This window comes from Callorhinus ursinus, unplaced genomic scaffold, assembly GCF_003265705.2.
Source record: "Callorhinus ursinus isolate GAN/ISIS: 27379988/994484 unplaced genomic scaffold, GSC_fseal_2.0 scaffold4, whole genome shotgun sequence".
Taxonomy (NCBI): domain Eukaryota; kingdom Metazoa; phylum Chordata; class Mammalia; order Carnivora; family Otariidae; genus Callorhinus; species Callorhinus ursinus.
The window spans coordinates 82,313,231-82,457,409 of NW_027397066.1; the positions used below are offsets into that span (position 1 = coordinate 82,313,231).

Consider the following 144,179-nt stretch of genomic DNA (forward strand, 5'->3'; position numbering starts at 1 on the left):
CGTTGTCATCTGGGTGGAGGGTATTTTGTATCTGTATTGAATTACTGCAGGCTATCCCAGGTAATGGGTCATAACCAGAGAATTTTGTGGCATTTGACTTAGAAGGGGCGGTTTTGATTTTCAAATCTGCAAGATCAGGTGATAATTATTTCATAATAGTAAAGGTGCTTTAATAGAACTATATCCTGATGAGCCTATTAAAATAAACTTATATGTGAATGTGCGCCAAAGCATTGAATAAATTGATCTGTTTGATGAGATTGCTTAATATTTTCTAATTAAATTGTATTTACAAATATAATTATTTCAATTTTAATGTAGTTGGCGTGGAGCTTTGTGAGCATGTCTATATTTTGTTACAGATAATGTTCAGCTAATATGTGTAGTTATCTTTAACGCACCTCCTAGTTCTGAGAGTAGAACTTATTAATTTAGCAAAGAATGATTGCTCTAGCAGATGCCATCCAGTCACCTGGTAACTATTTAAATATATGCTGTAGATTGGGGACTTTAAAACCTAAGCTTGATTTTTCACATCATTACCAATTGACTTTTTTTTTCTTTTCATAAGCTTATTTCTGTTCTGTGAGCAGTTTTATTAGAAAATAGCCTCAAGGAAGCACTAATAGCATACAATCAAGAGAGTGATGACCCCATTAGAGTCACAGGTGGTTTCTCTTTATGAATTTACAACGTGGTGAGTGGTTGGTAAAATAGTCCTACTGCATCCTTAACTGTATTCTTAATAATAATCTCACTATGGATACCAAGCACAAATAAGCTGCTGAGCTTATGTGTAGGATATTAAATTTAAAAACCTGGTGGTAATCTGTCGCAAGAAGAAAACTCAAGTGGGAATGTAGCAGGACAACTGATGGATACTTTAAGATAGCTTTTATTGATAAAGATGATATAGGCGACACTTCATTTTGAAAAATTAATTGGATCGTTTGACAAACATTTGATCTCATCACTAAGGACTGGCTCTGAACTTCTGATATTTTAAAGTATTACTTTATCTTCCTATTCCCCTTTTCAGTTTTGGGTCCTGGAGTTACTAAATCCCAGGACTGGGGTCCCTAAACTATTTGGACCTAGTTTGTAGCCATTAAACACAGCAGTTGTCTAGCATTTGAAATGTGGTGAATCTGAACTGAGATAGCTTGTAAGTATAAAATGCACATGAAATTTCAAAGACTTCCTTTGAAACAAAGAATGTATTTCTTTTGTAGTTTTTAAAAACTATATTTTGTGTATATATATGTTAAAATAATTAATTTTTCTGTTTCCTTCTAGTTTTTGATGTGACTACCAGGAAAATTTAAATTACATACGTGGCTCACATATTTCTATTGAATAGCTTGGCTTAGACTTTAGAAAAATTGTCATAGGATTGTGCGTCTAGTGACATTACTTGCTTAGGTGTCAGTGAATATGTAAGCTTTAATAATTTTATTAGCCCAAAACATTCTAATCATGTGTCTCCAAATATGTACCTATTAAATTCTTTTTTAAAAAAATTTTCTCATGAAGCTAAGATGTTGAAAAAAATAGCTTGCTCTTAAGTTTTTGGTGACTGAATGACTTCTTGTTAACATAATGACAATTTTTGGTAATTCCAGGCAAGGTTGGTAGGCCATCTAATTTTTCAAGTCTAGGGAAAGCAAAAAATGTCAGCTTCCCTCATGGAAATGGCTTTGAACTAACGTCAGAAGACCTGGGTTAAAGCCAAAGCTTTCTTGTCCACTTACAAAGGGTCTGCATGTTCTCCAGTAATAAATTATCTTGCTGGGAGCCAACAATGTGTTTCCATATCTATAAGAAGGGGAAAATTAGCAAGAGGGGTCCAACTTATCCACAAGGTTGTTGTGGAAAATGGAATCATAATTTCAGTAAAATCTTTTGTAAACTGTTATTACATATATAAGGTGTGATTTTGTTACCTTTTAATATATGGGCAGGAGAAGTATATGTATATTTGTTTTGTTTGGTAAAGCTCTTACAGAGCCTAAACTGAGATTAACATTTATTCTCTGCCCCAGCTTCCAGCTAGAGATAATGACCTTAACTACTTCTGTTTTCAGCTCTTCTGGGGCTCATCACTACAATTGTAAATAATAAACTTACATCCTTTTCTGTAAGTAGTGGCTAATTGACCCTGTGCTATTGAGTAAAAGAGAATTTAGCTCAGGAACACTACCTCCCAAGTTAAATAACCTGTATCACTCTTCAATGCTTTTATTGCTTTCCTTTTTAACCTTAAATAATATAATTAAACCTCTTCTTTTTTTTTCCATTAACTTCGACAGTGTCTCTCTCTCCTTGTGTGAAATCCAGGCATTATTGTCCCTCCTGCATCTCTCACCTCTCCTCCTTCCCTTATCCCGTAACTTCTTTCAACTCCGCCATTATTTTGGATCTTTTAAGTTCGGGTTCAACCTTAAATTCTGTCTACTGAATAATTCCAAAATTGAGAACCTATGAACATATCTTACATTATTATGATTAGATAAAGTGTATTCACAGCAGAATCCAGGAGCGAGGTTTGCTTTACCTCAAAGGGTCTTTGTGCCATTTTGTGGAGGCTTCCTCCTTGTGGACTTAAAAGTCATACTTGGAGAGAGCAAGCAGTATGCTCTTCTATTCCAACAGGCAGTTTATGTAGCAGGTGATCATTAAGTACAAGATCCACTTAAGTCAATGGAGCTTGCACTTTCATGGGAATTTTTGCCTACGGGACACTTCGCAATGTCTTCTAGAGAATAGTGGAAACCTGCCTCCCAATGTCCATGATAGGAAAGTACAGATTATAATTGGTTATTATTGTTGTCCGTCACCTTGGGATAAAGGAGCAGGCAGATTACTTCTAAGGACAGATTCAGTGACCTGCAGACCTTGACCCTGAATTAATTAATTTTTAAAAATCTAACCTTCTTAAAACAGAGTGGAGGGAGTTATCAAAAATTGTATGCCTTTGAAACAATTAAAGAGAGAGACGCAGGTGAGTGGAGTTTGAGAATCCAGTGGGGGTGATAGTTGATTATTAATTGAGTAGCAAATAAAGGGATTTTTTAAGAAATATTTAGACTAATGTTTGTATACTATGGGTGTGAATCTTTTATTGCTTTAGTAAAATACCTTATTCATTAATTGGGCTCAGCAGGGAGGGGACTCCTTCTTGATCTTTTGCCAAAACTACCCCCTAAAATAGACCAACACACTAAGAGTAGGAAATATAATTCTGTGTCATTAAATTGTTTCTCTTGAAGGTTGCTATTCTAAACATCCAAATCGCATATATTCTTTTGGGAATAATCTTGACTCTGTGTTTTCCCTTCCTGCACTAAGAAAAAAAGTCAAAAAGCAAAATTAAAAAAAAAAAAAAGAAATCACTGGTTTCATCTTCCCTTAACTGTTTCTTCCCTATAACATACTATTTGGCTGAAATACGTTTAGAGTTTCCTCAATACCTATAGAAAAAGAGGCAAAACTTTTCCAGGGTACAGCTTCTGTTTATGCTCCAACCTTGTATAACTACTTACTTGTCTGTATTAGTTCTCTGTTACATTTAATTTTTGTTGTTGATGTTTTGAGGTTATTGTTGTTCATGTTCGGTTTATAGGGTAGGTATTGTGTTAAATGATTTGCACCCATTCTTTTACTAAATCCTCTCAAAACCTTAATATCTCCATTTTAGAATTGAGAGACTAACCCGGGGAAGCTAGACTTGTGCTCACGTCTAACTCAGAGCTCATCATTCATTCAGCCCCTGCGCGCCGCACCCACCGTACGCCGCTTGGAGAACAAAGCAGCGTCACGTACCACTACACGTTATGCTCCTGTCCTCACTTCACCTGGCCCGCCCGTAGTAGCAGCAGGTCAGGAAAAGCCCTCCCCTTCAAGCTTCAAATCTTCTCTTGGCCAGACAATACATTCTTAGAGGGAATTATCACCTAGAATATCTTTTCATCACTCCTGTGCCTAAAATAATACTTTGGACTGGTAGGTGGTTAAAAACAAAACAAAACAAAACACTTTATTGATGATAATAATAATAATAACTATTAGCATTTAGTATTAATAGCAGATTTCAATTTCTGTTCCCTTCCCACACACATTCCTTAAAGCTTCAACCTTTGAAATCTTCCCACACTTCTCTATCCAGACAGTTTGACTTCAGATCCATACTTCACACTCTGAACCTCCTCAGAGTGGGAAGCACAGCTATCAGAACTGTTCTTCTTTTGAAATAAAAATTCACACCAATTCTAGGGAGTGGGCCAGATCCCAATAACAAGATGGAGCTGAGACTGAGCACATTTTCTTGGATGCCAGAGTTTCATCTGATACTTTACTGAACCGTAAGTCTTAGGTAATAGAGGCGTTAATTAAAAACCGCCTCTTGTAGCACATGAATGACAAACAATCATACAGCCCTCGGCAAGTAAGTGGTCTTTACTGCAAAGTCAGAGAAAACCTCAGCTGGGCCTCCTCTAATCTATCAGATCATCTAAGCTCTTTGAGATAACTAAATGGCATTGCAACGGGAGCAGCAGGGTTGTGGCTGACAGTTTTTATTTTAAGTGCTTTCATTTGCTTTAGTTTTAGTTCCAAGCAAAATACTCTAAATCCTGCACAGTGCTTACACTTAAAATTTAAATGCAGCGTTATTATACGGCACTGCAACACTGGCAAAAGATAGCCCTTACTCTGCCAATATATTGCCAGCACACCAAAAAAGCTCCTCCCTTATCAGAGCGTATGTGCGTGCTCTCTCTCTCTCTCTTTCTTTCTCTGTCTCTCTCTCTCTCTCTCACTCACACACACACACACACACACCTGATCCTAGAGGAGGTTAATAAAGACCTGACCCTAAATTTGTGTGTACAAGTAAGGTTTTGTACCTTAAAGCATTGCAAACATTATCTTGTTTAAGTGTGCTTGAATTGACATGGTCCAGACCTACATTTGGTCAACAAAATAAACGTGTTCCAGAAATCAAACAAATCCATATTTAAAAAAAAAAATTCTCAAATTACTCATCCTTTTTGCCATTTTCCTCATTATCAAAACACAGCCCTAAAACAAGTGATAGTCAAAATATCTAATCATAGATGTGGCATGGTGCACTGACTTATAAGAACAGATGGCCTCACTTTTGCCAGATATTATCCTATCGGGAGCTGGATCCTAGAGAGATCTGAGGTCCCAGGGGAGGGACCAGAGCTGCTGTGGGGGCTCTTGGGGGGAGAGTAAGCTTAGGATAGCAGCTATTTATCAATGATACTGAAACATTTCAATATTTTAACAGCTTATCAGATAAATGTTAACATTGCTAAAAGCTCATTTATATTAATAGGTAATCCTAGACTCATGACGCTTAGAAATAGAGAAGGTTCTAATCTAGTGGTAGACTAGAAGGGTTTAGAAATTCTCACGGGTGTTGGAAAGGGATCTCGGTCTTGCCAATTAACTTTGAATATAAATATGAGTAGTTCTAACCCTGGTTGTCACTAGAAAAATCAAGGAGGGAAAAAGTTATTATATCTTGCGTCCCCGTGCGTCATAATCTCATTTAATTATCTCAGTAGCCCTGTAGGACTATATTATTTTACTAGGACTACCTTAATAGAGTACCACAGACTGAGTGGCTTCAGTGAGAGAAATTTACTTCTTCACAATTCTGGAGGGAAGAAATGCAAAATTAAGGTGTCAACAGGGCTGATTTCATTCTGATACTTCTTTCCTTGGCTTATAAAAGGCTGTCTTCTCCCTGTGTCTTCACACGGTTTTCCCTGTATGTGTGTTGTCCCCTAATTCCCTCTTCTTAAGGACACCGGTCATACTGGACTAGGGTCCTTCTTAATGACATCATCACTGTGTCACTTTAAAGACCCTATCCCTAAACACAGGCACAATCTGAGGTTATTGGGTTAGGACTTCAACATATAAATTTGGGGGAGCACAATTCAGTGCATAACAGAAATTTAATAATATAACCCCTCCTTGTAGAAAAATATTTATTTAGTCAGTACATTACTTACCTCAACTCAGCTTGTCAGGGACGGTAACTGAGACCTGGTGTCTGCTCCTGTCGCCTGTACCTGCTAACCTGTAGCTATGATGCACAAGTGCTTCTCTCTCTCTGTTGTTGGCCAGACGGGTGTCCATATCAACAATGCCTGCTGGGAGCTCCATTGCCTGGAACATGGCATCCCGCCCGATGGCCACATGCCAAGTGACAAGACCACTGGGGGAGGAGATGACTCCTTCAACACCTGCTTCAGTGAGATGGGTCCTGGCAGGCATGTGCCCAGGACAGTGTTTGTAGACCTGGACCCCACGGTCATGGATGAAGTTCGCACTGGAACCTACTGCCAGCTATTCCACCCTGAGCAGCTCATCACAGGCCAGGAAGATGCTGCCAACAATTATGTCCAAGGGCATGACACCATTGGCAAGATTGATCACATCTTGGACTAAATTCAGAAACTGGCCAGCCAGTTCACAGGTGTTCAGGGCATCTTGGTTTTCCACAGCTTTGGAGGGTGAACTGGTTCTGGGTTCACCTCCCTGCTGATGGAACTCTCTATTGATTATGGCAAGAAGTCCAAGCTGGAGTTCTCCATTTACCCAAGGTCCCCCCACCCCCCCAGGTCTCTACAGCTGTAGCTGAGCCCTGTGGCTCCTCCCCACCAGTCACATCACCCTGGAGCACTCTGATGGTCACTTCATGATAGACAAAAGCCCGTCTATGACATCTGTTGTAGAAACCTTGATACCGAGGGCCCCAACTACACTAATCTGCTACATTAGCCAGATTGTGTCTTCCATCAGTGCTTTCCTCAGATTTGCCGGAGCCCTGAATTTGATCTGACAGAATCCCAGACCCACCTGCCCTCCTAGCCCCACATCCACTTCCCTCTGGCCACCTATGCCCTTGTCATCTCTGCTGAGAAAGCCTACCATCAACAGTTCTCTGTAGCAGAGATCAAATATGTGCTTTGAGCCAGACAACCAGATGGTGAAATGTGGCCAGGGTAAATACATGGCTTGCTACCTGTTGTACCGTGGCTATGTGGGTCCTGAAGATGTTAATGCTGCCATTGCCACCATTAAGACCAAGCATCCCTTTATGGACTGGTACCCCACTGACTTCAAAGTTGGTATTAACTACCAGCCTCCCACTGTAGTACCTGGTGGAGACCTGACCAAACCACAATGAGCTGTGTGCATGCTGAGCAGTACCACAGCCATTGCTGAGTCTTGGGCTCACCTGGACCACAAATTTGACCTGATGTATGTATGCCAAGTGTGTTTTCACACGTACACCCACGTGTACGTGGGTGAGAGCATAGAGGAAGGAGTTTTCTTTTTTCTTTTTTAGAAGGGGGAGGAGCAGAGGGAGAAGGAGAGAAGGTTAAATAGGCTCCCCAATGAGCGTGGAGCCTGACGTGGGGCTTGATCTCATGACCCTAAGAACGTGACCTGAGCTGAAATCAAAAGTTGGATGTTTAACCGACTGAGCCACCCAGATGCCCTGGAAGGTGAGTTTTCTGAGGCCTGTGAGGACAAAGCTGCCCTGCAGAAGGGTTGTGAGGAGGTTGGTGTGGATTCTGTTGAGGAATACGGTGAAGAAGAGAGAGAGGAACACTAATTAACATTCCTTTCAGCCCTGGATCATGTTAGACTTAAAACTTTAGCTTCAACAGTAGCTGACAGGCGTTAAAAGCTTTCTGGTTAGATTGTCTTCACTTTTAACTGTGATCATGTCTTATTTTTCCATGTGTACTCATAGAATTTTTTCAACATGTCTCAAAGTAAAGGTTTAAGAAAGAAAAAAATATTAAAAAGTTTATAAAATCTTTTTAGAAGTCAATTTTATTAAGGCTTATTTTATACCTAAAATAATTCCTATTTTAAGTGTACAGCTTGAGTTTGGGCAAATAGGTATACCTTCTAACCCACGCCATGATCAAACTACAGAAATTTCTATCATCTCAAAAAAATTGCCTGTGCTTATTCCCTCGCACACCACTCCCTTTTATCCCTAGCTCAAGACAGACACTGGTCTGATTTCCTTTCTAGTGTTTCACAGAAATGGAGTCATAAAGTATGAACACCACTATCCCTGGCTTCTTTTTTACCACATGATGCATAATGTTTTTGAGATTCATCCATTTTTTGGATGTATCAGCAGTCTGTTCCATTTGACTGCTGCATGGTAATCCATTGTATGACTCTACCACAATTTGTTTATTGTCTATAGTTTTGGCTATTATGAAAAGAGCTAAAATGAGCCTTTGGTTATAGGTCTTTGTATAGCCAGGACATGTGTTTTCATTTCTCTTGGGTAAATACATAAAAGTGGAATAGTGTGTCAGATGAGAAGTATGCATTTAACTTTTGAAACTTTTTTTTTTCAAGAAGAATCTGCTACATTGTTTTCCAAATGGTGTATTATTTTACATTCCCACTAGCAGTATATGAGAGTTCTAGTTCTTCCATATTCCCTCCAATACCTGGTATTATTGGCCTTAATAATTTTAGCCTTTCCTGTGGATATGTAGTGGTATCTCATTGGAATTTTAAATTTGCATTTTCTTGGTGACTAAATGATATTGAGTTTCTTTCCATGTGCTTATTGGAAAATCGTATATCTTCTTAACCAACTGAGCCACCCAGGCGCCCCCAAAATCGTATATCTTCTTTTGTGAATTGTCTTTTTAAATATTTTTCCTGCTTTTAGTGGATTGATTTATTTTTAAGTTTTTTGAGTTCCTTACATATTCTAGATATAAGCCATTTATCAGACGTTTAATTCCAATATTTTCTTCTATTCTTTAGCTTGCATTTTTAGTTTATTAGTGCTTATTTCAAGAGCAGAATTTTTAGTTTTGATAAAGTTCAACTTATTTTGCTTTTAGTTTTGCCCTTTGGTATCCTATTTAGGGAATCTTTACTGACTCTATAGAAAGCAAAAGTTATAGATGTAGATTTAATGTTTAAATTTATGAGACATTTTAAGTTGGTATGTGTGTAGTATGAGGTAAGTGTTGACCTTAGTTTTTTATGCACATGAGTAAACTATTGTTCCAGAACCATTCCTTTCTCCATTGAATTAATATGTTACCCTTGTCAAAAATCATTTGATATATCTGCGTGTGTGTATAGGGAAATATCACATATTTACTTATTTCTGCAATATCTATTTTGTTCTTTTAATTAAATTCTATTCTTAGGTCAGTACAAACTGTTTTGATTACCATGGCTTTACAGTAAGCCTTCCAATCCAGGAGTATAAGTAGCTCAAGTTTATTCTTAAAAAAAAAAAGAAAAGATTTAGCAATTCTAAGTTCATTTTATTTTCATATGAACTTTTGAATTACCATCAATTTCTATAAAAGATGAAAACTGGATTTCGAATGGAATTTTGATAAATTCGTCGATCAATTTAAATAGAAATGACATCTTAATATTGAATAGTTTAATCTATGATCTGGTGTTCTTTAATTTCTCTCAGAAGTTTAACAGTTTTAAATGTATAAGGAGTGCACATATTTTGTAAAATTTATCTCTAAGAACTTTATATTTGTTGTAAATGGTATATTTTTTCAACTTTCTTTTTTTTGTTACTAAATAAATCAGTTGATTCTGTTTATTAATCTTACATTCCATAAGCATCACAAATCCGTTTATTAATCCTAGGAGTTTTTTTGTGGGTTTCATAGGATTCATGCAGATTTTGTCATCTTTCTTTCCAGTCTATATATGTTTTTATTTCTAGCATTATTACATTGGCTAGGACCTAACCCCCACACCCCTCCTGCCCAGAACAATGTTGAATAAAAGTGATAAGAGAGAATATGTTTAGTTTCTAATGTTAGAGAAAAGCATTTATTTTCACCACTTATATGAGTTAGCTGTAGGTTTTCATAAATGTGCTTTGTCAGATTAAATTCTCTTTTAATCCTAATTTGATGAGATATTTTATGATAAGTGAACACTGAATTTTATCAAATGCTTTTTCTGTATCTATTGAGGTAAGCATATGGGTTTTTTTTCCTTTATTCTGCTAATATGTTGAATTACAATGACTGATTTTCAAATGTCAGATAACCTTGGATTCCCAGGATAAATTTCACTTAATATTTTTTATATTGCTGAATTTTGGTTGCTAATATTTAGTTAATAGTTTGGGTTATTTTTGGTATTTATATTCATGAGGGCTATTGACCCGTAGGATTTTGTTTTGTTTTGTTTTTTTTCCTTATTGTAATGTCTTTGGCTGGTTTTGTTATCAGGATAATACTAGCCTGTTGGAATTAGCTGTGAAGTATCCATTCTTTTTATCATTTATGAATCCCTCTTTATCAAGTGATTTTTCTCATGATTATAGTTCACAGTTTACTTCTTTGGGGGCATCTATATCATTTTATTTTTTAAATTTTATTAATTTTATTTATTTATTTATATTATATTCAGTTAGCCAGTGTATAGTACATCCTTAGTTTTTGATGTAGTGTTCAGTGATTCATTAGTTACATATAACACCTAGTGCTCATCTCAACCGTTGCCTTCCTTAATACCCATCACCCTGTTACCCCTCCCCCCATCCCTCTGAAACCCTCAGTTTTTTTCCCGGGGTCCATAGTCTCTCATGGTTCGTCTCCCTCTCTGATTTCTCCTCCTTCAGATTTCCCTCCCTTCCCCTATGGTCCTCCGTGCTATTGTTTATGTTCCACATATGAGTGAAACCGTATGATAATTGTTTTTCTCTGCTTGGCTTAATTCACTTAGCATAATGCCCTCCAGTTCCATCCATGTCGATGCAAATGGTGGGTATTCATCCTTTCTGATGGCTGAGTAATATTCCATTGTATATATGGACCACATCTTCTTTATCCGTTCATCTGTTGAAGGGTATCTCGGCTCCTTCCACAGTTTGGCTATTGTGGATATTGCTACTATGAACATTGGGGTGCATGTGCCCCTTCTTTTCACTACATCTGTATCTTTGGGGTAAATACCTAGTAGAGCAATTGCTGGGTCATAGGGGAGCTCTATTTTTAACATCTTGAGGAAATTTCATATTGTTTTCCAGAGTGGCTGTACCAACTTGCATTCCCACCAACAGTGTAAGAGGGTTCCCCTTTCTCCACATCCTCACCAACATTTGTTGTTTCCTGTTTTGTTAATTTTTGCCATTCTAATTGGTGTAAGGTGGTATTTTATTGTGGTTTTGATTTGTATTTCCCTGATGGCTAGTGATGTTGAGCATCCTTTCATGTGTCTGTTGGCCATTTGTATGTCTTCTTTGGAGAAGTGTCTGTTCATGTCTTCTGACCAATTTTTTGACCAGGTTACTTGTTTTTTGAGTGTTCAGTTTGGGAAGTTCTTTATAGATCTTGGATATCAGCCCTTTATCTGTAACATCATTTGCAAATATCTTCTCCCATTCTGTGGGCATCTATATCATTTTAGATTGGATGATGACTATTTGGAACTTTATGTTGTTGATGTGTTGCTTTGCTGTATTCTGTTGTCTTTATCGGAGATTGTCAGACCTTGTCCTGGGAGGCCTTTAAATATGTTGGGATTTTTCATTCTTTCAGGGTTTGTTTTTAGGCTGTGCTAGGGTTTATCTAGAGTCACCTTTACTCTATGGGTATTTTAGCACGACTCCTAAAGTGTGACTCTTATGGGATCATCAATCAAGGTGATCAATGAGGATTTTCCAATATAGCTTGTCAGACCCTGAATGTCTTTCTGCCCTGTATGATGTCTAGGAATTTTCAGCATACAGCTCTTTTTTTGCCTGGTTTCATGAAGTTTTACCCTAAGTGTACGCACAGTTTAATATCCCATTATCAACAGATAGAAAGTCACCTATATGCAGATTTTTGGAGGTCTTTATTGTAGCTCCTTCCTGTCTGGTTCGCTGCTCCACGAGTTCCAGCTATCGTAGTGCCCTTGCTCCAATCTATGTCTCCTCAACCCAGTGTGATTCTCAGGTTCTACTTAGTGGTCCTCCTCTATGCAACGGGTCTGAAATGAGTCAAAATCAGGCCTTCATAGGGCTCACAATTTTGTTTCTCTCTTCTCACGGATCATGGTCCAGTTCTGCCTTTTGTTCATTGTCTGAAACAGTTGTTTAGTTTTTTAATTGTTTATAGGGGGATGATAAATCTGGTCCCTGTTTTTAACTATGGCCAGGAGTATAATGCTTTCACCCCTTTTTTTAGATAAATAAACTTAGATTAGAAAGACTAAGTAGTATAGTGATGAGGAACAAGGATTTGGGATTTAGGTTGGAATCTAAATTTTTACTGTTTAAGTAGTTGTACAACCTGGGTAAGTTATGTAACTTTCTGTCTTGGCTTCCTATCTTTAAAATGGATATGCTTATGTTTATGCTTATGATGATAACAACAATAAGAAAAAAGTAATATAATATTAGAAATTATTTCTTACCATTATTGTGACAATTAACTGAGATGATGAATATGAAGTGTTTAACATAATGCCTGGCATGTAGTGAATGTTGGATATGGTGTTAGGCAACTAATGATATTGTCCATGATCACTTCAGTAGAATTCTGACTTCAAGTTCAGGAATGTAATATTGGTGGACATGATAGATGTTTTTGCGTTATTTATCAAAACTGTTTTTCTTTTAAAAGTACCCAGACAGGAAAATATATTCAGGTCCACCCACAGGACAAATCGCCTTGAAGCAAGGACAAAGTATACTCGCTTAATGAAACATGAGAAACCTAGTTTGTGTTGGTGGGGAAATTTTTAAGGAAAGATCTGTGGATAATCCATCATAAATTTTTAGCTCAGGATAACTATTATTTAATTAACCACAATGATGGATAACTTGAATATAGGTAATAATTAACAGTTTCATAGTTTTGAGACTAGTGTCATCCAAAACATAACTTTTAAAGGACATATCCAGTTTTCTTTTTAGAACCCCACAAAATCTTGAATAATCACGAGTAGGGCTCAACAGGGAAAAATCAGGGAAAGCTAGCACGTTCATCGTTGAAGGTTTGTCCATGTCCTAAGTTGATCCTCATGATGGCAGGTAGACAAGAAATAAGACACAGATTTGTCAGATGTGTAATGGAATATTTCAGCTCAGCAAGGGGAATTTAGAAGTCTTTCTCTGCTGGCTGATCACAGCCACTGTGTCGGCCAACAACATCTGCTTATTCTCAGATGACAACAGTGCCAGTTAATTAGCTCTTGTTTATGTTTTGACTATTGATAGACTTAAATTATATTCATATTGCCATGCAGAATAAATACATAAAAAGGTTTAGCTTTGGTCTAAATACAGCCTTTCTATTGCTACAGTGACATTTGAACTGAATATCAGAATAAAGAGATTATAATAAGTCAGGCATAAAAATACATCACCTAAATCAGATAATTAAAAAAAATCTGATTAATGATAATTTTGGATTGAAAACAAAATACCCTACTTCAACAGAAGTTTTAAGCTGATTTATAAAAATGTAGACATTATCTACGAAAGAGATTGGTGCTACAAAATGCCACTAATATCTCCGCCAAGTCTTCAATCCTCTTTTCACTTTGATGTTTTAAAGATTTAATGCGATATTTGTTAGTATAAAGCATATTCTTTATGGAAAATTCTTGAACTAGAACAAATTTCATTCTCTTATGACCATTAAAAAGCTTTCCCTCTTCTGATCCTTTTAAACTCTCTTCGAATAATACTTATGAAAAGTCATGTAAATGTTTTTTCTACAAGCCAGAATAACATATCTCTTGTAGTAATTTGAACTGCAGAAAAGTTTGTTTCTTTGCAATACATTCTGTGTAACAACGCTTCTGTTGAGGAGCTCAGTACAGCATTCTAGGGGTGTTGGAATATTTTCCTTCTGGAGACAAATTCTCCATGGTTGGCCTCCTCCAGCCTTTGCTATTCCCATTTAAAGACTTGTAGGTCGGAGTTGATCATAGGCAAAGCATCTTTCAAGGGAAGTGTATGTATTGGATATCCTTGCTTTTTTCTCTGCCTTCTTGCTTGCTTTTTTTTCTGTCCCCATATCCCCCATCTCTCTTCTCAAAAAAACACAGAGACACCATTCAGTAATATAGATATGCTTGCTTGGGTGTCCTTGATTAGAAATAGTCCAGATATCAGGAAGCTAAAACCAAGATGATTATTTATATAATTCTTAAAGTTGGAAGTTTTGAAATACACTGCAAAAAAAGACATTTTAAAAAGCAGTTTTAAATATGCCATTCTGTCTTCACTACACTACACTCACATCACTAAGATAATTCAGCATTGAAAGCAGTTTAAGCAGTATAGGTAATCATGAAGTTAAAGAGCTGTCTGCCACTGAGGCTTTAGTTCCAAGGCCTTCCATAGAATTTTAACCAACATGACATTTTGATCCATTGTGTCCAAGAAGTGGTCAAGGTTGATCAGTCAGCTTTCAACAGAAGAATTTGCTCCTGATGGAGTGGCAGCTATAATCGTACGGTATTTTTAGGAAAGTGATACACTGAGAAGTAATATCATAATTATGTATTTATGAAGTGTTGGTTTCTACAAACTGGAGATTTGATGATGATTGCTAGAACAAATCATTGCATTTCTAAAAAAAATAAAAAATGCACACTGTCAACCAAATGGATTATGAAAAATCTCAATCCTGTTATCATCTTAATGAATGCAGTAGAGAGTGTCATAAATGCCCTTACATCCTTGTCACATAGTGTGAATTACAAATAGAAAGACCAGAGAAATGGTAAACTGACTTCCCTTTCATGGAGTCTGATTTGTGAATCCTTTGTTCCTTTCTCACTTATTACAGATGCCTTTCATTAGTGAGCTCTCATATTCAGATAATCAGCCCCCAAATATTCATAATTATGGGAAGACAATACCATTGCCATTTTCACAGTCACATTATGATATTTTTAGTGAGTGGGATATAGTAATTATTTATTAAAAGTAACACATGAAAATATGAATAAAATATCTTTATGTACAAAGAGGCATGGCATGATTTCTACCTAATATTTAATAATACACTTGCAAATTGTCCCTGCATTAACATAGTACAAAACAATAAATACAAACATCAGGTCATATAAGAATACCAAGAAAATAGGAAAGTCTCCATGGATAGGAACTGTTGGCTCTGGAAACTTTAAACTCAAAGGAACATCATGTCGTCATGAACCCACCTGCCTGGGCTGTCAGGTTAACTGCTCACAAATGTCCTTCCTAAAACTCGATCTCCTAAGGATGTTCTTAAAAAATGTAGTAATGTGCTTTTTCACATCCCAAATGATAGGAGAGGCCCAGGCTTCTTTTGGATTCTGTGGAATTATTGCATGTCATCTGAACATCACTTTATTGGGACAGGCGACTGGCACAGACTGGAGAGCAGGACTGGGAGTCGGGACTGAGTCCACAAATCGGATCTCCCTTTCTATCCCTGGAGCATAGAAGCTGAAGATTAAGCCTGTGGGGGGGAAAAAAGTTCAGATTCTAAGAAAGTGAAGAAGTAGAGATGCTGGAGGGGCCATTTTTGTTCAGAAATGTTAGTAACTTGCTGATTTTTTCCACCCAGTAGAATCACTTGACCATTTCACAAGTACTTCAAACTCAACACGTCCGAAAGGAAAACACACTGCAGCGGCCCCACCCCCACCCCCATCCGTGGTTTTGTTTCTCCTGATTTCAGCTACTTGCAGTCAACCTTGGACCGGAAGCAGATGATCCTCATTCTGACCTATTGATCAGAAGGTCAATAGTAGTCCAAGGCTATGTCACGACACCTACCTCAGTCACCTTCATCTCATCAAGCAGGCATTTTATCACCTCACATCATCATAAGAAAGGTGACTACAGTACAATAACATATTTGGAGAGGGAGAAAAACCGCATTCACGTAACTTTTATTATAGTTTATTTTTATAACTGTTCTATTTTGGTATTAGTTATTGTTGTTAATCTCTTACTGTGCCTTATTTGTAAATTAAACCTTATCATAGGTATGTATGTACCGGAAAAAATCATAGTATGTACAGGGTTTAGTACTATCCATGGTTTCAGGCATCCACTGGGGGTCTTGGAACATGGGTACTGCCTGCCAAACCTGTTCCTTCTCACCGCACAATTCTAATCGTTGCTGTAACCTCCATGGTCCACCCAGGCGCTCATGCTGGAAATGTGGACATAGCTATACTCCTAATCTTCCTCATTCCCCAATGCCCACATTCAACCAGTCGTGACCTCTGGAGAAGTTTACCTTCCACACATTTCTCTCTTCCATTCTGCCTCTTCATCTCCACCCCCACTGTACCTGCAGAAGTGGTGAAGCACTTGTGCTTTGCTTAGGGAATATCGCAACAATTTTTTTTTTAACTTCTCCGTTCTTACTCTTCTTGAATTAATCTTTATTAAACACTCAGTGATGTGTTTTCAGCACAAATCTTATCATATTCCTCTTCTGATTAAAGTCCTTAACTCTACCCTATCATTAATGGGACACAGTTCAAGGTCTGTTGCTTGGGGTGATAATGTGAATAATGAAGACATTTATTGGCAACTTTTATGCTTTGTTGCTGTGTGCTTATCAGGGGGAAATACGAACAGACAACTCTCTACTTCTCCTTCACAAGAAGGAGAGAAGGAGAGCCAGGGCTTTGTTTTATGACTTTGGGGTTTTCTTCTTTGCAGTGCAGAAACAACTTTCTCTGTTGGCCCCACAAGAAGCAGGAGATGGAGGCTTCTGTGCCTAAGTGGAAAAGGGTAAGTGGCCTGACCTGACAGGGTTAGATGTTGTCCTGCTGTTGATGGCAGGACTGGAGGTTCCCAAGAATCTGGGTGGGGTGGGCTCTGGTACCAGGGGTGGAGACCTGCACCCTGCTCTTTTATGGAATGGTTGGTGGAGGCGGGAACTTTGGTAAGGATGGTTAGTCATACTTCTGCTTCACGAGGGGGAAAGCCGGACCCTGGCTGCCATGGTGGGGAGTGGTCTGGAGAGCAGGGAGTGGCCACAGGATCCGTGTCAAGTTTAGTCTATGGAAAGGATCATAGAACAGAGTATTTCTGATGTCCTCCCAGAGTATCTGCAACTGACAGATGGTCCAGTTTATGCTAGGGCATGGCGTAGCCCTAGAGGGAGCACAATGATCATGCAGAACAGACCCTCTCTCAAATTTGGAACTGATTTCCTGGATATTTTACATCCAAGGTTGCAGGACCGGGTGTCTCCCAAAATGAGTAAATGTCTGCATGACATTAATGAAGGAGGACAGAATCTCATTTTATTCTACTTAGAAAAAGTATTTTATTCTCGTTTTCTGCAGTCCTTGATGATTTACCGTGGAAAATAAGACCTCCCGTGATCTTGTGCCCTCTACTGCTTCAGTCCCATTTTCTAGCCTTTCTGACATTGAACTATATCGTCTAGGCCAGTGCATCTCAAACTATGAATGGTGAGGACTAGATTTTTTTAAATTTCTCATCAGCTGCAAAATGATATTTAAAAAAATACAATAACGTGAATAGAATGTTGCAACAATATCAGATTGCTATGATTTTTAAAGGCTTATATTCAGTTTCTATACTTAATTTCACCGTAGAACAGTATTAACAGTTCATTGACCTAGCAGCAGATGTGCATAGCACAGCCCTAGGCCAACCAGTTGTTTCTGATTTCTTTCATATACATGCAGTTTCTTATCCTATAAGTCTCAGCTCAAATGCCATCTTTTCTAAGCAATTAGCCATTAAATTCAAGGTACCATGTCTAACTTTACATACCACTATCTTATTATTTACCATATTAAAGTAAAATTATCTTCCTTATGTGTATTTCTCTTCACTTCTATAAGCCCTTTGAGGACAGCAACATGTCATGTCCCTTTTTATACCTGGTCTCATACTTGGCAAAGAGCAGGATCTCTGTCACTTTTTGTTCAACTGACCCAGACTCTTTTGTAGGTGAGTTCCCAGGTGAAGAGTTTGTAGCACCATCTACGTAAACACCTGGATTTAGGTGAGTAGGCTAATGCTCATGATTAATACTACATTAATACTATATTGATTATTTTTTTCAAGGATCAGCAAGTGATATGGGAACGTTTTCATCAGAGTATACTCCACGTTGATCATCTTTTATCAAGAGATGGAATTTGCTTCTTTAATGACTTTTTTCATTAGTTGGAAGTTTCAATTTGAATGTACCAATATCAGTATTTGCTTCCCTTCCAATGTTATAATCTCTCTAAATTTAGTGTGTTTTCTTCAATAATGATAATGCATGACTTTATGGTTACTGAATGTCTCACAACCCTAAAATTTTATAAATTTATGATGTTTATAAAGAATAAATGATCATTTTTGTAATAAAGTATCATAATAGATTAACACTGACAACACTTTATAAGCAAAGAAGCAAAATGGTCTTAAAAGAAAAGATCTTTCTGTCGTAAGTTTTACAGATGTGGAGCCCAGTGCAAAGCATTATTAAGAATTTAGTTTAGGGCCATAACTAGGATGAGAAAATAGATCTCTTCCATGATGTTTTCTTTTTTTAGCCCTTGCTATTTTGTCTTAAAATGTAAGAAAAATAATTGAAAAACATGTTAAACTCTTCTGGAAGTTCACAAAAATGCTTTTATCATGGTACCATTGAGAAATGACAGAAGTTGAGCAAATTGTATCTGGGAGAAAACTGAAAATGGGTAACATTCCATACTTCTGAGGGTCTGTGGCATGAGATTTTCATATAAGCCACTGGTCTGTTCAGACTCTTGGTTCTTGATCTGAAACTCCCTTTGCTTTTTTTTTTAAGCTTTTATTTAATTATTTCAGAGAGAGAGAGAGAGAGAAAGGGAGAGAGAGAGAGAGAGAGAGAGAAAGCACAAGCAGGATGAAGCAAAAGAGGGAGCAGCAAGCTCCCTGCAGAGTAGGGAGCCCGATGCGTTGCGGGACTCGAGCCCAGGACCCTGGGATCGTGACCTGAGCCAAAGGCAGATGCTTAACTGACTGAGCCACCCAAGCACCCCCTCCCTTTGCTTCTTCAACTGTCAGGAGGCTTGGAACAGAATGGAGAGAGAGCCTGCTGGTGAGGGAGCAAGCAGGTTACAGTAGCTCTCTCCTTTCCTATAGCACAGAATGGGTTGTGGAACAATCAAATGCTTTCTGTTCAGTTTTAAAATTGTCCCCTCCCCCATTTAACATATACCTTGGACGTGTTTGCATGTAATTAAAAATTGTCTTGAGAATTACTTTTGCTAAGTTATATACTGTCAGTGATAGGATGAAGCATAATTTACTTGAAATTTCCATACCATTAGACATGTAAATTGTTTCTAAATGTTAGCTAGTATTCTTTGTATATTAACCTTTAATCACACTTCAAATAATGTCCTTATGAAAGTTTCCTAAAAGTGAAGTTACTAGGTGACAAATGTGAATATTTTAAGTCATTTGGTGAAAATATTACCAAACTGTTCTTCAGAAAGATTAATCTAATTTATACTTTAAAATGCAGCATAGGATATTATTTGCTTCACCAGTATGACTTAAAAATCAGGAAAAAAATGTTTAAGTAAATTGAAGGTTATAATTTTTTTGGTCTTAATTCACATTTTTTTGTTATTATAGTAACTCTTCTGTAATTTTATATTACCATTTCTATTTCCTCCTCTATGAATTGCCTGTTTCTGGCCTTTGTTCATTTTTCTGCTTCCTAATATGTATAAATGTCTTTGATATATTTAAGATATTAGTTAAGTGGTCTCATATTTATGCCAAACATTTTCTCAATTTGTTTTTTGTTTCATAATTTTCTTTATGATAATTTTTTTATATTTGGACATTTTAAGTCATGACATAATAGAATTCCTATCTTTTCCACTGAATTTCCTTACATTGTTTACATTTAAAAAAATTTTTAATCAGTTACTTAATAAAACATACATATTTTTCTTTTACTCTTTCTTTTTTTTTGTACTTAGTTCTTTATGCATCTTTTCCCATATAGACATTATTAGCTAATGTCCCCACCTCCACACTCATTATGGACCAATTTGTTCATTTATTGGCATCAATAAAAAAAATGTACTTTGCCTGCTCCACACTTTAGCATAGAAAGTCTGTCTTTGTGACAGCAAATCAATTCCTTTAGCCATGTTATCCTTACCACCCCTTGTCATAAGAGAATTAATCTCAGAAGAAAATAACAGCACATTTACATGATAAATGAGCACAAATATATATAGAAATGCATATCACTAATATATTTCTAATCTTTGATTCTGGTGGCCTTCAAAACTTAACATGAATTATTTTCGCATTAATAGCTATTTTGAAGGTGATACCAGCTAATAGTTGGGACCAAGGTGAATTATACAGGGAAAGTTTAAGCTAAAATAATCCTTTTCTTATTCTTAAAAATTATGATCCCTAAATGGAGCAATGCATCTGCAGTGAAAGGATAATATTTTTTGAAACCCTTATCAATCTTCCTCTTGTTGGTATAAAAGTCTCAGAGATTTTAGAATCTGTTTGAATTGATGCATCAGTACCAATCATGTTTACATAACTTTTAATTTTTTTCTCTAATTATTATCTTATTTCTTTTTTTTTAAAGATTTTATTTATTTATTCGAGAGAGAGAGAATGAGAGAGAGAGAGCACGAGAGGGAAGAGGGTCAGAGGGAGAAGCAGCCTCCCTGCTCAGCAGGGAGCCCGATGTGGGACTCGATCCAGGGACTGCAGGATCATGACCTGAGCCGAAGGCAGTCGCTTAACCAACTGAGCCACCCAGGCGCCCTATTATCTTATTTCTTATATGTGATTTCATGTTTCCACTAGGCAAGGCTTTGCAGAGGGCAAGGATCATAGATTATAAGTATTTTGGAAGTCTTGTCTGCCCTACCAAATCACATTAAATATAATGCTCTGCACAAAATAGAGGATCAATATATGAAGCACCAGGCATTAAACTATTCTGGAATTGGATTTTGAGATGAAAATTTTTAACACTGTGAACTTTCCATATTAGTGTTCGCTGTTGCATACAGATCCAGACTTCTCAACTTCTCTTCCCAAATCTTCTAGTTCTGATGACTATATTCCTATTTATTCTGAATCTCTGAGTTGATATCTGATTTCTCATTAATAACCTAGAAAGTCTACTCATTGCTTACTACTTTCAAAGTATAATGATTGCCAAGGGAAATATACTGAAAAAAGTACATTGTTACGTAATTCCAAAATTACACAGAAGAGCAACAAAAACTACTTATTTGTGCAAATTAAAAGACATGAAATTAAAGGCTAGGCATATTTTTTAAAGTACAAAAAATGGAAAGGAATGGGAACTGGACAGTAATGATCTCTGTATATTTTTTCTTTCTGACTGAAAAGAAGACTTTGTCTTCCTCCAAACTGGATGATTAGTCACTAAGAGTTAAGCATTTTGATAATTTAGAAAGCATCTTTTGACTAGCCACAAGGTTGCCGAGAAACTATAGCGGGTATGCAAGAAAGCTTTCCATGTCCTAGGTAGGTTTGGACCACCTGTCTCAACAAACTTGTTAAATTTCTCAACTTCTCCAACTTTGCATCTAAAAGTGTCCATAGCAAAAGGATAGGCAGACTCTCAGATTCCTCTCATTCTAATCCACCCCTGATGGCTAGAAAGGGATAGGATTGTGATCCTGGTGCTCACGTCTGGATGCCACTGCTCCATCTCCATCTCCATCTCCTGCTACTGGCCAGAGAAGCATGGCGGGCATCATTTACTCAACAAGCACTCTCTACGCATCTGTAACAACACTGTATTAGTGGTTGGGTAGTAGGCATAGGGAGTGGACAAAACAATATCCTCCCTCTGGATACTACCCAGAGTGCCTACCAGTGTGGTCAGGTCAATTCTGGGCACATACATATTGATTTGGTTTTTTGCTTTTTTTTTTTTTTTTACTCTTAGTTGCCAAAGGGTAAATTCTTCTGCAGGTTCTAAAAAGCATCAAACACTAATTGTGAGGGCACTTAATCAATGCTTCTTGAGAAAACTACATTAAAATCAGAAGAAGACCTCCTTACCCAATTCTAGGAAAGCAAAAGACAATCCCATGCTAAACCGAGAGGGTTAATTCCACAACGCAAGATCCTGGCTTGAGCTGTTTTACTGAAATAAAAAAAAAAAATATATCTGCATTGCACTGACTCCTGGTCAAAGCAGAGGACATGCAGAATAACAGTGTTGCTCGTAACCATAGTTTGGGGAGATTTCAATTATTTATTGATTCACAATTGCTGTAATGAGATTGTTCATTTGCATCTGTTCTCATAGAGACACTGGCCGCCTCGGTCCCTCAGCTAGTTATACAGCAACATTATGGCCCTGTGACCCGCTGGGTATAAGAAACCCCAGCTGAGACTACCTTTTTGGATCACCTTGTTTGAGGTGCTGTGTGTACACTCCACGGTTCCTGCATCCACAGAGAAAGTATATCCTGGTATAGTCTTTACAGAGGGAAGACAGATGGCCCTGCTACCCGCCTTCTCGGAACCCCTTGCCCTGAACCAGCCTTTGGCTGTGATGCACATCCTTACTTCAGTGCAGCTGCTGTATCATATCTTTTTCCTGCAGTGAACTGAAAATTTGCAAGCATTGTCATTCTGGGTCCTCCGTTAGCAATAGAACCCTGTCTAGCCACCACGGTTAGTGTGTATATACTGACCGAGGTAAAGGCAAACTGCATTTATATGAAAACATTACCAATAGGCAGAGTAAAAACTGTGTCATTTCTGAGGTGGGCAAGGCAACTGGAAGAATCTTCTACAGCCCCCAACATACGCATTTCTCTGGCAAGTCTTCTTAGAGTTTGTTTTTAGACAAATAGACAATGATGGCTTCCCTGACAAACTTTTCAGCTTATAAAAGTCTGTTGAAATAATCTAAGCTGCAGCACTCTAACAAAGCAGATACTAATGAGCATCTCAGTGAATGAAATTTAAAAAAAAACTTACATATTTATTGCCCAGGTGTGGGGAGGATTCATCAAGCTGTCAGTTCTTAGATTTTCCTTGTGCAGAGTGCTCACCTACAAACAGAAGATACGTTTTGATCTATAAGCTCAGAGAGTAAATAAGGATGAAAATAAAGTTTCTTGGCTTGTTTTTTATTTTTCCAGGGAAGTCCAATTTCCCTGCAAGAACGTCATTAGAGCCACAACTTGTCTCTTGGTATTGCTTGGAAATTGTTCAGCAAGATTTATGAGCTTTTTTCCACCATCATCTGTTTTCACCCTAAAGGAGCAATGCTAACTAACTCCCTGAGAGTGGGGTGTGTGTGTGTGTGTGTGTGTGTGTGTGTGTGTGTGTGTGTGTGTTAACAAGAGAGGCACCCTAGGGAATGAGGTATAGATTTTTGCTTTTTCCCAGAACCTAAGCAAAACTATATGTTTAAACTGCCATTTTATCAGGAAGCCATTCTAAGTTCCTCCGTTTAAATAATTGAGTGAGCGCTTTGTGAAAGTGAATTTAGAGGCCAACATGAACCTTTTGGTGATATACAGAGCAGCACAAGGGATATTACTCAAAATAATATGTTATTCCATCAGCCAATACAAATATTGCCCTAGGCTGATGGGAAGCTGAAGATCCCAAGTGTTTTTATAAGCCCCTGAATCCATGATCAACACATTGCACACTACCTGTGTCTTTCAGGTAGATTCAAATATCAACATCAGTCATATTATCCTAAGGCAGTATGGGGCAAAGTTTCTGGCTTTGAGAATAAATGTCACTGTTTTGCTCCAGCTTTTATCTGTCATTTAGAAACCTGTTTCTGGGAACTCTGTTGATGTCACCTGTCACCAGCACTATCATGGGTGATAATAAATAGTGCCAGAGACCAATGAGGAGAACAAATCTGGGACGCCCTAAAGAACCCCTTAGCACTGTGCTCTGAGAGATGCCGGGCACAGAGTGACAGTCCTCCCAGCCGCCTTCCAGAACAACTTTTTGCTCACTATCATTATTTTGCAGAAAGCACAGCACTTCCTGGAATCCACGGCTATGAAGTATAGGAATGAGAAGTGAAAAAAATAGACACTTATTGAACCCCTACTGTTTGTCAGAGTCCTCTAAAGCAAATCATACGAAAATCATTCCGATTCTTAGTATCTCCTTCCAAGTGCTGTCTAATTGGGAATAGAAAATATGAGAAAGATTCAATCACAATATGAATCCAATAAGTTATAATAATGACGCCTATATTAAAAGCAAATGAAACTCATACCTAGAAAAAAACAACTGGAAAGAAATACACCAATGCCAATAGTGATCGCATTGTGTTGGATTTCATGAGTAATTTTTAATTCTTTTTTATTCTCTAGTTTTCCCTATTCTTTATTATGCATAGTGTGGTCTAATATTAAAATGGCAGTACAAGCTATGAAGAGATATTACAGGACAGGGATACATGTTGATTTGCCAAATGAAAAAATAAGTTCAGAAAAGGGAAAGACCATGCACACCGAAGACCGAAGACAGTCAGGGAAGCTTTGGTGGAAATGTAGGGAATGGCCAAACATTGAAGGGCTGAGAAGACAGAGGCTGATCTGCGTATAACTTTCTAAATCTTTTGATCTTTTTGTTCATCTTCACACTGCACATTTCTTTTGTTATTTGTGAAAATAAATAAGCAAAAAAGTGACTTTACACTTAATAATTACCATAACATACTAATTAGTATTGGCATACTAATAATATACTAATAATGTATAATTACCATAATGGTGAAGTGGTGGAGGGGAAGGAGAGACAAAAGGGACAAAGGCACCATCTCCTCCTTCAAAAGAGCTTGAGTTCAGCAAGGAAGACAGGGGTCAGAGATGCATGATGTCTGGAGAATATGAGTTAGTAAGTGGTTCACAGACTGAACAAGGGAAAAGGCCTTTGTAGACATGCTAAAGTGTTTGAACTTCATCTTAGGTAATACAAACTTACCAGTTTTCTAAGCAGAGGAATATTATAATGAATTCAGATCTGCTTTTTCTTCTTCCAAATGGTTCAAAATCAAGTAGTGCTTTAAAACTAAATTCAAAGATACTATGCTTTGTTTCTTCTGTGAAGTTATGTATTATTTAATTAATTTAAGCAATTTTTCTTCATAATTCTTATAGTCTTTGATATTAAAAATAAGGCAACGTATATTCACTTTCTGAGATGTGCGTTAAGTGGGAATCGTGTTTAAAATGCAACATTGTCACATATATGTTTTTCAGTCAATCATGGTGATGTTCAACTGAGCAAGATTTCTTACTAAAGTTGAGTGGGATCTTGTATGTTCTCATAAAGGACTCCTCGATCTACCATGTTTGGTGCTTATTTGTTTCTGAAAGCAGATTCCTATTGTACTCCAACAACCTTTTTCCTTTACATTAAAGAAAACTCCTAATTTAAATGATCAAATTTTAAACATTTATGGGTTACATTTTCAGCAGAAGAACCCACTTGAGAGAGAACATACATGAAGAAAGCAAGGAATGTGCATGGATAAATACCATGGCCTAATCAGAGGAAACTTTGGAGTAAGGAACTGTCTTATTAGGAGAAAATGATCAGAACAATAACCATGGCTCTTGGAGGCTTCTGGAAACCCAGACACTTTAGCATCCACTGGCATTTCCCCTGAAGGTGGATTGCTGCAGAGCTCTGTTTCCTTGGAAACATGATTTATTGACCTCCAAAATGGCACAATTTATTCTGAGATACAATACCAGAGCTTATAAATTAAAATACTGACCAATCCAATCAGTTCTTATGGCCACTGAATCTCAAATTTCATTTTGTTACCACTTAGGCACATTAACACTGCATTTCTTAGGCCATAAGCAAGTAACATAAAATGTAACAATCATCAATTCTGAGTGATGGGTAGTCTGATATTTGTTCTATCAAATTCTTTTCTGTATTGCTAAAAATTTTTATAGAGGAGATAGTGGAAAATTGAGCTAAGCCTGTGTTTTTATATCAAACTTACTCATTTCAGATTTTATTCTCGTTATATTTTAGGAAAAATGTCATGGTTGTGCAAAATATGTTTAGGTAAAATAATTGTAACAATGTAACTTCTGTTGAGTGTAGTAGCACAGTTTTATTTAAAAAAGCAAATTTGAATACATTTAAAAGGAAGTGAGAGAGATTTGTTGATGAGAGTTTCAGGAGACAGACTTTAGTAAAAATTGTAGTATAAACAACATTTGGAGATCATTATGTTTTAGATTATTAATTCTAAGCTATTGAAAACTACTCTGAATGAGCAATTTCAGTTTTGCCCTATCACCAAATATCTTCCATAGTGATCAGCTAGGTTGACCATTGAGAGATTATCTCATTAAAAGAGGTATGATTCCTAAGTTGAGGTTGGTAGAAATAAAAAGAACAGAGAATAGATTTTATTATTTTCCTGATGGTATTTCCTCCTTAGCCCTGTGACCTGAAAATGTACTTATGATGAAAAGGAATCTTGGAGAATTAAGGGTCTTCTTAACTATCCCCCATAGTCTACTTCACTTGTTACCCCAGTGACTACGGGAGTGGGAGAAACCAGTTTATGTAGAATTTTCCCTGGGCCTTAAAGAAGACTCAGATATTAAATTTGCAACCAGGAAGCAAGGTTCTCTGGAAATTTCCCACCCCCGAGTGTCAAATCAGGTGTCAGTTGTCATTTCCCTGGTAGACATGGGGAGTAGGGCAGGTGGTCTTAATCCCAGGCCTCTCCTCACAAGGATAACCAGGGGCTCATACACGGAGGCAGGGGCTCCCATAGCTCAGAGAGCCTGGGGGCTGCAGAGTGTTTTGTTAAATCCCCACCAGAGTAAGGAGAATGCATGAAATTATTGTGACGCTGACTTGCAAGCCACAGGCAGATTCTGAGAACTTTTCTTGGCAAATAGTATGGTCATATTCAGGATCCTTATTTAAGACTAGTTCACATGTAGGCTGCTCTTCCCTGACCCTGTAAAATAGGCTTGACAATTTAGTCAAGACTGATGAATAATCGGGGGAATCCTGTGAGTGGTTTACAATTATCCTAATGAATGAGTTTTACTCCTTTGCCCATTCAGATAGTTACCGCCAAGAGAACTGTGTGGGAATAAAGGGAATGTGTGCATCAAAGAGAAGAAGAGATACAAGAATGAAGAACGTCTCTTCATAAGGGAAAATGACTCTCATGAGGGGCCTGGGCACATCTCTGCAGATTCTGGGTACCCTCAGTTGTCAAGGCTTCTGCCTGCATGTTGTAGTTTGTTCTCGTTAGAATTTCCCACCTGAAGTTGGGACCACATTCAGCCTTTGATAGCTTGCTCTTGAATTGGGACAATATTGATTGCTTTTTGTTTGACAAAAGTGTTTTTTGCTACATATGCACAGTGGAGCTTATTATTCAAGAGCTCTCACCTGACATACTGTCTGTATTCTGTGACTATTTTGTATAGGTAAAATGGGGGGCTGAATATGGTAAATGTATTCATGTAACTTGGTATTTAAATTAGATCCACATGGATTGTTTTGTAGAGCGAATATGTATCTGTTTTGTAATATTGAGGTTTTAAAGAAACTTTGGTCTACTCAAAACAAGAAAAAATCTGTGCTTTTTCATTTTTAAAAGCTGCTTAGCATCTCATTTTTCATTACTCCTGATGCAGATATAATTCATACAAATCACACCTATGTTTTGAAAAACTTATACATTTCAAATCCAATTTAAAAACATAAGAAATTGGAAAAAAGAAATGTAAATTTTATCAACGGGAGATTGTGTTTTCTCCTCATTGGGAAGCTCAATTAAAATTATATGAAATGATACAAAGTAGGATTTGCATTTTACCTGATGAATCCTGGTTCCAGTTGACTATAGATAGCCATTACCAAAAATGAAACAAAGCAACAGCAATAATAAAAACCATGTAGTACATTTAGTGTTCTTTCTGCTACTACCACAGAGTAGAACATGTCTTGAGTTACCACCCCTTCTTTGGAACATATTCATATTATAAAAAGCAACCTCTAGAAATACAATAGTCCAATGATCTTACCAAAAACAATATTTCTAGGACTCATCTTTTCCGTATAGGAGAATTTTGCATTGTGGGGGAGTTACTAATTATCTATTTCTAAAGAAATTATGCTTTTTGGTTGTGTTTCACCTGGACAAAATCCAAGTTAGAATTTGAAATAACCATTTTCAGCTAATCCACAATCTGGGAGCTTACCAGACTCGTGAGAAATTGTCTTAACAGTGAGAAGCTTCACACTCTCTTTATCGGACTGAGGTCTGTTTGGAACAGAAAACATAAGTCAATACCACCGTAATTAGCATTGTCTGTCTGTGAAAGAAATTACACATGAAATAAACAGAAGATACGCAAGCATATATATATTTTTATGTGTGTCTATGGCAAAACCTGTGTCTCTTTACATGCAGATATGTATATACTTCCATAGCACTTTCTACTTCTAGAATCCAGCCAATAAATCCCTGTCACACTGTTAAGCAATGATAGATAAATCAAACACAAAAATGGGTCATGTGAAACACTGCTCACAAGGTTCATATCGCACAGGTCTCCAGTCCTGAATTACGAAAGGGAAGACAGAGGGATGTTTCCAAGCCTTCCGGGCTAATGTTGAGTTCTGGGGATATCCCTTTTCATGAGGGCCTAGATACTGCAGTAAAGTGTCTGAGCTGTCCATTCGAACCAGGAATTCCCACCTATCCTTTCTCAGATTCTAAACAGTTTCAAACCCAGATTACTTTCCCTGGACATCTCAAGAGACACTATTTCTAACAAAGAAGGATAGATGACCTAAGGATATTATTTTTAAAGTCCACTATTTGATGAACATACAAAAAACAGCTACATAAAGGCAGGCTGCAAATTCGGGTCAACAAAGAAATCTTAACTACAAAACTTGTTTTTGACATGAAAACAAGTGTTTCTTTATAGAACCTTGATTGTAACAGCTGGCTGGATTGGTAACAACTGTTTTTTTGTTTTAATAAGGTTGAAATAGAATAACCATCTGCTGCTAAGATAAAGCCACCTTAGAGCTGTCTCAAGATGCAGGCAAGATTATTCCCTAACTGTGATAAACATACTGAAAATTTCACTGGGAAAACTGTTTTAAAACTCTAGATATGTTTTCTATGAGATTTTTCCTTATAGTCATTTATATTCGTTCTTCTGTCTTTGCATTTCATCTTTATTTTTATTTATTTATTTTAGAGAAAGAGAGAGAGAGCACAAGCAAGGGTAGGGGCAGAGGGAGAGGGGGAGAGAGAATCCCAAGCAGACTCCCTGTTGAGCGTGGAGCCCACAGGGCTTATCTCTCAACCCTGACACCATGACCTGAGCTGAAGTCAAGAGTTGGATGCTTAACTGACTGAGCCACCCAGGCACCCCTGCATTTCACCTTTTGATTTCCCATTTTACTACCTTATCCAAGCTTAAGAATAATCTTTCTTTTTAGTTGTTGGAATTTCTCTGTTGATTCAGAGAGTACTGACAAACAGCCAAACCCTGCTTCTTGTGCTTTTTACACAAATTCTTTAAAAAAATAAACCCAAAAAAGTGTAAGTAGAAGATTAAATTTTTTCCCCTATATAAATGGGGGTCAGAGCTTCTGGAAAAAAAATGATGAGGCTACTTACTGGTCATTTCCATTTTCCGGTGTGCCTAGGGGAGGAGAGAACAGTTATTAAAGCTATGAGAAGCTTGGTTATAAAAACAAACAAACAAAACAACCCCAAGACCCCTGCTACTTTCTGTGCAGAGATGTTTATAAACCCATTTTGTAACTTTTTTAGCTCCCCTGCAGCCCCACTGACCTTTTTATCAGATATGGTTCCTATTATTCCTCAGGTATGACTGATACACTCATGGGATAGTCCTAAGTAGGCCAACTCTGCTGCATTTAGTTCTGGACTAATTTTAATCTTATAGTTTCATATCACTATGTGAAACTACTATCCATTATCACACATCCCACAGACACCACAAAATGTCTCAGTTTATTTCAGCATCTCTGAAAAAAATTTTCCTCAAAGTATCGAATTACCTTTTTATACCAGAGAATTGAATTTTTGGCTCTCCTTTATACACTGCTCTTTCTGGAGACACAAATCACTGTATTTGTGGTGAACAACAATGTAGACATTATTTCTAATTGCATTTGGAGCCCACTGATTCGGCCTCCCAAAAGTGCTCTGCAAAATGTCACTGAGGCTACTAACTGTAACTAACGTTTTGTTCGTTTTGCTGGGCTGCTCCACCAGGGTCTGGTAGAAGACATTTGGGGTGTAGAGTGAGAATTCAGAATGTTTCATTTTGCACAAACCCTTGGACCTTAGGGAGGATATGTTGGTGGTCAAACCTTGCATCATTAATCTGTGGCACATCAGGCAAACTAATGTAATTGCTTGGGGTCCCCCTGTTTTGTTCCCAATTTTGCTGTGGTTTTTCTTCCATTGCTACTCAACTTTTGTCTCTTGGATTGCCTTTCACCTTTAATGTAGCCCTTGTCATTGGGATGTGCCCTTGAAATATAATTACCGGGCGGTGATCATCGTTGTTTTATAAAGAGTTTGATTTCCACTAATATTTTGGCTACTTCTATTTCCGTCACCTTGGCAAAGATAAGCCATCATGACTCTTAATCCCTAGGACTTAACTCATGGCGCCATATGTTGCTCACCAACTCGATCTAACTTTGTCTTCCCAACATCAGTAGGATTTTAGCAGCATTTTTTATTCTTATTTTAAGTGTTATGTATGATATCACTCGTGATGCTCATAACCCTGTTTCAGAATGAGTTGATACTTTTTTGCGTGCCTGTTTTAATATTTTTCCTTAGAATACTGCAATACGGGTTCATTAGCAAATAGACGCATGCCAACAGACAATCTTCTGCATATATGCTGTTCTTCCTTGGGTTAAAGCTCAGACCACGGTCAACATTATCTAGATAAGCTTAATTTCATACCAAAATCTCTGATTCATGTTGTCTTCCACAAAGCAGAGAGGGTTTACAAGTTTTCTGAACTTGATGAAGTCTCACCCACATACTTGAAGAGAGATTAACTGTGGGTGTCTAATGGTGCTAATTTAATAACAATTCTGTAAAATTCTGCTTGGAAAGCAAAGTTAACAATAGCCACATAGATTTGGCTAATTGTATAATTGCTGAACTTTGTTATAAAGTATTATATGCCTCCACAATAACTCTCCATAGCAGTAGGGATTTTATATATTTTTCCCTGAATGATCGAATTCATCCAATTCATCTTCTTTAATAGAAAATGTCAACTTTTCAAATAACTTATTTGCAAATCTTCTTATGCAAAGCAGTCTTTCAGTACAGGATATTTTTAAAAATGGATTTAGCTCATTAATTTTTTTTAACCTATCCTACATACTCAACACCCACAGGCTTCACCTTGGAATGGTCGATTTCCCATAAAAGATAGTACTGGTGGTTTAGAAACTTAGATAAATTAAACTGATTTATAAAATTGCTATTTCCCCTCTGGAAATTGACTAAGGAAACATATTTCAGACATTATTAAGTAGTTTATTCACTAACTCCCAAAGGGAAAGGCATTTATTTGTTTTCTGCTTATTTTCCAATAAGAGCTAAAATGAACACTACTGGTTTTTTGTGTAACTTTGCCTTGTACTGTCACGCTCCTGCCCTGAACTTTGTGCCGTGCATGGTCAGGGATTGGCCATAGGAACAGCATCCCTTAGTATCCTGGGGGCGCACTGTTCATGGGGTAAAGAAGAGTGTGGCTTGCATATCTTCTAAAATTAATCAATTTTGGGGCATCTGGGTGGTGCAGTCTGTTAAGCATCCGACTCTTGATTTAGGCTCAAGTCGTGACCTTAGGGTCGTGAGAACGAGCCCTATGACAGGCTCCACGCACACGCAGAGTCTCCTTGAGATTCTCTCTCCCTCTGCCCCTCCCGCTCATGCTCTCTCTCTCTCTCTCTCAAATAAATAAATAAATATATAAAAAATAAAGATAAAAATAATCAATTTTTACTTCTTAATAGGATATGAGACTTAGGTGGTATTCTTGTTAGTGAAATATTTAGAATTGAAGTGAGGAAAGGGAAGGTTCTATTTTATTGGAAATTAAAAATTTATTTTGACAAGCATCTAGTAAGGTTCTGCTATATATTATGCACAATGCAATGCGAACACTATGTGGTTTGTGAGTTGGAGGGCTTGCCTGATGTTAGGGACTGTTTCTGTCCTCCTAAAATTCATCTGTTAAATCTTAATGCCCAATAGGATGATATTAGGAGATGGAACATTTGGAAGGTCATTAAGTCATGAGAGTGGAATCCTCACGAATGGGATTCATGCCCTTATAAAAGGGACCTCAGGGAGCTCTCCTGTCCCCTTTGCCACGTGAAGACACGGTGAGAGCGTGGCTGTGTAGGAAGCAGGGAGAGTGCCCTCGTCCGACATCAGATGTGAGGCCGCCTTGATTGGACTTCTCAGCCTCCAGAACCATGAGAAATGTTTGTCGTTGAAGCCACCCTGCCCGTGGAATTTTTGGTGATAGCAACCCCAATAGAACAAAGACCCATCTTGCGGGGACAGCGGGCACATAGAGAAGTAACTCTACGATCATGTGATGAATAATATCACAAAATTCTGTGCAATTAGAAGAAAAAACTCTATTCTTCTTAAGGAGATGGTGTGTTATAGAGAGATACTCTCAGTTGCTGTGCGAGCTAGATCTTTCATGGATAGATTGGAGATTGGGTATGTTATAAAAGTTAAGTGGTGAGCAAGGTGTTCTAGGCGAGGGAATAGCACCGATGAAGGCATGGGGCCGTGACACTACGGTACACAACCAGGGCTCAGGTCTGGAATAGAAAGATAGGTCAATGTTTAAGACAAGGGAGGGGAATGCCGAGCTACGGAAACTGAAGGTGGTCCGAGAGGAGCTCAAGTATCTGGGATGGAAAAAAGACTGGATGAAGACTTTAGGAAATCTGAATAAGGTAGGGATTTAACTAATAACAACGCATCCATATGGTTAATTAATTGTGACAGATAGAGCAATACTACTCTAAGATATTAATAATAAGGGAAACAGGGTGGTGTATGGGAACTCTCTAACTAGCCTTGTCACTTTTCTGTAAATCTCAGTCTATTTTAAAATAAAAAAAAATTTAAAAAAGAATAAAAATATAATGCCATTATGGAAACCATAAATACTTAAGAGGAGGGAGAAGATGAAACCGCAAAAAGAAAAAAAAAAGAAAAACAGAGTGAGGGTGTAAAAGAGAGCAGTGCGATTAATTAATTAAGTTAAATAATTAATTAATTTTAGTTTCAGGAGTAGAATTTAGAGAGTCATCACTTCCATACATCATCTGATGCTCATCACAAGCATGCCCTCCTTTATCCCTGTCACCCATTTCACCCATCCCCCCTCCAGCATCTCTCAGTTTGTTCTCTATAGTTGAGAGCAGCAGTGCTATTTTAAAGAAAAGAGGAAAGACTTTAAACGCCACTGGAGAGATTAAGGAGGATAAGAAAGAACGGTCAAGCTAAAAGCCCACCAAAAATCGCAATCCTGTTCAATCCTGAGGAGCTGAATCAATTAGCGGAACACACAGCCACGGAAGACACCTTCCTTGGAAGGAAGCTGTACCTCCCAGGAGGGTCGAAGTCATAGAATGCTCTTCCTGAGATTGTGGGCCCCTCAACTAAATTCTTAGCAACGCTTACCTCTATTCTCTGTCACATGGAAATGGAAAAATTCTTCACTGCAGTTAAGGTGTGTCGTTTTATGCCTCCGTTATACCATAGTCCCCTGACCACTCACAGAACGGGGGTTATTTCATTAAAAAGAATCTGTCCATATTTGATAGTATCTGCCACTAGCAGGTAATCCTCACCCCTTACATTCATCAGCATTCAGTGGGTTTCTTTGCCCCTTCTCCTCTATTTCTGTGATCAAGCAATAGGGCATTTTATTTCTTTCTGTAATCCTCCTTTCCCCTTGAGTTTAAATTCAAGTTTAGATTGAACATATGTTCACCTTTCAGAAAACAAAATGAAACAAAACCCTGTTACCTACCTGGGTCTGTCTTCCAGCACATTCGATACAAACCCACAAGAACAAATGCAGAAAGTGTCACTACAATCAAAGCAATCACCACTGGCAAAATAATACCTAAAAAGTATTGAAGACATTGTCAATTAGAGTGGCTATTGACTTTAACTGTAAAGAGTTTACAGAGCAAAGGCACGCATGCATCCTCCCTTCTTCAAACATCACTCCATTAAACAGACTATATTTTCAGCAAAGATTTATCTGATTCAGAGGTTTTACTCTAGTTGTCATTTCTGACGTATCCACTTGATGTCAGTCTTGCAGCCTTTTGAAATAAAGTTCCAAATGTAAGGGAGCCGATTTTCTCACCTTCTTAGAGACTGGAAAAGTGGGGAGATGGAAGACTGGAGAATCAGAAGTTGTCCTCTAGACTATGGTCTGACCCACATTCACACATTATACCCCTTACTACTTCATAAAAGGTTACTGGAATATCTACCTGTCTATCATCTATCCCATACTGGAACTGCTCTAGTCGTGATATTGGCTTCCTAAAAAACTCAGAAATTCTCAACTTCTAAGGAAATGAATGGATTTTTTCTATTCAGTCGTAGAATACACACATATGGTATATGGTATATGATATACATGTTTTTGCTAAAATGGAGCATTTCTTTCAAGGCCATTTTTAACATAAAGTTCTGTGAAGGTGAATAATTCGTTTTTAAGGAGCTCTCTGCCTGTACACTTATGGCTTATCTTTCCATAATAATATCTTAAAACTAGAAAAGGTATAAAATAGCATAAGTGGACATAAATGGATATCAGAGTGGATACGATTTCTTAAAAATGAGCACACGGTTCAAGAAAGACGTATGTGTGTTCGTGCACATACATTTAAAGGAGTGGAGTTGTGACAGTAAATCGGGGTGAGTTTTTATTCAGAGGAGGGTCTTGCTGTTTTGGTTTGGTTTTAACATCTGTCTTCTTTTGTGACAATCACTGCCCAGGTGAAAGCAACAGTGATGAAAAGACGAAGCTGTCAGGGCCGTACGACCGGCGATGTGGGGGCCGTAGTTATTATTTAGCGCTGTCTTCTCATCTGCTTGCATATGTCCACCTCGTATTTATCCAATTTTCTATAGGATGGTTTATACTTCCAAAGTTATAGTTAAATATTTGTTTCATATTAGACCTTGAGCGAGATGATGAATGCCTCCCAAAATGAAGATGCCATGAATTAACCGGTCAATAAATGCAATGTTGACTTGTTGAATGGAATGGCTTTACCTAAACCGAGATAATCTTTTATCATTGACTTCATATACATTCACCTTATTCTTCATTTCTAGGAAAATGAGTGGAGTTTTTTCTATTCAGACCTAGAACACACATATATGTTACATGATATATACATGTTTTTGCTAAAATGGAGTATTTCTTTAAAGGCCATTTTTAACATAAGGTAAAGTTCTGTGTAGGTGAACAATTCATTTTTACGGAGCTCTCTGCATGCTCTTTGGCTTATCTGGGACTAGTCTTATCAATTCACCCTGACCCTTGGTGGTAGTTGCTTAGGATTAGGGTAAGAAAAAAATCCCAAAGGTGTGCCCGTTAAAATCAGATGCAATAGCAGGAAATTCTCAAAGCAGACGATAATTAGGTAGGGTTATAATGAAACCGCAGGTTTAGTAAAGTTGATAAAAGGCTGTCAATAATCAAATCCTCTCTGTTATCAGGCACATTCAAACATTTTGCGTATTTGTTGCCACGAATGAAGATACATCTGTTACTCACTGGAGTAAGAGGGGCTGGCTGAAGAAGAGCTTGCATTTTTTGCATCCTCAGTACCTATTATTTTAAGAAAGAAAAATAGTAAGTCACCTTTGGTTAATGTGTGCCAATCCTCACAATCTTCTCCCCCACCCCCATTTAAGCAAGCCTTTGTGATCTCTAGGTATGATGCTTCAAGTGGAAAAAAAGCTCTCTCATTCTGAGAGAACTCTGTTTTGTAAATCAAGACTGGTAGGGAGTTAATGTATACAGTTTGATGAATTTGGACAAACGCCTATACCTGTGAAACTATCACCACAATCAAGGCAATAGACATATCTATCACTTTCAAAGTTTCCTTGTGTCCCTATTTTACCACAGATGTGCAGTTTTGTTTTGTATTTCAATTATAGCTCGATAAAGCTGTTAAAAAAAAAAGATTTGTAGGGTTTCTTGGTGAGAAGGGGTCAAGAAAAGCACATGTCCATTCATGCACACAGAAGTCATACCTTGAAACTGGGAGCTGTTTCCTGGCGTTGTTACTGAGATTGAGGGTAACGTACTGGGGTTAGAAGGTGACGCCTCTGGATGTAGAGGGTTAACTGTAGGGAAATCACAAATCCAATCAGACGAGGGTGTTAATTCTTACTGAATCTCTTTGCAGATTTTAATAGTTTGCATTTCTGAGGACCTGTGAAACTGTTTATTGTGGAATCATAGGATACACACAATCGTACACTAAATCATAAGTTCCTTTATTTCTCCGGTAGAGATGATTAAATTTGGAATCACAAAACCTGGGTAATCAGTATCACATCTTGAAATACTGGCCAAGAAAGCTGAAGTTACGGTCTCTTATCCTAGGCTGCAGTCTGTATCACCCGCTGCATGACATTCTTGTGGGACGCAAATCTATTCAACAGCAGTAGTCACATTTCAGATATTACAACTTCGGGGGATAGAGATATTTTTTTTTCCAACACACAACTTAAAATAGATATAAATGCGCAGGACTTCAGATTTTACCCTGTTTCTTAGAAAAGATTGCAACTGAGGTTTTGGTTAAAAGGACTGGGGAAGATATCAAGGAAGATTCCTTCATTTTCACCCTTAAACCTCAGTCGTTGTTTACATGTATGTGCCTTCTCTATAATAACTGCATTTCCACCACTGTTTCATGCTCTTCTTCCAAAGAAATTGTTAATTTTAAGTTATTATGATTATTATTTTTTATTATTATTAGTTTACTTAAGTCAACATCTGCCATCTTCCACCAGAAGGCCTGAAACAAAAGTCATAAATAAAAATGCATTATTCAACATCCACTAATCTCAACAAGTTGCAAGGAAATACCAATATGTAAATGCTTTATAAGCTTGGAGTATTTGTTCTTGTGAATTTGGGACAAAACACCGTTTGTATTTAGAATGATTTTGAAAAAGAATTATTTTTCAAAGGATGTATTTTAAAGTGATCTCCTTTGATCACACCTGTTTGCCTTGTCTCACCGCTGAAGTTTAAGTTCCTGCGGTGTGAAGGCCGTAACTCCACATGGAGTTCTACCTGTAGTGGGTGTGCAGTGAAATGGAGCTAGCTGCTTGGCTGAAGCAAGAGGCATCTTTCATACTTATGGCCCCCTGCGGAGTATTGAGGATGTATATAATTGCATCAGAGAAATTGATATTGCCTATGATTGCCTTGGATCTTTCCCTCTGCCACCCACAGCCCAGCACGCAGTGCATGATCATGCCTTTTTGACATCTGTGGGGGAAGAATAACGTTTAGAGTCTGTACCGTTCTTGCCATGCAAGAAATCTGTGGGATGCCCATAAGAACAAAGAAAAATGTCAGCCTAGTGCACTAAACGGGCAAAAAAAAGAAATATTAAATGAAAGAGTGGGAACTAGCTGAAACCTTGGTACTTTCAGCTGCTTTTTCCTGCATCAAGTGTTTTAGTGAGAACATTGCTCTTTTGATTGTGTTGGTAGAGAACAAGATGGCTGATTAAATTACCTGGGATTTCCCAAGGGTTAATTTTAAAGACTCCATATCCGATCTTACTACCGTCTCATAGAAAAGCTAAGTGGTTACAATTCTGAATATAACATATGTGGTTTAGATAGAACTCCAAACTTTCCTACTTAACACATGTTGATTGTCCAGTGCCAACTGTTATTACTAATGATCCATGGGGGTTGGCAATAGAGTTAACCCTTCTTGAAAGAAGAATTTATTGGCTCCTTGGACAAAGCCTTTAAAAGTTTTGTTTTTCTTTTAACTGCAACCTTCAATTAATAAGTCATTTCTGGGGGTGCCTGGGTGGCTCAGTTGGTTGAGCATCTGACTCTTGATTTCGGCTCAGATTGTGATCTTATGGGTCGTGGGATCAAGCCCCGAGTTGGGCTCAGCGCTCAGCAGTGAGTCTGCTTCAGATTCTCTCTCCCTCTCTCTTTGCCGTTCCCCCACTCATGCTCTTATTCTCTCTCTCTCTCAAATAAATAAATATTTTAAAAAAATCATTTTTTTAAAGATTTTATTTATTTATTTGAGAGAGAGAATGAGAGAGAGAGAGAGCACGAGAGGGAAGAGGGTCAGAGGGAGAAGCAGATACCCTGCCGAGCAGGGAGCCCGATGCGGGACTCCATCCCAGGACTCCAGGATCATGACCTGAGCTGAAGGCAGTCGCTTAACCAACTGAGCCACCCTGGCGCCCCTAAAAAATCATTTCTGAATCTGTCACACCTACACACACACACACACACACACACACACGCACGCACACACACTCACACACTTTACCTCTATTATGTGTGATGCCTTCTGGTATTTTGTTTTCTATTATCTTTTATTTAATTTTTCCAATATTGGTCATGACCCACTTTTGGAAATTAACTCACAATTTGAGAAACCCTATTAGTATGCTCATATCAGTGAAATTATTATTCTTGGCTTAATTCATAAATTGTGGCCCTAATGGAATTCTTTCTGTGACGAAGACAGAAGGATCCATGATGTGTTCAGAGCTGATCTCTGTGGATTTTGTTGAGACTCTATTATGCTACATTACTACTAAAACAGCATTGGCAGAGGAGGTACAGGAGAAGTATAGTGGAGTAGTTAAGAGCATGATTCTGAAGTCAGAGTAAGCGGGTTCAAATCAGACTATAGAACTTGTTTCCTATAAAATGCTGGGCAAGTCACTTAACCTCTTTGTGCTTGAGTTTCCACATGTACAAGTGGTGATTTTAATAGTTCTGTATCATAGTGTTGTAAAGTCAAATGGATAAAATTAAATTTAAATGGCTTAGAAAGGTACTTGATACTAATATATTTATATTACATTATTTTATAATATTTTATTATTATATTATTTTATAATCTTTTTATTATATTGTGATTAGGCCTCTAAAGAGTTGTACTTTTCAACTAAAGTCAACTTGTCCCATTTTTTTCCAAAAATTCTTAACGTAAAAATAAATGCAATAGACTATTCTGACACCTCCGTGTTTTTGGATGCTCCTTTTCTCTAACCAGGAATTGGAATAACTGGAGTATATAGCACTCTTACATGACATAGATTTACTGTGGGACCCTGACTTTTGGTGATTATAGTGATTATTTAATTGCAGATATGTTGTGTCATTTTTTTAAAGATTTTATTTATTTATTTATTTGTCAGAGAGAGAGAGAGAGAGAGAGCACAAGCAGGGGGAGCAGCAGAGGGAGAGGCAGAAGCAGGCTTCCCCGTGAACAAGGAGCCCAACATGGGGCTTGATCCCAGGAACCCGGGATCATGACCTGAGCTGAAAGCAGACGTTTAACCAACTAAGCCATCCAGGCTCCCCTGTTGTGTCATAATTTAAACCCAGTTTGCAAGCCAGGAAACTCCAACTACGGCAGTGTAACTGACCAAGCTTTCTCACCTGCTTTCTGAAATTCATCATTGTGTTCTTGCTGATGCCATGCCTCCCCCAGGCTTCCCCCAGCCAATGACTGAGCCTAACAAAGATATGAAAACAGGTTTATTCTTGGAGCCAGAAACTCGTCTGAGGAGATACTCAGGCTAGAGGAGTCCCTGTTGCCCTCTTAGAAGAGGGTATATAAGATACATAGATATTAATGGGAGAAAAGTGTGATTGGCAGTAGAGAATAAGACATTCTATATGAAAAAGAAAATAAAACTATATATTCTATTTTTATTTCTTGTATGTTGCCTACACTTCTTTCTAATATTTGGACACTTAAAGTTAAGTACCTGAGGGGCTAAACTCAATTGAATTGAAAGATTTTTCCCATCACTGGGACTTGTGTTTAATTGCAATTTGATGGATTCATGTCTCATTTTTAAAAATGACTTTTCAGCATTTGACACAATAAATCATTCACTCTTCCTTAACGCCTTTTCTTCACATGGCTACCAGTAGGAGCACAGCTTATGGCTTATTCTTCTTGGTCTCTGGCTGGTTCCCCTTTCTTTCTCTGACTCACAATCTTAGAGGGTCCTGAGGCTTACTATTTTGTCTTCATCTCTAACTACACTAATTTCTTTGATGATCTCATTCAATTTCAAGGCTTAAATACAACATCAATCTCAATGATCCCCGAATTTATATTTCCAGCCCAGATCTCATTCTTAAACTCCAGATGCATAAAGCCACATACTTACTCAGCAAATAATAAACATCTTACATTCAACATGTCCAGACTTGAACTTCTGCTTTATCGGCATGTTTTCCATCTGGCAATCATTCCTTCCAATCTTTTAGGCCAAAGACCTCATAGCTATTTTGCCTCATCTTTTACATCCTACCCCACATGCAGGATCAGCAGGAATATCTATTGGCTTCACCTCCGAAATATATAGAGATTTCATGCAACCTACCCTGTGACTACCCTGGTCCAAGCTAATATCATCTCTCTCCTGGAAAATTTCCAAAGTATTTTTGCTTCATCTGACAGGCTCTCCTTAGCTCTCAGATTTATATTTATAAAATATGACTCAGATCATGTCACTGCTTTGCTCAAGACACACAATATTTCCCCATTCCACTTATGGAAAAAGCCAAAGTCCTTGCGATAACCCTCCAAAGCCTAGGCAATCTGCCTGGCAAATCTCCTGCCCTGCTTACTCAGTGCGGGCACTGAAACACATGGGGTCTCTCCTCAAGCCTGAGTGCTCTTCTTTCACAGATTGGTTTGCTCACTTCCTCGTACTTACTCAAATCTTTTTAGGAAAGCTTACCTTGACCACCTTTTCCAATCCTGCAAACTGGTCGCCACCTTTCTTCCCCTCCTAAGCCCTTCTTCCTACACTGCTGTGCATTCTTTCTTTCTCATCACACTGACCACCTTCTAACTAAGACCCTTGAGGACAAGGATAATATTTTCCTCACTGATGTTTCCCAAATGTTAGAACAGTGTCTGGAAGTAGGGTCTGTAAATCTTTGCTCTATGGATAAACAAACTTTTTGGCAGAAGTGACTACTGTTAAAGATGAAATGAATTAATGGGCACACCTTTTGTATCTTCATATTTGGACTGGTACAGGTTTAAGATCATTGTAACATTAATATTTTCATTCATTCTACAATAAGAAAAAAGTGAACACCTACTCCGGTTCAACAGGAGATACTGAAAGAAATAGAGTGGAATACAAAAGATAGTTATTGCATTTAAGGAGCTTATATCCTTGCCGGGGAGGTGAGAAGCACAGCCCAAAGTGGATAGATGTGAAACAAGAAATAAAGAATAAGACAAAACAATATGTCAGGGGTCAAACAAAGAGAGCCTCTGTTATTGCCCATTAAATTTTACTTATGAGCTCACTCTTAATAAAAAGGATCCGAGTAGCTGAAGCAATGACATATACCATAAGATGAATACAATAGAAATAGGAAATCAGAACCAATGCAAATGGATGAAGTAAACAGGTTCCTTCTAAGAATTAATACCAAACATTAATACAGTTTCTGGTGTTCCTGTAAGAATTGACTCTGAGCATCCTGACACTCAGAAAAAGAAGCACAGTCTACTCTAGGTTTTCATTATCAGAGAAAAAGTGGTTTCTTCTATAAGTAAGTGGCATATAAGAGGTGGGGACAATAAATGCTAGGAGTATGGTTGGTACCATTCTCTGTTTTGGGAGGGGAATATGCTGATACGATCCCTGAAGTCTGTTCTAGCATTAACATTTTGGATTCTTCTCAAGGTTCTTTTCAGTCCAGATTTTGTCATAGTTAGAATGTATTTTCACCTATAATGGTATTCCCTGTCTACTTAATGGGCAAAATATCAAAAGGGAAGTTCTCTGTTCTCATAAGACCTTACCTTTCTGACCTTGGTGTACTATTTTTTTTTTTTAAGATTTTATTTATTTATTTGAGAGAGAGAGAGTAAGCGCACAAGTGGGGCATGGGGACAGAGGGAGAGAGATAAGCCGAATCTCCACTGATGCAGGGCTCCATTCCAGGACCCTGAGATCATGACTTGAGCCAAAGGCAGACATTTCACTGACTAAGCTACCCAAGGTGCCCCAATCTCGGTGTACTCTTAAAGCAATGCAAAAAAAAAAAAAAAAGTTTTACCTCAAATTTCTTTCACTTTGCACCATCAATGTGACTAACCTTGGGTAACAGAATCTTCTAACTCACTGATAACTGTGAATGGAGATTTATTTACTTTACATAACTTTGTAGAATTATATGTTAAAGAAGGATATATTTTTTGTTAGTTGAATATAAATAGTTATTAATTTCCAGAAAGTTGTATACAATATAAAAAGAATGAATGAGGCACTGTGTTAATCATCTTATTCTGAAATATTTTTAATCTTGTGCTTTAAACATGAGAGATACTATGGCTTGGAACTAAGACATAAACCAAGTAGGACTCAAAAGTCCTTTTCCCTTTTTATTACACCAGGTAACCAACAGGTTTTAAGTGAGTTAAGTTCATCTTACTTGTTAACGGCATCATTATCAATGAAATCAATGAAATTTTTTCTCAGCATTCTAAAGGTTTAGGATGTTCTTACTCTTCCCCTAACATAGAAAAGTCATCTTACCTTAAATTCACAATTTGAAAAATATGACCTGAAAACACTGAAAAGCTTTATAATATGTAACTGTGTTATGCTTTCTGAGAATATGAAGGTAAGCATTTCAAAATATGGACATTAAAATATTGAATAGGATTTTCTTTTCAAACCCTTTTGGGATCCCATGTGTTGGGCACTGTTCTAAGTGTTTTACAAATATTAATTCATTCAATTATTGCATTGTAAATATTTGCATTTTACAAAGTGGAAACTGAAGCCCAGGGAGATGAAGTGATTTGCCCAAAGTCACACAGCACGTAGATGGCAGAGTCAGGATTTGCATGCAGGCTCTCGAGTCTGTGTTGTCAAACATGACTCTGTGCTGCCTGCTGCTGCATTTCGGCAGGAATGAGTTACAAGTTCATGCCTCTTATTCTGTTACATAAAATATAGTCTATTTCAATTTAGACCCCAATCAAGACAAACTTCTTTCCATCGAGACAAACTAAACACCTCCTTCCTTCAACAGGCCAAATCGGACCATGCAGATACATACAAGAAGACAGAGAGAATTATTCCTAATAGCTAATCAGTTGAGACTGTGAGTTCTTGTGACCTTCCCTGTAGACTAGAGAAACACAAGAACTTCTTGGAGACTCCACAGATTTCTGAACTAGAGGAGAAACCACTTAGCTATTCGCAGATTTATATAATTTCTTAAGTGAAAGTTTATGGTAGACCCTATCACATCAGTATTGACATCTTCCATTAGTGAGTCCTTTTATTCTCAACTAATCTTTAAAACATTATAAAATTTCCAAGTTAAAAAAATAATAAGCCTCTAGATACTGCTTTGCTATAGGTCTATTTCTAGCTTGAGTGGATTCTACCTGAACAGTTGTGTCAAGATTCTGTTATTCAAAGTTAGAAAACTCAGATAAGTAACCTTCTGCATAGAAGGATTGATGATTCACATTGTATAAATTCCTAGAGGTCAGCAACCAATTCTCAAGCATTACATAGAGTGTTGAGCACAGTGGATATGCCCGGGTGGAGCATTCTCCTTTCCAAAGGCCAGTGGTCAGGTTTGGTAGGACTTGTAATGTCTGTTCCGGCTTCTAATTTTCCATCAAAATTAATGTCTACAATGCAATTGAGGTTGTGAAACACAGTTAAAAAAGTAAAGAAGATGGGTACAAGAAGACCGTTCTCAAGTTGTGCTGATCACTATGGGAATGTGGTTGCAGTGATTAATTGTATGTGTCAACTTGACTTGGCCTTAGGGTTCCCAGATATTTGGCCGAGCATTAGTCCAGATATGTCTATGAGTGTATTTTTTGGATGATATTAACATGTGAATCAATAGACTGAATAAAGCAGATTGCCCTCCAATGCAGATGGCTCTATCCAATCAATGGAAGACCTGAATAGAATTAACAGGCTGAATCCCCCTCAGTAGGAAATAAGAAGTAAAGAATGAACTCTCCTGCCTCACTGCTTTGAGCTGGGACATTGGTCTCTCCTTGCATTTGGACTCAAACTGAATTATTGGCCTCTTTCTGGGTCTCGAGGCTGCTGGCTGTCAGTCTGGAACATACACCATTGGCTCTCTTGGTTCTCGGGCCTTGGACTGGAACTACACAATTCGCTCTCCTGGGTCTCTAGGCTTCCAGCCTCCTGGCTGCAGATCTTGGGACTTCTCAGCTTTCAAAATGCATGAGCTAATTCCTTACAATAAATCTTTATACATAGATATATATAGTTTCTCTGGAGAACCCTGAGTAATATAGTTGTATTTTCCAGAAAATTGAAGGCAAATGGTTTATTTCTTTCCCAATACACTGAGGCATGTTGGTCCCCTTCTCTTCAAATCTAAGGTCTCTTTTCAAAGAAATCGAGAGTTTCATTTTCAAGGACACATTATTAGCTCTGCTTGTCTGTGGAAAAAATGATAAGGCTAAAGAAAAGTGAATTCCATCATTGCTTAAAATTGTTGTGATGGCCATATGATTCCTGCATCTATCTCTAGGGGATAAATAGCCCTGCATGACTTTTTCTTTCAATTTCCTCATTAGCTCTGAACTCAGAGCTAGAAAAATGAGTAGGCAGAATAATCTGGAAGCTACAAAGTCACTTTTTTCATGAACATTTTCCTCATTTTCCTTAAACTGCTTTTCTAAATCTGATGTATAACACAACCACAGCTAAATGGAGAAAAAAAAATCTCTCTTTTCTCCAGTCTTAACCTAAGGTTAAGAAGTTTGAAGTTTGTCTGTGACACATCATTGTGGACCTATATGGCTACAAGAGTTATTACAGTTTTTTTTGTTTATTTGTTTGTTTCTTTGTTTTACCATGCTGACTAGTCTTCTTGGTAACCCTTAATGGCAGGCTCCAGGTATCACTCATAACTCTTAGCTAGTGTTAGATATATGGAACAGAAGAACTATTTATTAAATGCCTGGGTTAGTGGTGGTTGGTTGAATATACGGTTCTGTGTATTTAGTATAGTATCATACAAAATTTCTGGTCTTACCATATATGTTACAGTCGGTAGGTGAGGTTTGACTTTCCCACATACTTCAAACATTGAGCATGAATTCTTCATGCTTGGCGTTGTTAAACACAATGATCCACCTCATACTACCTTTCCTCTATTGAATGGACTGAATGGCCATGTCTTCAGACCTTGATCGATCATTTCCCTATTACTGTGACTATCTTTCTTCATTATATCTATGTACAATTTCTTATAATTGATGCTTTATGTACTGTTGCCTTACTTATTTTGAATTCCCAAAAAAGTTTTATGTAAAAACAACCATCAATTTCTATACCCTTAATAATACTTTCTGAAGTCAGTGGTAAAACATACTTTTTCCAAGAAAATGAAAGCTGGGTGCATAATATGAAAGAAAATGCCAAATGTGAGAATGACATATGATCTAATCAAAGGCTAAATGCATATTAGCTTATATTTATAAAAAGGAAGCAGTAATAGTAATAATTCTGCAGGCTAGAATTCTACCTCAACTTCCACCTAAAAAAAAAATGTTGATTATTTCAAGATGCCTATTCTTGATCATATGGGAGACTCTCACAAATTTGATATTTGAACATCTTTGATAACAAACAAATGACTGAACAAACAAATGATTACAATTGTCAACAGACGTGTAATGAATACCTTGTCGTTACACTTTTTTTTTTTGAGTGAGTCTGGATTTAGTCTTTACACATAACATATATCCCTGAAGTTAAGACTGACTTTTCTCATAGTTTATAAAATAAGTCTCACTTCCTTTTAATCCACTGTTCAAATCAATGATGTGTTTATTGTCTGTTTTAGGGGAACTAGTTTCTATAACTCAAAATTTAAATAGCATAAATGGGCTTTTTATTGTAGTTAAAAATCAACTATAATTAAAGCTGGCATTTTGTAAATTCATTTCTTAAAGGATGCTTCAATCCCTCCTTTTAAGGAGCTGATGATTTTGGCAGCCTCTCAATTCTCTTCCATCTGTAACTTCTCCTGGATGACCAGTCCATGAAGCAGAAGGTAAGGACTTCTCCAGAACAGTGCAAACCATCAGCCAATGCAAAGCTGTCCTGTTTGCTTGGATGCATTGTTTTTATGTTTTATTTTGCTGTGTTTTTCCAAGTGCTTTTTCTAGTGCATTTCTAGACTATGTAAATGGAAATAAGAATGAAAAAAATATAGTGATGAGGTGAAATAAAGAGGATTAATATCAAAATAACTTTTTATTCATGAGATATATTGTATAGAAGATAAATAATTAAAAGTTAACAGAATAATCATTTCAGTTTTGAGTTCCTTGAACACCTGATGGGGAAGGTACACTGTGATGATCATTTAGTACATTTGCTGTGAAAACCAAGTCGGTCATAATCTTCATGGCTTTATTTTTCTGACTTTTTAAAGTTATGTGATCTTCTAAGTTTATTTCACATATTTCTCATTCTTATATATACCAAAAGTGACCAAGATTGAGAACCTAAGAGATTTGTCATTTATAAAAGTAAGAGGTAAGATGTAGGAAGATAAAAGTCTCCCAAGTAATTATGATTTCAAAACAACAGAAAGATTCAATGGTACCATCTTACCCCGCCCAACGATCTTTTGCAATTCCTATCGTGCCATCACCCTCAATTTATTCAGTTTAAAATTTAGGATAACAAAACACAAGCAATTCCTCGAGTGATAATATTTTAGGCTGTTAACTGTGGCTTACAACAACAACTCTCGGGCTGCCAGGATCAGGCTGCGTTGGGAAACACAGAAAAGACAGTCACGGACACACTACACTTTTGGGAGAGGGTAGGCCAACCGCAGAAACAGACCAAGAACAGTGGGTTCTGGGCAGAGGACACTTCCACAGGCTTCATGAATTTACCAGGGCTGGTTCCACTCACTCTCACCACAGAGCATTCAGGCACATCTTATCTTCTGGTCTGTATTTTTTTTAATGCAAGTTCTCCTAAACATTTTAGTTGCCATGTAATGTTTTCCCTTGTACTATTTTCCCCTGCTCTCACCCTGATCTCCTTTATCTCATTTTGGGGATTTTACTCATGAATATTCTCAGAGAGAAGAAAATTAACTTACCTGGTGCTTCTGTTGTTTTGATTGAGCTCTGATTCTCAGCTTTAGAGGAAAGAAAAGAAAAGAAAATCACTAAAAGTAAATATTGAATATAAGATCTAATTTCACAATTGTTACGGGTGGTAAATGGATATAGATTCTACTTCATTTCTAATTCACTTTTCTTCAAATCATAAAATCATACGGGCTTCATGGTTAGAAAAACTTTAGAGCATAGGTCAGCCAATTTTTTTCTTAAAGGGCCAAATAATAAATAATTTAGGCTTTGTGGGTCTTAAGTCTCTCTTGTAACTATTCAGTTTTGCCATTGTACTGTGAATGCAGCCATACACATAATACCTAAAGAGTAAGTATAGCTCTATTCCAAAGAAACTTTACTTAGAAAAATAGGTGGGATGCTAGACTGGGCCTGTGGGCCATAGTTTGTTGAATCCTGGTTTAGAGCATCTGGTCCAAATTTATATCCTCAATAAACCAGGATATCGCAGACAACTACAGATCTTTTGGAAGGGGCTTCATGAGTGGCACCGCCATGTGTTGTATTCCCACTAAGATATGACACATCTCTTGACTTGAGAAAGTTTCAGGAAGGTTCAGACAGATATCTCTCAAACTTAGGGAATTCCTTTAAAGTAAATATAGTTCAGATGACCTTTCTACAATAAAATTACTTGAGAAAATTATAATCAAACATCACTTTAACAACTTTGCGTATATGCACCATGAACAAAATCTGTCATGTGAAAAACACAGAAAATGATTTTAAAACAAAGAGAAACCCATTAATGATAGTTTAAAATACCCATTTGCTGGTGCACCTGAGTGGTTCAGTTAGGGTTAAGCATCCAGCTCTTGTTTTGGCTCAGGTCATGATCTCAGAGTAGTGAGATAGAGCGCCGGGTTGGGTTCCACGCTGCTTAAGAGTCTCTCTCTCCCTTTGCCCCTCTGTCCCTGCACTCTCTCTCTCTCAAAAAAAGAAAAAAAATCCATGCATCCTTTGTGTGTTCACTTGACTGTCTATCAGCATCTGAAATTTAACATGCTTAAAACAGAACTCCTGACTGGTATCCTTAAATCTGCTTCTTCCCGTGCTTTCTTGATTCAATGCATGGTACCATTGTCCCCCAACTGCACAAGCCAAAAAAATAGTGGCCTTTCTTGATGCTCCTTTTTTTCCCACCCCTATGAGCTCTAGCTTCAAAATATATTCCAAATATACTCACTATTTAATTGGCTACTGTTCATCCAGCATCCCTCTCTTTCCCTGCAGTAGCCACCTAGAAAAATCTATTTAAATTTAAACTTCACTGCTCTAATGGCTCCCTATTCCTCTTACTATGGCTGGTAAGTCTTTCCACCACATGGCCCCTGCCTTGCTCCTCAATTTGTTTCCAACCATTCAGCCCCATTTCACCCTGATCGGTAGGTAACATCATGGGGCTCTTCCTGTCTCAGGCTTCTCTGCCTGCTCTTCCCAATGTCTTGGTGGTCTCTCAGGCTACACTCTGGCTTCCTTCTATCTTTTGTGACTCTGCTCAGATTCACCACTTAGAGAGGTTTCTCCAACCACCTCACCTAAAGTGGTCTCCTTATTTCTCTCTTCAAACTAGGCTACCATGTGGTTTCATTTGCTCAACAGTACTTTTATTACTACGGTGACATTTATTTAAAATTTTTTAACTGTGATTATTGTCAGTGGAATGTAACTCCATGAGGGCAGAGATTTGTTTTATTCAGAGCCGTGATTCCTACCACCCGGTCTCTAGTAAAAAGGTGGAAAGAATGAGTGAGAATAGAAAATAAAAGTAATAATAAGATAAATTATGCTTACCTGAATTCAATTTTTAAGGAAAGAGAATGATTTATTTAAAATTGCTAGCTGGATAATGACAGCTACCATTTTTAAAGGGAACTCTACAATCAGCTCCATATATTATTTGCTGATGTCTGCAAGGGAGACACCATTCCCATTCTGCAGATCTACAAATATCACCTGAGAAAAGTGAAACTACTTTCTCAAGATGGGGACAATGACTATAAATCAGGTCTGGCCACTCTAATGTCCATCTTCTTCTAAAAAAGACAGCTTTTCTGTCCAATAAACTACTCTGCATGGAAACCCTATGTAATTAATTTCTATTTTGATAACTAGTTAAAATACTTTTGAACATGGCATAATGCTGGATTTGGAAGATGCACTTAAAATATTTATCAGCTGCTAGAGTATTAGGATACAAAGAAAATCAAAACCCTTTGTTCCTCTTGCTATTAATATCAGGTCATAAACTTTCTTGCTGATAGACTTCATTAAGAGTGAAAAAATTTTAAACTTATATCAGACAAAACCTTCTGACTATTCTTTATTTGAGTTTTTTTAATCAGCCTTCAGAAATGCATAATAATTTTATTTATTTTATTTTTTATTGTTATGTTAATCACCATACATTACATCATTAGTTTTTGATGTAGTGTTCCATGATTCATTGTTTGTGCATAACACCCAGTGCTCCACGCAGAACGTGCCCTCTTTAATACCCATCAGCAGGCTAACCCATCCCCCCACCCCCTCCCCTCTAGAACCCTCAGTTTGTTTTTCAGAGTCCATCGTCTCTCACGGTTCGTCTCCCCCTCCGATTTACTCCCCTTCATTCTTCCCCTCCTGCTATCTTTTTCTTTTTTTTTTCTTAACATATATTGTATGATTTGTTTCAGAGGTATGCATAATAATTTTAGAGGGACATGTCATTTAAAGAAAAATAACTATGCCTAAGGCTGAATCTTAAAAAAAATATTTTTTTCAAAACCCTTGTATTGAGTGTACTAAGAAATCCGGACTTCTATATGTTAATGTACATATTGTTATTCTGAGGGCAAAATTCTGCTCAAATCTTAAATATTTAATCGAAACTAGAATATATGCCTTTTTTTTGGTCTGAAATCAAAGAGATACTATTTTGAAGACAATAAAATGTTTTCATATGGCACTTCAAATTTAAACTCAATTCTGTCAGTATAAAAGCTTAATAAAGATGAATGCTATGGAACTAGGTTTAAGTGTGAATTAATGAAATGTGAAGACATTTGCAATTATTCCTGAGTTTTACTTGTAACTTTCATAATGCACAGGTTTTGAGAAAAGTCCAAGCTCTGATCTATAGCAAAGTGAGGAAAGTCAGATGGCAAATGAGTGTAGTGCATTCTGTTAAGCTATTCTCAGACTTAGATATTTAGTAAAGACCAAAACCTTAGTCACGGTGGTTGGCAACTTAAAATCTGTGTGTCCAGTTTGATTCTGTAATATGAGATGGAAGTCTTATGAAATGCAAATGAACTTCTAAATTTCTAAACTTTCATCCACACTAATCCAAAGCTAAACTTCACTCAATTAGTTTTTAAAACAGAAAGCTTAAACAGCAATACAACAAATAACTTTGACAAATAGGGTTTATTTAAAGGATCTTACAAAGGATATTGTGCTTATAGCTATGTATGCCTATATAACTGTAAATAGTTATCTGTAGAACACATTAACAGGCAACGAGAAAGAATATATATGGCCATCCCCATATATATTCCATATATAATTCTTTACTGATTTGCCTAAAAAGAATTTCCTATGACCAGTTCATGTTTTCCTTATTATTCACTTATACACGGCATTGGCCCTCGTTATAACTGCTATAAAACAGTTGACCCTTGAACCACACAGGTTTGAAATGTGTGGTTCCACTTATACATAGATTTTTTTCAATACAGTATAGTACTATGAAGGTATTTTCTCTTCCTTATGATTTCCTTAATAATATTTTCTTTTCTCTAGCTTACTTTATTGTAAGGATACAGTATGTGATGCATATGACACACAAAGCAAATTAATTAACTGTTTAAATTACTTGTAAGGTCAACAGAAGCCTATTAGTAATTAACTTTTTGGGAAATCAAAAGTTCTACGTGGATTTTCTACTGCTCAGGGGGTCAGCACCACTAACATCCATGTTGGTCAAGGGTCAACTTGTATTTCTGGTTTGACTAAACCTTGACTTGTGTGTGGCTAAGACTGCGTTATCCTGAGAATTCCTCTTGTATCTGCCAACATGAAATGATACAAATGAATTAAATATCATGTAAGAAATGTTCTAAGTTCCCAAATAAGTGGCATAGGTAAATGGTGCAATTTACAAAAGAAATAATGAGGCTGAGCGATCTGGTAATTTACTGTTTTCCAAAGGCTGAGATGCATAACATTTTTAAGATTTTATTTATTTATTACAGAGCGAGCGAGAGAGAAACAGCATGAGAGGGGAGAGAGTCAGAGGGAGAAGCAGGCTCCCCACTGAGCTGGGAGCCCGATGCGGGACTCGATCCCAGGACTCCGGGATCATGACCTGAGCCGAAGGCAGTCACCCAACCAACTGAGCCACCCAGGCGCCCCGAGATGCATAACATTTTTATGAGAGGTTCCATATGGCAGTACTGGAAAGTGACTTGAAATAAGATTGAAACATTCAATGAGAACGTTACTTGCTTTTCAGCCTTCTTTCAGTTTATTTGGTTATTTCAATGAGGAATTTTCAAAATTACAATCTAATGCAAATGTGTCGTTAATACCTAATGTGCTTATCTTGATTTATTTTTTAAACAAGAATGAGCAAGCCTCAAACTAAGTGCCTTTGGCAAGCAACAAAATCTAGCTGCAATTTAAATATATTTTGTTTATATTGGTGATTTTATAGCTCCTGTTGATGCCTAGTGGAACAGATTTTTCAATTATGATGGTTTTCTTTTCAAGCAAATTTAAGAATAGCAAGTGCATCAGTTTAAAAAAAAAAGCACTAAATAAATAATAGTGCCAATGGTTTACGTATCTCGTGACACTCATTAACTTGTGGGAAATACTGAGGCAAAATCTTGTAGAGGCCCTTTATGGATGTGTAGAATTGGAAGAAGCAGTTGGAGGAAAGAAGATGGGAAGCAAGAATAGGATCATGCAAACGAGGGGGGCAGGATGAGAGAAACCAGAGTCGTGAATAAATCTGGCCTGCTGGGCGACAGCAAGAGAATCACCTTTCTTAGAATCACAGGCTTATGCTCAGGGAGACAGCCAGCCAGCCAATTTGCGTTATAATTATTGAACACTTAACTTGTCAAGCATATGATACATCCAATTAAAAGCAAGTTGTTTTCTACTACCTTTAGATACTTTATGTAAAATAGTTGTAATGAGAAGTGTGGTGTAGTGAAGAGTTTATACGGGGCTCGGGGCAGGAAAAACAGTGTTTGAATAACATCCTTTTAGTTTAACCCTAGTCAAGTCCTTTAGTCTTTCTGAACCTGTTTCCTTGTTTGTGAAACTGCTGTCATAAATACCAACTTTGCCTGGCTTGTGTAAGGATTGTTATTAATAAAATAATAGCTAACATTTGTTGTGTTTACTTGCCAGATACTGTTCTAAGCTTCATATTTTATCTCTTTTACTCCTCGCAAGAATCCCATGAGGTTGTAATCTTATAGCTATTTTACAGATGAAGAAACTGGGGCACAGAGAAGTTAAGTAGCTTACCAAAGGCCACAGCACAAATTAATGGTCGTGCAATTATTTCAACCTAAGCAATCTCGCTTCAGAATCATGCTTCATAGTCAGTAAGCCAACTTCCTCTTGGCGTGATGGAAGCACCTAATTTTTATTTTAAGAAAAGTGTGTGCCTTAAAAAGTAAGGCTTAGGCATAGGCTGTTCTCATGTTCAGCCACCAGTATATCTAAAATGTCTATTTAGGGGCGCTTGAGTGGTTCAGTCAGGTAAGTATCTGCCTTCGGCTCAGGTCATGATCCCAGGGTCCTGGGATCAAGTCCCGCGGCGTGCTCCCTGCTTCTCCCTCTGCCTGTCCCTCCCCGTGCTTGTGCTCTCTCTCTCTCTGACAAATAAATAAATAAAATCTTTAAAAAATAAAAAAAATAAAAAAAATGTCTATTTGGTTATTGTACAATTATCTATGCTTTTCATATAAAAATACATTCCATATTGAACTAGAATAAATTATACAAGAAGGATATATGTTTGGTAAACTAGTTACTATATACAAGTGTTATTAACTCTTACCTATTGACCTACTGATGACTTACACGTGTTATTCACTTCCACTTGACAAAAGCCAGACTTTCCCTTCAGATTTTAAGTCAGTAACATTGTATATGCTGAGGTAGCAAAAAAATCTGTCTGGGCAAAATCCTTAGAAGTATTTCTACCAAGTCTTTCTTCAGTCGAGTAATGTATTGGCATAGTGCCCATCTCAATGTGCCTTCTACCTATCATCTTATTCCACTTTCTTTCCTGGTGAGGAATTCACCAGAGAGAGAAAGAGCCGTCGTCCTCCCTTTCTGCCAATCTCTTAGCACGTGCAGCACACCAGCTTTGAAATCTGGTTACAGATACCTGAATCACTAAATTACTAGAAGAAAAGCACCCATTTTGCTTTCTCCTCTCCATCTTTCTATTCCTTTTTTCTTCTCTCCTCAGAAACCAACAGGATGTGCCAGCGCGGGAAATGAACAAAAAGAGTCAGAGAGGACACCACATTTTCAAGCCCTCAGCAAAAATAGGGAACTCAGGAAGAGGGCAAGTTTTGTACTTGTACAACAGAGCTTTACACGTGATCCCTCCACAGGGTAGCTGTTGGAGAGCAGGGACTCCTGTGATTGACATTTCCTTCAAATCCCTGCTCTGTACAGACAGAAGAAGAGACGCAGAAGGGAAGTCCATGCGAGGACACAGAGAAAAAGACCATGTAAAGACAGGGTCTGAGATTAAGGGGGTGCATCTACAAGCCAAGGAATGCAAAGGATTGCTGGCCATTCCCAGAAGTGAAGAGGTATGCCAGGCACACAGATCCCCTCCAAAAGACTTGTAGTGAATAAACTAATTTATGAATTCATTCAATAGGCCCTCATTTATTTAACTATAAAGTTAGAGCACTAAATTAGTGACAATTTCTATCTTAAAAGTTCTAGAATTCTAAGAATGTGTCTTCTCCTGGAAGAATAAAATAGTTAAATAGGAGAAATACTCAGAAATTTAAGAGAATGGGAAATGAGGGGCACCTGGGTGGCATAGTCAGTTAGGTGTCCGGCTCTTGGTTTTGGCTCAGGTCATGATCTCAGGGTCCTGGGATTGAGCCCCAAGTCAGGCTCCATGCTGAGCTCAGAGTCTACTTGAGATTCTCTCTCTCTCCCTCTCCTTCTAATCCTCCCACTCATACTCTCTCTCTAAAATAAATAAATAAATAAATAGATCTCTAAAAATAAAAAGAGAGAATTGGAAATGATTAGAGAGAAATGCTTTGAGGACATGCTTCTTTTTGATCTATACCCTTCCTTTCTAGGGAGTAAAGCAATAAACATCACTAAATCTTCTCTACTCTAAATCAGATCTGCCCTTGAGATGATGTACCCACAATGCTTTTATTTGATAGTCACTATCCATTGCCATGTGTTTAAGGGAGAGATGAAACTTCGGCTGTTCAACCTTTCCCAAGATCACTTTGTTCTCTTTCCATCTCTCTGTCTTGGCTTCGCTAATTCTGAATGTTTATGTGTGTGATGGGTAGATATGGAAGAGGAACATTGCTCTGCTAACCAGGAATCTGGGCTAGCTTCTGGCTTCACCAGGCCTAAATGGAAATGTGTGCCAAGTCATTATATCAAGTGGATTCCATACTAAGCAGGATGCTCCTTGAGGAACCAGAGAGATCTGGGGAGGAATGGCTACCCAAAAATAGCAGTTTTATAACAAAATATCTAAAGGACTTAGTATAGAACTGGTTAATCAAATGGCAAGGGCAAAGGGTAGCAGTAAATACCCTTATTTTATTATCTTGTTTTCCGGGGTGCCTTAATTTTCAAGAAATGGCTTCGTGGGTGTATTTAAAAAAGAACTACTTAGAAGAAAGCCACTTCAAACTGTGTTTAGAAGCTAAATAAATACAATAGTCCCCAGAACAGAGATGCAGCACGCATTTTACTACATAAAGTAAAATTACGAGTCTTAATTGATTCATGGGTATGACCACACACTTCTGTAAAAGTGCTAATTTTAATAAACCACGGTCCCTGAATGACATTCCTAATCAGTCACTTAGTGAGTGGGTATTCGTGCAGAATTCAAATTATTTGAGTTTAACCTTCAACTGCTATGCATTTTGCAGATGCCTATTTACTTTTACTTTGTTTATATGAGGGACAATCATGGTATGAAATGGATGGGGTTTTGGTCTGCTAAAGGTGCCTTTCAGACATATTTTGCCTACAAAATATTCTACTTATCAGAAGCCAAAACATTCCCACAAGGAAATGTCCTACATCTGAAGGGGAAATGACCCTGCTCTTCAAATTCCACTATTTGGTGATCTTCTCATTAAATAAAATCAATATTTTACAGTTATGGAATGAAATTAGTCTCCTTCTATGTAACCTTCTCTAGGTTTTGCTAAAGAGAATTACAACAGGGGCACCTCGGTGGCTCAGTCAGTTGAGCGACTGCCTTCGGCTCAGGTCATGATCCTGGAGTCCCGGGATTGAGTCCCGCATTGGGCTCCCTGCTCAGCGGGGAGTCTGCTTCTCCCTCTGACCCTCCCTCCCTCTCATGCTCGCTCTCTCTCTCTCATTCTCTCAAATAAATAAATAAAATCTTTTTTAAAAAAAGAGAGAATTACAATAAAATATGGGAAAATGGATGTTCCATGAGTGTCTCTAGACAAAAGTAGGCCTGGCACATCCACAGTTCCCACCTGCCATCTCCTTCTACCTTAAAGGTCTCCCAAGAAGAGACTTGGGGACTGTAAGTCATCTATAGCTTCTTCTTATTAAGGACGATGGATATGCCAAGAATGCCTCTATTGTTTATAATGGATGGTATAGGATAAGGCTGTTACGGCAGATGACTAGCCTTTCTAGTCAGGATATATTTTGACTAAAAGTACTGATTAGTTCATATCCCTGAGACCAGGATTTAGGAAGTGCTTGTAGTGATGATACACATGGTTGGAGCTAGAAAGTTGTCTGAGCTCAGGGGAGCTCTAGGTCCCACTACTCTCTCTGTCTCTCATCAATAACGTCATTTCTCGCATGGGTTCTCTTCATCTCCCCACATTTTTTCCTCCCCATTCTTCCCATCAATTTTACTTCCTCATAACATCTGCTTGCTCGTGCCACAGGTATGCCCAGGAGTCACCATGGCTATCGCAGACTCACTCCACTGAAACCTTGCTGCTTCAAGATTCACAGCTAATCACCTTTTTGTTTGGGTTTCCTAGTTCAGATTACACAGAAAGGAAATTTGATTGGTCTAGCTTAATATTCTCTTTCCTTTTGTTTTTAAACCAAGCTTTATAAAGAAATTCACAACAAAATTTACTCATTTTAAGTATACAAGTCAATAATTTTCAGTAAATTTATGGAGTTGTGCAACCATCACTATAAGCCAGTTTCAGAACATCTTCAACACAAAAAACTCCAGTGGGACTTTCTGCCTCCAGCTTTAGACCACTACTTATGTGGTTTCTGTCCCTATTAGAATGTTCATTCTGGATATTTCATATAAATGGAATGATAGAATATGTCATGTTTTGTCAAAGGCTTCTTTCACTGAGCATAACGGTTTTGGGGTTCATAGTGTTATAACCTGTATCACTAATTTGTTCCTTTAAATTGCTGAGTAGTAGTCCATTGTATGGATATCCTATGTTTTAGAATATTCCAAATCCATTTCAAATGGAAAATCCAAGGGAATATTCCATCTCACCAGTTCATGGGCATTTGGATTGTTCCCAGTGTGACTATTATGAATAATGTTACTTTGAATATTATTTCAAAAACCCCTGTCTTGATTACTATAGCTTTAGAGTAAGTTTTGAAGTTGACTTATGCAAGTCCTCCAACTTTGTTCTCCCTTGACAAAACTGCTTTGGCTATTCTAGGTCTTTTTCATTCCCATGTATTATTTAAGATAAGCTTATCAATTTCTAATGATTTGCTGTGATTCTGTGATTCTGATACAGATTGAGTTTAATATATTAATCAATTATTTATCAACTTGGGGAGAATTGCTATCTTAAAATATTGAGTCTTTCAATCCATGAATATGTAGTGTCTCTCCATTTATTGAGATATTTAATGTCTCACAGAAATATTATTTAGTTCAGTTTGCAAATCTTTACTTCCACTGTTAATATATTCCTAAATATTTTATTCTTTCTGATACTTTTGTAATCACCACTATTTCCTTAATTTTATTTTTAGATTGTCATTGTTAACATACAGAAATATGATTTATTTTTGTATATCTTATAGCTTGTGATAGGAAATACTCTATTAGTTCTAGTAGTTTTATTGTGGATTTTTTGATTTTCCACATAAAGATGTAGTTTGCTAGGAAAAACTGTTCTGTTTTTTTCCTTTCCAATCTGCATGAATGGATCTATCTACCTACCTACCTCTCATCACCTTATTGTACTATCTTGTTATAATTTTGAATAGAAGTGGTGAGAATGGACATCTTTGCTGTGTTCAAGATCTTAAGAGGAGGAAAGCATGAAATATTTAACTATCTAGTATGATGTTTGCCATAAGTTTTTCATAGATGTCCTTTTCAATTTGAGTAAGTTACATTTTCTTTCTAGTTTATTGAGATTTCTAATTAAAAGTGGGTGTTAAATTTTGTCAAATGCTTTTTCTGCATCTACTGATTCTACTAATATAGTGCATTGCTGTCCTTGATTTTCATTTATTAAAGCAGTCATACTTTCCTGGATAAATTTCACTTATTTATTTTTTCTATCCCTTCTTATATGTTACCAAAGTTAGTTTGGTAAAGATAGTTGCATCAGTGTTCATGAAGGATATTGGTCTATGGTTATCTTTACTTGCTTTTTCTTTTCATTCTTTTCTAGCTTTGGTACCAGGATAATGCTGGTCTCAAATAATGACTTGTGCAGTGTTCCCTCCTCCTCTTCCTGAAAGGGTTTGAGAAGAATTGGGGTATCATTTCTTTTGAAAATATATAGAAAATACATAGAATTCACAATTGAAGCTATCCTGCTGGAAATTTTCTTCATGGGACCATTTAAAATTTCAAACGCAATGTAATATCTTTAAATGTTTTTATATCTTTTCAGATTACCTATCTTCCTGAGTCAGTTTTAGCAATTTGTTTCTTTCTAAGAATTTTCCCATTTCATCAAAGTTTTCTAATTTGTCACCAAGCTCACTTTTTGTGTCAGGTCATATCACAGATTACTGCTTGGCCCTAATCTCTCCTGGCACCCACCTATTTGTGGTTATGGAGGAATAAAGTTTCATGGTACAAAGCTGTGTTGCCAAATGGTTGTCCCATTTGGTAGTGACTAGAGAGGACACGTTGGGCACAGTTCTTCAGTAGTTATGGGCTAGAAAACATTCCGAGTTTAATGCTCTCCACCACACAAGTTAAATATTTCAGCATAAATTTTTATACTTACTTTTGTTTTGGGAACTTTGTAATGTTGAAGAAGCATTTGAAAATGGAATCTTTGTCACTGTTGTATTTGTGATGGTGAACTCAGTCTTTGTGACATCACTGGTTGTGGTTTCTAATTATGTAAAAACAATAAGCAGCCATCAGGGGTGTAACCAATAAATACATAGTCTTATTAGTATTAATATTAACATCCAGTTATGACTTGAATATTAGTTACTGAAAGTCTTCTGATCAAGTTTTAGAAATCCAGCATTTTGGTATTTACCTTTTGGTGATCCGGTTAATTATATTGAGAAAACAGAGTCATATTAGACCCTTTTATATGTCTGCTATAGTTTATCTCACTTGAGCAGACAGTAATCTTTTTAATTAAGTAATAATTGTGATCATAATTTTATGTATAAGATTCAGAAAAGTTAATTTCCCCATTGTCACATAACTTGTAATAGGAGAGAGCCAGGATCTGAATCCAAGCCTTTCTGATGCAAAAGTTAATCACTCAGCTACTCTAGAAAGGGGGTGGTAAGGAAGTGGTACTGGTTGAAGATGGTACCATGGTTCCCATGCGGTCTGGGAAGGAATTTTCAGGTGGAGAGAATAGACAGCAGGAAAGGGATAATAGGAATTCCATAAAATAAACTTTTAATTATACTTAGTTCATTTTTTGGAGGGGGGGAAGGATAATTAACAACAAAGAAAAGATAACCTGAGATTTCGAAAATAACATTGGAATAAGATTATTTGAAACAATTTATATTTGCATAGATATTATAAAAACAAAATGATTAATGCCTTTCAGTCTTTTCAAAGTCTAATATGGATAATATTGGTTAGTGAAGAAAAGACAGGCATGCTGGTTAGTGCACGCTTAATGTTAGCTACATATGATTCTGGCTGGAGATGGGAGGAAGTCAGTTTAATAGATTTCTGTCACACAGTAGACGGAAAGACTGAATTGCTGGTGTTTTCCAGAAGTGCCAATCAGCTTCCATTCTATGGCAGCAAGCATCTATACTTTGTCACGCAAATTCTTAGTGCAGTTAAGAGACTGATGTCAGAGAAACTGTTAGTTTGCAAGAAGACCTCAGAGACAGTGGGTAAATATGTCTTTACACAAAAAGCCTTCAGGAATTGGTATGGCAGCAAAATATAAACATAAGTTCAAATATAGGCTATAGCATTAACACTGCATATGAGAAAGAGTTGAAATGGGCAAAACTTTGGAGGCATCTTGAAGTACTAAATTGAGAGAGAAATAATTGAGAAAATAAAGAAATATCTTATTGTAGCAGACGTTGATGTTTGTGATAACATGAAAGTACAAAAGATCACCCAAAAGGCAGAAACTCAACACTTGAGGATGAAGGGACGTGTGGGGGTAAAGATTTTGCTTCTCACCAGATCTCCAACATATTCTTGGAAAACATTAGAATAAGATTTCCTGTTTAGAAATTTTTGGTGGAGAATTCTTCTGCTGAGTTAAAATAGAAAACCATGAAAAAGCTATCCTGATGGCCTAAAGGATTCCCTAGCATGAGGCAGTCTTGGACTCAACAGTCTTGGACACAGAAAAGAGAATTTATATTTATATTTAAGAAAGATGTGGGAAACTGGCAGATTAGAAAAATACAAAGAAGAGAGCTGAATAGTGGAATAGCTGGGGATATATTGCCAAAGAGTTTGCTTTGAGAATTGTCTATTATTGATGTGGAATATACTTCACAAATGAGTGTAGAAGGGGAGCCCACACTCAACTCAGGACAGGTTGTCAATTACAGTGTCCTGGAGGCAATGGAAGGAATCTTGAATGCTTTAAAGGCAACCAAAATATTTTTAAATACACATGCATGGTGGACCTAAAACAAACAAAAGGGAAGATGCGGAGACAAATGCTGCCATAGCCATAAATTTTGAAATTTTACAGAGTATAGTCTTTTCAACAAAAGGTGTTAGGACAACTGGATGATTATACACACACACAAAAAATGAAGCTGGACATCTAACTCACACCATATACAAAAATTAAAGACTTAAATAGAAAAGCTAAAACTATAAAATTCTTAGAAGAGACCATTGGCATAAATCTTTGTGACCTTGAGTTGAGCAATGGTTTCTTAGATTTGACCCCACTGACTGAAGGAAACCAGAATACGTCACCCTGAAATATGCCTCTTTGACATAAAAATTATTTTGAAATGCAGCCAATAGAGAGGCAGCCAATACAGAAAAAGCTTTTCTGCTTAAGGGCAGGATATAAATTCTCCTTTTACTGGAGATAGACTCTTTATCAGCCTGGAGAAGACACTAGAGGAATCTGCAAACAAACCTTATTCCATTAGTTTCCTTCCAGATATTTACCTTCCATTTGTTTGTCACCCTTGGAAGCCTAAACTACTTTCTTTTGTCTGGTTATTTTTCTACAAACTTACTGTTCTTTGTTCTAGATGCTATATAAGGCAAAATTCTAAACCATTGCTTTGAGTTACTCTGTTTTAGGTTTCTCCTATGCTGTGCACTGCCCATGTTAAAGGCTGTTTTTTGTTAATCTGTCTTCCGGTTAATGTCCCATCTGAAAACCTAAAATGAGTAGAGGTAAAGTTCTACCTTCTCTACATGAAAGAAAAAATATAGATAAATTTTCCTTCATCAAAATTAGAGATTATAGTGCTTCAAAAGATACCATCAATAAAATGGAAAGACAGCATACAGAGTGGGAGAAAATATTTACAAATTATCTATCCAATAAGGCTCTAGTCTCCAAAATATATTTAAAAAAAATACTCACAACTCAACAATAACAGACAACCCAATTTTTATAAAAATGGAAAGAATTAAATAGACAGTTTTCCGAAGAAGATATACAATTGTCAACAAGTCCATGAAAAGATGCTTGCCATCATAAGTCATTAGTGAAAAGTAAATCAAAACCACAATGAGATGCTACTTCACATACACTAAAATGGCTATGATGAAAAAGACAGACAGCAACAAGTAGGGATTAGAAAATGGACAATTAATGCCCTCCTACTTTTCTGATGGGAATGTAAAATAATACAGCTGCTCAGGAAATCAGTTCCTCAAAAAGTTAGAGTTACTATGTGCCTCAGCAATTCCACTTTAAAATACATATCGCAAGAGAAATGAAAAGACATGGCCACATAAAAACTTGTATAAGAAAGTTCATAGCAGCATTATTTATAACAGCTGAAAAGTAGAAACAACTGAAATGTCCATCAACTAATAAATAAATAAATAAATAAATAAATAAATAAATAAATAAAGTGGCATATCCATACCATGAAATACTATTCACTCATAAAAACTAATGAACTACAGATAAATGCTAGAGCATGGATCAACCTGAGAACATGATGATATGTGAAAGTCAGACACAAAAGATTATATACAATATGATTCTACTTATGTGATTTTTTATATGGAATTTCTAAAATAGGCAAAGGGAGAGAGAGTAGGTTAGTTTTCTCTGGCAGGGGGGGAAGGAGGAAATAGGAAGTGATTAGTAACAGATATAGGGTTTCTTTTTGGAGTGATGAAAATGTTCCAGAATTAGATAGTGGTGATGGTTGCACAATATTGTAAATATACTGAAAACCACTGAATTGTCCACTTCATAAAAGTGACTATGATGGTATATGAATTATATATATGAAAGAAAAATGATGCAAATGATCATTACTCACCTTCACCTTTAACTGTTGCTGTTAACGAAGAATGCGTTGGCTGCAAAGATGTACTTGAGAGTTTCTTACTGGTTGTTCCTAGTTTGATAAGATAGATGACATTATTATTAATCACAATTTCATCTCACCTGTCAAGGGATAAATAAATGTCAGTCAAATCTGGAGGTAAACTAGAATCCCTCTGCAGTGGTACTGTCAACTTTTGCCTATCTTTAATTTTTTTGTTTCCTATCTCCTTTTGTCTAAAGTAAGGAATGTAAGTACTGAATGCTTGGGTGACCCAGTGAAAACACACACACACACACACACACACACACGCACACACACACACACGCACACATTATTTTTCTATGATAAGCCCCAAAAGCAAATTTTCACTGCAGATTGTTACTTGGATATCTTAAGACATGCAAAAAATATATATTTCAAAACATATGATTTAAAATTATGCTATTTTCCTAGAGAGAAAAATAACTTGGTCAATAAGACCTTTTATACCCCCAGAATTACATTTTATTTTGTTGATTTGATTATGACACTGGAACTTCCAAAATTACATAATTATAAAGGAGCTTGCAAATTCCTGTAATTAATTTGTTCATTTATGAAACATTCATTGAGTTCCTACTCTGTGCAAGACACTTTTCTAGACCCTTGAGGGCAGTATCAAACTTTTAGTCATCTTTTTAATCTGAGTAGTATCAAGGATCATTCTTGGCATATGGTAGGCATGTAACAAATGTTGTTTTAGATAAGCTGGCACTCATACAAGAACATGGGGACCAAGTAAAGGACAAAGATTTGCTTTAGGTAGTGAATACGACTTACCAATTTGATAGCCATACTAGTCAACATTCCCCTCTTAAAACACTTTAGGATATCCTTTTGTGATTAGGGCATAGGTTCTATTTTTACTGTGTGACATATATAAAATCCTGGGTTCTTAAAGGTATGCATACTGTATTGGGGGAGGAAAAATTTGGCTCTGCACAGTTTACTGCTTTAAAACCCATCCAGAGGAAAGTTTTCAAGGCTAAGCTGGATGGAGCTGTGTATCAGGAAAAACTAAGGAATCACAAGGAAGGCAAGACCTTTGGAGGGTCACTGAAGACAAATGTCTCCAAGCAGGTGGTGGAGGTTTTCTCTTCTGCTCCTCTGTCCTCACTGCTTATTAGAGGACATAGGTTATTACAAAAATGGAAAGAGGCTGTTAACAAGTAGATTATGGGAATTACAATGTGGAGAGTGCTGAAGCACTTAAGACTTTCTCAAACCCAATATGTGGTTATATTTTAAAAGAAGGGACCACCAAAGACATGTTATTCCTAAAAACTAGTTTTGAGATTTTGCATTGCCCACTCACAGGGATGCCATCTTTTTTTCTTTTTCTTTCTTTCTTTCTTTCTTTCTTTCTTTTTTTTTTAGAGAGAGAGCACACGCAAGCTGGGGGGAAGGCAGAGGGAGAGGAAGAGAGAGAATCCCAATCCCAATCTCCATGCTCAGTGCAGAGCCCAACGAATGCTCAATCTCATGACCCTGAGATCATGACCTGAGCCCACTCAAGAGTTAGATCCTTAACTGACTGAGCCACCCAGAATGCCATCTTAAGGTGAAGATGTAATGATATAAATGAAGTGTCTCTTCCAGCTAGACATGGTGAATTTGTTTTCACTTCAGCACTACCCTTGGCATTCTTGGTACCAATAACAGGCTGAATTGAATTTTTACAACTACCTTGTTTCATATGTTTCACTGGGATATGTCTCCTATTTCACTTGAAAATTCAAGAAAAAGGATGACTACAGGAAATAATCAGGACAGATATAACAATAATCATGAATATAAAAAGTATCAAGTGTGTGCAGTTCTTGAGTTTCTGAAGCCCTTGAATGTTTTCTTTTATAGCTATCCTGACTTCATGTTTGATAGAAGGAAGATGTGTAACAAATTTGAACTTTGGTCCAAGCATTCAGCCCAAATCTATTTGGCTTCAGTTTCATCCTTGATCTTTGGAAAACTGAAGGGCTAAATGGCTATCCATTTCTGGTATTCCTGAGCTAGTGTGTGAACAGTGATCTTGTGATCATGCCCATGATCATTGTATCTAATCAATGTAACGATATCTATAGCAGAAACAGATTACAATTGATTTTAGATTTATTGTTAATGTATGAATATTCACTCTCAAATATGGATAAGCATTCTACATATAACTTATAATAAAATTATTATGTGCTAAATATGTTGAAATTCTGAAGTATAAATGCATCCTTATTGCAAAAGTAAAATGTTGCACTAACTAATGAGGATTGTGATTTCTGTTAATTTTATGTGCAAAACAATGATTAAGGACTTATTCTAGTTAATAAAAGAAATAGATTGAATTTAACATGAACAATAAGAGAATGCTATGGCCACATATATTTAGGGATATTATATAATTTTGTGTCAACAGATGTTTATAAAAGATTAAATCATTAAAATATCATAATTGTATTCTGTAAAATTTTTAGTAAACTCTCATCCATAACATTTTCCAAAATAATCTTTTGGAACTGTGTTTAATTCCATTTAGGGAATCAGGGTTTCAAAAAAAAATGTCTAATTTATAAACATTTTATACCTCGTGAGTATGAACTAAAAGCAAAATGCCAACTTTATCATTTCAAAATTCCATGAAAAGGAAAAACCAGAGAATCTTGTACAAAGATATCCCAGGTAAGTCATTTTCAATTCAAACTCAATAAGGCATATAAAGACAGTGAAAAAAAAGAAGAAAGATATGGGGGAAAATATGGTACCCAAACCTATTTTCCCACAAATATTATGAGAGAACTTACAAGACTGCCCTTTAAAAGTCCTTTCTTTTCAATTTTGTCTTAGTCAGTTTCTAGAGATGATGTGCATTGTAAACATGACCATAACTGGCACCTTTTATGGAAGAGGCGGCCAAAAACACTGGGCTCCTCTACTGACCTCAGTTGAAACTGAACATCTGGGCGCCTGGGTGGCTCTGTTGGTTAAGCGACTGCCTTCAGCTCAGGTCATGATCCTGGAGTCCCGGGATCAAGTCCCACATCAGGCTCCCTGCTCAGCAGGGAGTCTGCTTCTTCCTCTGACCCTCTTCCCTCTCATGCTCTCTATCTCTCATTCTCTCTCTCTCAAATAAATAAATAAAATCTTTAAAAAAAGAAAAAAGAAACTGAACATCTATTTAGTATCAGAATTGTGAAAGATCAGTGCTGACTAATTCAGCTAATTAAAAAATGTTTGACTATTAAATGCTTTAAAAATCAAGCTGATTAATAATTATGTTTTAAGAATGAAATTTCAGGTTTATTTTTCTTAGAAGTTCATCTCATGATGATGACATTCAGTGTCTGCCAAGTGTTGATGTTAACTCTGGCCTTTGGCCTTTGAACAAAATGGGCAGTGCACTTGATCCGTAGCTAGGAAGATATCAGGTCCCCATCTGTCTAATTGGGTAAACCTCTGAAAGCAAACCCTACTCCAAGCAAAGCTCTCAGTGACCTCTGCCACTGTTGCTACATCACTACAAGAGGAGTTCCCACCTCAGTAGCACATTTTCCACTTTTCTGATGATGGAATTTCTGCCATTGTCAAAAGAAATGCTTTAGAGAGACATAAGCACTATTAACTCAAGTATCTTTTGACCTTTAAACAAGAACATCTGGTTGGAAAGCCTTAAAAGAAAAATAAAGCTGTTTCCCTTCCAAGCTGGGCAGGTAAGATGCATTCTCGGTATCAGAAATGACAATTCTGCCTGAATTCCTTCACTGAACCCTCCATCTCTTCCTTTCATGATCACTTAACATAATGGTTAGAGTCTGTGTTATTTGGACATTGTTATTCACCACAGATCACTGTGGTCAGGGCTAGGAATCATCTCACTGAGAAAGCATAAGTCCCAAGGATTAATGTAAAAATTGCAAAACTTCAACCCTTTGGGTCAACATTCAATATCAGCACCTACCTTCTCTTTATTGGTTCTTTTGGGGTGATGTTTTTGATTACCAAAGTAACATGCTTTTACCAAATGAGTGCAATTTTATGCCAAGAACTCAGATGGTAACTCACAGAGAGAATGACAGAGAGAGAGAGAGACAGAGGGAAGCAGCAAATACTTATACTTTGTAAAAGTGGGAGCATGCCTCTCTGCTTAAACCTTGAAAACATAGGGTTGAAACAATTTTTAAAAATAAAATAAAGGGCAGGCAGTCTCCCTTCTGCTGTCCTGCCCGCGGCTCTCTTGCAGTGTATTCAATAAACTTCTATCTCTTAAAATAAAATAAAATATAAAAGAAGAGAAAAGAAAAGAAAGGAAAGAAGAGAAAAGAAAAAAAATACAGAGCAGGAGTTGGCTGGAGGCTCTATGGTCCCCAGCTTTTTTGACTGTGTCATTTGGAGTTTCCCTTGATTGGCGATATAGGTCATACCACATTCTGGGAACAAAATCGCCTGTGCTGCCTTCTTTGTGTAAAGCTTTCTCCCAGTTTGGTACAGAAATTCTAGGAGAATTGATTTGGTTTCATCTTAGAATTGCACATTTCAGAAATAGTGGACTATATTCATCAGACCCTTTTTCTTTGAGAATCACCACCCCGGTTAAGTCTCGTGAACCAGCCCTCATTGGTCCTCTACACTTTACTTGAACTTGGTCTTAGAATGAAAATTCAATGAGGAGTAAGTGGAGAGGCGAGGAAGAGAGCAGGAGGAATTTCAATTATCTTCTCGTTAGGATATATGATTTTCAGGTCTTCCAGTGACCTTAGCATTCTAACCAGAGTCTGCCCATAAGCAACAAACAAGTAATTCTCTATTTCTCTCTCCATTGATTATAGAACCTGAATGATACGCCTCATTTTATGTGTGTGGCAGGATGGACAATGCCGGATGCATTAGATTGATAACCTCTTGGGTTTTTAATTAAATGACCCCAATGGTTCATTTTACTCTTCATGGATGGTAAGAATACCTAGAACCATGAAACATGATGCAGTTGCCACTCAGTCCAGTAAACAATAATGATGACATTGCTACCGAACCTTACAAATTTAATCTATTATCAGCCCAATATAACTAACAAGATCAGTGTGTTATTAATACAGTGTCACCTTGTTAACAGGGCTGCTTAAGTGGACGATTGGTATATTTAGAAACATATTTTTATGACTAAGGAAATGGTAATTTTTTTATTCTCTAAAAATAAACTTTGTGTTTGTAATGTTCACAATAGGATTATTCTCAAACAGGAAATGATCCAAAGGGATATCATCAAAGGAGCCCACTGTGATCTCAGGGTTCTGTATTCAACCCAAAATAACATATAAGTTTCAAAATAGTGAAATAGCACAGACCTTCATATTAATAGATATAAGATCTCAAATTATTTTTCAGTGATTAAATTATATAGATGCTACTAATTTTATCTGTTAAAGTTAGAGTAAATTTCATTAAGAGTTAATCCTACCTATAGATGTTCCAATTGTCGATTCCATAACAAGATTTGACATTGTGGTTGGTTTCGGTACAGATGTTTTTGTTGGAGAAATTCTTGCTGATGGTAATACATGAGTGGTTATACTGTAAACACCTGCAAAAAGGAAACTGTGTTAAAGTAGCTGCATTAAAGTTTACACTTATTTTGCCAAATAACAGACTAGTATATTTAAGCAAAGTAAACTGTATGTATACTTCTGCTATGCCAGTAAGTAAGGCATGGATTTGAAATTAATTTTCTAATTGTAATAAATTCAGCCTTCAGTTCAGTATTCATTCACTAACTCCATCTGCTTCTCACCAATGGCATGGATTTTCAAGATAGCTGGCAGGAGCAGTCTATAGCTCTGAAACAAAATGCTATCTGACAAAACTAGTGAGAAATGCATGTACAAATTTGAAATTTAACAATATTTTTAAGCCAACTTAATGAACATTGTCAGATGAAATAATTAAATGGACGTTCTCTGGGCAGTGTATGTTTTACTAAATATTTTCATAGCACATTGAAATTATTAAGTAGTAAAATGTCAGTATTAGTACATCTCTTCCTAATATAAAGCATTTCTCCCTACTTTCTCTCTCTATTATATATTCCAAAGGAAGACAAGAAATTTTATTTTTTTGTTTTTTTAAGAAAGACGATAAATCTTAAAGAAATTCAACATTGCAACATACCTAAATTTTTGGCAATGGAACCATCATAAATCTGCATTTTCAAATGATTTATTTCTCTAAACTGTAACAATCAAAGGCACCAAAATGAAGGTGATACATCGTTATGTACATTACATGTTTATTTTTAATAATACTTCTTTGGCAATAGAAAGTCAATATTTAATAAGAATTCTTAAAATTCCCATTGAAATGTTATTATTTTTTCAAAGTGAAGTATGTAGGACTTAATTCTCAGTGATTTATGGAAATATTTGTTTTACATAATATTACTGAATTTATTAGTGTTTATAGAATCCTTTTAATCCTGCATTTGTTGGTCTTGTCTCTATACACTCGCTGTTGTATTGAAGATCAGAAAATAACAAACAAACGTGTACAAAGGACTTAGACAAAGTATTCCTGTCCATGGAAGGCATTGTTTTCGTGTTGTTACTTCGTCTGTATATAGTATATATAGTATATAGCACATTAGTTAAGGGGATGAACTTTGGGTGACAAAGACTTATGTTTCGATCCCAGTCAAACTGGGTATGTCATTACAGTAAATACATGTCATTAGTACGACTTTTCCAAATTTAAATTTTATCCAAAATTTTCCTCTTTGAATCTGGAAAAAACAATAATCTTGCACATCAGCGAAAAGCAGTATTTCAGATGTCAGGAGATAGAGCGTACTTCCTGTTTCATTTTATAGACTTGAGGTGCTTGGAAGTGTTAGCACTTAGCGCTGACTTTGTTTATAGACAGTACGCGGAAATCACTTGATGTATTCAGCACATGTAGATGTTTCACCACATTCAGGAATGACAGAAGTGCCTTTTCACAGGCTTTACAGAAATCAAGTCAAAAGCTTTTTTCACCTCTGGATACACTTCACACCCTTGCTCTCACCCCCCCCCTCACCCCCCTGCAGGGAGAAGGAACACAGCAAGCATGCATGATGTTATCTGTTCTGTATTAGTCACTTTGTTATCCTTATTTTTCTTTGCATCCTAGACTCACTGATTTCTGCGATTAAACTGATGTTGAAGAAAGTAATTCAAAGAAGCACATACCACTTTGCCTGGAAAATTCACCTATAAATAACTTAAATAATCCCTATCTGTCCACTTGCTAAATAGTAACAACCTCAATTTCTGGGTATAATCAACATCTCCGGAGACTTTTTTTTTTTTCTTTCCTCCATTTCTCCCTTTTTTCCTTTTTCTCTTCCACAAATACTTACTGGGCAACTGATGTGAAAGGCATGATTAGATCTAATGAAAGACTCTGTATTGTACTACATGGTATCACCTGTGAGTAACTCTCAATCTGGTAAGGAACATGATGCCTATACACAATAAATGATGAAGGATATTCTGTATGGGGTGTGTAGATTAGTGTTTTTCAAACTGCAGGTTATGATACAAATAAAGAGTAATTAAGATCTAGTTAGTAGATTGCAGTTAGAACTCTTGCCAAATGAAAAAGAAAAGAAACATTAGAACGATATTGCAAATAATGAGGGGAAGTATTGTTTCATGAAGTTCACGTGCACTTGTATGTGTGTATGTGTTTTTGAATAAAACATGCATCAGTGCAAAATATGTTTCCTATTGTGATTCCAGTTAAAAATTTGAAAGCTACTGGACAAGAAATTGGGCAAGAGTTTACAAGATAAAGGATGACCACCCTGATGGCATGAGCAAGGGCTCCTTTATGAGAGAATTGACATAGGGGCTAGAGTTTGAAGAGTAGGTAGCATGTCCACAAGGCTAGAGGAAGAAGCACAGTCAAAGGTCTGGAGGAGAAGTGAGAGGTAACTGAAAGACTTGCAAACAGTTGTGTTTGGCTGGATTGCTCTATGCTATGAAAGGACACAGTGGGCCTTGTCTGGCACGATACTGGAGGCTAGATCGTAAAGGAGCTTGAACACCAAACGTGGGACTTGGGACTCTACTAACAAGTCAGTGAGGAGCCCTGGAAAGTGACCAACTAGAAATTCTACTGTAGGAAGAACAATGGGGAAATGGGTGGGACGGGACAATGAGAGGACACCAGCTGAACTGAACGGCAAGTCCCCATTTTTATGTTTACCAATGTCTCTGACCTACTGAAGTCATCATGGGTGATCAGTGAGTTCACATCCATAAAATGACTTGCGGCCAACTACAAGTAGGCACATTTTTAATTTTTTTTTATTTTTTAAAGATTTAATTTATTTATTTGAGAGAGAGAGAGAATGAGTAAGGGGGAGGAGCAGAGGGAGAGAGAAGCAGACTCCTCACCTAGCAGGGAGGGAGCCCAAGGCAGGGCTTGATCGCAGGACCCTAAGATTATAACATGAGCCGGAAGCAGACGCTTAATCGACTGAGCCACCCAGGTGAAGTAGACACATTTTTAACTGCTGTGTGGTAAGATTGAGATGTACTGCAAGGCTTTTCCTCACCAGACTGCAACACATTTGGCCACTGATTTCCCTGAGTAAAATCTCAAGCCAGTAGCGCTCATTAACATCTCCATTATTAGTTCTTCAGATTGTCCAACAGAGAGAATTCCCTCCTTTGGCAAGGACTGACAAACCACCCCTGAAAATCCTGAGTATCACTGTGTGCCAGGCTCCATGTAAGCACTTTCTGTGGATTAGCTCCTTTAATCCTAAAAAGACACCATGATGCCCATACTCATATGATCACCATTGTACAGATGAGGACACTGGGGCTCAAAAAAGATAAGCAAATTGCCCACATTATGCAGTGGGAAGGAACACAGTTGGAACTTTAATCCAGGCCCCTTTGAATCCAGAGAAGATACTCTTCACCGCCACAGATCTTGCTGTGGGAAGCTGGTTCCATACAAAGCCACATACTCTTGCTCTGCCTGCTCTCTGTCTTTGACAGGGTATGATATTAAAGGGGTAGAAGTGACTAACTAGATGCACAGATGTTCTGCCCTCACATACCTAGGATGAGGAAACAGACAAAATACCTCACTGGGTTTTTTCTTAAAAAAATACTATCATTTAGTCATATATATATTATATACATACACATATAAAATGTGTTCAACTGTAAACATCCGTAAAATGTTTAGACTTAAAGCTTTGAAAGCAATTTCCAATCTACTACACCTATTTATAAAAATAGAGATTTACTCAGTTGGAAAACTCTGCAAATAGAAACATTCTCTTACAATACGGTGGGAAAGAATTATTCTAACTACCACTGTTGAAGTTTTTATTGACTGTGATGCAAGTAACCACCAGTTATGTTCTTACAGCATTTTCTATAAATTTCTTTTAGCTCTAATTTGATCTCATAATAAACTATTGAGGAAAATGGCTTATTCTGAAGTATTTTCTCCTCACAAGACATATGAGGTAGCATCTCACTTTTCTTTATCTCCAAAGTAATTCAAGATAAATTTAACAAGGAGACCTGTGTTTCTCATCTTTGCTTATGCCCAACCAGATAGTGCTCTTCTTAGGATGGTGTAAGAAAAACAGATGGCATTTTGTACTGATTCCAACCTATACCCATACACCAGCTGAGAGAGTGCAAGAGATACTACGACACTCAGTTTCCTATGCTTCAAAAGGATGAAGCAGGATTGGGATTAAAAAAAAATAACTATTTTAATTACAGAAATCATGAAAACTTTGAAAATTCAGCTTATGGCTGAAAAACCAACTATCATATTTTCTCCTCTTTTCAAATGATTAGGTCATCTACTCCAATCTTCTTAGACATGCTTTGTAATTACGTTTCTAAGTAACTCACAAGTGGTCTCTAAAAGTTAGAGTTTCATCCATCCTCATAATGAGAAGCTATCTCTCCAATTATCTTTTTCCCTACCAAGTCTACGTTTAAGGTCCACTGGAAAACCACTACTAGAGAAGATAGATCTTGGTTTCTCTAGATCAATACAAATATTGAATGGCAGTAACTTAGAATTATAAAACTTGAGACCTCAAAAGAACTTTAAAAAATATCCCACTGTAATAGAATCCCTACATTTTATAGCTTAGAAAAAGTATGAGTTTAAGGTAGTTTCAAAAGATCATAACCCAATTACTAAAAAAGGGGCTTTAATTACTAAATAAGCACTCTATATTATGTAATATAGAAAAATCTTTTTTTTCCCCAATTCTATTTGGGCATGTGGAATACACTTCTGACAGAGACAATGAAGTTTCCCTTTGAACGATAGGAATAAATATTTACTTTGTGAGTTTTAACCATAAACAAAATTTCAGAAGAAAGTTTTAAGCTCTTTAGAGAAATAAAAGAGTGATTTCTTTAGAAATATATAGAGTATATACAAAATGCTAATTACTAAATGGTCTTACAACCCTCAAAGTACCATTATTAGGTAATAACTTCAAAACCTAGATCAACTAATCTATGGACTTAAAGGCAAAGTAGGTAATTTTATATTTCAATAGCTTATAATGTATTATTCTCACTAATTCATGTTGTCTTTATACAATGCCACCTCCTACACATTCCCATTTCCTCAAGCTTTTAAAAACTTTATATAGATTTTATATTGAAATAAAATAATTGTCAATTGTTCTGTTATCGTTTGAGGATGCTTATATCCTATGCATCACAGTTTATAATGAACATAGATCCACTTAAATTTGCATGTGGTGGTAATGTATAAATTGGGGTGATATAAATGGTGAGAGGGCCTTTTCTTCATAGCAGTTTGTCAGTAATTGCTAGTATTACAATCTTGTTCAACTGATACCCTATTATCTTCTTTGTTAATAAATAATCTTCAGTGAAGTTTAAGTTGAAAATTTCAATTTTTCCTCAGTCATCAAAATTATACATATTAAAATATATTGAAAAAATATAAAAATACAATAAACTAAAATTGATATAAAAGTAAAATATATTTATATATGAATATAATGAAACAAACACATAAACAAATACTATACAGTACCACTTGCTATATTCCCATCAAAACAGCACCTTCACAAAAGACAAGACACCAACTCTTTTTGATTACCAGTGTCTCATCAACACGACCTTCCACTAACAGTGATCCTTCTCCTTTAACATAACAAAATTCACTTTGGTTTATTGCCAACCAAATTAAATACAGTTAATTTTTTATCAATTAAAAATATAACAATTATTATGTGATGATGTGTCTTTGATGATTTCTTCTATTTGCACTGACCCCCAAATTTCATAATATCCTATTTTAAATGTATAAGTAGCTCACTAACCAATGAACTATTTTACCTCAATAAACATTTATTAAGCATCTATTTCTTTTTTTAAGATTTTATTTATTTATTTATTTATTTATTTATTTATTTATTTATTTATTTAAGAGAGTGTGCACACATGCAGGGGGGAGCAGCAGGCTGAGCAGAGAGGGAGAAGCAGACTTCCCGCTGAGCAGGGAGACTGACAGGGGGCTTGATCCCAGGACCCTGGGATCATGACCTGAGTTGAAGGCAGACGCTTAACTGACTGAGCCACCCAAGCACCCAAGCATTGGTTTCATTAGGAGCTAAGCAAAAATAGAAAACCGTATTTTCCCCAGAGGAACTTAAAGTTTATTTTGATCCTCAAGCTATGCATATGTGAAACAACCATAAGATTATGCCAAGGGGCCATATAAAAATGGTGCTCATTAATACTGTGCGTAGCTGGTTCTATACAATGTTAAGTGAAGTCAAAGTAAGGTAATGTGTCAGGAATAATCAGAATTACTTTCTCAGGGGAAGAGATTTCAAGAGGAATCAGATAACTGAACACATCAAGGAAAAAAGTTTCATGAGAGAAAAGAAAGAAAGGATATTCAGATAGAAGAAGAAAGTCAACAGTGCCAAGTAAAACAGAGGCCATATAACATGAGGCCTGAAAGGGGCATTGGTGATACTAGATACTTACAAGCAGAATCTTTTGGGAGAGGAAGATAGGAAAATCCCATTTTCAATGAAAACATTGAGCTAGTGGCAACTCTTAAAAAAAGGATTTTAAATCGGAAGTACATTTTCAATTAAGACTCACAAAATACTGTAGTAAGCACACAAGTTTTGAAAATGCTTACATTTCCTAGGTGGAATGAATTTGGGAGATAAGGAAGAAGAAAATGTCATCACTCACAGTGAGGAAAATAATCAGATAAGAGGGAGAAAGCTGTGCCTGCAAGAGGAATCTCCTCGGGTTGCCAGCCATCTGTGAGATGGGGAAGGAGTGCCAAGCCTGGCAGGCTCCGAGTGGGGGGGACAGGTGTCTCAGCCACCTGGCCCCTCTGGGGAGAACAGGAAGGCAGGATCACACTGGGGAGTTTCTTAAACAGAAAACAACAATATCTGCAAAATGGATCTGAGAATTCAAGGTTTTTGGCTCACAAGTGGATGGAAGTGTACAAGGCAAATTTCCTCCACTCGCCCAGATATCAGGCTTGAAATGACGGGGCATTGCAGTCATTTCCTTCACAAAAATAACTGTGATTTTATTTTAAAATCATATTCCATAATAAGGAGATATTTGAGATTGTGGACTCTATTATAAGTGGACTTTGGGTTTTAGGAGCTTCAACTTCTCGAGGCATAAAAAGACAACAATTGTATTTAATATTTATAGGGGTGGGAGTAGGAAGGAAAAGGAACAACCTGGCCATACTCTCGGATTTTAAACCGTTGTCCCACCGTGCCTCCCTCGGGGCCGTGCCCTCCGCCCAGAGAGGAACTGTGGTTTGGCAGCTCACACACATCTTCCAAGGAAACGAGATGCTTAGGCTTCACACATTCTTGTAGGTACCAACAGACTTCACAAGCAAGTCTCTTGGGCTCATCTCATGACTTCAGGAAGGACATGAATTTGCGGGCCCCTCTCAGTCCTGGGAGGAACAGCACTGCCCTGTTCCTTCTCTGGGCTCCATGGAGGGGCAGTGATTATAAAGGAGAGCGCAGTCCTAGTCTCTCTCTAATGGCACCTCCAGCTTTCCTCTGGACTTGAGATCTTGGGTCTTAACTCTAGGCTCTCCTGAGGGGTTTCTTCAGAAGGGAAAGTCTCACTAGACCCTGTCGACCAGCAGATCACGTTCGTTTAGAATTGTAACTTATACCCATGAAATGACATGACAGGAGATGGAAACAAGACCAGACCTGGCATTTCTGACATTAGCTAACTGCAATGTGGCGTGAGTCACTCTACTACCTCTCTGGGTCTCAGTTTCCTCTCTATAAAAAGTGTCCGTTGAACAACTTCACTTCAACAATAAAATTGTATTACCTCTAAGATGAAGTTACAATGTAAATATCCATTATGGTAAATCATAAAGTATAAGTTGCATTTCTATATACCAGGTGGAAACTTGTACTTTAGCAGTCATACACAATGGCTTTATGGAGTCATTAATTTGCTACCAGGGAGAAATCTGAGCCCAAAAGGGAATTCTGTATTTCACGGGACAACAATGACTACATTCATTTGCAGTCTGATAATGTTACCTGGACTAAATGTACTGCCCTTTAAGGTGTTGGTCTACCCAGAACTAGAGGAAAATGTGAAAGACAAACTTTGAAATAGGTATTGGGAACACTTTGTTTTGGAATTTTCTTTGCAACATAGAAGAGCAAGTGTAAGAAGAAATATTTTGTGTAGGTGAATTAATTCTTTTTTTTTAAAGATTTTATTTATTTATTTGAGAGAGAGAGAATGAGAGAGAGAGAGCACGAGAGGGAAGAGGGTCAGAGGGAGAAGCAGACTCCCTGCCGAGCAGGGAGCCCGATGCGGGACTCGATCCCGGGACTCCAGGACCATGACCTGAGCCGAAGGCAGTCACTTAACCAACTGAGCCACCCAGGCACCCCAGGTGAATTAATTCTTACATGAATGGAACCCATAGCAAATAATGTAGTCAACTCCTTCTCACCAATGTGTGTGTGTGTGTGTGTGTGTGTGTGTGTGTGTGTGTGCGCGCACGTGTTCATGTCTATATTCAATTAGTGACAAACGTGTTTCTAAAAATAGTCTACAGTATTGCATTTGAAGCCAGAAAATGACATTTGGCTAACTTTGAGATATCTTATTAATCATATCATCTACTTTAACTTTTGTGTTCTCTAAATGTAAAGAGAAACTCTCTGGCTGATTTAAAATGCTCTTTATTTAGCTGAAGAGACTGTACTTTTAGTTATAAAGGGGTATAATAAAATGATAAAAGAACTATTTCTCTTTTCTGAAAAGTCCATCTTTTCTTGCCCTGAAGAGAGTTGCTTGAAGGGACAAAAAAACTTTAAAATATTTTTTTAAAGATTTTAATTATTTATTTCAGAGAGAGAGAAAGAAAGAAAGAGAGCACAAGCATGAGCTGGGGGGGAGGGGCAGAGGGAGAAGCAGACTCCCCCCTGAGCAGGGAGCCTGATGGGACACTCATCCCAGGACCCTGGGATCATGACCTGAGCCGAAGGCAGATGCCTAACTGACTGAACCACACAAGCATCCGAGGACAAAAGAACTTTAAATGATAGATATCCCAAGGACACAAACTCATATAACAATTACTTCCAATTACATCAGTCGATTTTAACAGTTTTGTGAAACAGTTGAACAGACACAACTATTATCTACACTTTATAGATGAAGAAACTGAGGTCCTGGTAAGTGATTGTGACTTGTCAAGATGCAGAGTTAGAAGGTGTTAGAGCCTTCTTTAAATTCAGATGTTCTAATCCCTGTTTCACGTTCTTTTCCTCAATATTGGCTAGAGTCTCGGAACTGTAAGATCATGCTTGCAGTTGCAGTATTGTTATGCCATTACTTTAGTACTTTAATGACTTTAGAGTACCATTTTTTTTCTCATATTATTGCCGATTGTTTTGAAAATAAATGTAACTAATTAAGGTATGTAAAATATTAGAAGTAAAAAAAAAAACTCTGATCATCTGTAGTATTTCATCTTTTTGGCTGACCAACCACTTCATCCATCAGAGATTATTAAATAAATCAAATCAAAACAAAATCTCTTAGCTCAGAGTTTTATCTTACCTTGTCCATGATTAGAACATTAGTGTGAAACAATTTTACTACAAAATTAAAAAGGAAGAAAGTCAACTTTTATTGTAATATCAAATCACACAGAAAATTTATGAATGGCTTTTGAAGGTATGAGTTTTTTAGTGTCTTTTTCACTTTATTTATTACTTGTCCTGGATTTAGGGCAATGTTGTAAAAAGATATGCTTCTTTTCTTGTTTAGGGGTAAAGCCACAGTGTTATGGTAAATATATTACTGTTTGGTCTTAGCAAAAATCACTCATTACCTTGGTCACATCAAAAAACTATTTTGCCCTCTTAATTTTATTTGTATCAAATTATTTTTAACATATATATCCAGTATCCCCTGTGAAAGTAAGAAAAAGACACTAAACAAAAGAAAATAATCTCTTAGCAAGGTTATGAAGCAAGGCACAGTGTAGTACTGGGAGTCACAACAGCAGGGTTCTGGGGCCACGTTGTCCAATCCAGGCCCCACGATTGACCAGCTATGTGACTTTCTGCAAATTGCTTCACCTCTTTAGCCTTGGTTTTCAGTATTTTGGAAGCCTACCCTATATGGTTTCTGTACAGATCAAACCACTGATACACCTCAAAAGGTGAGAGGTGCAGTTAATAGCTGGGTTACACTTGAATTTATCCTGATTAAAAACTCAATGAAATGAAGCACCTTTTAGAGTTCTACCATTAGGTCAAATAAATTATGTTTCTAACTTATACTACCCCTAAATACTTGATTAACTGCTTACAGGTCCATGTCCCACATAGTCAGCAGGTTTGAGCTTAGAAAAGTCTGAAAAACCTAAAGCTCCTCCCTAAATCATAACCGAATTTTCCCAGTTATGTCCTAACTTTGACAACCACTTTGCCAAATTTTATAAAATATTTTTCATTATTCTCATTTTCGATTCTCCTTATACCATTTCTTTCAAGAAAGTGATTATGGTAGCAGAACAGAAAGCTTGCAGGATAGAAAAAAGAAAACTGGGAAGTTGGTTTCATGTAGTAGAAGAAAGAGGTTTTTCATGCTGTGGTCCTTAGGCACATGGCTGTTGCCAAGCTGTGGGCATGGCGCTGTTGGGATCTGCAGAGTTTCTAGCAGGGATCACTAAGTCTGTATTCACACCTGAGCACTGGGTGACATATGCAAGTGTTGAATCACTATATTGTATACCCAAAACTTACATAACACTGCATGATAGCTACACTGGAATTAAGATAAAATAAAAGTTTTAAAAAATCTGTATTCACACTAATTATTGTCTGTGTATTGAAAAAGATGAATCACACATATATGCTACTATTTTAAAATATATATGGTTTATATTATTAATAAAATACAAATTTTAAATACTTGCTTAGTATATAGCAGCATTCTGTTTCCTCAATTAGCAGGTGCAAATAATATCCTACTGGGAAGGGGTTTGCAACTTTTCCAAGTAAATGAAGTATTTCTCTTCAAAAAGTTTGAGGACCACTTCTTTGTGGATCTAAGTATATCAATAAGAGCACAATTTTGTTAATTTGGCTGAAGGCATCATATAGCATCACAAAACAGCCAGAATTTGACATCTTGTCTTATCCCTTGCAATACAAAGTTAGGGACACTCTTCAAACACCCATGACTCATACTTTTTAATTAGAAACAAAGAAGCAAAGACCAACAGAGCAGGGGATTTAGAGCCTTTTCGGTTCTAGCATATGCCAATTCTGAGTGCTAGGACAAAAACATATCTTTTCTTCCTCTGAATCTGTTTCCCCATAGTTTCTCCACATTAGAGATGGAAAAACTGCTCTGAATCACACGCCCAGTAGGAGCCCATCATGTATTTATACAAGAACAGGAAAGTAGTCAAAATGTCTACTTTCCGATTTCAGAGTCTAGCTTTTATATGGTATATTTTCCAAATTAAAAATATTTTGAACATTCCATTAGGACGTCATCAAAGGAGTCACTTGTGGTGGGTTAATTAAATCTAACACATTTAAAAATAACTCTGCATGTTGTGGGACAGATGCAGCCTTTGGAAAAAGAAGGAGCCTACACTGAACACTGCAACAGATTTTTGTATTTAATAGTAGGCAACAGACACGTTTCCAGAATATGCTCTCAAAGCCTGGTTGGGAAGTTTCTGCTCTGCTGACAGCAGGAGAAAAAAAAATCCATATATAAAGTAAAGGAGAACAAGAAGTAAATTGTATACTTTTACTTCTCAATTAACTCAAATTTACCTCATTATTTAAAAGTAGTACCCCATTGCATTATGTTGTCTAATTTTAACCAGAATAATGAACTACTCCAAGATCCTTTCTAAAATGCAAAGACAAAAACTAGAATGGACAACTTGCTCTTAGCTAAAAACAAATAGTCAGGTATACCCTCACCAGAGGTAATTTTGGAAATTCAAAAGGATATTCAGAACTATAATAGACGTGAGAGAAAGGTTTGGAGAGAACTGAATGGCTCTGCCCCCCAAAATGGACTCAGTATTTCACCCCTAACAGCGAGACAAGGACATAGGGAAAAAGGAGAGAGAAAAGGCCAAGAAAGAAGGTCAAGTGTCCAAAGGACTTTTCAGACCGAGGATACTTAGACTCACTCTCCTAAATTAGCATCACTCTTACGTAAAACCTGGCCTTTCAGTAATATCAGCCACTACACACAAAGTCTGCAATTACCCACCAAGACTTTAGTTAAGTGGCTCTTTCAGGGGATTCATGAAAGAAAGGGGAGCGGCTCTTTGGTTGTTGCCTGAGTGGAGTTAAAGAGAAGGTCACAAGAAACCAAATGGAGTACCTGATTTGAGGGACGCAGGAAGTAGGAAAGAAAGGTGAACTTAATCCTCCCCCTGCCATGAAGGATTTGCAGAAGTGTGGGGCTTGGGCTTGTACCCAGAGCAGAGAATAAGTCGAATCTGAACATGGTTTTATGTTAAGGGTGGTGACATCCAGGTGACACCTGAGTTGTAGAAAATGATTTCCTTATTTTATTAAACGCTGTTTACTAGACTGAGAATCAGATTTGCTAAGTCATGATTATGACAAGGCATTTACTGAGAAGAGGATAATCATAAATTTGTTCTATAGAAAAATCATTCCAGAGTGGGTTATAAATTGTTTGCTTCACAAATATGGAAGGGGAGATTATCAGAACAAATCGACTCTACAGAACAAGGATATCAATGCAGCATCAATAATTACTTAAATCTGAGATATCAGCAGTGTTGAGAATAGAGTACTTTCTAAGTGTGAAGGCTATCATTAGATCACAGTTGACATTTACCTGTACAGTTTTTTTTTTCTGGTTTTGATGACAAATTCATGCCAGAACAATTAAATTTACTATCCTGACAAAGTAACAGAGATATTAATAAGGGAAACCAATAGACGTAGTCTCATATTATTATCAATATATAATTGGTTTCTTTTATTGAGAATGCCTAAGAAACATGGTGCTCTGTAAGAACATGGTTATTAGTTTAGACTCATTATGTAAAATATATCAGAACGATAAATTTTCAAGTAATTCTAGTAAATAGCATTAACATTTATCTGTGTATCTTCAACTACTAATACAGTACTTGATAACAGGCCCTTATTAAATGTTAATTAAATGACAAATGTAAGTAAATTTTTCCTGAAGAGCCACAATTTTTCAAAATACTGCAATTATTCTATCATTTTAAATAGAATTACCACTGGCTAAAACTAGAAAGTAAGAAATTTGGGTTGAATTTATAGTGAACATATGACTCATTGTTGAAACTTCATATTGAAATAAATTTTCTCTGTTTAATGGTAAATCATTATTCTTTACACTTTATTACCAGTTATAAACATATCTTTGCTCTTGTGTGACCTCAGTAGTGTTGAATAGTGGATAAATTTGGATTTATGATATTTTTCCTAACATAGGGTCACTTCAAAATCTGGGAATAATTTGTGGGGCATTTTCTGTGTTCTTGGCATTTTTCTTACCTCCAGGGAGACTTCTGTAACATTTGAAAGCATTATTCTTCATATTCTCCTGGTGAAAAAGGTTGAGGTAAAATGTATTTGCTAAGTTCTGAAGAGTCACTTACCAACTATCAAAGTGTCCTCAGAATACTTGTTCATTTTAACAACCTACTAGCAAGGAAAAAAGAGCTGGCAAAGAAAATGCCAAAGTTGACTAGAGCTGCCTCCTGACGTTTAATCTCCAGGAGAGTGTGTCCAAAATTTCATCCGCTCTTGTACCACTTTTGTGAGTTTCTTCATATGCTTACTCTAGCCTTTATGTATCATTTACTCTATTAGGTCCTTACTCTTTTTCTTAAAAGTCAGATCACTTTTAAAAATTTAATTCAGTTTTTAAAAAAAATATTATAATGATACCACAAAAGAAGAGTAAGATCTCTGGTTATTAAAGTAACCAGAAAAATAAAAATCTGTAAAAAATGTCATATTCCATATAGATACCATTAACTATGGTGGTCCCATGCTTGATCCTGTGCAGTCTGTGTTGAAAAGTGAAATTAGTGAGTGTTAGGCCATAACAAGGACATAAGATCACCAAACATACACTGAAATAACCAAAAGTGTAATAGAGATTTGAGTCCAAGTTATTTAATTCCCTGACATTTATCCCCCAAATTATCTCAAGCACTACCAGCTGTACTCATTATATGCCCTGGAAATACTGTTTTAGGTGAAAGCCTCTTAAGACCACCTAATTAGTCATTAAGTGCCTTGTAATGCACCAAATTATAGCTTTTCCAAAATATAGCAGAAAGTTAGCTCTAATTATTTTCTGTCCTTCACTTTTCTCATACTAGCAAACATTGTTCCCATCTTCTTTTAAGAACCAAAGTCAAATGAGCTTAAAGCCCAGCATTGTTTTAGGGACTGATAATATAGGTAGAAAGTAAAGGCTGAGTAGGCGATTGATTAATAATCATTTAATGTCTTAAATACCATAAACCTACATAGAGGCCTAGAGCAATCAAGTTAGGCTTGAGGAAAGCTTCTGATTTTTGCCTCATATGACATTGTCATCAAAAACTAGACATACTATAAGGCAGTAAACAATAGAATTAATTTATGAAAAAAATTAGCACAGCATTTCAAATGAATCTGAACTTTACATTAAAAAAAAATAATCCAAATCAAGTTTTTAAAGGATAGTATGTTGAACTGAATTTTTGACATTTTGGATAATAATAAGGAAATTGACAATATAAAAATAATTAGGTAAGTTATTGTTTATTTATAAGATAAAGTTAAGGTGCAATAAATATAAAGTGAAAAACAAAGGAGTATAAAGATAAGCACATCAGGAAAAGATGTAAAGCCAAAGGAAACTCCAAGTAAAAAAGAATGAATTAATATAATATTTTATCTTAAATTCGTACTTGCAAATGGAACTGTAGTGATAGATGATGTTATATAACTAAGAAGTAACAACTGCTATTTTGCTCAATAGTGGTTAGATTCTTATTACGACATTAATTCAATTTTGATCTCTGTGTTTTAAACAAGTAGGAGCAAAGTTGTCAAAGAAGAGGAACTAATGTAAGTAAAGATGGAAATTGGATTCCAGTAGGAGAAGAAAAAGGAGTTGGAATGATTTACTGTTTAATCTGAGAAAAAAATTTCTGAAACTATATTTAATCCTTTCCAAATTTGCTTCTGTAATATCATTTGCATCTCCAACCTAATTTCCTAATATGTGAATGAAAGTGAAAAGAATTTCACCTTAAAATTTCTGATGTTTCACTAGATAAAAAAAATTACTAATTATTTTACCAATATTCAGAGATATAAATGGAGAAATATAGTTCATTCACAGAGATTCTCATGTAAGTACATCAAGAAATGTAAATGATAACTAAGCCAAATTCATTAATAAAATATATTTACAAGGAAAATAACATTATAACTTCCATTAATTACAGTGTATAACTTTTAAATTATTTATGTTGGGGGGCGCCTAGGTGGCTCAGTTGGTTAAGTGTCTGCCTTTGGCTCAGGTCATGATCTTGGGGTCCTGGGATCGAGCCCTGGGTCCAGCTCTCTGCTCAGCAAGAAGTCTGTTTCTCCCTCTCCTTCTGTGTGCTCTCTCTGTCTCTCAATTAAATAAATAAATCTTTTAAAAAATAAATTATCTTTGTTGGACTATAGAAAAAACTATGTTGCTTATAAAATTTATTATTATAATTATTTCAGTATTACAAACAAGGTGATAAAGCACTATTCTTGTTCTATCTGCACCCGTTTTTCAACAGTAAATTAAAGCTCTGAATTTTAAGACTGTAATAGGCAAGACATATAATCCTAAAGATGTTTTCGGCTTTATGGAGCAAGTAAATAATCTATCAATTAAATAAGTTCAGTCAGTATTAATTAAACGTGTCCTGTGGATATAGCTTGAGAGAAAATAATTTAACTTGAAATCTAGAAAAATTCCCTTGATACAAGGTATTCTTTCTGATCTGAATATCAATCAAAGTTGTATCAAAAACTTGAATGTATTACAAGTTTGAATGATGGCACTTATATTAGCCATACATTGCTGTGCAATAAACCATCCCTAAACACATGTCTGACAACAGTTGTTTATTATCTCTCACAATTTTTGCAGGGAAGTAACTTGAGAGCAGCTTTGAGCAATTCTGACTTTGGATCTCTTACAAGATAGCAGTCTTTACAGATTGCAGCTGGGGCAGCAATCAGCTCAGGGTGTGATGGGTCTGGAAGATCCATTTATGAGGTGGCTCATTCATATTGCTGGCAAGTTGGTGCTGGCTGTCAGTTCTACTCCAATGGGCCTCTCCACAGGGTTGCCTGATTGTTCTCACAGTGCGAAGGCTGGCTTCCCCCAGAGAAAGCAATCTGAGAGACTGAGGTAGAAGCCATAATGTCTTTTACTGCCTAGGCCTTGGAAATCACACAACATCCCTTTCACTGTATTCTATGAGTCACATAAGTCAGCTCTAATTAAGTGTGAGAATGTTCCACCCAAATGCTTGAATACCAAGAAGCAAGGTTCACTGGAGGCCATCTTGGAAACTGGCTACCACAATACTTACAATTTGTTGGATTACTTTTGAGCACAGAAATTATTAGATATTAAAAAATGAATTTCCAGGGGCGCCTGGGTGGCTCAGTCGTTGAGCGTCTGCCTTCGGCTCAGGTCACGATCCCAGGGTCCTGGGATCGAGCCCCGCATCGGGCTCCCTGCTCGGCGGGGAAGCCTGCTTCTCCCTCTCCCGCTCCCCCTGCTTGTGTTCCCTCTCTCGCTGTGTCTCTCTCTCTGTCAAATAAATAAATAAAATCTTTAAAAAAAGAAATGAATTTCTGTATTTTAGGGAAAAAAAACTTCTAGGTTTTATTTATAAACTGAATCTACCCACTCAACTTTCCCATTGTCTCCCAACAGATAAGCTGGTTTCTTTGTATCTCTTAAATATGGTATTTTTATTTCCTACTCTGTAGTTTTGCTCATATTTTTCTCTTTTTTAGAAAATTTAATAAAAATCTTAGAGAACATGGATAATTTTTTTCTTCAAAGTTCAGCTGAAGTTGTACCATCTGCATGAAGCCTTATTTATTAGTTCTGTCTAAAATGACTATCTTCTCCTTAGAATTTCTATATATACTATTCTTTTCTTTTTTTTTAAGATTTTATTTATTTATTTGACAGAGAGAGACATAGCGAGAGAGAGAACACAAGCAGGGGGAGTGGGAGAAGGAGAAGCAGGCTTCCCACGGAGCAGGGAGCCCCACGCGGGGCTCGATCCCAGGACCCTGGGATCATAACCTGAGCCGAAGGCAGACGCTTAACGACTGAGCCACCCAGGTGCCCCTAAATACTATTCTTAAACCACACAATTAAATATTTAATGAGTACTTTTCATTCACTTAACAGACAATAACTGAATGCTTACTATGTACTAGGACTATACTAAGTAATGGCATAAAATTAATGATTTATTTCCCTTACCAATCCAAAGAATTTACTTATATATCTTATATTCATGATACTAATACTTAATATATTAGCTCTGTAAGTGTATTTTTCAAATTGGTAAATGTAAGTTTTTTTTTAAATGTCCCCAAATATACATTTTGTATGCAGAAAATGTTTTATAGAAGTTAATTTGGTTTGGGAAGTATATATTCAACTATTATCTGATTTATCTACTGATTTATCTACTTATTATAAGCAAATTTAGCAATCATTTTAGAGAAATTTTAACATTTAGTCCTATTTATATATTTGGTTAAATTCCCTTAAATATGTAAAACTCTATTAATAAATTGAAAATATTTAACATATACCAGTTTGCCTGTCTTTTAGGATTTTGTAGAGATCAAGTACATAAAAGTACTTTGTAAACCCTAATTAATGCATAAATATGGCATTATTGTTATTAAATCAGAAGGTCAGATGTGCTTCTGTATTAAAACGATTCAATAGTAAACAAAGCACTTGACTTTGTTCATACGTATTTTTTTATTTGAGAGAGAGGGTGAGCCAGAGCACAAGTGGGGGGAGGGGCATAGGGAGAGGGAGCAGACTCCCTGCTGAGCAAGGAACCCAGTGGGGGTTCTCTATCCCAGGATCCTGGGATCATGACCTGAGCCGAAGGCAGACACTTGCTTAACCAACTGATCCACCCAGACGCCCTTGCTCATAAATACTTTTAATAAATGTTTTATCATTTCTTAGAATGTCTACAAATGTTTTTAAATAGTGCTTTCTTACCCTGAATTAGATGGAGATTGGAGAAAGTTGAATTTAAATGAAGATAAAGACCTCAGGAGGATTAAACATTATTCCAATGCATGAAAGCCTGTCTTGAACACAAGAAGCATAGCAAGCAAGCTTTGATTTGGACTTCACAAGACAGGTTCCAGCCTCAAAGAGGACATGTCTAAGATCAGAGATCTTGAGATGCATTGCTAGGCATGAGTTCTCAGGCCATCGTTTAGTCTAGTAGAGCAAGACTTACAAACCAATGAATGCATATCAAATTAAAGAGGATGAGTGCCTAGGAGTGCTAAAATAATTTTAGGTAGTGACATCTGACAGAAAGCTAGCTCAATACAAGGGGACAAACCTGAGCAGGGGCAAGTCCTACAGGGAAAGCTTCTGACCCTAAATAAGTAAGGGTGAATGACAACCTAAAATTCAAGAGAAAAACAGAATGGGATTGAGAGGAAAATGATAACATCTAAATTAAAGTTTAAAAGTATACAGTGTCCAAAAACAAGCATACAGTGTCTTCCCCATTCTTAAGAGATTTGTACTAGAGATGGGGTGGGGTGGGCGGGGTGGAGAGGGGATGATGGAGAATCCACAAATATTGTATGAATAATGACAATAGAGATTTATTTACTAAAAATAGATTGATCTTGTCATCAAATGCTTCAGAGGGCTGCATTTCTCTCCATAGCTTTTTTTTTTCTTGGTATTTTTAAAAGTTTTCTGATTAAATATATTCAGCTTCTGTTATTTACTAATCTCTCTTAAAACCTTAAGGAGTCTTATCATCTACCTAATAAGACAGCTTATTTCCTTTTAAATAGATCCCAGATTTAATATTAAGTTTCTTAAGCTCAAGCTCTATATTTTATTCATTCTTCCCAATTTTTGTTATAATCATAAAAGGGTAACGTAGATGGAAAAGTACAAAAATATAAATATACATATCATGAATACATATTAGCTAGAACCTGGTGTAATTATGACCCAGATTAAGAAACAGAGTATCTCCAGCAGTGCAGAAACTTCTAGAGAATATTCTATGAGTCATATCTCTTTCCCACTGTTCTAGAGGTAATTTGTAGCTAACCTGATTTATGCTAATCATTTCTAACCTTTCTTTATAGGTTTGCTGTCTATTTGTACATTTGAATATGATAGAATTTAAATTTGTTCTTAGCTTTACATAAATTTCAATATATTGTGGTATTTTTGTTTTGTTCAATATTATATTTTAAGATTTTTTATTTTATTGATTATAGCTACGGTATGTTCATTGTTGTTGCTGAGTATGGTTTATTGAATGAATAAACCATAATTTACTTATTAATTTTGTAATTCAGACATTTGAGCTGTCACTAATTTTTGTCTCTCATAAAAATGTGCTGCTATGAGCATACTTATATTTCTTTTTTCAAAAATGAAGTACCTATTTAAGACTGCCAATTGTTTTTGTTTTTGTTTTTGTTTTGGGATTGAGTTGTTTTAATTTTCCTTACTGATTTGTAGTTTTTTCTATATATTCTAGATGCATCTTTTTTTGGTCAGTTATATCCATGTCTAATAACTTGTCTCATTTTGCGGCTGTCTTTTCATTTTTGCTGTTATTTCTTTTGATAAACAGAATAATTTATTCTAATGCAACAGAATGTATGTCCTTCATTTGTCATTAGTGTTGTGTATTTTCCTAGAATAAAGTTACACAGATATTCTCCTATGTTTTCTTCTTAAAGTTTTAAAGTTTAAATTCTACATTTACATCAGTATGTAATTCATCTGGATTTGGCTTTTGTGTATGGTGTTACATGGGAATGGATTTTAATTTTGCCCCAGTGTCTATCTGATAGTCCCAGCAGCATTAATTAAAAAGGCCAATCCTTTCCCACTGCTCCATTGTACCATCTTTGTTATGTATCAAAGAGCCATATATTTGTAGGTCTGTTTAAGTCCTCTCAATTTTATCCACTGACTTATGTGGCATCAATGCACCATTGCTTGATACTTCTACCATGCACCAATTTGACAGTTTTAATTACTATATCTTTATGACGAGGGACTTGATAACTGGTGGGACAAGTTCTCCTTTTTTGTTTTTCTTCTTTAAGAATGACTTTCAAGATTTTCTTTTTCTTTAAAGATTTTATTTATTTATCTGAGAGAGAGAGAATGAGAGAGAGAACACGAGAGGGAAGAGGGTCAGAGGCAGAAGCAGACTCCCCGCTGAGCAGGGAGCCCGATGTGGGACTCGATCCCGGGACTCCAGGATCATGACCTGAGCCGAAGGCAGTTGCTTAACCAACTGAGCCACCCAGGCGACCACTTTCAAGATTTTCTTGACTTTATGCATTTCCATATAAAACTTATAATCGGCTTCTTATATTCTACAACAAAATTTATTAGGATTTTAACTGGAATTATATTGAATCTCTAGGTCTATTTGGAGAAAATTAACATCATTTAAAGGCTGGGTGGCCCAATCAATGAACATAGTTTATTTTTCTAACTTTTAAGGTTTTCTTTGATCTTTAATTTCATTCAATACATTTTATTCTTCTTCTTTTAAGAATCATGCCTATCTTAAAAAAAAAGAATCATGCATATCTTTTATTAGAATTATTTATAGGTACTTGGTGTTCTTTTTTTATGTTTTTTAGAAATTGTATTTTGCTAAATTTTCTTTTTCAAAGAGCTGTTGCACAGATAGAAATACAATTAATTTATATAAATTCTATGTCAAGAAATCTTAGGTCTTTAATTCTAATAATTTATCAGTAAATTCTTGCAGATTTTCTACTTACACAATCATACCGTATCATGTCCAAATACTAAGTTTTTATTTTTTCCTTTTCCAATTATTGTAATATTTATTCTTCTTGTTTTACAGTACTAGGTAGCATATCTGGTACAATGTTTTATAAAAGTACATTACTGGGGGCCCCTGAGTGGCTCATTTGGTTAAGCCTCCGACTCTTGATTTCAGCACAGGTCATGATCTCAGGGTTGTGAGACAGAGCCCACATCAGGCTTTACATTTAGCACAGAGTCTGCTTGAGATTCTCTCTCTCCATCTGCCCTTCCCCACCACCACTTGCACTCTCTAAATAAATATATAAAATCTTTAAAAAAAAGTAATATTACTGGACAAGGTTGTTTTGTTGTCATTCTCAGAGGGAAAGCTAACAATTCTCCACTATGCATGGTGATTGCTGTACTTTTTGAATTTATTCTGTCAGATTAAGAAAATCCCTTATAGTCTTGTTCCCTAAATGTTTTTTATGAAGAATAATATTGAATTGTTACAAGAGATTTTTTGGCATTTTTCAGATGATTATATGTTGTTCTTATTCTGTCAGTCTAGTGAATTAAGTTGATTGATTTCTAGTTATTGGGGTTTTGTTTTGTTTGTTTTGTTCATGTGTTTTAAGGAACCTCTATGCCTGATGTGGGGCTCAAACTCACAATCACGAGATCAGGAGCCACAAGCTCCACTATGGGAGTCAGCCAGGTACACTGATTGATTTCCTGGTTTTAAACCAACTTCACATTGCTAATATAATCCCAACTTGGATGTTAAGTAACTCTTTAATGTTTTGTTGGATTTTAAATCTTTTTTCATAATGAGGTTGGCCAACAGTATTCCTCTCTTATAATATTCCTCTCAGGTTTTGATTTTAGCCATTTGCTAGCCTCATAAAATAGATTGGGGAGCAAAGCTTCTATTTTTAGTCTTTGGAAGAGTTTGTGTAAAACTAGATTTATTTATTATTTGAATGTTAATGTAATTTTCTGGTGACACCAACTGGGCTAAGATTTTTCTTGGTGAAGGATTATTAAGTGCCAATTCAATTCTTTAATTCATTTAATTCATCCTACCAAACTTTTGTATTTCTTCTTTTTTTTAATTATATACTTTATTTTATTTTATTTATTTTTTCTTTTTCTTTTTTCAATAAATTTTATTTTATTATGTTATGTTAATCACCATACAATACATCATTAGTTTTTGATGTAGTGTTCCATGATTCATTGTTTGCGTATAACACCCAGTGCTCCATTCAGTACATGCCCTCTTCAATACCCATCACCAGGCTAACCCATCCCCCCACCCCCTCCACTCTAGAACACTCAGTTTGTTTCTCAGAATCCATAGCCTCTCATAGTTTGTCTCCCCTTCTGATTTCTCCCCCTTCATTTTTCCCTTCCTACTATCTTCTTCTTCTTCTTTTTTTAAACATATAATGTATTATTTGTTTCAGAGGTGCAGGTCTGTGATTCATCAGTCTTACACAATTCACAGTACTCACCAGAGCACACACACTCCCCAATGTCCATCACCCAGCCCCCCCATCCCTCCCACCCCACTCCATGCCAACAACCCTCAGTTTGTTTCCTGAGATTAAGAGTCTCTTATGGTTTGTCTCCCTCTCTGGTTTCATCTTGTTTCATTTTTCCTACCTTCCTCTATGATCTTCTCTCTTGTTTCTCAGACTCCTCATATCAGTGAGATCATATGATACTTGTCTTTCTCTGATTGACTTATTTCGCTTAGCATAATACTCTCTAGTTCTATCCACGTTGTTGCAAATTATAAGATTTCATGTTTTTTGATGGCTGCATAACATCCTATTGTATATATATACCAAATCTTCTTTATCCACTCATCTGTTGATGGACATCTTGGCTCTTTCCATAGTTTGGCTTTTGTGGACATTGCTGCTATAAACATTGGAGTGCACCTACCCTTTCAGATCACTACATTTGTATCTTTGGGGTAAATACCCAGTAGTGCAATTGCTGGGGCATAGGGTAGCTCTATTTTCAACTTTTTGAGGAAACTCTATACTGTTTTCCAGAGTGGCTACACCAGCTCGCATTCCCACCAAGAGTGTAGGAGGGTTCCCCTTTCTCCACATCCTCACCAACATCTGTCATTTCCTGACTTGTTAATGTTAGCCATTCTGACTGGTGTGAGGTGGTATCGCATTGGGCTTTTGATTTGTATTTTCCTGATGCTGAGGGATGTTGAGCACTTTTTCATGTGTCTGTTGGTCATTTGGATGTCTTCTTTGCAGAAATGTCTGTTCATGTCTTCTGCCCATTTCTTGATTGGATTATTTGTTTTTGGGTGTTGAGTTTGATAAGTTCTTTATAGATTTTGGATACTAGCCCTTTATCTGATATGTCATTTGCAAATATCTTCTCCCATTCTGTCAGTTGTCTTTTAGTTTTGTTGACTGTTTCCTTTGCTGTGCAAAAGCTTTTTATCTTGATGAAGACCCAATAGTTCATTTTTGCCCTTGCTGCCCTTGCCTTTGGCGATGTGTCTAGGAAGAAGTTGCTGTGGCTGAGGTCAAAGAGGTTGCTGCTTGTGTTCTCCTCAAGGATTTTGATGGATGACTGTCTCACATTTAGGTCTTTCATCCATTTTGAGTCTATTTTTGTGTGAGGTGTAAGAAAACGGTCCAGTTTCATTCTTCTGCATGTGGATGTTCAATTTTCCCAACACCATTCGTTGAAGAGACCGTCTTTTTTCCATTGGACATTCTTTCTTGAGTTGTTGAAGATTAGTTGACCATACAGTTGAGGGTCCATTTCTGGGCTCTCTATTCCATTCCATTGATTTATGTGTCTGTTTTTATGCCAGTACCATACTGTCTTGATGTTTACAGCTTTGTAATATGGCTTGAAGTCCGGAATTGTGATGCTACCAGCTTTGCTTTTCTTTTTCAACATTCCTCTGGCTATTTGGGGTCTTTTCTGGTTCCATACAAATTTTAGGATTATTTGTTCCATTTCTTTGAAAAAAAGTTGATGGTATTTTGATAGGGACTGCATTAGATGGGTAGATTGCTCTAGGTAGCACTGACATTTTCACAATATTTGTTCTTCCAATCCATGAGAATGGACTGTTTTTCCATTTCTTTGTCTTTGTTGTCCTCAATTTCTTTCAAGAGTATTCTATAGTTTTCTGAGTATAGATTCTTTGCGTCTTTGGTTAGATATATCTAACCAAATATCTAACCAGATATATATAACCTATACCTATATGGGTATCTTATGGTTTCGGGTGCAGTTGTAAATGGCATCAACTCCTTAATTTCTCTTTCTTCTGTCTTGTTGGTGGTGTATAGAAATGCCACTGATTTCTGTGCATTGATTTTTATATCCTGCCACTTTACTGAATTCCTGTGTGAGTTCTAGCAGTTTTGGGGTGGAGTCTTTGGGTTTTCCACATAAAATATCATATCATCTGCAAAGAGTGAGAGTTTGACTTCTTTGCTGATTCGGATGCCTTTTATTTCTTTTTGTCGTCTGATTGTTGAGGCTAGGACTTCTAGTACTATGTTGAATAACAGTGGTGATAGTGGACATCCCTGCTGTGTTCCTGAACTTAGGGGGAAAGCTGTCAGTTTTTCCCCATTGAGAATGATATTTGCTGTGGGTTTTTCATAGATGGCTTTTATGATATTGAGGTATGTACCCTCTATCCCTACACTCTGAAGGGTTTTAATAAAGAAAGGATGAGGTATTTTGTCAAATGCTTTTTCTGCATCTATTGAGAAGATCATATGGTTCTTGTTCTTTCTTTTATTAATGAATCACATTGATTGATTTGTGGATGTTGAACCAACTGTGCAGCCCAGGAATAAATCCAACTTGGTCGTGGTGAATAATCCTTTTAATGTACTGTTGGATCCTATTGGTTAGTATTTTGGTGAGAATTTTTGCATCCATGTTCATCAGGGATATTGGTCCATAGTTCTCCTTTTTGATGGGGTCTTTGTCTGGTTTGGGGATCAAGGTAATGTTGGCCTCATAAAATAAGTTTGGAAGTTTTCCTTCCATTTCTAGTTTTTGGAACAGTTTCAGAAGAATAGGTATTAATTTTTCTTTAAATGTTTGGTAGAATTCCCCTGGGAAGCCATCTGGCCCTGGGCTCTTGTTTGTTGGGAGATTTTTGAATACTGCTTCAATTTCCTTACTGGTTATGGGTTTGTTCAGGTTTTCTATTTCTTCCTGGTTCAGTTTTGGTAGCTGATACATCTCTAAGAATGCATCCATTTCTTCCAGATTATCTAATTTGCTGGCATATAGTTGCTCATAATATGTTCTTATAATTGTTTGCATTTCTTTGGTGTTGGTTGTGATCTCTCCTCTTTCATTCATGATTTTGTTTTGGGTCACTTCTCTTTTCTTTTGATAAGTCTGGCCAGGGGTTTATCAATCTTATTAATTCTCTCAAAGAACTAGCTCTTAGTTTCGTTGATCTGTTCTACTGTTCTTTGGGTTTCTATTTCATTGATTTCTGTTCTGATCTTTATTATTTCTCTTATCCTGCTGGGTTTAGGCTTTATTTGCTGTTCTTTCTCCAGCTCCTTTAGGTGTAGGGTTAGGTTGTGTATCTGAGACCTTTCTTGTTTCTTGAGAAAGGCTTGTATTGTATATACTTTCCTCTTAGGACCACCATTGCTGCATCCCAAAGATTCTGAACTGTTGTGTTTTCATTTTCATTTGTTTCCATGAATTTAATTCTTCTTTAATTTCCTGGCTGACCCATTCATTCTTGAGTAGGATGCTCTTTAGCCTCCGTGTATTTGAGTTCTTTCTGACTTTCCTCTTGTAATTGAGTTCTAGTTTCAAAGCATTGTGGTCTGAAAATATGCAGGGAATGATCCCAATCTTTTGGTACCGATTGAGACCTGATTTGTGACCTAGGGTGTGATCTATTCTGGAGAATATTCCATGGGCACTACAGAAGAATGTGTATTCTCTTGCTTTGGGATGCAATGTTCTGAATATATCTGTGAAGTCCATTTGGTCCAGTGTTTCATTTAAAGTCTTTATTTTCTTGTTGATCTTTTGCTTCGATGATCTGTCCATTTCAGCGGGGTGAGGGTGTTAAAGTCCCCCACTATTATTGTATTGTTGTTGATTTGTTTCTTTGCTTTTGTTATTAATTGGCTTATATAATTGGCTGCTCTCATGTTAGGGGCATAGATGTTTAAAATTGTTAGATCTTCTTGTTGGATAGACTCTTTAAGTAGGATACAGTGTCCTTCCTCATCTCTTATTACAGTCTTTGCTTTAAATTCTAATTTGTCTGATATAAGGATTGCCACCCCAGGTTTTTTTGATGTCCATTAGCGTGGTGGATGGTTTTCCACCCCTTCACTTTAAATCTGGAGGTGTCTGGTTCTAAAATGAGTCTCTTGCAGGCAGCATATTGATGGGTCTTGTTTTTTTATCCAATATGATAGCCTGTGTCTTTTGATTGGGACATTTAGCCCATTTACATTCAGGGGCACTATTGAAAGATATGAAATTTGTGCCATTGTATTGCCTATAAGGTGACTGTTACCGTATATTATCTCTATTCCTTTCTGGTCTATGTTACTTTTTGGTTCTCTCTTTACTTAGAGGACCCCTTTCAATATTTCTTGTAAGGCTGGTTTCATGTTTGCAAATTCTTTTAATTTTTGTTTGTCCTGGAAGTTTTTTTTTTTTATCTCTCCTTCTATTTTCAATGACAGCCTAGCTGGATATAGTATTTTTGGCTGCATATTCTTCTCATTTAGTGCTCTGAATATGTCATGCCAGTCCTTTCTGGCCTGCCAGGTCTTGGTGGATAGTCTGCTGCCAATCTAATGTTTCTACCATTGTAGGTTACAGACCTCTTGTTCTGAGCTGCTTTCAGGATTTTCTCTTTGTCTCTGAGTCTTGTAAGTTTTACTATTAGATGTCAGGGGGTTGACCTATTTTTATTGATTTTGAGGGGGGTTCTCTGTGCCTCCTGGACTTTGATGCCTGTTTCCTTCCCCAAATTAGGTAAATTCTCTGCTATAATTTGCTCCAATATACCTTCTGCCCCTCTCTCTCTTTCTTCTTCTTCTGGGATCCCAATTATTCTAATATTGTTTCATCTTATGGTATCACTTATCTCTCGAATTCTGCCCTTGTGATCCAGTAGTTGTTTATCTCTCTTTTTCTCAGCTTCTTTATTCTCCATCATTTGGTCTTCTATATCACTAATTCTCTCTTCTACCTCCTTTATCCTAGCAGTTAGAGCCTCCATTTTTAATTGCACCTCATTAATAGCCTTTTTGATTTCAACTTGGTTAGATTTTAGTTCTTTTATTTCTCCAGAAAGGGATTCTCTAGTATCGTTCATGCTTTTTTCAAGCCCAGCTAGTATCTTTATAACGTCATTCTGAACTCTAGTTCCGACATCTTACTAATGTCTGTATTGATTAGGTCCCTGGCAGTCGGTACTGCCTCTTGTTCTTTTTTTTGAGGTGAGTTTTTCCATCTGGTTATTTTGTCCAGAGGAGAATAGATGAATGAGAGAACAAAATGCTAACAGGGTAAAAATGACCCCAGAAAAATATACACTGAACAAATCAGAAGAGACCCAAAACTGGTGGGAAAAGAAAGGGAAAGAAAAAAAAAGAAAGATTATGATCAGGCTGGTGAATAGATTAGAGCCACACACTAGATTTTGGGCGTATTTTGGTCTGTTAGAAGAAACTGCCTCCCAAAATTTTAAAGAAAGTAAAACTTATATATGTACAAAAATAAGGGTAAAATAAAAATGAAGGGATGGAATATGACTGTAAAGATGAAAATTATATTGATGAATGAAAATTATAAAAGATTTTATAAAAGGAATTGATAGATAAGAAGTTGGTTGAAAAAAGAAAGATGAAAAATTAAAAAAAGGGGGAGAGAATGTGATCAGGCAGGAGACTAGAACTGAGCCATACACTAGAGATTTAGGGTATATTTTGGTCTGTTAGAAGAAACTGTATCCCAAAATTTTAAAAAGAGAAAAACATATATATACAAAAAATAAAGTTAACTAAAATTAAGGGATAGAATATGACTCTAAAAATGAAAATTAAAAAAGATTTTAAAAGGGGATTGATAGATTGATAAGATGTTGGTTGAAAAGGGAAAAAGAAAAGTTTAAAAAAAATAGAAAAAGAAAAAATAAAGAAAATTTTAAAAAATTGACTTTGAAAGACTCAAGAATCAGGGGGAAAAGAAGCCATGAATTCTATGTGCTGTACTCTCCTTTCTCTGGAGTTTTGCAGTTCTCATTGATTGGTAAACCTGTTCTTGCTGATCTTCTGGGGGAGGGGCATGTTGCAGTGCCTGAGGCAGAATTGCACCACCCTTGCCAGGGGCCAGGCTAGGTAATCTGCTCAGGAGAAGAGGCCCAAAAGCGTACCTTTGAAGAACCCATGAAAATGCACCACTCTACAGGCTCTGAGCACAACTTATGGTGCCAGGTCAAGTAATAACTTTCATTCAACTTTCTCACTCCTTCCTCACTCTGTTCCCAACATAGAGTGGTCAGAAAGCAGCTGGAGAGGGGGCAGTGAAGCAGAAAAACAGAGACACTATGAAGAACCCACTTTGTAGAATTCCATCCCACACTGACATGTGCTATAGAAGAGAATTTTCAATTGTTATTTTGGATTGCATATTCTAATTTTGAATTGATATACACTGCAAACTTAGTTGTCTATAGAAAATTGTTCCCTTCTTAAGAGTGACCAAAAAAGCCGTGGGACTTCAATATTTTCATCATAGGCAGGAAGTTTGTGCTCACCAGATAAATTGTAGAGATAGTGGGAAACAAAAATAGAGTAGAATTTTAATCACATTTTATGATTTGTAGCTTCTAGATTCTTTAACTCATTTTCTAAGTTTTATGCTTTTTTAAGACTATGAAATAAGAGTAGTAATCCATGCCAAGTTAATTATTTATAGCTATATTTCAATAAAAGCATTCTTAGCCATGAAAAATGAAAACAAATGGTGACTGGTGTATGTCTTTAAAATTCTGAGATTGAGCTAGAAAGCCTAATCAATTGTAGGAAATTGCCCCAGAACCCTGTCCTTTCAAAATCCATTGCATCAACACAAACATGGTGATATGTTTGCAAATTATACACTTAATGTTTATATGGAATCCTATAAATTCTATGAAATAGATGAAGGAGTTAACCCCAATGCCCAGAGGTTGGACAGAGAGGTGAATGAGAGACTCAAGAACGGTATAAGTGCACAAATGTTTGTAGGAGAGAGAACATTGCACAATTTAAAGAGGTGTGTATTCCTCAGGTTTAACTGAATAATGCTGTGAGGGAATATGAGGTCCAGAGTTACCAGAAAATCTGAAAATAAGATTGTCAGTTTCCTCCTTTGTTGCTGTTTTGTGAAATTTTGTCATTTTTAAATATTTTCCTGTTGTCATAAAACACTATGTGGCCAAACACACACCTGCACTTGCAGATTATGTCAGAGGATGCTAGTCTGTGAACTCTGGAAGAAAGCCTGTTTGATTCTTCCTGTAACTTATCCCAATTTATTAAGTAATGGCAGGTGATAATTCAGTTGACAAATTTCAACTTGTCATTTTCTAATACTGGACGTTTTCCTGCATATCTAGCACAGATTCATAACATCACAGTTTCTCAATCTCTTTTCAAGCTTACAAGATATTTATTAACATTGGTCATTTAATTATCCATACCTTCTCAAGCTCCTCTGGCTCTAACACTTCTCTAGGAACCGGAAATATTTGTGTTTGGATTATTGAACACATCCTGACACCACTTGAAACTTTGATGGGAATATTATAGCAGTTTCTCTAATCAAACTATTATTCAAGGTGGTTAATATTGAGCAGCAATGGGACAGGCTCATGGTCTTTCAGTGTTAATAAAAACAGGAAGAAGATTAATAGTAGAATGGAAAATAATCAATAGGATTTTATAATGAGTAGCGAATCTCCTTACAACGGGATGGTACCTATATGTCTATGGAGATTTTAGCGCTTCAGCCAATATTTTGTCTTGGCCAAATCTAGTTTCTATTATACTAAGCTAGTACAAGCAAAAAAAAAAAAAGTTGCACTGAATTAATACCAAAATTCTCTCTGAAAACACTTGACCTTAGCACTTTTCTTTAAAGGTATTTAAAGGTAAACATCTCTGGTCATTTTGTGGGTATGGAGCAATAAAAAGAGTTCAGATGACTAGTCAGGAAATTGGTCTAGTCCAGGATTTCTCAAAATGTATGTCCATGTACCAGTATATAAAAATTATTTGTAGTAATTGCTGGAAGCATAGCTGTTTGGATTTTACTGGAAGATCACAGCGGTGAGCCCTAGGAAAATCTATTTTTAACAGATACCTTAAGTAATTCTTATGAGTAATAAATGTTAAGACCTACTGATCTCAGTAACAGCATGTGTGTGTCCTTGGGTTCTTCTCTGACAATGAACCCAGTAACAGCAGTTTGTACAATCCCCTAGGCAGCAGTAAGGATTAAATGAGATAATTGACCAATAAAGTACTTTGAAAAATGTGTAGTATTTTGCAAATGGAATGGATGGACCAGCAAGAGATTTAATGAGAAGAAGAAAGAACCTGGGGCACCTGGGTGGCTCTGTCGGTTAAAGCCTCTGACTCTTGGCTTCGGCTCAGTTCATGATCTCAGGGTCACAGGTTCAAGCCCCGAGTTGGGCTGGGCCCTCAGTACAGAGTCTGCTTGAGATTTTTTCCCTCTGCCCCTCCTTCTCTATCTCTCTCTCAAATAAATAAATAAAATCTTTTTTAAAAAAGAAGAAGAAAGAACCCTACTGAATACCAGGTTTATAAAAGTACTGGAAGTCCTATGGGGAGCCCTCCTCCTGAATTATTAGAGTTTTGTTACATATCTTTCTCCCTCCCCTTCTCATTCCTGATATTTCTCCATTCCAACCATCTCTGAAAGGCTTCCTCTCTTTCTCCCTGCTTGTGGTACCTTCTCAGACTCCTTTAATCCCATCTTTACTCTCAATCTTTTCCTGGATGTCAGTGAATTTCTCTTTCTCTCTCTCTGTTTTTTTTTTTTAAATCCCTCCCGCCATCACATGTCTCCAAATTATATACAAATAATACCACATGGAAAATGAAAAAGGTGTCTTTTGTTGATATGTACTCTGAGAAATGTCTCTCATGGCAGAGAACTGACACTTTACATGAGAATCAGATACTTTCTTACAGCCCTATCTGAAAATTCCCAAAGGAAACAAACATTAGGGAATAGAGTTGAGCATCTGGATCCAAAACGAACAAATCTAGGAATAACAGGGTGAAAGTGAAGCAAGATAACTTGAGGCAAAATATACAGAAATTGCTCGTTACAGAGAGATCATACAGCTATAGATCTGGAGGAAAACTTCCATATCATTTAGTCAAACTGCACTCCTATTATTGATGGAGAAATTAAAGACTTGAGAGGTTAAAACATTTGCTTTAAGCAAACGCTTTAAGCAAGCTTGTGGCCCCAGGTAACTAAGACCAAGGGCTTGTGGTCCCTGGTTCCTAAGACCAAGGGCTCTTGGCTTAGCCGACAGTATACTCCACCATTGCACAGGGCTGGCTTATGACACCAGTCAGAGCTCAGTGAAAAAAAAAAGTTGTTAAATTGCCAAATATATGCATATAGCTAAAGTAGACTTTATGTAATATACAAGTAAATGGCGTATACATTGTAGGTGTTTTGTGTCTTTATTTGGCAAAGTAAAAACCTGTTAATTCCCCATCAACTGTCCAAAGGGCATTTGATTATTTACTGATCAATGAAAATTTTAAAACCTGGGAATAACTGAATTATCTAATGCCTTTGCTTCTGGACAGGATTAAAATAAAGTCAATTACCAACATAGTGAATGAAGTGAATGAAGACCTCAGAGTTAGAGCGGTAAAACCTGTAATCAATGCATCTTTACAACTGCATTTTCATAACTGCATTTGGTAGGGATGAGGAATAGTGTGATCTAAGTGTTTCAGAATTACTCAATGAATGATACATAGAATTACAGGATACCATTGTTTTTCTCGTGAGCAAGAAATAGGAATGACTCAACACCTGCATTCTGATAGTCACACCATTCCTATGTGATTTGAACAGTCAGTATAAACCAAATGTGGGCATTTTCTGCTATTTATACAACAATAATGTCAATTTCATAAAGCAAAGCAAATCAGTTCAGCCAACTGAGAGAATATCCCAAAATGACCCTCACAACTTCTCCACTGTACAGGCCAAGGATAAAAATAAATATGGTCCTCAAGTTACTGAAAACAAATCCAGGAATATCTTGTACATTTTCAACTCTGCTGACTTTTGAAGAAATACATACAGTTCTCCAAATTAAAGCAAGAGATAGTAAGTAAGCATCACCTATGTGTCCAAAGATAGGTCTTGGGGAAAAAAAAAACCCAGATCAATTGGACATTGTCTTCATTCCCAATAGATGTACATTCAGTTAGATTGTAAGTGGACTCTAGTAACAGGTTTTTAAATGGTTGGTGGCATTGTCATTTTTCTTTCTTCTACTTGGCAAATCTATAGAGTTGTAAACTTCAATTAATATGAAACTTGTACTCAACAAATGAGGCTGTTGGGAAAAGAAAGAAGAAAAGAAAAATAATAAGAAGCTTATGGATTCACATAATTTCATTATCTTAATCCCCAAATTGCAATTACTATTAATAGATCTTTAATTAGTTAATTCTATGCATTTAAAATGGCGGGTCTCATTTTTTAAAACCGGATTCGCAGGGAGAGAGAGTTGAGGGATGTCTCATTGTAGGAGAGAGGAGTAGTCACAATGGCCACGAGCTGGCAAGTGCAGGAGTGGCCTCTGTGCCCCAGGGACAGTATCTAAGAGCTCAGCATTTATGTCTTCACACTTGCCGAATGCCCTAGGAGGACCATTTCACAATTCATACCACAAAAAAAAAATTTCTTTTCCCATTTCAGTTAAAAATAAGCTCAATGTGTGATACAAATGGTTTTCTGTATTTTATGTGTGTGGTTTTTTAATAACTCAAGCACTATTTCAACACATGGCTCCTTGAATGTGTAACAGCCATAGAAAAACATATAAAGGTATTATAGCCAAAAGAGCAAGGGTAGAATGGCAGATACAGACCTAGTCAATAAGGAAAAATTCTCAAATTTATGAAATGTCTTCCTACTTATCCCTTGATTCTGTGAGTTAAATGTTACCTTGCCTATTAATAACTAATATTTAAATAGTAATTTATGACTTACAGAGCACTTAAAATAGGTTTTCTGATTTTCATGTAACTCTAATACTGTGTCAACAAATATCGTTTTTCTCATATTTAGAGAAAGAAAAGGAGGCTAGGAAGTATTTAGTATCTTGGCCATTTTCAGCATACTAAGAAGTTAGACCCAAACTTGGTTCTCAATTAAAGTCAAGGTTCCTTCCACTAACGTATTCCACCTCTCAGATCAAGTGGTGTTTGAAGACAGGTAATAACATGTGAGGATGTTGACAATTCTCAGGCTACAAAGTTAGAATCCTCGTTAAAAACAAACATAATTTTATTTATGAATTTCAGTGATTAGTGAGTTAAATAACCTACAAATCTGAAAGACACTTTAGAGAATACAGTCTGTATACATCAAATGGTGCCTGTATATATTGTGATTAAAAATATAACTTGGCAATCACCTTTCTAGTATCTCATACCCATTCTTCCATGAAAAATTTTCATGTGTTGGTTTTTCACTTTGTGAGAATTAACATTAGAATTATTTAAATATTTGCTGATTTTGCATTAGAATCAATTTGGAAATAAGGCAGTTTATCTAAGGAATAGGAATTAATAAACTATATGACTCTGATTTCCCAAACTCAGCAAACCTTATGAAGTTCTCACATGCACAACACTGTGTTGGGTGCTTTGTGTACCTCTCTTCACGTGACCTCCCTAACACTCCTACGAGGTAGGCCCTGCACTCACCCTATTTTACAGCTGAGAAAGCTGAAGGTGAAGTAACTTATGCAAGTTCACAAAGAGAGTGAGTGGCAGAGCTGAAATTTGAACCCAGACAGTCCGGCTCCAAAAGAATTATAAATGTGACACTAAGTGATTAATTCACTAATAGTTATTTCCTCTGCTTCTTTTCTTCTCCTCCAAGTCCCATATTAGCTGCACTCACATTTATATTACAGCCAAGCACATTTTTTTTTCAACTAAATTAACAAGGGGTTGGTAGGCAAATGCCTACAACTCCTTTCAATGCATCCTCTACTAATTAACTGAATCACGTGTATGAAGAGGATCATTATCACTAAGCAGAAACTCATTTGTGGCACTTAGTTTGTGGTTTAAAGGTGTGGAAGATGTTAAGAGAGGCAGCAGTGGCTTCTGAATTACTCAAGTGACAAGTCTCTATCCTTCCTCTCTTCTATTCGAAAAACTCAACTTGCTACAATTTCACCACGCTGGAAGGCAGCTAACTATAAGGAAGATTTTGAAGAACAATATCCTCTGGTTTGGTTTTAAGCCACATCACTCTAGTATAATTTTATAGCCTCGTTTCCTAATGATTAAAATGGGAATCATAAAGTCAGCCTTAAATGTTGTGATGGAAGGAATCTGTGTAAAGGGCCAGGCAAAATGAATGGTAGATGTCAGGAGATGTTGTGATGACACTCACCTGGGTTAACTTGGACCCAATCCAACTGAGTCTGGGTTTTGACACAACTACTTTGGGTTCAAGCCAGAACATGACTGAATAGACAGATGTAAAAGCAGTTCATATTTCAGATGAGCAGCACACCAAGAATAAAATCAATGACTTCAACATTTTGGCTACTAACCTCACAATATAATTCATTACTGACTCTATACAAATAGGCAAATGATTGCCTTAGAACAGGGCCTGCCTAGAATATTGTTGAACGTATTCAACAAAAGATTGATAAAACTTTTCATTTCATTTGTTTTGAAGAGGAAGAAAGGAAGTGAATAATAATTGGAGTATCAGGGAAATGGTAGCAATCTATATATACCACAATCTTGATATACACTCTCATTCAAACCAAAAAGTTCTCATCAAGAAAAATAATAAATCCTGGATTTCCCCAGAAAGCAGAGCCTGAGACAAAGGCTTGTGTGCAGACAGTTTGTAAAGGAGCGTGAAGTCTGGGAAAGGCATAGAGGACTACAGCAGTGAAATGGAGCAGGAACAGAGGAGGAAAGCACTCATTCACTGGCTCCATCCCCCCTTTCGACAAGAGTGGTCTCAGAGAGGGCTACTGCCCCTGCTCTTCCGGCTCAGACATACAGCTCTGCCAACTGGGGTTCTGCAGGTGACACATGCCTTGGTATCAGAATAACAGCAGACAGGAAAGCAAAAGATCTATATTCACTCAAGGCAAGGTGCTGTCAGGCTACGCAAGCGCGTAGCAGGTTGCCATAGCAACGGCCGGAGTAAACACAGCCAGCCAGGGTATAGGGAAAGACACAACAGGTGTTTAATACTTGTACAGGGACTGCTTCTATTTAGAGACTAGTTATGGTGATCTCCGCTGATATTTCTACAAGACACAAAACTTCTATTTACGTTTAGAAAACGATTTTTCTTTTTTCTTTTTTTTAAAAACGATTTTTCTTATGGTTGTCCCAAATTTGGGAACCATATAGTGGCCTTTCTAGATGTAACTGTAATTGATATCACTGTTTTTTCACGTCGATGCTGATGTGGTGTCTGCAACAGTACAAAAAGGATCTTGTTTGCTAACTGAAAGAGTTTCTTTTAACACCCAACAGGCATTATTATCCTAGCCTGATAGAGCTATAATGACCCACAGGAATTCAGTAACAGGAAAGGAGGCCCTTACTAACAGGAATTGAATGTCTTTTAGAGTACATTCCTGCTTTGACATTCAGTGTTTAGAAATGTGCATCTCAAATTGTTCTCAAAGATGAAGAGGAAGTTGGAAAGTGATGACTAAAAAAAACCGCATAGAAGTTACTTGAATTAGATAATTATTCACAAGTTAAAATATTTACCTGAAGCTTGAAATGTACCTTCATCAATGAAAAGGAAAGGACAGGCAATGATCCAGTAAAATAAAAGCTTTCTGAAACCCTCAAATGTGCATCATCATTTTCCCTCAATTATCTGAATAATTACAATTAGCAAGATAAAATCACCAGAGAACTTACTGGTGACAACTGATATGAGTCTCTTGAAAATAGGAATTCTAGAATGATCACTTCTACTTTTAAGCAGAGACTATTAAAAAAATGAGTCGTGGAAAAAATGAATGTTAAACAAATGGTTTGGGGACTAAATACTTTCCCATTGGATTTGTTTGCATATTGGTTCATTCTTCCCACAACAGATCACTCATTTTAGGTAAGAATTTCTGATAGTGATGAAGTTAAACAGAATAAGTAAAATGATCTGCTCTAGAGCAACTCATATGTGATCAAAAATAACACATGCATTAATGATGTGCGGTATTTATTTAACTTTCTTAAACTTCCCTTTTTGTGAACTTTGTTTTTTAAAAAAGCCGTTTTGTATTTTTAAGAAGTTGGTTGAGAATAAGTTTTCTCCTTGAATATTTCTAACTATAAGAAGATATTACATAAAGTATTTTATACCCCGAAAGGAAAGGTAGAGCCAGTTCTTTTTAGATATTCTTCCTCCCAAGGATTATAGTCAGAGTAGTTTATTTCTCCAGATTTGTTGTCAGTTACCGTCACCTGGTACTAGATTGTCCATCTATCCCTATCACCTTCTCTCCTGGCTAGACTTTGGGAATTGGCTTACCTTTGATAAGAAGCCCCTCTCCTTATATTTTGTGCCCATTTTCATAGCCAGGGACCAAAATAATCCACTTGTATCCATGTTCTATGCTATGAGTCATACGTGTCCATAGTCTTTTCACAAGGGCAAGACAGTAAACTGGTAAGTGATTGTCATTGTAAGAAATTAAAAATGAAAAAAATGAAGGCAACTGTATCATTCCTTTAAGTGTTCACTCAGCTATGTGTCCTTATTATAACAGTTTAGAACTGTTACTGGACAGGGGTGCCTGGATGGCTCAGTCAGTTAAACGTCTGCCTTTGGCTCAGATCATGGTCCCAGGGTCCTGGGATCAAGTCCTGCATCGGGTTCCTTGCTCAGTGGGGTGCCTGCTTCTCCCTCTGCCTGCCACTCCCCCTGCTTGTGCTCTCTCTCTGCCAAATAAATAAATATAATTAAAATCTTAAAAAAAAGAACTGTTACTGGACAAACTACATATGATAATATATATGTCCCCTACTTTCAAGGTGCTTATAGTCTCGTAGAGGAAACAAGATATGCCTACAAATAATTTTGATTGCTTTTTTTTAAAATTATTTTATTGTTATGTTAATCACCATATATTACATCATTAGTTTTTGATGCAGTGTTCCATGATTCATTGTTTGTTCATAACACCCAGTGCTCCATGCAGAACGTGCCCTCCTCAATACCCATCACCAGGCTAACACATCCCCCCACCCTGCCTACAAATAATTTTGATAGAATTAAAAAAACAAGTGCCACAAGAGAGTTAGAAATACGAGCATCTAGGCGAGAAATAAATTGTTTTTCTATGTTATTAATTCTACAATAAGCAGGACTAAGAACTCCTGGGATTCAAGAGTAAAGAACACTCACCCCCTCATCCAGCTGCAGGGGCATTCCAACTACCCATGGATTTTAATTTACCCTGAACATCTCTATTTAAATATCTTATTAGGATTTCAAACTCACCATGTCCAAAGTCAAATACATCATTTTCTCCTTAAACTGTCTCCACCTATCTCTCCCTCCCTCGGTTCCCAAACCATTTCCCAACTCCTAGTATTCAGATACTCCTTTGTACATCACAGTCACGTTCTCCCTCATTGCCAGTCACGAATATGTCAAATCACCAACTTTCTACTTCCTTTAAGCACTTCCCCAGATCCTTTTTATTTTATTGATAGACTTTCAGACTTGCAATAGCATTTGCACTATTTTCTTTATCTTGTGTCTCTCCTGACTACAGTAGTCTAATTTATTTCCTGCTGACAGATTAATCTTCCCAATTTGTAGCCCCAATCATAACTCCCACACTCAAACACATTTAGAGGCTCGAAACTAATTAACTATTCAATTTTAACTATTGACTATTAACTAGTCAGTATCTCTCATCCTGGTAGTCAACATATATCTGGAGGCTTTATTTCCAACCTTATTTTCCAAAACTTACCTATGTCTAACCTGTGACCTCCTTACATGTGTACACTAGAATATTCTGATGTTTTCATGTTCCTATGCAAGAAACTCCATTGATCTGAAACCTCCTGTTTTTCAAATTTCAAAGTTTATCAAAATTTCCACTTTTATATGAATTCTTTACTGATGCCCCACAGCCAAAACGAAGCTCTGGACCATTCTTTATTTACCACTTAGAACTTACAATACAATCAAAATTACTTGACTCCTCTTTTCTCCCCCATTTCAAGGGCCATGGTTGAGTCTTACTGATCTCTGTAAATCTATAGCATTTAGCATAATCTCTGTCTTACAGTCTGTTTGATCTATTTTTTTCCCATGAAACTGAATGTTCAATCACTAACAAAATGAATTTCTCCAAGCAATGATTCTTCAGATACCAATGAAATGATGTTTGCTCCTGTTTGCAAATGCCTAACACAGTTTAATCTTTCCTAAATTAATATCAAGTTCAAAAAGCAAATGGCACTGGAAGAGTACATTGTTTCCTGGCCCTCCTTTCTCTTAGAATCCCTTTTCATTTAACTTCTCTTGGTTCTGACAGTCAAAGGCTCATCCATCTAGGCTTAAAAGCCAAAAGGGGTTTAAAAGCCACAGGAGGGGGCTGTTCAGTTTTAAATACAATTTAGAAAACCTTGGAAAAGAATGACAGTTCTTTTTCAGGAATCTTCCCTACGTATTTCAACAGAACAGCTTCACAAATGGGAAATGGTAAAATATTATACCACCAACCAAGTAATAGAAAGTCACTCGCTGCTGTGTAGAAAGATTCACTTGATTTTCACAAGGAGCACAAAAACTACATTGTATGTAGTTAAATCTGAGACTGACAAAAATGTCAGAAGAAAAAGAAAAGTATTCCATTTCTCTAAAAGATCATTATTTAGGAATAAATTACTATGCAAAGAAGCATGGATCTTCTTGACAACTTGTGAATTTAAGGCCGATGAAATGCCTCCCTCCTCATCCCTAATAATCCTCTGCTGATGAAATATGGTAAGCATTCTAAATTTGGGGAACGTACAAAGCTTTGAAATCAATGTGTTTCCGGTACAGGGGATTAAGGAAAGAACTTAATAAATCAGCTTAGGAAATGCTTCATTTCCTGCGCCCTATCTGGGAAGGGAAACATAAAACAGGCAGAACCAGGTACAACAAAATCATACACCTGGATGGACAATCTCTTCCAGTTCCTTGTAGGCACCACTCAGGTGGTCAGTTTATGCTCTTGAGCTAGAGCTTCCTTTTCTAAGGCAAATGGAGTAGTTTTTACAGACACTTTCCTTAAGTTAACAAATAGGGTTGTTGGCAGAGGTTGAAGAAGATAGTCATTATGTAATTATTATCTCTGCTCAAAAGAGAAATTATCCTACTTGGGTTAATAGTTCATTAGAAAGAAGACACCATTAATGGGCTGGGCTCATTTCTGGTTAGGTAAAAGAAGTTGGTATTTTCCCCAAATGATCATAATAGAAAAGCCTGCCAGGTCATCTCTGGGTTGTCCTCCACTTTCCATCTTCCTTATGGCTAGGTCTTGCAGGCTGTTTCTATTGATCTTACTCCGTTTTGCTTTCAGAAAGACACATAATCCATTCAGAGTTTAACAATGCTGGGAAAATAGTGTACTCGGTGGTGCTTACAGACCTGGAGTGGTGAGCAGCCTAACCCAGACTTTCAATTTTATATTGACCTGACACCTGTTTGTGAGCAGTGCTCTTCACGGCATCGGGATTTCCCATGCATACTGAAGAGTTACTTATAAGCTTATGCACTGATTTCTGGGGCCCTTCATAACTACTCTTTATTTTAAAAAATCAGATGCTAGGTAACACTTCTAAGTTAGATTTTCTCGCCTTGATACCTGCTGCAACTTAACTCTGGAAATGCCAAGATGTATGATAAGCAATCATATGTGATTTTGGAGTGTTTGGGAATTTGTCCTAAATTTACATATGTATTTTGGGAAATTAATGATAAATATCATTGAAGGAGTGTGCATAATTCTTCCTACACTATTATTCTAAATTAGAATTTTTGTAGGCAGCAAACTTTTGAAAAAAAGCACATGCAAAATAAAATTAGGACTGATTGTTTTTCAGGGCTCCTCTGAATCAGTATTTCCCAACTGTGTTCTTTTATGATAGTTTGTACTGTGGTTTTCACACTTATTAAATCTGTCTTGTATTAGAATTACGTATTTGTTTTTCCCAACAGTACATTTACCACTCTTGGTAAGGACAATGTCTTAATCATTTATGTATTCCTTGCACTGTTGAGTACATAGTAGGATTCTCATAAATATTCATTAAATGCGATTGCTTACAGGGAATCCCTCAGAAAAGGGCTAACACAGTCACATGTAATAATTTCTTGCAACTGGTCATTAATATAGTCAGGGCTTATAGTGATTCATATACATCCCTTATCTGAGTTTCTGAAATTGCAGTCAGTGGGTAGGATTCTTATGTCTATAAATTTCCGAAATGTTGTGCAAAATGTTGTGCGTACATGTGTAGATCTGTGCTTATTTCCAGAACAAATATTATTAACATGAATCAAATGACTCTCCTCCTTACCCACCCTGCCCCCTTGAGATATTAATATTCACTTCCCCAGGCAGCTTGGTCCAGCCTCTCAATATATCAGAGCTAAAAGATATTTGGGACAAATATAGGCCAGCATCTGCAATGCAGTATTTCTGATTACAGCCTTTCACCCATGCTTGACAATCTTGTTATTTCTAGACTTAACGCCTGAGAGGAGCACATTTTTGAGAAAGAGTACATTTGTAACCAGCATTTTATCCCCAGATTTTTATTCTCCCAAAATGCTCTCGTGTATTCTGAGTACCTTTATGGTGCCATCAAATACACCGCAAGGCCACTGCGCCAGCAAACATTTCCTTTCAGTGAAAACAACAAACATCTTCTCCATGGAGCCTTCCCCACGGACTCCCTGCCAACACCCACACACTCGACTCAGCAAATGAATTGCTGTATCCAAGTTTCGGGGGAAGGTCCCTGAAGGTAAACTGAGGCTAACAGCTCCCCCCACCACCCAGTGATTTCGGATCCACACCATCAGAGGAATAAGAGAAAATGGTACCTGTGTTGTTTTCACTGCTACAAAGACTGGACAGAAGAAGACAAAGGATGGTCACTTGAAGGAGTTCCATGGTGCTCGTGGACCGTCTCAGTGGTGCTTCTCTCCAGAGTCCCGCAGAGATAACTCCCTCCCAGCCTGGCAGGGCCTTATTAGCAAATGGAAAAGGTGTGCTGAATGTGAGCAGTCACTGCCCATTCCCACTGATTTTGGGGGCTCTGATAAAGAACGGGAGGAAATACACTCACTCCCTTTGGGAGTTCAGCAGAGAGGAGATTTATTGTTTCAGTCCCTTACAGGAACTTTTTTTTCTCTTCCTCTGGCAGCCACTTGTGTTTTTGTTACTACATTATTTTGTTCTTCTTCAACAAAAAGGTCAGGGCGGGTTCTGAACAGAAACAGATCTTTCTTGAGAATGGATCATACAGCTTTCTAACTTTTGTTTTGAAAGTGTGTTTCGGAGTGGTTATAGAAAGGGCCTGATTAACTAGAGACTTGCTTTGGACAAAGAGGCTTTAATCGCCTGAGGGTTAAAGTTTGGAGCAAAATCCACAAGGAATCAACTCTACTTTCTTTCCAACTGGAAAGCCAGATTAGCGAAGACCACCTTCTGGAGATAAGTGCAAAACCCTATTAAATAGGTCCTGTTCTGCTCTCGAGTGTGCAAAAGACTACTTAGGGATGTCCAGGGAGGTTTTCAGGATATTTCTAACAGAATTAAGCAACGATGTGACCATTCACTGCTCATTCCTGGTTTTTATTGGTGGAATTTGATGAAGAGTAAAGAAAAATTAGTTACACAAGTATCCCCCTTTTGGAAACTAGTGTTGGACGTTTGTATTGCAGCGAGTTGTTGTAGAGGCAGCACGCACCCTGAGCAGCCAGAGTGGCCCCGCCAAGCTCTTACCCCTGGACCACACTCAGCACCCCAGCATCAAGCCACTGCAGCTTTGAAATGTATCCTGGGAGCATTAGGGCTTTATCTCCATTGATCTTGTGCATCCATTCGCATGATTGTATCCTAAGGTATGAGGAAAGCCTAAGAAAGGTTATTTTGGGGGAGGGGGTTAGGAATGCTTAAAAATTTCTCCATGTAGGGCGCCTGGGTGGCTCAGTTGGTTAAGCAACTGCCTTGGGCTCAGGTCATGATCCTGGAGTCCCGGGATCGAGTCCCGCATCGGGCTCCCTGCTCAGCGGGGAGTCTGCTTCTCCCTCTGACCCTCTTCCCTCTCGTGCTCTCTATCTCTCATTCTCTCTCTCTCTCTCAAATAAATAAATAAAATCTTAAAAAATAAAAAGAATGTTAAAAAATTTCTCCATGTAAATTAATAATTGCTCCTTCACTTTACACCATTTCCACTCAGGGACATTTTCATAAGAATGCTCCACTTGCAGATAGTGAGGAGGGAAGCCCCCCCTCCGCCCCCCACCACACCACTGCCCTGCAAGGATACTCTTCTCTAAGAAATATGATTGAAATGGCACTGGGGTAGAATGGTCTCCCAACAAGTCAGTGAGGTCGGGAGAGACAGATTTTTCAGACCAGAACTCCAACCAAGAAAGACCTTGGGTAGATTAGGGGTCTCTTTGATGTTCCTAGCAATTAAGACATGGGTGATAGCCCAGCCACCATCTCCATGTGTGCCGAGTAACTTAACACTTTTCCTTAGCTACGTCTAATGTCAGCCAATGATCCTTTTATATACTTTTATCCATGAAGCCTCATGGGCAAACAAGTGTCAGTGGATCAGTATAGATCCATCTGCTTCACCATGAAAACTACTCCAAAAGTATACTTTTCTACCTGGTTACAAGGAAGACACACATTTCACTGCCGCACTGCGCTGAGGAGAACTCATTACAAAAGTGGTTAGAGCAAGTCAACTGATCAAAATATCCCAAACACTAGCTTGCTTCTTCCTAAATTATACCAAGTCTCAGAAGAGCCTCCATGTTTATATTTTGTGCATAAGCAAACTGGATTTTACCCTTTCTTCTAATTAATTTTCTAAGACCGTCTTTGGACTTGTTACTTTATTTGGCATATCCTGGATAGTATAAAGATAGTAATGTATGTGACTAGTTGTCACATTCACTTACCAGAAATAAATTGAGGTGTGGCCACAAATTCACAGCGGAGCACTCACATTACCTCACTTCCTGCTCCTTGCTCTGCTCTAACTGTGGAGTTCTCGGCACACAGTGTCATCACTGATTTTGACCATGCTTGTTGCTATGCTGGTTCCAAGAGCATTTTGACTTCTCAGCCCTAACAGCTAGGCATTTCCATGAAAAAGACTAGATACCTATTTCAAAAATGCTTGATAATAGAATATGATGTCTATTTAAAAGACAGGACCTGTAGATGAAAAAAACTAAAACTAAAACATAAACTAAGAAAATTCATTTTTGACAGTATAGAGGTTTGTCAAAAAGTTAAAAATAGAAATACTCTATGATCCAGCAATTGTATTATTAGGGATTTACTCAAAAGATACAAAAATACTGATTTGAAGGGATACATGCACCCCAATGTTTATAGCAGTATTATCTAAAACAGCCAAATTATGGAAAGAGCCCAAATGTCCATGAACTGATGAATGGATAAAGAATAGGTGGTATACACACACACACACACACACACACACACACACACACACACACGGAATATTACTCAGCCATAATAAAGAATGAACTCTTGCCATTTGCATTGACATGTATGGAGCTAGAGTGTATAATGCTAACCAAAATAAGTCAGAGAAAGACAAATACCATATGATTTCACTCATATGTGGAATTTAAGAAACACAACAAATGATCATAGGGGGGAAAAAAGAAAGAGGAAAACCACGAGAAAAACTCTTAACTATAGAGAACAAACTGATGGTTACCAGAGGGGAGGCAGGTGGGGGAATGAGTTAAATAAGTGAGGATTTAAGGAGGGCACTTGTTATAATGAGCACTGGGTGTGTTAAGTAAGTGTTGAATCACTAAATTGTACACCTGAAACTAATATTACACTGTATGTTAATGAACTTGAATTTAAATAAAAACTAAAAAAGAAGAAAGAAAAAATAAAATCGTTTTTTTAAGAGAGAGTTTTAGAGACAGAGAGAGCATGCACAAGCCAGGGGAAGGTCAGAGGGAGAGAGAGAGAGAGAGGATTTTAAGCAGACACCCTGCTGAGCATAGAGCCAAACTCGGGGCTCAATCTCACAACCCTGAGATCATGACCAGAGCTGAAATCAAGAGTTGGACGCTCAACCAACTGAACCACCCAGGTACCTGAAGAAAATCATTTTTAAACGGCTTAGGCAAAAATAGAAAAAAAAGGGGGGGGGGAAATAAGAGTAATATGGTGGGTCAGTTCTGTTAACAGATCAGAAGGCATTTTTAAAGTAAAATAATTCAGTAAGATGATGGTGATTGCCAGAAGAGACAGATCATTTTCATAAAATAAGAAGTATATGTATATACATTGATACATTTATATACTTAGATATATATGCAGATATGTATACGTGTAAGAGGGATTAGATACAGGCAAATTGAACATATAGTACATGTGATGAGTAGGATGTATTACTTAATAAGTGGTTTTTGACAAGTTGTTAATCATTACAAAAATAAAGTTAGGTCCCTATTTTGCTTCAAACACCAAAATAAAACTTTTCTATGTTAAAAATTAAATGTGCCCAACAAAAGCAAGATTCTAGAAGAGAACATAGGTGATTATTTGCATATAGCTGGGTTGCTGAGGACATTTTATGCATGACATAAAAAGCAGAGCATATAAAAGGAAGACTTGATCTGTTCCTTTCAGGTGAGGAACACGACTGGGATGCCCATTCTCACTATTGTTCAACATAGTACTAGAAGTCCTAGCTTTAGCAATCAGACAACAAAAAGAAATAAAAGGCATCTGAATTGGCAAAGAAGAAGTCAAACTTTCACTCTTCACAGATGATGTGATACTTTATGTGGAAAACCTAAAAGACTCCACCCCAAAATTGCTAGAACTCATACAGCAATTCAACAACGTGGCAGGATACAAAATCAATACACAGAAATTAGTTGCATTTCTATACACTAATAATGTGACTGTAGAAAGAGAATTTAAGGAATCGATCCCATTTACAATTGCACCAAAAACCATAAGATACCAGGAATAAACCTACCAAAGAGATATAAGATTTGTACTCTAAAAACTACAGAACACTTATGAAAGAAATTGAGGAAGACACAAAGTGATGGAAAAATATTCCATGCTCATGGATTGGAAGAATGAACATTGTTAAAATGTCTATCCTGCCCAGAGCAATCTACACATTCAATGCAATCCTTATCAAAATACTATCAACATTTTTCACAGAGCTGTAACAAACAATCCTAAAATTTGTATGGAATCAGAAAAGACCTCAAATAGCCAGGGGAATGTTGAAAAAGAAAACCAAAGCTGGGGGCATCATAATAACTGGCTTCAAGCTATATTACAAAGCTGTGATCATCAAGACAGCATGGTACTGGCACAAAAATAGACACAGATCAATGGAACAGAATAGAGAGCCCAGAAATGTACCTCCAATTCTGTGGTCAACTAATCTTCAACAGAGCAGGAAAGCATATCCAATGGAAAAAAGACAGTCTCTTCAATAAATGGTGCTGGGAAAATTGGACAGCCACATACAGAAGAATGAAACTGCACCATTCTCTTATACCATATACAAAGATAAACTCAAAATGGATGAAAGACCTAAATGTGAGACAGGAATCCATCAAAATCCTGGAGGAAAAAAACAGTCAGCAACTTCTTCGACCTCAGCCACAGCAACTTCTTGCTAGACACATCTCCAAAGGCAAGGGAAAAAAAAGCAAAAATGAACTATTGGGACTTCATCAAGATAAAAAGCTGCACGGCAAAGGAAATAGTCAACAAAACTAAAAGGCAACCTATGGAGTGGGAGAAGATATTTGCAAATGACATACCAGATAAAGGGGTGATATCCAAGATCTATAAAGAACTTATCAAACTCAAGACCCAAAAAACAAATAATCCAGTCAAGAAATAGGGAAAAGACATGAACAGACACTTTTCCAAAGAAGACATACAAATGGCCAATAGACACATGAAGAAATGCTTCACATCACTTGCCATCAGGGAAATACAAATCAAAGCCACAATGAGATACCACCTTAGACCAGTTAGAATGGTTAAACTTAACAAGACAGGGAACAACAAATGTTGGCAAGGATGTAGAGAAAGGGGAACCCTCCTACACGTTGGTGGGAATGCAAGCTAGTACAGTCACTCGGGAAAACGGTATGGAAGTTCCTCAAGAGGTTAAAAATAGAGCTACCCTATGACCCAGCAATTGCACTACTAGGTATTTACCCCAAAGATACAGATGTAGTGAAAAGAAGGGGCTCCTGCACCCCAATGTTCATAATAGTAATGTCCCCAGTAGCCAAACTGTGGAAGGAGCCAAGATGTCTTCAGGGGAAGGGAGGAAAAACTGAATGGAAGAAATCAGAGACTCTTGACTCTGGGAAACAAACTGAGGGTTGCAGAAAGGGAGGTGCGTTGGGGGATAGGGTAATTGGGTGATGGACATTAAGAAGGGCACATGATGTGATAAGCACTGGGTGTTATACACAACTAATGAATCATCAAAAACTAATGATGTACTATGTGTTGGCTAATTGAATTTAAAAAAATTAAAATATTTTTGGCTCAATAACACACCCTAAGATGAAAAGGCAAATAAAAACTTGTAAAAAAGAATACAAAGTAAAGATTTGATATCCTTAAAATGTAAAGACCTCTCGCTAATCAACAATAAGCCAATGACTCTGTAACTGAAAGATAGACAAAAGAACATCACAAAAGAAAAAATAAAAGGCCAACAAAATGGAAAAATATATTCATGTTACTTGAAGTCAAAGAAACAGATTTTCAAGAATTGAGATAATACATTTGCCTATCAAATATAATTGGTTATATTTTCTGGCAATACCCAATTTTGATGAATGCTCAAAGAAAGTTACTGTCTTATTTCTGGGGTATGATCTTTCTGGGGTGTGACTTGGCAATATACATCAAAACTCTTAAAAAAGCACTCTCTTTGAACTTGTAATTATATGTTTAAGAACTTATTTTAAAAATGAAGATGCTCATTAAAGTTCATCATATTACAAACATTTTCAATAACATTAATTATTGGGAAATAAGATGGGATATTATTCTTCTGCAAAATAGTATTAGAAACTTTTTTTAAACATGGATGTATGTTCATGGTATTTTGTTGCAGATGAGAGAGAGAGAGAAAATGTCAGCAGTGGCTTATCTCTTGTTAGTGAATTACAGGTAGTTTTTAGCTTATATTTGTGTTTTTAAAAGATTTTCTAGAGTGAATGTATATATTTCTATCTTTAAACAAATAAACAACACCTTTATTTTACTTGATATATTTTGTTTGATTTTATATAAACATTTTGTATTCCAACCTACTGGAATGCTTGAATATTTTTTAAAGATTTTTATTTATTTATTGAGAGAGAGAGAGCATGAGCACGGAGGAAGGCCAGAGGGGGAGGGAGAAGCAGAGTCCCCGCTGAGCAGGGAGCCCGATGTGGGACTTGATCCCGAGATCCTGAGATCATGACCTGAGCAGAACGCAGATGCTCAACCAACTGAGCCACCCAGGAGCCCCTTGAATTTTTAGGAAATGTGTGATTTAAGAGCACTTTAATGAAAGAAAACAGGTGAAGAGAACTAAACCACCCTAACCTGAGAGACGAAAAGATGTTTTTACTTTTATTTTTACACAATATGTCTTCTGCATTCCTTGTCTAATCTGAAAGATAAGCTCTTGTGAGGTTCTGCAAGAGCCATCTCAGAATTCTTTTCAAGCGCATATCAAGGCTGGTCACTGCCATCTTTGACACTGAAGAAATTGTATAATGAAGGCTCCAATACCGATGAGTTTATGTTAACTCCTGTGGTGCTGAGAAAATTTATTCAACTGGCACCATTATTAAGCCCCCAAACTAAACTTCCTTCTAATACTTGCCTTCTTTCTCTCTGCCAGTTTGTCACTGAATAAAATCATCTAAAATGGAAGGAATGTCCAAAAGTGATCTCATGAACTGGCAAAGAACATGAGTCCTGGGTTTAAATTCTGACTCCCTCCCTTAATGATATGTGTCTTGACTGAGTTACTTTTTGTGCTTTGGTTTTACCAGGGGGGAAAGGGGGATAATCACTATGGCAACTATGAATGTTTTTCAGAGAATTAGGTGAGAGTTCAGAAAGTCTCCTAAAAGTATATATTGAAACAAACAAGCAAACAATTAAACTAACCTTAAACTTCTAGAACGTTTAGGCTAAAAGTAATTCAGTGATATATTTTCAGGTTCTTAGTATTTTACATAAACCATCTCATTCTAGAGTGATTAACCAATTTCCTAAGAAATGGTGCAAATCCCAAAATATTGTTGTGATCAGATTAAATAGATTTCTAACTCCTATTTTCAGGGATTCATTCCATGCTCCACTTTAAGGTATTTTAAATATCAAGTGTTTTCTTCGATGGAGATAGAAACTAACAGCTTATTTTTATTACTTGCTTATCTGAAATGGGAATCATGGAATCTTCTGAAGGTATTGGGATCAGAGCTGAAGACAGACAGATATCTAGGGCCCATGATACTGGAAATATAAAGTCTCTTAACTGACTGAGCCACCCAGGTGCCCAGATAGGGATCAATCTCTTAAGGCTTTTGATACATAAAGACATGAATAAAAGCACAATAGTTCAGAGATGAGATATACAAAAAGTTACTTTAAGACAGATTCTTACCTAATATTATCATTTGTCAGGAATCCCCTTGACAAATGACAAATGAGCCTTCATATCAACAGTTGAAATGATTGGAAGCCATTACTCTGTGAGGCAGCCCATTCTTCTGTTCATCCATTCTTCTTTTTAAAAAATTTAATCACCTTTTCTTTATCCTCATCTGCTTTAAGAAGCTCTGGAAATCACTGTCATAAGTTGATTTTTTTATGTACAAAACTGAGTTGAAGACTATTTTTTCCATTAAGTATGTAGATCATATTAATAAGGAAATGAGATTTTTCTAAGAACTTTTTGGGAATAAAATGGAATATAATTCATTTGATTATGCCTAATGAATCATAGGTATGATGACATCCTTAACATTCTGGAACATGTAAATGAACTCAGAAATAAACAGGCAAGTATAAAATTCTTCGATAGTTCACTTCACTTTACATTTAGCTCAGCTGTTGCCATACACCTCATGACCAGGATTTCTGCTCAGATGTCTCATTTTTGTTGTGCCAGAAATAATAGTATCTTAGGGAAATATTCTTTTCTTATGTCAAAAGGCACCTATAGTGTGCAGTATGTACCAGGGAGTTTTCACAGGTATGTTCATACAAAGATGTGACATGTAAGTGAAATGCATCTAAGTGCCTTCATTTTTCATTTTATAAACGAACCATCTAGCTTTACTAATTTACCTGTTTAGACTTTACTCCTTTTCTTCTCACCCGTTTTAGTTTTACAAATCCTTTTTTGTATTGTTCGTCTTGGTAGCCAGTTAGTAATACTCAAAGGGATCTTTCACAGGACCAGATCTGAACCAGTTTAAAAGCATGATGAAGTGATTTATTTGCTTCGCTTTTCTAAACTTCCAGACAAATGGAGGTTAAAGTTAATTATCTAAAAACTGTGGGCTTCCCCCCCACTCTCTTTTTCCAAATAAAGAAAGCCAACTGTAGGCACAGCTTTTGGGTATTCATAGAAACCTATAAACTTAAAAGTTAGAAATGGAGTGTCTGTACTGGCTCATTCCTCTTAATAAACCACTTTCTAAACATAACTTAGCTAAAGAGTTACCTTACTAATGACTTCTGGACTATACTTCCGGGATTTAAAAATCCTGTTGCTTGCTCTTTATATTTCATTCCTAATCTTCTTTGGTCATTCCCTTCCAGGATTCTGACATTTAACAGAGTGTATGCTCTTTAGAAGAGACTCTACCTAGATGTATTCTAGTTTGGTTTTCCCCTGGATGCTGTATCTCAGATCAACATTCTGCTAACCTGGGGAGAGATTTCCCAGATTATGATGTTCTACATCTTCCTATCCTGACTCTTGTTAGAACTGGCTGAAATCAGTAGCCAAGACTTTTACTGCTTACTGAATGCCGAACTTTTTGGATTAAGTAGGTTCATGTGGCTTGTTCCGGCCAGAGGATATATGCAGAATAACATGTGTTACTTCCAGGACAATGCATAAAAGAGAACGTATGAAACTTCTATGCTTTATATTTCACTTCCATGGCAACCTTTGAGACCATGGATTCCTACGGTGCAGTCTGGATCTCTGAGTGACTGTATGGAGCAGAGCCCTCTACCTCCAAACCACAGATCTGCTCTGAATTTGTTTCAGCAACACACAAACATTTACTATATTAAGCCACTGAGATTATTTCAAGTTTGTTTGGTTACCAAAGCCTACTGTGACCAGTGAAGGATCCTATTTATTACATTCTCTTGAGAATCTTGATTTGATAGAATTAAGATCAAACTAGTCATACTTTGCAGACATCATCAGCCTCCCATACTAGATAGTAAACTCCTCAATGGCAGAGCATTTGTCTTGGTCATCTACCCCCATAGTTTAGCAGAGTTCCTGACACAAAATAATTAAATTTTATGTCAACTATGTTGATCCCTCAGCTCTGATCTTAAACTTTTAGGAAGGTCTTATATTGAATCCTAGTTTCTTTCCTGCATTTACCTACTCCATTTTTCCTTCAGCAATAAAATGCAATGGAAGGGCGCCTGGGTGGCTCAGTTGGTTAAGCGACTGCCTTCGGCTCAGGTCATGATCCTGGAGTCCCGGGATCGAGTCCCACATCGGGCTCCCTGCTCAGCGGGGAGTCTGCTTCTCCCTCTGACCCTCTTCCCTCTCATGCTTTCTATCTCTCATTCTCTCTCTCTCTCAAATAAATAAATAAAATCTTTAAAAAAAAATGCAATGGAAGTTTTATTGTTCCAGTTGAAGGCTCATTATTAGCCTAGGAGGTAGGTGGGGAGAAAGGAGGTCCAGACAGTTTTTTAGAGATTAGGTAGGTTTCCTCATTTTACTGAGAAAAGTTAGTATGTCAAGAAGACATTGGCTTTGGGGGCAAATAACCTTAGCGCAGCCATTTTCTCTGTGTTGACTAAGGGCAAGTTAATAAAGCCCACTAATCCTTAATGGAGAAAAATGGTGAAAAAAATAATTTTCTTGAGGAGCTATTGAAATAATACATGATGTCATATATGTAAATTACCTGAAGCTGTTGACGCTCCTCCCATTCCAGTTCTGTTAGAATGGAAGTAACTAGAAGCACTAGAATGGAAGTAACTTTTTCTTTGAGTCTTAGTTTACTCATCCATAAAATGACAGTGACAGTTCTTATTTCTGAAACTATCAAGCTGAAAGCTTTGTTTCAAAAATTAAAGATGATTTGAATAAAATGATTCTAATACTCATTAGTTTCTATATAAAAATAAGATACTGTCTTTTCAGTTTTCTGAAAATTAAGAATATGTTTCATAAGGCAATGCAAATAGTTTTACGAACAGGGTATTAATAATTAAGAACATGGCCATTATTAAATGCCTTGCCTTGCCAGAATGCAAATAATTTTAGCAAAATGCAAGTGGTCTTTGCACCAAACTTCTCAAAATAAATCACTTCCATTTCATCACCAAATAGAATTGTTTAAAAATGTTTTCAACTTCATTAAACTAGCATTGACTTAGTATTTTCTCATCCTGTACAGCTAAACATAAAAATATCTTGGATTGACAACAAAGCTGGGACCCAATTCAACCCATCCTTCCAATTCCAGACTTTGGTCAGAGGAAATGACATAGTAATGGCTTTCACAAGCAGCTGAGTGCTGTATCTGAGCACATTTCCAACCATAGAATTCAAATTTCCTGCCTTAGGAGGTTTTAGATTCTGATATCCTGTACTGTTTTGACCCTATGGCACTGGCAGTTTTGCCCACAAATATCCATGAATCTTAATATCAAAATTAATTAATATTAATTAAATTAATTAAAATTAATTAATATCAAAAAATTAATATCAAAAGCTCTATGGAGCTTTTCAAAAACATGTGTTTAAGGGACGCCTGGGTGGCACATTCAGTTAAGCATCCCACTCTTGGTTTCAGCTCAGGTCATGATCTCAGGGTCCTGGGATTGAGCCCCATATTGGGCTCCGTGTGCTCAGCTCAGGGTCTGCTTGCGATTTTCTCTCCTCTCCCTCTGCCTCTCCCACTCATGCTCTCTCTCTCTTTAAAAATAAAATAAAATAAAAACCCACATATATTTAAGCTTGACCCATAAAATTTCTATTTAGGAAGTCCAGGGTAGGGACCAGGCATACATATGATAAAAAATACATATATTGGTGATTCTGATGGTTACCCTCAGTTAATAATTATTAACTTAGATCATTATTAAAAAAGATTTTTTTTAAATGTGTGTTTGCTACTATTTAAAAGGAAGCAGCTGAATTTTCTGATCCTCGCTCTTGGCATTCATTCCAAAGTCTTACTTTAAGATTCTGTAAGTGTTTCTAATTGACTCCTCTCAAGCCTTCTCAACATCAGTATAATGCAGTTTTAAAAAGCAGCAACAGAGCGCTGTGAATTGTGTAAGACTGTTGAATCACAGATCTGTACTTCTGAAACAAATAATGCAACATATTTTAAGAAAAAAGAAAAAGAAGAAGATAGCAGGAGAGGAAGAATGAAGGGGAATAAGTCAGAGGGGGAGACAAACCAGGAGAGATGATGGACTCTGAAAAACAAACTGAGGGTTCTAGAGGGGAGGGGCTGGGGGGATGGGTTAGCCTGGTGATGGGTATTGAGGAGGGCACATTCTGCATGGAGCACTGGGTGTTATGAACAAACAATGAATCATGGAACAGTACACCAAAACAAATTATGTAATATATGGTGATTAACATAACAATAAAAATTAAAATAAATAAATATTCAGATAAAAAAATAAAAAGCAGCAACAATATTGCAGAAGCTCACTTCTACAGAATGTTTACTCCTTTGAATTAAAATATAAATTCCATTTATATTGTCGAACTCACAGCTAATTAAACTTGGCTTGATCTTTTCAAGTGGCAATGACTCCAGCCTATGGGAAAATATAATTAGTTTTTATGATTTTGAGTCCTTAAATCCCAAACATTCCAAACTGCCTTGACTAATCCTTCATGAATTCCATCCTGAATCTCATTATATTTGCATCCTGACTTGTAAAACAAGAATAAAATACCTCCAAATTTTGAGGTTATGGTTATATTCCAAGTGGTTTCAGATTTTTTTCCTTTCTATTTGGCCAAAGTGTATTTTGTGAACACTCAAATTTGAGACATGGTGACCAAGGTGTAATTCCATTAGAATGCCATTCTGTCTCATCTGTTTAATTATATATCATGTTTTATTTCATGCTATCCCAAGTAGAGTTCTCCTCCTTGAAAAAAGCAAAACATGCTGATCCATAAGGCAAGTGTTTCAGATAGTTAGCAGTAATTATGTTCTATTTAAATTAATAAATTAGCATTTGTGCTTTCTATACAACCAGTGTCTTTTGGATATGACTAGTTTAATTTCATTCTCCAAATCTGACAAATTTGAATTTCTGGGCCTAGGAAACCAAAAACCAGATGCTGATCCATTGTGACCCAACCAAGTCATGCCTCTGTGAAGCCCTGCCTGTCACTGGAAAATATCTCTATTTTTATTGTTGTTGTTGCTTCTGTCACACAAAAAAATAAATAAATAAAATCTGAATTTCATTATCCACTGTATTTTATAGAACATATTGCTTTCTTCTTTTTTCTTTTTTCATTTTCCTCAAATAACTTTTAAAGCTTCAAGAATGGCTCACCAAGCCTTAAATTTAATTGAAATTTGATTTAATGAAATTAAATGAAAAAGTTCACATTTTTCTTTAAAATTTCTTTCTTGTTTTTACAAACTCTGATGGCAGTTATTTTGTTTCTTTAAGTACCATTCCATTAAAACTCTGATTTTTTAAAAATCATTTATTTCTTAAGAAAAATGGTTTTCGTTTTGTACTCTTGTTAACATCTAAAACACTTTTGGTGGAACTTCACTGCACGTTGTGGGGAAGTATAAAGAATAAACACAACATTCTCACAATATCATAGCCCTATGTAAGGGATAACCATTGCTTGCATTACAATCAAGGGCTTCATCCAGAAATTTTTCTTTGCAGTCTTCTTCTGCACTCCAAAATAAGAAGATCCTAGAAATTTCATAACTAATACTTGTCTTGAAGTGAGTAGCTCTGAATCTCCAAAACTGATTTGATTTTTTAAAATAATTTATGTCAAAAATAAATAAAATAATTTATGCCAAATTTCACAGCAGGCTAGGCACAATTGATCTTAATGGCTACTTTGTCTCACTTGCTGTCCTGATGGTTTGCTTTCTCTTGAGTGTAATTTTTGGAAGACATTTATAGTTTACTGAGAAATCAAGGAAAGGGGAAAGTTGTAAGTGATTTAGAAAGATAGCTCACAATCATTGAAAATAGCAAGACTTATCCACACCAATTGCTTATCCCAATTCCCAATGATAACTTCTGAAAAATATCTTAATTCAGTATTTTAAAATGTTTAAATGGATTACAAGACCAAAAATATAGCAGAAAAAAACAAAAACAAGAAAGAAGTTTTAGATGTGGAAAGACAAAAAAAAAAAAGAAAATACAATGCTTATATATTAGAGGTAGCTATTGGCTTTAACCCAATTTGGTGTTGACCCAAGTAATAGCCATCAAGAGTCCTGGTTTGTCAACCTGAGCTTGGAAATTCTGTAGCACAATGCTTCTCTAAGTGTGGTGGTGCACTGTAAGCATAAAAATCACCAGGAGTGCTTGTTAAAAAAGAAAGAGCATACATTTTGTCTGGACTAAATAGTCAAAATCTCTAAAGTTAAGACCCTAAAAATTGTATTATTGAGAGGCTCACATATGTAAATCTTTTGCATGCTAAAGTTTTGGAAACACAGCTGTATTTTTGTCCGTGTGTTCATTTGTTTATTTGTTTTCTCCAGGGTTTACTAAGTGTTCCCATATCAGATATTCTGGATCAGCTCCAAAATAATGGAGTCCATCAATACTCAGGATGCAGCCTTGCCCTACACATGTCCTCTCTAGCTCATTAGTAAGTATAGGAATGTTGTTGACGACTGAAGCAAAAGGGAATGCTTCCATTTACTTAAATGCTGACTTAGTGATTTTATGTGATAGAGAAAATAAAGCCCCATTCACTACAGACTCAAACATTTCACTAAGCTTAGACTTGCATTACAGTAAAATATGTGTTTGGGGAAATTTGTTCATAGGTAGACCTGAGGCTGAGTTGAGTAGTTGTCTTACAGAAGGAAGTTATTTGCTTGATTATTACAGTGATCTGAGACTCTTGAGGTGCAAGGACCATATAGAGAGCAGAAACACTGACATTAGGAAGATATCATTGGAGATAGAAGAGCTCAAAGCCTACTGAAACTTTGTGTTTTCTATTTTTTAGACATGTGCTTATTATGGTGGCTATCATTTTGTACACAGAAGACAAACTCAACTTAACCTCCACAAAAGAAATAGTAGAGCTTGTCCCTTTTGTTGATTTTCTTCATAAAGAAAATATGAAAAATAGAAGCACTTGCTACATCAAACATAAATTCACTTTCCCCTCGATGTTTCAGGAGACAAGAGATTTAGAAGATAAAATATGAGGCTCTGGGCTAATGGCCCTTTAAAAGACCATGCAGAGCCTCTATTCTGCAGGAGGCCAGGTTTCCTTTCCCCCTACCATTCTCCCCTAGTCCTTATTCTGCAAGAAAAACAGACTGATGGATGAGACTTCCACCAGACACAGATCTGGGGGCAGAAGGAGATTTACTACAAAGCTAATGGAATTTGTGCTTCAGAGAGTTTTACTTGCATATGCTAATTTCAAGGTCATCTGGGTGGGACCTACGAATGCTTTCATGTAGTTATATGTTTTTGCTGTAAAACTTGGAAAAGGAAGATGTTTTAACTGTAATCAGTTTAGACTATTGTCTTTCTGTCCATTATCTCCCTTCCTCCCCTTCGGGATATTATTGGAATGGATACTATGGGGATATAGATGATAAGGAGAATTTGAGTTGGGAATTTAGTTAAGATTTGGTGGTATATATTTTTTCTGGCTTACAGTCATTTCTATGTACCATGAAGTTATGGCAGTCTGTTCCGGTGCACTAGTGGCTTTTAAGAATGTCTTTGCTGTCACTGCATTTATTGGCCTCGTGTTGTGTATGAATGGGCAAGGCCTGTTGTCTGACTATAATTTGAAGGCGTTTATGGCTCTTTGCACTAAAACTCTGTGGATTGTGGAAACAAAACAATGTTTGAAATATATAGAGTTGGATGCCAGGTTGTGGATACTGTTTCTAATCATCAGATTATATGTTCAAATGTGGTTCCCTTTGTTCTCTTCTGTAAGGAAAACACTTACCAGATATCATGTATTCAAGTATAAGTGCAACGTAATTTTTTTGATAGGAATCATGAGAAATAGAATTTATCAAGTTGCCTGTATTTACCAGATTAATATAACAAAAAGCAAGTATATGTATATGTGCAGTCATATGTTTAAGAACTTCAACTATAGGTAATCTAAAACAAATTTTGTTCAACCCCATTAGAAACTAATTATCTTTCTCTTCTCCCTACAAAAAAAAATGGTTTTACAAAGTTTTTGTTATATGAAAAATTAATCAAATATTATAAAACCAAACATGTAGAAAACAAGTATTAAAGGATTGCGTTGTATTGTGACATTTGTGATATTGGTTAGCTTTTAAAATATGTAATTTGCTGTTCTTTTTTCTCTTATTTCAAGTGAATAATTACTTTCCAACCTTCTATCTTTTCTTTAAAATAACCATCACACTTTATAAGCCTCAGGCCCTATAAAGTCTTTTTCTTGTCCTTCTTGGGGGATTTAAATGGAAGATATGAAAAGGTCTAAAATTCAGCTAAAAACTAATGTGGTTCTCAAAAAAAAAATGTCTCTAGAACTGTATAGGGTAGCATGGAACCGTACCAAGTCTCTCTCTTTCAGTCTCTCATTGTCTCATTTTCCATTTCTCTCTCCTCCTACCTCCTAACACACACACACACACACAACACACACACACAGAGGCTGTCTAGATTTTTCATACATCAGAGAACAGAACAGATATTCTCTACATTCAACATTGTAATTTGCATAGATCACTAAGCCTCAGTGAGAGAATTCTACAGTAACTCTGTTTGCCTGTCTCCACAAAAGGCCAAATAATAATTCCCCTCTATTGACCCCAAATGTACTTGGAAAGTTTACCGTCCTCAAACCTCTATGTCTTTAAAGGATGTTTATCTGCCCTGCTAGAACTCATACAGGAATTCAGTAAAGTGGCAGGATATAAAATGAATGCACAGAAATCAGTGGCATTCCTATACACCAACAAGACAGAAAAAAGAGAAATTAAGGAGTCGATCCCATTTACAATTGCACCCACAACCATAAGATACCTAGGAATAAATTTAACCAAAGAGGCAAAGAATCTGTACTCAGAAAACTAGATACTCATGTAAGAAATTGAGGAAGGCACAAAGAAATGGAAAAACGTTCCATGCTTATGGATTGGAAGAACAAATATTGTGAAAATGTCTATGCTACCTAGAAATCTACACATTTAATGCAATCCCTATCAAAATACCATCATCTTTTTTCAAAGAAATGGAACAAATAATCCTAAAATTTGTATGGAACCAGAAAAGACCCTGCATAGCCAGAGGAATGTTGAAAAAAAAAGCAAAGCTTGTGGCCTCACAATTCCTGACTTCAAGCTCTACTACAAAGCTGTAATCATCAAGACAGTATGGTACTGGCACAAAAACAGAAACATAGATCAATGGAACAGAATAGAGAGCCCAGAAATGGACCCTCAACTCTATGGTTAATTAATCTTCGACAAAGCAGGAAAGAATGTCCAATGGAAAAAATTACAGTCTCTTCAACAAATGGTGTTAGGAAAATTAGACAGCCACATGTAGAAGAATGAAACTGGACCGTTTCCTTACACCACCCACAAAAATAGACTCAAAATGGATGAAAGACCTCAATGTGAGACAGAAATCCATCAAAATCCTTGAGGAGAACACAAGCAGCAACCTCTTCGACCTCAGCCGCAGCAACTTCTTCCTAGACACATTGCCCTTTGGCGGGGTGCAAGGGGAGCAAGAGCAAAAATGAACTATTGGGACTTCATCAAGATAAAAAGCTTTTGCACAGCAAAGAAAATAGTCAACAAAACCAAAAGACAACCGACAGAATAGGAGGAGATATTTGCAAATGACATATCAGATAAAGGGCTAGTATCCAAAATCTATAAAGAACTTATCAAACTCCATACCCAAAGAACAAATAATCCAGTCAAGAAATGGGCAGAAGACATGAACAGACATTTCTGTAAAGAAGACATCCAAATGGCCAATAGACACATGAAAAAGTGCTCAACATTGCTTGGCATCAGGGAAATACAAATCAAAACCCCAATGCGATACCACCTCACACCAGTCAGAATGGCTAACATTAACAAGTCAGGAAATGACAGATGTTGGCAAGGATGCAGAGAAAGGGGAACCCTCCTGTTGGTGGGAATGCAAGCTGGTGCAGCCACTCTGGAAAATAGTATGGAGGTTCCTCAAAAAGTTGAAAATAGAGCTACCCTATGACCCAGCAATTGCACTACTGGGTATTTACCCCAAAGATACAAATGTAGTAATCTGAAGGGGTACGTGCACCCCAATGTTTATAGTAGTAATGTCCACAATAGCCAACTATGGAAAGAGCCTAGATGTCCATCAACAGATGAATGGATAAAGAAGAGTGGTGTATACACACACACACACACACACACACACACACACACACACACACACACTGGAATATTATGCAGCCATCAAAAAATGAAATCTTGCCATTTGCAATGATGTGGATGGAACCAGAGGGTATTATGCTAAGCAAAATAAGTCAATCAGAGAAAGACAAGTATATGATCTCACTGATATGAGGAATTTGAGAAACCAGACAGAGGATCATAGTGGAACGGAGGGAAAGGTAAAGCAAGATGAAATCAGAGAGGGAGACAAACCATAAGAGACTCAATCTCAGGAAACAAACTGAGGGTTGCTGGATTGGAGGGGAGTGGGAGGGATGGAGTGGCTGGGTGATGAACATTGGGGAGGGTATGTACTATGGTGAGTGCTGTGAATTGTGTAAGACTGATGAATCACAGACCTGTACCCCTGAAACAAATAATAAATTATATGTTAATTAAAAAAAAGAAGTACAAAAAAAGAAGAAAAAGTATTTAATTAATAATATTTAATTACTTATTGTATTCGTTTGCTTAAGCTGCCACAAATACCACAGACTCAAATAACAGATACTTATTTCTCATAGTTCCCGAGGCTGGAAGTCCAAGATCCAAGTGTTGGTTGATTTGATTCCCAGTGAGGACTCTCTTCCTGGCTTGCAGAGGACCTCCTTCTCATTGTGTCCTCACATGATGGGGCAGAAAGAGTGAGCTCTCTGATGTCTCTTTTTCTAAGGGCACTAATTTCATCATGAGGGCCCAACTTTGTCACCTCATCTAAACCTAATTACCTTCCAAAAGCCCCATCTCCAAACACCATCACATTGGAGTTTAGGGCTTCCACATATGAATTTTGAGGGGACACAATTCAGTCTGTAATACTTAGTTAATTAAAAATATGGAAACATAATTATAAATATTTAACTTTTAAAATGATCACTTATAGTTGTGATGAGAATTATAAGAGAAATGGAAATTATGCAATGGAAATATGCAAATTAACTCAATTCTAGACTTCCAGGGAAGATGGCACAGAAGGAGGATCCTAGGCTCACCTCATCCCCCGGATACACCTAGTTGTCACCCACATCAGTGTAAATAACCCAGAAAATGACCTGAAGAATGACAGGAAAAACTCTCTGCAGGTAAACGTAAAGAAGAGAATAGGAAGGGTAGAAACACAGTTGGGTCAGGAGCTAAATGGACCCTCAGGACTGTCTGCAAGAGGAAAGGACCCTGGCAGAGAAAGGGGAGAGGAACAGACCCCACACCAAGCACCCCAAGCATGAGGAACCCATTATGGGAAGATGAATCTCCATAATATTTGGCTTTGAATACCAGAGGGACCTAACTTTGCAAGTTCTTACAATGAGTGGGGCTTAAAGCCTGAAACTTTAAAAATCAGCAGGCATGGATCTGGGAGAGCTGGAAGGTGAGAAGAAACTGAATCCATGCCCTTAAAGAGATAGCATAACAAACAACCTTGCTGAGTTATAGCATGGAAACAGTAGTTTGAAAAATGCCTGGAGTATACAGGAAGATTTATTTACTAATCTCAGAGTGTGTGCTAGAGGAGCAGGAATCTTTAAGAGACTTCTCCAGGAACAAAGGAGTTGGTAGGCACTATTTCCCTCCCTCACCCCCAGGCTAGATACATGGACACCTGTGGGAACCAGTGCAGCAGAAATCAGTATAGCTCAAACACTCTCCATCTAGCTTGCTAATAGCACCCCTACCCCCATGCTCTTCTTCGGACAAGTCCTCTCCATCCTGGTCTCAGCAGGAGTTTTCCCAGGCAGCTGCAGGTCCCTTCCCACACCCTCCGCAGGAGTCCATCTAAGTGATACCACAAGTGTGGCAGTGTGCAAGTGCCCCCCCATAAGGGTCAGCACCACTCCAAAGTGACTCCTGCCTGGGGAGAGGGGAAAATAACTCCACACACCAGTTCAACTGGGGCCACAGCAGCGGGCTGGGGGGCAGATATCTGGTCTGACTTGCAGAGCCCCCCTATCAAGGAAAGCTTCTCAGGGGACAACACAGGGAAAGCACCCTGCAGTTTGGTGCTACTGCAGCTCTAGCAAATTCCTGGTCTGATTCAACTCAAGCCCAAGGCAGCCACAGACTGGCCCGCTAACAACACAGGGACAAAACCCTGCCCACAACAGGCAAGGAGAGCCATTGTAGATGACTGGCCTAAAGGCAAATGCAGCTCAGTCACAATAAGGTGCACACAACACACATAAGAGACACCTAGGAAATGCCAGGATCTGGTGAACAGGGGACACTGCAATGCAGGACAGTACAGAACCTCCACTTTCTAAGGCCACTACTTTCAAGAGCAGGAGATGTAGCTGACTTTCCCACACATAGAAACAGACACAGAAAGGCAAAGTGAGGAGACAGAGGAATATGTCCCAAGTGAAAGAACAGGACAAATTCAAAGCAAGAGAAAACAATGAAACAGAGATTAGTAATACACTTGATAGAGAATTTAAAGTAATGGTCATAAAGATATTCACTGAACTGGGGAAAAGAATGGAGGACCTCACTGAGACCCTCAACAAAGAGACAGGAAACATAAGAAACAATCAGAGACGAAGAACTCAATAATGAAATTAAAAATAATCTAGAGGGAATAAATAGTAGACTACAGGAAGCAGGAAAACAGATCAGTCATCTGTGAGGATAGAGTAATGGAAAGCAATCAAGCTGAACAAGAGAGAGAAAAAAGAATAATTAAAAAATGAAAATAGACTTAGGGAACTCAGCGACACCATCAAGCATAATAACATTCACGTTATAGGGATCCCAGAAGGAGAAAAGGGAGAAGTGGGGACAGAAAATTTATTTGAAGAAATGACAGCTGAAAACTTCTGTGAAGCTGAGGAAGGAAACAGATATCCGGGATCCAGGAGGCACAGAGAGTCCCCCAACAAAATCAAACTGAGGAGGTCCACGCCAAGACACATGGTAATTAAAATGGTAAAAAGGAATGATAAAGAGAGAATTTTAAACACATCAAGAGAAAAGAAAACAGTGACATACAAGGGAAACCCCATAAGTTTATCATCTGATTTTTCAGCAGAAATTTTGCAGGCCAGAGGGAGTGGAATGATATATTCAAAGGGCTGAAAGAAAAAAAAGCAAAAACAATCTCCCCCTCAAAAAAACCCTACAACCAAGAATACTCTACCCAGCCAGGAGAGATGAAAAGTTTCTCTGACAAACAAAAATTCAAGGAATTTATGATCACTAGACCCAGACCTACAAGAAATATTAAAGGGGACTCTGAATGGAAAGGAAAGACCACAAACAGGAGTAAGAAAAGTGAGAAGCCTACAAGCAATAAAACTTAAGTATATCTATAAAATCCAGTCGAGGGATTCATAAGTTAAAAAGGATGTAAATTATGGTACCGTATATACAGTGGGGAGGAGTACAACATTAATGCTTTCAGAATGGGGTCAAACTTAAGTTATCATCAACTTAATATAGACTGCTAGATGCTTAAGATGCTATACATAAATTTAACAATAACCACAAATCAAAAACTGGTCATAGATACTCAAAAAAATAAGAAAGGAATCCAAGTACATCATCAAAGCCAGCAAACCATAAGAGAAGAGAGCAAGAGAAGAAAGGAACAGAGAAGAACTACAAAAACGATCACAAAACAAGTAACAAAATGGCAATAAGTCCATACCTATCAATAATTACTTTGAATGTTAATGGAAGAAACACACCAATCAAAAGACATAGAGTGATGGAATGAATTAAAAAGCAAGACCCATTTATAAGCTGCCTACAAGAAATTCATTTCAAATGTAAAGACACATGCAGATTGACCAGGATGAGATGGAAAAGCATTTATTATGCAAATAAAAGTGAAAAGAAAGCAATATTTCTATCTAACAAAATAGACTTTAAAACAAAGACAGTAACAAGATACAAAGAAGAATCCTACAGAATAACAAAGGGGACAATCCAACAAGAGTACATAACAATTGTAAATATATAGGTAGCCAACATGGGAGCACCGGAATACAAAAAGCAGCTAATAACAAACATAAAGGAAGTAATTGATAGTAATACAATAATACTAGGGAACTTCAACACCATGTACAATTAGGCCACACAACAGGTCTCAACAAATTCACAAAGACTGAAGTCATACCATACATCTTTTCTAACCACAATGCTATGAAACTAGAAATCAACCACAAGAAAAAATCTGAAAAGAACACAAATACATAGGCACCAAAATGTCTCTGAAAAGTCAAATGAGATGAGAACTGATAAATATTATTTGGGTTTAGGACCATGGAAGTCACTCATGGCTATACTGGGGGCCAGCTGAATATAAAGTTAGGGTTAGGGTTAGTTTGAAAACCACATTTCAGGGTTAACAGGATGTAAAGAAGAGACTCAGTATACAGACAACCATTTCAAGGTTTGTAAAGAGTTGAAGAGGCAGGAATAAATTTGAGAAGCCATAAGGCTGTATCGGCCATAAATACTGTGACTCACGTTCCTTTGTCACTACCTGCCTCTCAGATCCTTGGCCTCAGTGGAGGCTAACCAACTCTGTTTGACCAACACAGGTTCCTCATCTGGGTTCAATCAGTCACTTGTCCTGGGAGCACTCGACTCTTCCTCATGGCTTCTCTATGCAGCCAAGCTGACCAGTTGCACCATTGGATTTTCTGGCTTCTCTTATCACTTCTGAACTTGGATGAATTCTAAACACACTAATAGAGTCCAGTGTGGACTCTGGCATCCAAGAGTACCAGACTGCCAAGACTCAAAAGAACAGAGAAGTTAACCCCTAGAGGGCCACACATTGCCCAGTTGAAAATAAGAGCTAGAAGGGACTTAGGCAAATCGGTTCCCTCGCTTTTCTTTATCCCCTGGACTATTAGGGACACATTTTCTTCTTGTCGCCTGTCCAGAGATAGCGCAAGTGTCAAGTGATCATATCTGCTGAGCAATCTGCTCTATATACACTTTAGAGCTTATAATGAAGGGGTGGCTATTCGCATCTCATTTTATGTTGCTTTATGTATTAACTTGCCTCACTAATTTTTCTTCTCAAATACAGCATCATCAGTACTTGAATTTTTGTATCAGGCTCTCAAGTTTATAATAAACCCGAGCTAATAAAGGTAAAGGGTCCAGGAGAGTTGTTTTTTTTTTGTTTTTGTTTTTTTGGGGTTTTTTTTGCATTGTTTTGTTTTAGATGGGGGAAGACCTGAGCATATTTTATACTGGAGAGAGAAGGATCTTCTCAGGAAGAAAATGTTGAAGATGCAGGAGAAAGGGAAAATCATCACTGGGGTGTAGTTTTCAAGTTAGGAGGCAGAATGGGCTCCATAGGATGGATGGAAGGGGAAACTAAGTTTTGTTGAGCTCTAACTATGTGTCAGGCTCTCTCCTCAATGATGGGATATATTATTATTATTATTATTATTATTATTATTATTATTATTCCTCACAACATCTGCTGAAGTAATTCTTATCATTGTCCTCATAGTTCAGATGAAAAAAACTGAGGCTTACAACTCAGGAATTTTCCCAAGTCATACAGAATTTAAGTGGAGGAGACAGAATTGTATTTCAAGCATCTATTTCCAGAGCCACTATTCTCACTCAGTGTATTTTACTACTTATCTTTCATTGGAAGAGGATCATTTCCCCCATTGTGATTAGAAGAAAGGGAGAGTTTGGCACAGATATGATGCTGTGGTGGAAAGGTGAGGGAGTTCCCGTCAGATTGCTCCAAATTTCCCGGTGGCCTGAGCCACAGTTAAGAGCAAGTGGAAAAAGGTATGTTGGGGATTTGACAAGAGTATGGAGAATTATAAATCATTTCATCTGTAGCCTAGGTAACTGCAATAACCTCCAACTTACTCATACTGCTTCTACACTCATTGTTTCCAGTCTGTTCTCAACACAGCCACAGACTTGTTCTGTTAAACTCAAGTCAGATCATACCACTCTGCTCAAGCCCACCCATGACTTCCCATCTGGCTCAGGGGAAGAGACAATTCTTTTTTTTTTTTTTTAAAGATTTTATTTATTTATTTGAGAGAGAGAGAGTGAGAGAGAGCACGAGAGGGAAGAGGGTCAGCGGGAGAAGCAGACTCCCTGCTGAGCAGGGAGCCCAATGCGGGACTCGATCCCGGGACTCCAGGATCATGACCTGAGCCGAGGCAGTCGCTTAACCAACTGAGCCACCCAGGCGCCCAAGAGACAATTCTTATTAGACATGTAAGGCCCTACACCATTCAATTCTATCTCTACCTGTCTCCTCACTGGGATCTTCCGCTTCTCCCTCCCTTGTTCACTCAGCTCCAGCCTTCCATGAAAACACCAGTCATGATCCCAGTGCAGGACCTTTGCACCTACTGCTTCTTCTACCCAGGATTCTCTTTATTCAGACATCTGCATGGCTAGTATCTTTCAGAATTTGCTCAAAACTTGCCTTTCAGAATCTTTCTTGACTATACTAAGGTCTCAACTCCCTGCTAACAGTTCTTATCCCCAGTCCTTCTTTGCTATTTTCTTCTTAGTACTTATAATTAATATAATTATAATTATATACTTAAAAAATTTTTGTCTTGTTTATTGTATGTTTTTCTCACTAAAATGTACAGGTCCACAAGAGCAGAGCTTTTTACCTGCTTTTTCATTACTGTATCCCTAACAGCTAGCATCGTGCCTGGCTCACAGATGCTTAATAAACATTTGTTGAATGATTGAACTGTTGTAGAGAGTGAGAGAATCAGGCGCTTAGTAAAATGTACTAAGATATCTCTAGGCAATTCGCCTAGGGCACTAGGTGAATTTTAGATAGATTAGAATTAAAGACAAATTTTAGGGGCTTGGTAAAATTCAGACGGGAGTTATTATTAGATATAAGATCATTTTTTTCAATTAAATGTTTAATTAACTTATTTATTTTTTATGTCTACGAGGTGCTGAAGTTCAAACCTTAAGCTGTCCATCTGTTTTTTTCATCTAGGAAAAACTTGTATTTGTTGGTAGGTTTGTGAATTTGCAGCTCAGATGCTCTATCCAGTAAGTGTTTCAATATGAAGGGTCACAGACCAGGCTTGGAGTTCTGGTATGTTAGTTAGCACATTCCCATCTAATTTTCCACTCCCAAGAAATGGAAAAAATTGTGTCATTAAGTGATAAGAACCTTCCTAATGGTGACAAACAAGTCTTCTAGGGCAGTATGCAGAGTTAGATCGAGCCGGAATGGAGAAGACAGGAGATAAGGAGTCATTGTAATGAGAATTAAAAGAAGATACCATGATCTTCATCTGATTAATGGCACTTCCTCACAAACAGCTGGTTTTTCAAATTTGCTGGGCACCAGAAACCAGGAGGTGTTTGCTAAATGCCAACTCCTGAGTCCAACTCAGGATCTAATGGGTAAGCCCCTCTAAGGCTGTGCCCTAGAATCTTAATGTTTAGTGAACACCACAGCTGGTTTTATTGTAAGTTGTCTATAAACCAAACATGAACAAACATTGTTATAGAACATAGCCTATAATGATAATAAAAAAAAATAGCTTCTAAGTTATCAAGTTGGTGAAAGTGAGACACTAAAGCTCCTGCATTTTCCTACAGGAGGAAGTTTATGCTCACATTCAATCTTTTTCCTTTTACTTTAAACAAATGTACAATACCATTGCCTGATTATTCATTTTAAATTTCTATAATTGAATCAAAACAGCAATTAGAAGAAAGATGTCTGCTAGAGCCAGGGAAGCTGAAGTGTGATAAGAAGAACTAACAGAGGAGAGTCTGTCAGGGAATTAGGAAAACAAGAGCTATTTCCAAAAGCACTTAAGAGCGCAGAAAGAATTGCAGCTTAGGACCTCCTTAGGTAGGGGTATGCAGATCTCAGTGGTTCCCGAGTGTATCACTGCATTACAGACTAATAATGTCCCTGAGTTAATAATGAAAGATTCAGTCGTTTTTAGTATTCTCAGTTTAAGACTTCAAGGAGGTGTAATAAGTCTTACAAAAAGTTAAATGCACAAAAACAATATTAAATATAGATTAGAGTAAATCTCATGTATTTGGAAAATTAAAAGAAGCAGAAAAGCTTATTCCCCAGATAAATGAGATAAATATTTTCCATGTGGATCGTGGTGAAATAATGTCTTTAGTTTGGACGTAGGGCTGGCCTGGAAAGGGAAGTGGTCTGATGGGTGGTGTCTTAGTTTGTATTCAAGGTGCCAGAAACTAGGGAAGATGAGTGCCTGAGAGAGCACAGGGCAGTGAGAGTCAGAGAGGAGAGACACGCCAGTGTGCACTAGAGTTTTGTAACTCCAAGGGCCACCCCCCGGACCAGCAGCTGCAACATCACCCGGGAGCGTGTTAGAAGTACAGACTCTCAGATCCCACTCCAGACCTCCTGAGTCAGAACCTGAAGTTTGACAAGATTCCTGGGTACCTTATGCTGGAAAAGTGTTATATTAGTGAAAGCTGGGATTTCAATGTCAAAGGATGTAGTTGATGATGAAAATCTGAGAGTTCAGAGTTCAGTATCACATGGAAACTGGGAAATCAAAAGCAAGTTCAAATTATATAAAAATGCAAAGAATAACTTAGGGGTATCCTTTTGGCTCTTAAAGAGAAGGCATGGGGGATCAAAATCGTAAGTGGGACAGATATCTTGCCCATATTTATGTTAAAAATCTTACAGCTCCCTCTCAAATTTTCTCTAAAGTGTTTTTACTGTAACATAATAGAAATATTTAAAAATGCACACATATTTTAAAATGCACAAAAATTTAAAACTATTTTAATTAGGGAAAATTTATATGCACTAAAATCCATGATAACCTTTGACAAGTGTATAACCCAGGCAATTACCCCTCTTGTCAGGATATACAACACACTCATCACCCCGAAATAATTTTCATCCACATAGGCAACTACTAGTACACACACCCAAACCTTACGTACTTCTTTTTGTGTCTGGATCCTTCCCCTTAGCATAATGTTTGGTTTTTTTTCAAAGTATTTTTTATTATGAAAAATTGTAAACATGAAGAAATATACAGAGAACACCCATGTACCTAACACACTTACATTTTTTTTATTGTTATGTTATGCTAATCACCATACATTACAACATTAGTTTTTGATGTAGTGTTCCATGATTCATTGTTTGCATATAACACTCAGTGCTCCATGCAGAGCGTGCCCTCTTTGAGAGTTAAATGGAGAGCTACTTACATTGTTGCACATATAAGTAGTTTGTTACTTTTTCCTAATAAATAGTATTCCTCATAAGAATATACCACATTTGTTTATCCATTCTCCTATTGATGGATATTTTTTTCTAGTTTTTTGCTATTATGAATAAAGAACCTATAAAAAGTATACAAGGCATTTGTGGGCAATGTTTCATTTCTCTTGAGTAAATAACTTGGTGTGAAGTTGCTGTTAGGTTTCTAAGAAACGGCAAGTTGTACAAAGTGGTTGTACCATATTATGTCCTCACCAGCAATATATGAAAATTCTAATCACTTCACATCCTTGCCAGCATTTAGTGGTGTCATTAGTCTTTTTAATTTTAGCCATGTGAAGTGGCTGTGGCTATGAAACTGTGTCTCACTGGGGTTTTAATGTGCACTTCCCTGTTGATAAATGATGTTGAGCACTTTTTGTGTGTGTCCTTTTTTCTCATGTCTTCTTTTGTGTACGATCTGTTGGGGTCTGTGGCAGATGTTTGTTTTTTCTTCCCCAAATAATAATAACAAAAATAACCACAACAGTATGGGAGCATAACATATGTTTATCATATAATGCCTTCAGGACATTCCTGTCATCAGGTAGTGAGGTGTATGTCACCTCATCTTAGAGATGGGTGAAGCTTAGTGACTGCCTTGGCCTATAGAATATGGTGGAAGTGTCGCTATATGACTTCAGAGGCCGGATTATGAAAGGCTGTATGCTTAAATCTCCAAGGATATTCTCTCTTGAAAGCCAGCCATCATGCAGTTTGAAAACCCAAGTCACTGTGTTGAGAGGTCCATGTGGATGGGTAAACAACACCAACCTGCATCATGAGAGTGCATCATCTTGGAAATGGATCCTTTAGTCCCATTTGAATTCCATTACTAAGCAGAAAAGAGATAAGCTGTCTGCCCTGAGCTTTACCCAGGTTACAGATTCATGAGCAAAATATATGGTTGTTGTACTGAGCCACTTAGCTGTGGGATGGTTTGTTAGGCAGAATTAAAACAAATTTTAGTTGCTACACAGTATGAATTAAAACATTTGACATAGGCTTGGGATTGAATGGTGAAAGAAAAGCAAAGGATATTAGTAAAATCCCAAGGACCTCAAGCAGAAGCTTAAGAGAATCTAGCAGCCTGTCAGTGATGGTTTAAAGTAATGTGCAGAAAACATTATTGGAACCTAAAGAAAAGGGAATCTTTGTAATGTACTGGTGAGATGTGTGGCAATACTAGCCTCTAAAGTAACATGGGAAATAGGAAATTTGCCAAATTTACCAAATGAACTCCGTGATCAGTTTATCAGGGGTCAACAAACTTTTTCTTAGAGGGTCAGATAGTAAATATTTTAGGCTTTCAGGATACATGGTCTCTGTCACAACTACTGAACTATGCCATTGTTGTGTGAAAACAGCCATAGAAAATATACAAATAAATGTGCATGACTGTGTTACAATAAAACTTTATTTACAAGAATAGATGCCATTTCATCAGGCACAGTCTGCTGATCCCTCCTCATACAGCTCAAGAGATGACCAGGTAGAATATTGAAAGATTCATCTTATGTATTCTTGTTGTCTATGATAAAATATGAGAGGAGAGAAATGAGTTAAAGAATGAACGGCTACACATAAAGGAGCCAGAACTTCTGGATTTCAAAATAAAACTGTTGCTCACTCTCAGCCTCTCCAATGACAAAAGATTCTCATAGTAAGAAAAAAATTTCAGAGCAGAGATCAAATCCCAGGCAGTACTTTAAGATCCATTGCTAAGATCTCAGGAAGATTTAAAGAGATGCTTCACAGAATCTTTTAAATAGGGGGAAACAACAACAAAAACATATGAAGCCATGAGCTCTGGAGAACCATTTTCAGGGAGCAGTTACTTGGCCCTGATCGAGAAAGTGGCAACACAGATCTGGCTAGATTTCCAAACGGCTGTTGACCAGCCATTGCCGTGCATCTCACATCTTTCTTCCCTTTGAATGTCTTAGCACTGATTCCATTATTCTTTGCCTCTTCCACCAATATATGTGGGATATGTGGGAGGCATATAATTTGTGTCTTTTGTTCACAGATCTTTGTATTGAAAGAAATCATATGTAAGAAGTTAAAACAAATTTGCTTTATCTTCACCAGTATCTCATTTAGATGGCAAGATCTTGGACTTGCAATTGAGCTCAACGACGCAATGCATGAGATATTTGAAGGTTTTTTTGAAGATGGTGAGTTATTTTAGTAGTGAAAGGGATATAAGTAATTTGTGGATAGAGTGTGGGCCATGGTAGTTTTAAAAGGTAGTCCCCAAATTCTTTGACACTTCTTTCATTAAGTGACAGTTTCTATAGCCCCTTCCATTGAATCTAGGCTCTGTGACTGTTAGACCAATCTGCTATGGCAGCCTCATAAGAAGGGGCCTTACCAAGAGATGAAGAGTTCTCACAGCTTGTGCAGAACTTCTCACCTTGTGTGGGAAGGTCTTTCCCTGTTTCAGACTCAACGTGTACAACTTTGTTCTGCTTAATTGTGTCATACAGCACCTGGCTAATCCCACTGCTGTATCTGTCCACTATGGGGAGGAGATAGGGCCCTTCTGATGCAACACATAAAGGGTGTGGGCAGGCTAATCACCCTACATTGGCTGTAGGGGGGACCCACTAGCAATGGGTTATAGATAACCATTACTGAATCAAGCTCTGTCTCTTCTCTCTTTGAGTGCTTGATTGTGTTGTGTTTTTCTTGGCAACTCTGATACCAAGATGCAGTGGGCAGAAGTGTTCAGACTTCCACTCCTGACAATAGACAACAGATGCCATTTGCTCCACAGTGCCAACTTTTGAGCCTAGACCTTAATAACCTACAGCTTCCACTTTCTCTTGGGATGTGTATTCTTGGAACCCAACCACTCTGCTATGAGGAAGCCAAGCAGACACATGGACAGGACATGTGCAATGTGTTATGGACAATAGCCCCTGATTAGGTACCTAATCTCCACCTAGGCACAATTCCATACATTTAAATGAACAATGCTTTAGATGATTCCAACCTCCAGGCAAGGAGTTACCGTCCGTCTTCATGACATCTGAGCTATTGCTGTGTAAAGCAGATATATGCTATCCCCTCTGAGCCTTGCTCAAATTGAAGATTTGTGAGCCAATAAATTATAGTCTTCGTTTTAAATCATTAAGTTTGGTATGGCTCATTGTTCAGTGATAGACAACTGGAATAGTTCTTTGCTCATTTTTAATTGGATTGCTTTTTTTTTTTAACAAATCAGTTTGTAAGCAACCTTCATAGTCAGGATATAAGGCTTTGTCAGCTATATGTATTGAAAATATTTTTTTCTCAGCCTGTGACTTCCCTTTTCCTTTTTAAAATGATTAGTCTGGTCAGCAGATACTTTTAATTTTGATGTGGTACAATTTATTATTTCTTTCTTTTATGGTTAATGCTTTCTTTGTCATCTTGAATAAAGTAGTAGCTACTCTGAGTTTATGAAGTGTTTTTTTTCCCCCCAGGAAGCTTAATGATTTTAGCTTTTACATTTGAGGTCTAAGATCCATCTGAATTACGTGTATGGAGGCAGGAGGATGAGGAAAATGTTTAAATTTTCTATATGTTAGCCAGTTGTTCCACCATAATTCACTAAAAGAAATTTTCCTTCTGCAATTGAATTACCTTGGCACTTTTGTTAAAAATCAATTAACTCTTCTGTTCCACTGATCACTTTGCTTTTATGCTAGCATGACTAATGTGGCCTCATAGAAAGTCTTGAAATCAGATAGTAAAGTTCTTCCAATTTGTTTTTATTTATTTATTTATTTATTTATTTATTTATTTATTTATTTATTTGACAGAGAGAGAGAGAGAGAGAGCACAAGCAGAGGGAGGAGAAGCAGGTTCTCCGCTGAGCAGGGAGCTCAACGTGGGGGCCCAATCCCAAGACCCTGAAATCATGACCTGAGCCAAAGGCAGATGCTTGACAGACTGAGCCACCCAGGTGTCCCCCAACTTGGTTCTTATTAAAAATTATTTTGTCCATCCAAGATCATTTGTATTTTAACCTCTTTATATTAGAATTTGTAACTAGACTGATGTATTTAACTTTGTGAAAAAATTATTCAGTGTTTTGGTTATGTGATAAAAATATTTAGATAAAACAAATTCATTCTATTGGAATTTGAAATTGATAAAAAAAATCTTGGAATTCTTAAAAAATAATAAAATAAAATAAAATAAAATCAGTTGTTGAATTTCTAAAAAAGAGCCTATTGGAACGTTGGTTGACATTGAGTTGCATCTTAAAATCGATGGAGAGAATTATTATCTTAATAGTAGCTTTCTATTCCATGACCATGGTTTATTGCTCCATTTTTTCAGATTTTTATTCTCATGAATGTTTTATAGTTTTCAATGTACAGTGGTTTAACATCTTTTGTTAAATGTAATCCAGAGTATTTTATATTTTTTATGTTACTTTAAATGGATTTTTAAATTTTCCTTTCCAATTTATTGCCTCCAGCACAAAAAATAGCTGATTTTTCTATATTGACTTTGTATCCTATGACCTTAATAAAATTATTTCTGAGTTCTATGAGCCTGTTTTTTAGATTTCTTAAGATTTTCTATGTGAATAATTATGGCATCTGATGATAGAGTTTCAATTCTTCCTTCTTAAGTTTATGGGTATTATTCTTTATCTTACCTTATTATGTTGGTTGGAACCGCCAAGACAGTATTGAAAGGATATGGCAAAAGGAGGTCTCACTTCTCTTTTTCTAGACCTTAGAGGGGAAACATTCATTATTTTACTACTAAATATGATGGGCTGAGGTATTTTTGTAGGTGCTCTGTATTAGATTGAGGAAATTCCCTTTGATTCCAGGTTTGATAAATATGTTTTAAATTTCATCCAATGTTTTCACTGCATTTATCGAGATATATTTTTCTTCTTTATTCTCTTAATATGGTGAATTACATTGGCTGAATTTTTACTTTTAAATCAAGCTTGCATTCCTGGAAGAAGTCCTACTAACTCATAATTAATTATTCCTTTTGTATATTACTGAATTATTTTTGCTACTATTAAAATTTTTGGTCACTATGTTCAGGAGGGATAAGGGATTCTAGATTTTCTAGTGTCTGTCACGTTTTGGTAACAGAGCTAAGCATGCTTCATAAAACAAGTTTGGATATGTTCCTTCCTCCTGTATGTTTTTAAAGAGTTTGTAGAAGATTGACATTATTTCTTCATTAAATATTTGGTAGGAAACATCAGTGAAACCATCTGGATCTGAAATTTTATTTATGAGAAGATTCTTGAAAATAAGCTTAATCTCTTTAATAGATACATAAAGCTATTTACCTTTTCTATTTTTTAAAATCTGTCTTGAAGACTTGTGTCTTTTGAAAAATTGTTCATTTTTCTAGGTTGTCAAATTTATTGACCTAAGTTGTTCGTAATATTCCTTTATTATCTGTTTACTGTCTGAAGGACTTATAGAGAATACCTTTCTTTCATTATTGCTATTAGTAATTTGTGTTTTCTTCCCCCTCCCCGCCACCCCGTCTCAACCAATCCTGCTAGTGTTTTTTCAATTCTATCGATCTTCTCAAAGAGCCAATTATCATCTTTGTTAATCTTCTCTACTGTTTGTCTATTTTACATTTCATTTTTTTTCTGTTTTCTTTTTTGTCCTTTATTTTGGCTTGATTTCCTCTTCATTTTGTCACTTCTTAAGATGGACACTTATAATACTGATTTTAAGCTTTTCTCATTTTCTAAAGATATACCCTAGATATATTGATGTAGTGTATTTTATCATCTGATTAACAATATTTTCAGAACCTTTTGTGATTCTTCTTTGATCCCTGGGTTATTTAAAAGTATGTTGTTTAAATTCAAAATACTTGGGGTGAGGTTAGATATCTTATATTACTGAATTTTAGTAACATTGTTACCAATTTTTAGTTTAATTTTGCTCTGTTCAGAGAATATTCTGAATGATTTCATTATTTTGAAATGTATTGACATTTGTTTTATGGCCCAGCATATGATTTAATTTAGTGAACATTCTATGTCCATGCAAAAATAATGTGTGTTCTGCAGTTTTTGGGTGAAGTGTTCTATAAATGTTAGTAAGTTCAAAGTAGTTGATAATGTTATAAAAATCTTTTGTATCATTTTAGATATTTTTTTCTTGTCTATCAACTGATAAGAGTTGAATACTAAAATCTCTATGATTGTGGGTTAATCTATATTTTTCTCTTAAGTCAGCTTTTCATTCTATCATTATGCAATACCTTTATTTATGATGCTTTTTCTCTTGAAATGATTTTATCCAGTATTAATATAGCCATGTCAGCTTTTGTATACTTACTGTTTGCACAATATATCTTTTTTTACCTTTTTATTTTCAATATCTGTAGATTTTAAATTTAAAATGAACCTCTTGCAAACATATTTTAGTTAGGTTCCCCTCCCTTTTTATATTTTCTTGAAAATTTCAATAATCCAGAAAACAAATACTTTCATAAATACTTTATCAACGGGGAAACTGAGATGGAGAAAATTTAGAAGTTTGACTAACTCAAACAATAGTACTCTAGCTTCTAATACAGTGCTATTTGAATGAGATAACTAAAACAATTTGATTTATCAAAAGTGATAAAAGTGTCCTAAAACAGTAAACATAGCAGAGGTTAATGAAAAATGCTTTATGACTTATTATCAGCCTTCTCTATTTGGCTTCAACTATAATCCTATCCTATCACAGCAAGGTAACAATTACACCTAACCTCAACCTCTCTTTTGATCTCCAATTTATATTTATAATATCTTTTTGGATATTCCTATTTAGATG

At 36.8% G+C, this 144,179-nt stretch overlaps 1 protein-coding gene and 1 pseudogene across 3 annotated transcripts; one reads left to right on the forward strand and one right to left on the reverse strand.

The window, feature by feature from the left end:
• Nucleotides 1-6,123: 6,123 nt before the first annotated feature.
• Nucleotides 6,124-18,696, forward strand: LOC112825495 (tubulin alpha-1B chain pseudogene; annotated as a pseudogene).
• EMCN (endomucin) lies at nt 14,572-110,236 on the reverse strand. Of its 3 annotated transcripts, XM_073892026.1 has the most exons (13): nt 110,013-110,236; nt 68,306-68,428; nt 62,815-62,892; nt 59,115-59,225; nt 47,610-47,648; nt 36,456-36,548; nt 35,971-36,024; nt 34,198-34,293; nt 29,748-29,772; nt 28,309-28,370; nt 27,924-27,947; nt 23,054-23,127; nt 14,572-15,518 (listed from the first exon to the last, which is right to left on the reverse strand). In XM_073892026.1, exons 1-12 carry the CDS (start codon nt 110,080-110,082, stop codon nt 23,093-23,095), a joined length of 810 nt encoding a protein of 269 aa, XP_073748127.1. In that variant the 5' UTR covers nt 110,083-110,236; the 3' UTR covers nt 14,572-15,518; nt 23,054-23,092. The 3 variants fall into 3 exon arrangements, with proteins under 3 accessions (XP_073748127.1, XP_025729340.1, XP_073748126.1); XM_025873555.2 differs by lacking the exon at nt 27,924-27,947 and having other exon boundaries at nt 14,578-15,518; nt 110,013-110,234; XM_073892025.1 differs by lacking the exons at nt 14,572-15,518; nt 23,054-23,127 and adding an exon at nt 24,167-24,228.
• Between the last annotated feature and the right edge of the window lie 33,943 nt (nt 110,237-144,179).

What these genes read in the sequence shown, in the direction of transcription:
- EMCN (XM_073892025.1), bottom strand. Translation starts at nt 110,082, where the DNA reads ATGGAACTCCTTCAAGTGACCATCCTTTGTCTTCTTCTGTCCAGTCTT. An exon ending in GACAATTGGAACATCTATAG is followed by an intron (nt 62,893 to 68,305) that starts GTAGGATTAACT and finishes TTATCAAACTAG; the next exon opens with GAACAACCAGTAAGAAACTC. An exon ending in ACAAAGTTCCCAAAACAAAA is followed by an intron (nt 47,649 to 59,114) that starts GTAAGTATAAAA and finishes TTTCCTCTAAAG; the next exon opens with CTGAGAATCAGAGCTCAATC.